This window comes from Theobroma cacao, chromosome 5, assembly GCF_053813885.1.
Source record: "Theobroma cacao isolate CCN51 chromosome 5, ASM5381388v1, whole genome shotgun sequence".
NCBI classification, from domain to species: Eukaryota; Viridiplantae; Streptophyta; class Magnoliopsida; order Malvales; family Malvaceae; genus Theobroma; species Theobroma cacao.
The window spans coordinates 42099007-42239477 of NC_142643.1; the positions used below are offsets into that span (position 1 = coordinate 42099007).

Consider the following 140471-nt stretch of genomic DNA (forward strand, 5'->3'; position numbering starts at 1 on the left):
CTAAAAATCAATCTCGCAATGCCTAAAATCAGTCTCGCAATGCTTAAAAACCAATAACGCAATGTTTAATAATTAATTAATTTGTCTGCTCGCAGCCAAGTTTAAATTAACAAAGCCATACAGTGTTTTAATTTACAGATATGTCTAATCAATTTCAACCCCTCAACTTTAAGGTTCTATGAATATAAATCAATAAATCCAAGAACCCAAAACGCATACCTAGATGTCATCTCTACTCTTTAGGATGGTGAGATAGATAGTATTTGGTAAGAGAGAGAAATCAGAATTTAATTTTAAGATTTTTGTCTTGATAGCAGGATAGAGAAAATCGAAGTCATTTAATTTGTCTAAAATTGTTTAAAGGGTATTGTTGTCAAGTCATGTCAAAAATTTGGTAAAAACAGTTAAAATTATAATGAGGAGTATTTTTGAATTAGGCTTATAAGGAGGATTGTTTCCCATAATTTTCTCTTTAACTAGTGTATATTTATCCTCTATTTCAACATGGTTATTTCAAAAGACAATTTTATGTAAAAAAGTTAATTTTAAAAACTATAAACAATTATGTTTGTATATATCATAATCTATTTTGATTCATATTTTATTTTCATTTAAATTCTACCCAACATCAATACTGCTTTTCTGTTCTATACAAAAGCCTTGATTTTGAATGTTTCATCATTGAAATTATATGGGAATTGCTTTACCACATATAGGCAATGAATTGTAATAAAGAAAACCCCAACTAGACCACAAAGGAATAATAAAGTGTGTGCAAGAGTAACAAGGCTAAGAGTTTAAGTGATAACGAAATTAAGCATTTATGGATATAACTTTTTATTTAATGCTTTAAAATACCCATTAAAAATTTTCAATTTATTGAGTTCAACTTTTTTTAGTTGTTATTTTATTTACACATCAAGTAAGGGTCTCTAATGAATATGTGTCAATATAAAAGCTTTAAGAATATCAAAAGTTAGATGGGTTATCTGGCCTGTATGGATTAATTAGTTGCTTTTAACAAATTGAAATGATATTGTAATGTGATGATTTAAGAGGAATAGATTCAAAAGAAGGTCCGTAGCAACATGCTTATAACCCTTAACGTGAAGGTGCTACGAAAGGATCATGACCGAGACTGACACCAAAATGCCAACAATCTTTTGGAGAAGAGAGCATCTTGAACTTCTTTGTAATAGAGTTACCATATTTAGAAATGCAAATAAGTAAGCAAAAGCAAGATTGTATTATTTTGAAGAGAAAGACATCGAGAAAATATATAGTATAGACGTCGACACACAGGGGAAGACATGAATTCTCTATCGGTGTTGGGCCATAGGGAAATGCTTTTACCAATTGATGAGTTAGTTAGCTTTATTCTAACCAACAATTTTTGCTTTTGACGTCAATTATTAAAATTCCAAAATCTTGATCACAATTTGAGCCCAATGTTAAGATATTGGACCTGAAGAACACATCCATGTAAGTAAAAATTTTAGAGATCATCCAGTCAAATAGTATGAATTGAGTTTTAGGTTGACTTAAAGTTTAAAAATCTTATTTGACTCAGATTCTTATATATGTACAACATCAAGTAGTTATATAGTTTTAAATTTTTTATTTTAGAGAGATAATACTTTCTAACTTTATCTTTAATTCTAAATGAAATTAGAATGGTGTAAGCAAATGTTTTTGAGAGGTTATTTGAAGATGATATATAAAAGATCTTAAATTGGTTTGAGAAATCATATAAGTCAATTTATTGATCTTGGATTTCTCAACAATAGTAGAATCATTTTCACTCTGTGGATATAAACAAGAGATCGAATAACGTAAATTTTTATGTTTTTTTGTTTACTTAATCTCTTTATATTTTATATTTATTTTTTCTTTAACAATTTTCATAGCATCAAGCATAATAAGAATAGTTTTGGCATATACTTTTGCCGGTAATACAAGTTCATTCACAAAAACACCGGTCAAAGGAGTTGGGCGACACTGTTATTTTCACACGCAATTTTTCTTCTTTCACATAAAATCTACCATAGTTGAGAATGAGTTATGCTTCCACCAATCTACACCAGTACAATAATTTTATTCATGTAAAAAAAAAAAGTTAAAATATACACAGAAACGGACACACTTAGAAAGTAAATCAAATTATTCGTGTGGTTGCTCACATGCCCATGAACGTAAGTCATACGACATGAATTTTTTGAGTATATAACCAAAGAATTCTTAAGCACATGTGATGTCCAAGAATTATTTGTTATCCATACTTTATATATATTTGAGTCAAGTACTCATCATTAAAGTCAAAATAAGTGCTCCCAAAAAGTCAACAGTGGGCCAGTGGAGCCTAAATTAGTGTCTGACTCAAAACCCATTTTTTATTCCTATTTTGCCTGTTTTTGGTCAATCGAATGGCATGTAAGTCATCCAGCTGGCCCACGGCCATGTTTTAACCTTGCTCTGAAATTTAAAGCTTTTAAAAAAAATTATTAACTTTTTTTTTAAATTAGAAAAAGGATCATTAAGTTTACTATAAAAGACCATTCTTTTTGGTTTTGTCTCACATTTCCCTCTGTACATGTCAGTCTCACTCTCACTGAATCCCTTTCAGGTTCTGTCTCAAAGATCACAACTTTCCCGGAAACTCTTCAACGTCTCACTCTCACTGAATCTATTTCATTTTCTCTCTGCACGCATGTCCTGTCCCCAAGCAATCTTCCTTTGACACTCTCACTTTGTCACTCTCTCTTTACTCTAACACTCCTTTAAGTCTCGTGTATATAAACTTTCAAACACTTGACCAAACAAAATCTTCTGCAACACTCAAAACCCAAGTGCTTAATTTGTTCAGTAAAAGCTCCAAAAAGAATGAAACTTTTTGCTTCAGAATCGTCTTTACTAATGAGTTCAGCTACTAGTTTTGATTTTTTCCTAAAACCTATTTTTCTTCATGGGCTTTATGCTTCGTTACACCTAGTTTTATTGCTTTCCTTGTTAGTCTTATGGGTCGTGAACAGAGTTAATGAAGCTGGTGGGGAAGGATCAAAGGAGAGGTTAAGGCAAAGGAAGGTTTTCTGGTATAAGCAAACTTTAGCTTGTTGTTTTATTGTTTTAGCTTTCAATATTGTCTTGTGTTTCTTAAGTTATTTTTATTGGTATAGAAATGGTTGGTCTGAGGATAAGTTAGTGACTCTTTCTGATTATGTGGTAAAAACACTTGCTTGGGGTGCAACGTGTATTTATTTGCAATGTCAATTCTCCAAATCTGGTGAACAAAAGAAGTTCCCATTTTTGTTGAGAATTTGGTGGGTTTTTTATTTCTCAATTTCTTGTTATTGTCTTGTTATAGACGTTGTTCTTGACAAAAAACATGTTTCTTTCCCAAGTCTGTACTTAGTATCCGATGTTTTTTCTGTTGTTACTGGTTTGTTCCTATGTGTTGTGGGGCTTTTTGGAAGAAATGAGGGGGAAGATACCCTCCTTGAGGAGCCCCTTTTGAATGGAGGTTCTAGCGTTGGTAAGGGTGTAGAGTTGAGTAAGAAAAAAGGGGGTGATGCTGTAACCCCATATTCAAATGCTGGTATATTCAGCATTCTTACATTTTCTTGGATGGGGCCTCTTATTGCAGCTGGCAATGAGAAAACTTTAGACCTGGAGGATGTTCCTCAGCTAGATAGCAGTGATAGTGTTGTTGGGGCTCTTCCAAATTTTAGAAACAGGCTTGAGTCAGCTGACAGTGAGGGGAGTGGAGTTACCACGCTTAAGCTGGTGAAAGCACTGTTCTTCTCAGCTTGGAAAGATATTTTTTGGACAGCTTTGTTGGCGTTTATGTACACTGTGGCTTCATATGTTGGCCCATATATCATTGGCACTTTTGTTCAGTACCTGAGTGGGCGGCGGGAGTTTAAAAATGAGGGGTATCTTCTGGTTACAGCTTTCTTTATTGCCAAGCTAGTAGAGTGCATATCTCAGAGGCGCTGGTTTTTTAAGTTACAGCAAGTTGGACTTAGGCTGAGAGCAGTACTGGTAGCAATGATTTATAATAAAGGTTTAACCCTTTCATGCCAGTCAAAGCAGAGCCACACCAGCGGGGAGATCGTCAATTTCATGACTGTTGATGCAGAGAGGGTGGGTGACTTTAGTTGGTACATGCATGAACTATGGCTAATAGCTTTGCAAGTTGCTTTGGCCTTGTTGATCTTGTATAAAAATCTTGGGCTAGCATGCATTGCTACTCTTGTCGCAACCGTACTTTCTATGTTGGCAAATATTCCTCTGGGGAAAATGCTAGAGAAGTTTCAGGACAAGTTGATGGAATCAAAAGATAAAAGAATGAAGGCAACGTCTGAAATTTTGAGGAACATGAGAATTCTCAAACTTCAGGGGTGGGAAATGAAGTTTCTATCAAAGATTATTGGGCTTAGGAATGTTGAGGAAGGATGGTTAAAAAGATTCATTTATACAAATGTCATGAGTAGTTTTGTTTTCTGGGTTGCACCCTCGTTTGTGTCTGTAGCCACTTTTAGTGCTTGTATGTTTTTAAGAGTCCCACTTGATTCGGGAAAGGTCCTATCTGCACTTGCAACATTCAAGATTCTTCAAGGGACAATCGACAGTCTTCCTGATACAGTTTCAATGATAGCTCAGACAAAGGTCTCTCTTGATAGGATTGCTTCCTTCCTTCGGCTTGATGACTTGCAGCCTGATGTTATAGAGAAGCTTCCGAGAGGTTCTTCTGATACTGCAATTGAGATTGTTGATGGGAATTTCTCTTGGGATTTGTCTTCTTCCTCTGCAACGCTAAAAGATATAAATTTGAAAGTTTGCCATGGCATGAGGGTTGTTGTTTGTGGTACAGTTGGCTCTGGCAAGTCAAGTTTGCTTTCCTGTATTCTGGGGGAATTACCCAAGATATCTGGAACTCTTAAGTTGTGTGGTACGAAGGCCTATGTTGCTCAGTCACCTTGGATACAAAGTGGCAAGATTGAGGAGAACATATTGTTTGGTAAAGAGATGGACAGGGAGAGGTATGACAGAGTGCTTGAAGCTTGTACCCTCAAGAAGGATCTTGAAATCCTCTCATTTGGTGATCAGACTATTATAGGTGAGAGGGGAATCAATTTGAGTGGTGGACAGAAACAAAGAATACAGATTGCACGTGCTTTATACCAAGATGCTGATATCTATCTGTTTGATGATCCATTCAGTGCTGTGGACGCTCACACAGGATCTCATTTATTTAAGGTAACATCTTTTCTTCCTCTGATACTATGACATGTATTTTAAAAGTTTCTTTATTTGCAGTCTATGCAGAAAGCTATACTGCTCTGTGTGAGTTAATTAATTGAAATACTTATATTTTCATTTTTGTCAGCTTGTTATTTGTTCCATGTCCTTTTATTTTTGAGCTTCTTCTTCACTTGGTCTTTTGCCTGACCATCTTTGTTTTATCTTTGAATGACAGGAAGTTTTACTAGGCATTTTGAGTTCAAAAACAGTGATTTATGTCACTCATCAAGTTGAGTTTTTACCAGCTGCTGATCTAATCTTGGTAAGCTAACATTTTTAGTGATTTTCATCCTATGCCTTGGAGGGTAGGCAATAATATAATTGCTGGATTCAATTTGTACATTTTTGTTAGGTCATGAAAGATGGCAGGATTACACAAGCGGGAAAGTATAACGACATTCTCAATTCAGGGACTGACCTTATGGAACTTGTGGGTGCACATAAGAAAGCTTTGTCGGCCCTTGATATTGTTGATGCGGGGTCTGTTTCTGAAAAAATTATCAGTGAAGGAGATGGTGCTACAAAATGTGCTAATGGGAAAATGGAGAAAGAAGAAAACCAAGGTAATGAGAGTGGTAAAGTAGATGATGTCGGACCAAAAGGACAGCTTGTTCAAGAAGAAGAGCGAGAAAAAGGAAAAGTTGGGTTTTCAGTCTACTGGAAGTATATCACAACAGCCTATGGAGGAGCTCTTGTGCCTTTAATATTGCTGGTGCAGATTCTCTTTCAGATTTTTCAAATTGGTAGCAATTATTGGATGGCTTGGGCATCTCCTGTGTCTTCAGATGTCAAACCTCCAGTTGGGAGCTTTACACTAATAATTGTCTATTTAGCTTTAGCCATTGGCAGTGCCATTTCTGTCCTTGCCAGAGCCACACTTCTTAATATAGCTGGATATAAAACAGCCACTCTTCTCTTTGAAAAGATGCATTTATGCATTTTCCGTGCCCCTATGTCTTTCTTTGATTCCACACCAAGTGGAAGAATCCTAAACAGAGTTAGTATCTGATGTTTTCCTCTATGGATTTTAAACATTCCATTTATCTTATTTTTGGGACATTTCCCTTCATTTATGAGGATTCTAAGATTTTCTTTTCCTGCCTCTTATAGGCTTCCACAGATCAAAGTGCAGTGGATTTGAACATTCCATATCAAGTCGGGTCATTCGCCTTTTCAGTTATCCATCTCCTTGGAATCATTGTAGTCATGTCTCAGGTTGCTTGGCAGACCTTTATCATTTCTATCCCCGTCATTGCTACCTGCATTTGGTACCAGGTAACTCTTGTCACCTCATCTATTATGCTGTCTGCCAAAATTATGGCTATAGAATGCATGACCTAATAAACTTGCAACCATGCAGCAATAATTGTAAATCTCTATAAGTTTCTGGGTTTTAAAAAACATTCAACGGTGCATAATACTTGGACACAGGAGTTCTCTTAAACTTGTAATCTTGCAGCAATGTTACATATCTTCTGCACGAGAACTTTCACGGTTGGTTGGAGTATGCAAAGCTCCGGTGATACAGCATTTTGCTGAAACAATTTCAGGAGCAACAACTATCAGGAGCTTTGATCAAGAATCAAGATTCCAAGAGACAAACATGATACTGACTGATGCATATTCTCGTCCAAAATTTCATATTGCCGGTGCAATGGAATGGCTGTGCTTCCGCCTGGACATGTTGACTTCTATTACTTTTGCCTTCTCTTTGTTCTTTTTGATCTCTATTCCAGAGGGAGTTATTGATCCAGGTAAGTGATTGCAGATTGGCAACTTTATTGACTAGTATGTCATTTTAGATAACGGATGTTAAAGGAGAATTACTGAATGTATTTTCTTTTGTTTAGCCATTGCGGGTTTAGCTGTGATGTATGGACTCAATCTAAATATATTGCAAACTTGGGTAGTATGGACTATTTGCAATATGGAGAATAAAATTATATCTGTTGAGAGAATGCTTCAATACAGCAATATTCCTAGCGAGCCTGCCCTTGTGATAGAAAGTAATCGCCCAGACCGTTCTTGGCCATATCATGGAGAAGTTCGTATTCTTGATCTGCAGGTAATGCAGTTATGCGGTTTTAATGACTCTAAATTCTCATGTGTTGTTTGAAATAAATAATGATGGTCGATGTAGGTACGGTATGCCCCACACATGCCACTCGTCTTGCGAGGTCTGACATGCACCTTTCTAGGGGGGTTGAAAACTGGCATTGTAGGGAGAACAGGCAGCGGTAAATCAACACTCATGCAAACACTTTTCCGCATAGTTGAACCTGCAGCAGGCCAGATTATAATTGATGGTGTCAACATATCATCAATTGGGCTGCATGATTTGCGGTCAAGACTCAGCATCATTCCTCAGGATCCTACCATGTTTGAAGGGACTATACGGAGCAATTTGGATCCTCTTGAAGAGAACACAGACGAACAGATTTGGGAGGTGGGTTCTTTTCATTTTGATTAGGAAAGAAAATAATTTCTAGTCTGTACCATTTCTTTTCTAATAAAATGCAGTCTTTTATGATTGGTATTTGAAGTCTGACTTGTATTGATGTGTGTTTTAATTATTTATTTTTTAAGGCGTTGGATAAGTGCCAACTAGGGGATGGAGTTAGAAAGAAGGAAGGCAGGCTAGATTCTTCAGGTCCGATATTCTATCGTATAACATACACGTTGGTTGTTTTGTGCTTTTCAGTGTCATACAAGTCGTTTAAAATCTACTAATAAATTCAATTATTGAAAGAAATTTTCGTAGTATTATAACACTGCTTCTGCAGTTAATGAGAATGGAGAGAATTGGAGCATGGGTCAGAGGCAGCTGGTCTGTCTTGCGCGTGTGCTGCTTAAGAAAAGTAAGATCTTAGTGCTTGATGAAGCTACGGCATCCGTTGATACAGCTACCGATAATCTGATTCAGACAACCTTGAGGGAGCACTTTTTTGATTGTACGGTCATAACAATCGCCCATCGGATCACTTCTGTTCTTGATAGTGATATGGTTCTGCTTCTAAGTCATGGTTAGTACGGTTGAGTAATTTATAGTTTGCTTATAGGATTTTTCAACTTCATTTCATTTAAAACTTTTTAACTGTTGCAGGACTTGTTGAAGAATATGATTTTCCCGCTAGATTGCTAGAAAACAAGTCTTCATCTTTTGCACAGCTTGTAGCAGAGTACACTGTGAGATCAAAATCGAGTCTGGCTACCGAATAAGATGATGATGAAAACTATGTGTTACAATTTTTTGTTACATTTTTTTGTCAAAATATATACATGTGTGTTGACTTATGGGGATGTTTTGTACAAGACAAGCCTAGTTGTTTTTTGGCTTCAATAAACAGTAGTAATATGTTTTCTTTTTGTCTTCTTTCAGTGGTGAATTCTATTCTATGAGAATGTTAGCTTTAAGATTAGTGATTCAATTAGCAATTTTGCATCCTAGAAATCTTTGTTGGTGGACGCCAGCGTGCCAGGTGACCTCTAAAGCCAAAAAAGCTGAAAAACATTCACTTCAGAAGCATTTGTGAATAAATATAAATGAAATCATTAATTTTCTTTTTCAGAAACACTTCTGAAAGGAAAATCATTGAAAGCAAACTTATTTGTAGTTTGGATGTGCAGCTAGTTAAACTCCAAGTCCAGATCCAGGTTCAAAGCCTGGCATTCCTTCATCTTTCAGTCTATTGTTAAGTTAATCAGTCTGTCATCAAATATATCAGACCTTTAGATTAATTTTCAATATTTCAGTCTGTTATCAACTAATAGCAACTTGTAAGAATCAAAGAGTTTTTTCAATTAGTTTAGAATAACCTGATAGGGATGTTGGTAGCTTTCAATAGTCAAAATCTTGGAGCAAAAGTTTCCTTCCTAGATATGAATAAACAAAAACAATAATGAGTAACCTGCAGTCTTATAGCATCAGGTGCTATGCTTATATGTCATCAAATTTGTCCTTAGATTAAGTGATGCAGACATTGCACTACTGGTAATGGAGTTCAACTGGAAAAATGTATAAAAGCCAGGACAACCTGAATCGCCCGCCACTTACTGGCAGATCAATTGATATTCTGCATCGATTGATATCTCCACACATCTTCGCAATCACATTTTGTCTAGCGATTCATAATGAAACATGGGCTGGTTATCATGGCTCCATGGAGTCATCTGCCTCCAGCTATTGCTGCTGCTGTCTCAACTCATCTGTTCATTGTGCTTTGTATTCTGTACAGAGTCCAAATTTTGAATGTATATTTATTATCTTTGAGATGCTAATAATGAAGGATATAACTTTTAGAAAAATAATATTAAGAAATACACTTGTAAGAGTATTCTCACACTTAAATATATAGTTATTAATAAATAGTAGTTGTATATAAGAAAAAGAGAATAAGTAATTAAATAAATAAAAAAACCAGATACAAAAGCTATCAATTTATTTTAAACATGAAAGAATTTATATAAAAAATTAAATATATGAATATATTTTCTTACATGCATTAAGCTTAGGAAATTAACATCTCTTCAACCAAATAAACTTAGAAAATCAGTACTGTTTAACGGTCAAGACTATCAAACTTTGTTACCATGCTACTTCAGGGATTCCAGTTAGAATTAGGAATCAAATCCTATTAATATTAACAGGCGGTCTTAGATAAATTATTCCCAGACTTTGACTTTCATTGTTTTTTCTCAACAAATCTCCCATTCTTGGGTTCTAGAAGAGGTGTAGAAAATCAATGTTATTAACGTTAAAAGATTTAAACAATGTTGATGATTGTGGTTCATGGCAGAAACTGAAGAAGGAGATTGAAGCAGTGACTGATAGTGAACGCTAGCAACTAAGCAAACTAACTGAGATGGTCTTGGAAGGGTATATAAATCTCTTAGCCAAGGAATCTGTAGGGATGAAGACGATGATCATTGAGAAAAAAAGGTATCAAACGTTGCTTTGGAACTGGAACAGGATGCCAAAGTTCTTCTGTTGAAGAAGAAGAAGAAAAGCACTTGATTAGGAAGCAAAAGCAGCAGAAGATAGGCAATGGCAAGAAGCAGAAGACGAGCATTGAAAAGAAGCAAAAGCAGAAGACAGGCATTGAGAAGAAGCAAAAGCAAAAGACAAGGAAGAAGAAAACGCAAAAGACAGGAAGTGAGAAGAAGCAGAACCAGTGAAAGAGTTTGGATCCACATGTAGAGCTTACTACATTAGGTTTAGAATCACCTCTCTATATGCCAGAAGTGTTCAAGAATGGCATTGAAAACTTGGGTGGGACTGACATAAAACTGGTCATGTAGAAGTCTATAAAGCCTACTGATTTGAATCTCAGGCACAATCGATTGTCAATAACATTGAAACAAGCTAGGAGTAAGTTTCTGAGTGAAGCTAAAGTGCATTTGATCGAGTGGCTCATCAAAGGGAGCTTTGCATATGGCTCATCGAAGAGTGCATTTGGTGGAATCAGGCAGTCAAGAACACTGCTGATACTCTGAAACCAGAGGCGGTTGTACAAATTTGGTGTTTCGTGTCAAATTTGAATCACAATTTGATTTTGCCATGACCAAAGTTAAAGATGGGAAGATGGTCATTGAAATCAATTAGACAATGAGTTTAAGGTTACATCAAATACAAGATTCTAACAATCAGAGAACAAACAAAGGCCTTTTTCTCATTTCCTTTAAACTTAATTTTTCAAATTTCAACAATCACGAAGTAGCTTTAGATTATTTTGTGTTTGTTATTCTTTTTTCTAATGGATTCTGCTTTCTGCAAACAATTTATTTTATCTATGATTTTTTACTTTAAATTGTTTAATTTTTTTTTCTCAATCAATAGTGCTATTTCATTAGTGAAAAAAAGCATTACATGCTTCTCATCTCATTTTTAGAGATGGATGGTCAACCTAATTAAAGTTCATATCAAGACATGAACGCCATTACAAAATATAAGTAACAACCATCACAATAGTCAACACAATGCCCTGGAAACATACCAATAATCACATCAACAAAGTTCAACCACCAAACTTTTTTTGTGTTGTGGAATGTTTTGGTGGAATCTTTTAGGTGGAATTTTTTGTGTTGGGAGCTCCTTTATAAATTTTTCATAGAATAACATCATTTATTTTGATAGATAATATAAAAGTTTTATTAAGTGAAGAAAGATACAAAAGCAGAGTTCCAGAAAAGCAAAAAGAAACAAGAAAACTAGGAATTAAGAAAGCTAACACAACATGATAATATAGCATCTGAACAACAATTGTTTATTTTGACACAAATTAAATCTAACTCATTCTAATGCTTCCTCGAACACCAAAAGAAGGCATATCCAGCAGCATGTGTGTCTTCAATTTAATACCTGTTATAGTCATTTAAAATAAAAAACAAAATGTATGATATATCTAAAAACAATAGAATATACTTTCAACAATTTAGGATATTGAGGTTTTCTAATTTTAAACAATATAAACTAATATATTCACACACATTTACACATGACCCAAAAGACACCTGCATATTGGCTTAAACAGAATCCATTTAGTAAATGAGAATTTTTGCCTGAACCCTTCACCCAATAAAAATAAAATAATTAATCTAATAGTATGTATAAGGTTATAAATTCTTAGTTTAAATCTTTTTGCTGCAAGTACTTTGGAATAGGAATCATTACCTGAACAAATTAAAGCAGTAGTTTATAGCGATATCAATTAACTAAGACTTTAATTTTATTTTGTAGAAAGAGTATGGATAACTTAATTATCAAGATAAGACTCGAGGAGAAGCAACACTCTCAAGTACTCTCAGATGAAAGAGAGGGTCTCAAAGCATTGGAAGGCATGAAACCTGGCACCATCGTATCGGTATTTGTCTATGTTTGAACACAGCGGCCTCTTCACTGTCCCACGCTGCAAATAATAGGAAATTGCTTTACCACCTGGAAGTACTACTACAATTGAATCCCCTTTTTCCTCGTCAGATTCAACTGCGCAAGACAGAAGATAAGTACGAAAGCTATTTCGTTGGAACCTGGGGACGACAGCATACCTTTCAGCATCAAGATTTACGTTGTACTTCAAGGACCAATTTGAATAATCAGCCTCCATCACGAAAATACTAGGTCTTAATTTAGATATCCCAGTTGCAACTACAAGGTGTAAATGTCCTCCAAATTCTCCGGAATTTAACTGGTTCATTATAATAAACATTTTTTAAGGATATGCTCATCAACTTATTGGAATTTAAAAATTTGTTGTTGCTACACCGAGAGTAAGGGTATTTAATCTTATTCTTCTCCATAAATGTAGAATTAAAAAATACAAAATTAGTTAATTCTTTAACTCCACTTATAAATTTACCTCTAATAAATCCATTAAAAGTTAGTTGACAGTACATCCAAGATCAATCTCCTGCCATTTTGTAATCCTAAGTTTGATAGAAATAATAAGTAAATTATAATGTATATGGTTAATAATATGTATGAATGATATATTAATATATATATATGTTCAAATTAATTATATATATAATAGCATATTATTCTTTTATATATATGAATATATTATTATTATTATTATTAGTATTATTATTACTATTATATGTATACATCAAAATCATCAAAATATAACAATCGAGAGTAATTCTCATTCATGTTCACAATAAAAAAGTTAAAAAAAATATGTCATTATGAAATATATTTAAATATTTTAAAATATAAATTAAAATAATATAATAACATATCAAAATAGTAAAAATGATTTCATATAATTACCTAGTGTTAAGTATTATTCCAATTCAATAACATATTAATAACTACAGGATGCATTCATTTCTTAGTGAAACAATTTATATATGTATATATTATATTATATTATATTGATTTTGAATGTTTCACCATTGAAATTATAAGAAATTACTTTACCACGTAAAGCCAATAATTTGGCTTAACCCAATTAGACCATAAAAGAATGATAAAGTATGACTAAGAGTTTAGTGATAACGAAATTATAAATATTTGCGTGCATAACTTTTTAGCCAATGCTTTAATTATATATATATATATATATATATGAATTTTAGTTTTATTATACATTTAATTAATAGATATTTATCTTCTTTTTCAACATGATAATATTGAAAGACAAATTTATGCAAAAAATTAACGCATGATTAAAAAAATTATAAACAATTTACGTTTGTATATATCATAAATTATTTTGATCCAAATAATATTTCAATTTAAATTCTAGCTAGCTATCTGTGCTTTGTATCTTGTATAGAGCCCTAATTTTGAATGTTTCATCATTGAATATTATAAGAAATTGGTTTATCATATATAGACAATAATTTGGCATAAATAGAACTGCAATTAGACCAGAAGAAAATAATAAGGCGTACGGGATTAAGAATTTCCATCCTAACGAAATAAAATATTTGTATGCAAAATTTTTTAATGAATTCTTTAATTAATATTATCAATATACTCATTGAATTCTATCAATTTATTGATGTTATCTTTTTTAAATTTTTATTTGATATTCCTTATTTTCAACGTGTGTTAGTTTGTAGTAGAGCTGTTCACAAGCCAGGCTACTCGGCTCGGTCCGCAGGCTCAGGCCCAATTTCAACCCAACCCAGAAATGTTATATTAATAAATATAATATTTCTATTTAATTTTAATATAAAATATAATTTAAATTGACGAATTTGGATTTTCGAGATGTCAACCAGAACTGACCTGGTTGATAAAATCTCCAGATCGTATCAAACATGAAATGAAACACTTTTATAACTTAATTAATTATCGTAAATTTAATAATTACCTTTTCGTATCAATGTGAGAAAGAACACTTTTGTAACTTAATTATCATAAATCTCATAACAATGAAAAATACCAATACTTTAATTAGCTGCAGAAAAATATTAGAAGAATGAATAAATAGAAATCAAACTGTAGAAAATCCTCTGATTTATGCTTCTAAAATGACACCAACATTCAATGTTTGCAGTATCGAGAGAGGCTAATTTCTTAGGACTTATCCAATTTTGCATGCAAATAGACCAACTGGAGAGGGCTTCGGATCTTTTGCAAGCAAAAAGAGATTGTATCCTTCTTCTTGCTGAAAGGGTATGACATTGAGAATTTGAATTTGCAGGAGATTCTTTTCATGGAAAAACATGAATATATGTGGAAATATAAGTAGCAGGACTTTGTTCAAGACTTGTCCAAATGCAAGCTTTGAACAACAATAGATGACATGGAGATGTGAACTGGGTAGAGCTCTTCTTGTGCTAAAAACTTGACTTCCTTCATAGGACTTTATCGTCCATAATGGCACATCAGTCACATAAAAGTCTAAAAATGAATATTATACATTTAATCAAATTATCCAAATATTAATTTAATAAAGGTCAATTAAAGTAAGCCATTGGAATTCTAATTAATATATTATTTATTTTTATTTTTTGTTTCTATGTACGTTTACGTTGCCCCATCTATTATATGCCACTTGTTCTTAATTCAAACAGTTTTGACAAATTTATTATAGTCGAATCTTAACACTCTCACCTGAATTAAAATAAAATAAAATAAAAACAGACTATTGATTTGGTAAAATTTTTCAATAAGAACTGTAGTTATATATGTGGTAGGCTAAAAGAAGGTAGGTAAATATATAATTAATAGTATAATAAAAATCTTAACGTACTAAATATATGTTCTGATGACAACATATATTCATATATATAATTAATATTAAAAATTTCGTGTCGTAGACGATATAAACACATTTGTTTACAGCAAAAAGAACAGTTTTCTAACAATCTTTTTTATTAATGAGTGATCATTCTTCTTTCTTTCTTTTTTTTAAATTTAAAAGTCTTAAATTTTTCTAAGGCCTCAAATTCAAAGAATTTGATTCAAGGAAGACTTTGCAATGCACGTTTTCCTCCGACCATTTTCACTTTACCTTAAATAAGGTGAAGCATTCATTAATTAGTGTTGCTAAATGGGACCTCTATTCAATGCTATGGAAAATTTTGGGTTTAGCCTTTTTTTTCAGCTCGAGAACAAACCAAACTTCTTTTAAGGGACCAGCAAATTAAAATCACTATTCAATGAAAATAACATTTCTATCATTCGGTCAGGTTTTGATTAGGGATGAAATTTTAAGCGGATTAAGACAAAAACAATGATATTATATATTTTAATTGAACATTCCGAATTTATATTTTTTTTAGACTTTTTAATGTAATAATCTTTTTGTCAAAATATGAAGTAGTAAGAATATAAGTGTCATGGTTCAAAAAATAACTATTCTATAAAGGTGTTCCCCAAGTTTGGTACACAAATTCAACCCTACATGTACTTTCTATGTCTCATCCCTCTAAAGAACACTCAAAGAAACCCAAAATATGTCATTTCATGCAAATCAGAGTAATATGTTAAACATTTGGTCGCCTTCGTCTCAGTCTAAGGCTAAAATCCTTTTAGGATTAACTGATCATCAAGCTATAAAAGACCTTTCGATACAAACATATAGTTAAATTTTTTGCATATGTGAATAAAAATGATGGGTGCTTTGATCAGGTAATGAAAGGGAAACAAACCCGAATAAGAAGATACTTGTTCTTGCTTCTCAATTACTAATTACACATTTTGTGGTTTCTAGATGCAGAGGGCGAATTTTATCATATTTTTTAAGCTTTTGGAATATTAAATCCAATCAATTATTGATGCTAACATCATAGATTAGATAATAATTAATTAAGATGGACTGAGATAAGCAAATTCACAGATGGAGAGTGAAGCTTTTTCCCCATGAGGTGGATGGTTTTCCCTATCTATATTTTCACCTAGCTTAAGCCACCTAACCCCTCGTCACTCTTGAACTCCAAATTGCATCTAGAAGATGTCTTAATAATTGCACAAGACTCTAATACGTTTATTATTACACATCAATGATTTTGACAAGTCAACATTTTATCCAACACCAGCCACCAAGTTTCCCTCCACTAAGAAACAATATCTTAAAACTTATTAGCCCTTTAAAATTACTGAAGATATGGCACATTTTTTCTTCACATTCATGGTATAGAAAAATAAAATCAATGTGGCACTGTTCCCTCTCCCCTTAGAAGTCAAGCAACACGTAAAAATCAAGTGGAAGCTTCTATTATAGTGATTTTTGTGTGTTTTTTTCCAACCACTAACTTGACTAAGTTGGTTGGATTTGGTCTTGTCAGCAGACTCCTTTAAAAGTCCTAAAGTTTTGCCTCTGTTCTGTTTCCATCAAACTCAAAGCCCTGAAACTCTCAAAAACCAAGTTTTTAAGATGTTTTACCCATATTTCTGTGGAGCTTTCCACCACCAAAAAGAAGATGATGATGAATTGTGGAGCACCCCTGCTTCCACACCAAAAAAGTCGAGAAGAAAAAAGGATAGCAAGAACCCGTATTCGACGCGTGGACTTGACCAGTTTTCTGCTCTTTTAGCTGAACTCGAAGAGAAGAGGCAGCAGATTTACTCACAGATGGGATCAGAAGGTATAGTTCGTTTTGTTTACAAGAACTCAAATGATTGTGTCCCGGTTGTGGTAAAGCTGAAGGACAAGAAAGAAGAGAAAAACAAGACAGAAGATACCAGAGATCATCACCCTGAAAGCTGTGTTTCTGAAGTTGTGGAGAAGCTGCCAACCCCATCAGAATCAGATGAGAAGATTGAGCAAAAGAAGAGCTTTTCATGGAATATTGTTAAGTCACAGGATTGGAGAAGGCCTTCTTATTACATCCCAGCAGTTATAATCTCGATTCTGTTGTTCCTAGTAGTTTTCGGAAGGTCAGTTGCAATATTATGCACTTGTATTGGCTGGTACGTAGTTCCTACAATAAGTGGGGAAGGTTCAAATTTGAGAAAATCAATGAAGAAGAAAGATTATGTGAGAAAGTTGAGTGGAAACAAAATGGTAAGTGGGAAATTATCTTCTCCCAAGAATAATAAATTTGGAGCTATCAGAGACAAGTCCCCACGGTAGTAGGATAACAGGAAAAACTGAAGTAACATCATCTGATCTTTTTTGTTTTGATTTAAGTCTGTCTTTCACTTTATTTTTTTCTTCTCTTGTTGATGTAAATAACAGTCTGTATTATATGACTTGAGTTAATGTTGAGAACAATGTGATTTAAGTTGCTTTGTAATTACTTTTCAAAAAATAAAAAGTTGCTTTGTAATTGTACAGAGTGTGGCATTTTCTGATGAAATTTGAATGGGATTAATCCAAGTTTTGGTTTTAAGTAGCATTGAAGAACATGTTATGCTAAAGGATGCACTGCATCTAGCTAATCACTAGAGATTTTGGAGAACTGGTAGAGAAGTTTCAGAATTGAAAAGTTTGCTAGGCCAACTTGGGATACCATAGTTAGGCAACTAATCAGCACATAGTAATATCCCTTGTTCCTTTACCATATGACCAAGATCTTATTATCAAGTATAGTTGTTTCAACATTTTGGTATTAAGTAGGAGTCAGCATGGTTCGGTTTGGTCGGTTTTTGATTCCGTTTTAATAAAAATCAATTAAAAAAATTGTCTATAAATCGATCGAATTGAGCCGTGCAAGAAGTCGGTTTCGGTTGATTAAAACCGACTACGGTTCCGTCGGTTTTGAAGATAATTGCGATTTGGGTTTTCGAAAAACACCTTAAGAGTAAAAAAACTCAACTTTGGACAACAGGATTGTCTCAACATCATATAAAAGCAACACTGGTTGCCTCTTGGAGATGGTTGCGATTTGGGTTTTTGAGAAACCATGGTTCTTGAAGAAGGCAAGGACAGAGTTGGGCTTATATGGGGCTTCGAAGTTGACAAATTTATAGGCATGCAAAAGCAAATTTCGAAGACAACCCACAAGTGTTAATGAGGTCAGAAACTATAAAAGATTGCTGCTGATTTGAAATGGTGGAGAACAATCTGAGAGAAAATCGATGGGTTCTTTCGAAGAATGCAAAAAGTTTCATAATTTGAAGGGCTGTGATCTTGTCTCTCCCATGGAGAAGAGTTTCATAGCAATGCTGACTTTCTTTAAACCCCAAAATAATTAAAAAAAAAAAAAAGACAGTCAGTTGTTTGGTCGGTTTCGGGGGGAGGGAGTCCCCCCCGACAACCGAACCGATCGGCCAATGAGACCGATCTTGCAGCCGATGGTTGTTATCGCAGCAGTTGATCCGAACTATCGGTTGCAACAACCAACAGTTGCGGTCGGTTGCTCCGTTGCAACCGACCTCTACTCACTGCTATTATTAAGGACCCCTAATTTGAGTTAAAGCCATGAGAAGGAAAATGCCATTCGTACACAAGGATGATAATAATTACCTAACAAATGAGTATCCAATATTATCCGACTCAATTAATTAAGATTAAATTACCATACACCATTCAAAAAATTTTAATTATAATATTGATTTAAGTTTGGAAGCTGTTTATAATTCATAGACTAATTACCTTTAATTGATTGATTTAATTTTGATTAAAAGATTATGCAAATTTCATTTTAGATGATGTTTTATTTCTATATACGAATTGAATTGAGTGTTTAAAGTCAATACTTATATCATTTCTAATTAAAATTTAACAGGTTCAATTTTAATCTAAATAAGATTTAGGTAACTTGATTTGTTCTGGTTTGGGTACTTCAAAATTTGGAATACCCTACCCATTGTCCCTGTTTGCACAATAAATAAAACGCGTCCATTGTACTGACCCATACCAAATTGAGTTAGATTCATATACTTACATAAACCGAACGGAACTGAACCCAATTAAAACCCACCAACTTGTTAAAGCCTTGGTTTTGGGGTTTAAGTCATGGGTTGAAACCTTCACAACAAATTGCACATGTTAACTTCTACTAAAACAGAGAGAGAAAAAGAAAATAGGTTATCTACCTATGACCCTGGTGGTGACTGACTGGTGATGGGTGACTTCACTTGATCCTGCCGCCAGGAAACTATATAAACAAGCAAGTTAAGCAGCAACACTGGTCATAGGGTGCCTGATTTTTTTTATTCTTTATGCTTTAATCTTAGTTTGAAGCTAATAAACAAAGAATTTTTTTTTAAATGGACTCCATGTATAAGGTGTTTTTGACAATAAATTTTTTTATAATTTTAACTATTTTTAGTCAAGAGAATTAAAATTTGGATAAAATTACTTTTAATGAAATCGATCCATTTATTTAACTTCGCGTCTCAACTCGAAACCTATTAACGAGTCAAGTACGTTTAGATCTGCGCCTCAAGACTACTCATATTCTTTGTGCTTTCCTTACCAGACTGTTCATCTCTGGAGTATTCCTTACCAGAAAGAAAAACATTTAAGCATTTTGAGCATTTTAGTGTAGTTTTTTATATACGAAGAAAACCTGTAAAATTTTTTAGCATTTTTAAACATCTTGGAATGATTTTTTTATATATGAAGAAAAACTTTTGAATATTTTGAGCATTCTTTATCAAGTAGACATATTTGTTAATTATGTTATTAAATGAAATATGGTGTATCGTTTGAAGTTGTTGATCTTGTTAAATGGAATACAGTAGTTTTAGTGATTTTTGAAAATTACGTAATTAGTTTTTAGGTATTACGTGACTGACTTTGGATATTACGTGACTAGTTTTTAATAAGATATTACGTGACTAGTTTTTGATAAAGTATTACGTAACTAGTTGATAGGCATTGCGTGACTTGTTAGTAAGACATTGCGTGACTAGTTAGTAAGGCATTGTGTGACTTAGGCATTACTTAAAAATCAATCATTCAATTCCTAAAAATCAGTCACGTAATGCCTAAACCCAATCACGTAATACCTAAAAACCAATAACGCAGTGATTAAGTCACGTAATACTTAAAAATTAGTCTCGTAATACTTAAAAACTAGTATAATCAATTTCAACTCCTTAAATTTGAGGTTCTATGAATAAACCAATAAACTCAAGAACCTAAAACGTATTTTTTTTTTTTTTTTGCTAAGCCATGAAATTATGCATTTCATAAAAGATAGATTACAAAACTTCATACCCGTCCAAAGCAAGACAAAATAAATCCCTATCGCCTTGCTCACTCCCTTTATGCAAAAACAAAATATACTCTCTTTACAAAATATTTCTTAAATAATTTTAATTCAAAATCTCATAAAAAAATAAAAATCCCCAACAAACATGCTTAAGAATCATCTCAATCTTAAACACAATAAAACCATAAACCACCATAAAACCCATCAAACATACTTTAGTTATTTCTTCTTCCTGAACCTATCATCTTAACTAATTTAATCCAACTCATCAACACAGACATCTCTATTGCAGCACATGTTTCGAAGCAAGTCATCACCAACAAACATCCAATTACCAAATTCATCATGCTGCCTACAATCACCATAGAAGAGCAAAATCAATGTTCATCATCATTGAAAACCCCAAGATCCATCATCTAAAAAAATATAATAAAATAAGAAAAAACTTTATCATTTTTGGATGGCGAGATAGACAATATTTGATCAGAGAGAGAAATCGAGATTTAATTTTAAAATTTTTGTTTGGATGACGGGATAGAGAAAACTGAAATCATTTTAACTTGTTTGAAATTGTTTAAAGGGTATTATTATCAACTCATGTCAAAAATTAATTAAAAATAATTAAAATTATAAAAAAATAATATTTTTGAAATGAACTTATAAAGAAGATTATTTCTCACGATTCCTTGATAAACAAAGGTCTTGCATCTTGGAAGTGTTATCATCCATTCTAACATAAGGTCTTCCAGATTTAGATAGATTGCCTCCCCTGCTGGCTGAGCTCCCAGCATGTTAGAGTCCCTTGGACGGGACGTAAGAGTCAGGAAATTTATACTGTATCTTGTTAGTCATTTCTAAAGTGTGTTCAAATGGTAATGATTCACACGAAACTTCAGCAAAGAAATAAATGGATCAAATAATGGGAGAATGTCTGAATTGGAATGACAGTACTTAATATCTTCAATTTGAGGTATCACATAGACGAGTACTATGGATTGAGTCATCATGTGACATACTTGAGTATGAAAGCTAATACATTTAAATAATATATAGATAAAGCATAAAGGCACTAAAGATATTACCAATACATTTAGCAGATGATTGATGAATTCAAGTTCCCTGCTCTGGAGATTTCCACTACAAAGATTGTAAACCCCACTCAAACGGGAGGGAAAACCTTGGGATTCTACCATAACTTTGGATAGTGCAAAAGGATGGCTTCACAGATATTCAACGACCCAACACATAATAAGAAGTCTGGACCAGCTACAAAAGTCTTCAGATGGTTGACAGGAACAACCATTCTCGTTAGCCAAAGAAAGGTCATGCACTACTTCAACTATGATGCTTATTTTTGTTCCTTTATTGGGCTATTTCCATTAACTCTACTAACATTAAATAGAGTTCACTAGCTCAGAAAACACCAAAAGTGAGTAGCTGGTGCCACTCAAGCCTTATCCAAACCACAGGTGAGTTCTGCAGTTAATCCTTTGTGAAACAGGGTTCAGTTAATTTCTGAGACAGACATGGCCAAAAGATTCGAGCAATTATCTGTTTGTACAATAGTCATATGGTTTAGGTTTGAGATACATAACCCAAAGCTTAACGTATTAACTTCTTCACAAACTCAGATGCGGTCATAACTACATTTTAAAGCCAAGGAACATGTACCTTTAGACCTGAGCTCTTTGTGTGAATGAAGTTCTTAGAATGAGGTTCTCTTTGTACTTGAATCTGAGGTAGCAACATTATTAAGTTTCAGATTCTTGCTTGGACGACCATTCCTGAGCAATCTGAAGCACAGTTTTCAATCTAAGAAGTGCTGAATTTCAGTTGCTTGCTTGGACCATTCCTCAGCAATCTGAAGCACAGTTTTGAATATAAGAAGTTCTGAAGTTTCAATTGCTTGCTTGGACCATTCCTGAGCAATCTGAAGCATAGTTTCCAATCGAAGAAGTACTTCACTGAACCAACCTCCCATCTTCATCCAAAGCAAACTCAACAATGGTTTCAGCATCTCTGAACCGCTGCTCTACAGTTACCTCTTCTTGTACAGTTGCCAACCTCTGGGGATTCAATTCCCATGGCTTACCTGGAGCCTGTGAATTTGCAGTTACAGCTTCATCAAGGAAGCCTGCCTTTGTTCATGAATTAGGCAGATAATGCATTGTGAAAAATCTCCTGCAACTTGCAATCTTCAGCAACACACTGAGGCATACCATTGGGTGGTGCTGCATCAACCATACTAAAAATCTTCTGACACTTTTCTGGACACTCATGAATATTAAAGGATTCGAACTTTGAATTAGTGATATCAGAGCCATCTATTCTATGACAAAACTGAGAAATTTGAACCATCCAAGACTTGAAATTTCATTGACACCCAGCCATCATAGTCAAACAAGTTAAACAATATACTTGAAAGCCCACTCATCTCAGTCTACCAATATACTTAAGGACATAGTAACAGAATTGAGATATCTAAAGAAGACTAGCTAAACTTGAAGCTGAAAAGATTTCTTGTCCATTATTGTGTGAAGACATTATGGAAATGCCTCCAAAATGCCTGACTCCAATGATTTTGCTTTCAAAAAGAACGCATCATAATCACTTTCTTTTTTTTATTATCACTACAAATAAAAGGGCAGAGAGCCAGAGTCATGTCACACAGGGAGGAAAGATATCACATTTAGATTGTGGTTTCCTTCGCTTGGCTCTCTTGACAATAGTCTTGGTCATTTCCGGTGTCAAGCCTAGAGTGTTCCATGACTGGTTATATAGGCAGCCATGTATAACAACTATCAAACTCTATCTTCAGTCCAAAGATGTAATTTTCTTTCAAATGGTTCAATTGAGACCAGTATAAAACCTTGATCAATGGATCACATGCATTGAAAAATAATAGAATGGACAAACATGAAGAGAATGATTGGATTACAGAAATTAAAAGTGCTAAAAGGTAGAAACAGGAAAAATGCTACCTGCAAAAAAACTCACATCATTACAAACAACTAAACATCAACAGCTGCAGCGATGGAATCTCATCAGATTATTTGTAGGAAGCCATTTTAACCCAAGAACCATGGATATAAGAAATAAACATCAAAACAAAACTGCAGCAACTGAAGCATAACCAAGTTTGGCCGATAAAAATGATGAATAAACAGATGGTGAATCTACTCTAAATCAAAGTGAAGTCGAAATTACATAAAATAAAAATTTAATCCTGTTGATTTCTACATGGCCTAATGTTGTTTTATCCTCCTCCCTCTATCCCCTTTGTGACTCTTCCTTTCTACTACAAAACTTCATCTAGTTATGTACAACCCTTTGATATGTCTTAGAATAACCCCTGGATGATTCTCAATCATAGAAGTGTATATTTTGGGAAAAAAATATAAAAGAAATTTTCTGCCACATATACACAATATTATTGCAAATAATTCATTAATTACTCTTCTAGATATTGAGCTTTTGATTTTATTATTTTTAAAAAAAGTATCAATCACACCAAAAGCATAAAAGATAAGAGCCAAGCAGCAAGGTTAGATATTCTGTCAAAAAGGCATATATTCTATGCGAATGCGTGGGTTTATGTCTTCAGCACTCACACAAACATCTAACCATAAGTTTTATTATTTTATTTATCCCCATCAAAAGAATCACTATATGAATGAAACAAGATTAGCTCTAAATTTTATAGAAGTAAGACCCCAAAGGGCAGTAAGATTACATTTTAATGAATTACCCGATTGTCTTGAAGTTGATGCACTATTGAATTCGGACTAGAATCAGGCGAATTTATATGAGAAGAAAGGAAAGAAAGTGCATGCACAACTAATTTCCGAAGGGTATACAAAAATCTCGCCTAGAAATCATCAAAATTTTTCTAAGCACCTCCTTTTTCTTCTTCCCCTTGTCATATAACAGAATCAGATTGTTAAAACATCATTAAATTTGTTGCCGTTCCAACAACAAAAGGTTCCATTAACAATCGAGTCAAGAAGTAAAAAATGACACCCAATGTAATGGATATTGGGAGGGCAGGCAGTGCTCGGCGGCACACAGATAACAAAATAAGAGTGCACCCAAGTCCTGAGATGATGGCAAGATAACATGCATATACAGTCATTAGATCATACATGGCAGCCCTGCCTACCAGAACACTATAAAACACAAAGTCTCCAAGACCAAGCTTGATACCTCTACTTGCTATCACTGAATCCCCCGTACCATCCCTCCTTGGCTGCTCTCTCTCATCGTCCATCCCCAACAAGTCAACAAGAGGAGACATTTCCTCATCCACAACAATCTCAGATTCTCTATTGCAAACCACAGTAGAATACTCTGATGAGTTACTATCTGATGAATACCTTTCTCTCAAATGACCAACCAATGGGGACCTTTCGCCTTCAACATTTTCTGAACTTCTAACCTGGATAGCAGCATACTCAGAACTGCTACCATTTTCACTTCCATCTCTACGGGCATTACCATTCGACACCGCCTGCAACTCAACTGACCCAGAATCTGAAACTCCACCAACAAGAAGCCCCAAACTTGACCGCTGATTTCCCTCATTGCGTGAAACTGTTGGCCGAGCTTCATATACCAAAGCTGGCAACTCCTCATCTCGGCTTGAGGCCAACTCCACCAACAACTTAAGGGGGCCACCAGGAGCCAAAACTGCCACCAAATCATACAAAGCCAATGCAACAAGCAAAGCCCATGTAGTCCATTCTGGCAATTTGGTAAACCATGTTGCCACAATTATCCCCAGCAATACCATATACCCTTGCCTCAAAACAATCGGCATCCCACCAGAAAACACGGATAACACCCCCACAATGGTAAAATTGAAAAGCAGCAGAAAGCATGTGACTGAGTCAATTGGTATTGAGAAATGCTGGATTATCGACAAAAAGATTGAACCACCCATTGTACCTGACACCAAGAAGAATAATTCGACCTATGAAAAATCAAAATGCATAAACAAAACATGTGACAAAGAGAACAGCACCGAAAAGAAAAACAGGAATACACCCTTGCCAATGAAATCAACAGGCAGCTAAACCAAATAACCAAATCAACCAGCATTGATATATACTGGACTATCCCCCAAAAAAAATTATGAATTGCTACCACATGTAACATAATAAGAGAGGCATCAAGAAGGAGAGAAAAGCCCTAAGATCATAAGTAAAACCGTTTTGTTAACAATTGTCCCTAAGTTGCAGAAACAAGTTGAGATTAAATGCCTCGATTGACAATTGATGTGACAATTCCAAATTTCTAGGATGAAGATATTGTTTAAAATAGAAACCAAGTACCAGTAGGGCATTGTTTGCAAAATCCTAACTGAAAAAAGATAGGGGAAAACAAAATCAAATCAGATTGAACCAATGGGATTCAATTATGTACATATACTCATAAAAAAACCAAAACCCAGATAACAAAATCACTTAATTGATTAACGAAACAGCTTTCAACACCAAATAATCAAAAGCAAACCAAACCCAAATGACTAAAACACATAATTAAGCAATAAAAAAACAGCTTTTAACGCCAAAATAATAATAAATAACTCAAGACCTACATTTCTAAACACATAATTAAGTCAAAGAAACAGCTTTCAACACCAAATATTCACAAATAAAACCAAAACCCATTTTATCAAGTGAGAAAACTAAGCCAAAAATTACCATCTTACCGAGTACAAAAAAAGCCGAGAATCGCATGTAATTCTTCAAAAAATTGGTGAAGTTATAGTAATAAAGCAGCACCAGAACAAACGTAACTATAGCGATGAGGATAACGAAGACCAAGGCATTGAGCAAGGCTCCCTCGAGCTTCTGAGCAGCGGTATCAGATGGGTTTTCGAGGTAAACGAGATTTGCAGCTGTACGGATGGGAGCGGGAGAGGAAGAGGAAAAGGGGTTGGAAGGTGAGAGGGAGTACACGAGAAGGACTACTAAGAGCATGCAAAGAGAGACTGGGGACATCACGCCGATGATTTCTTGGCCGATTGATTCTAAGATGCTCGACTCCATTGCTGATCTTTGACTGGGGAGTTTCGTCGAGCAGGTAGTGGGATTCGTTCCTTTTGCTTTTAGAGGTGTTACGGCATTTTGATGCGGGGGTTCGGTTCAATTACCGAACGAGGTGTGAAAGTTGGTTTTTGCCTTCCCACTTTGGTTTGGGGCCTTTGGGTTTGTTTTGGTGGTAAGACTCAAAGAGGACGGAAAGAATATTAGGAAATGAATTTTTATTTAACACATTTAATGAAATATATGCTTCTTTCATCTTTTTTTTTTTTATAAATTTTCGGTAAAAAATAAAATTTATATTTTATGAAGTTATATTATAGAAAACGTTTTATCATTTATTCAAAGGTTAAGTACACTATCTAAATTAATTAATTAATTAATTAATTAATTTCTCCTTTACATATTACGCAACCAATCAATCACACATACATGTGTGTAAGTGTAATTGTGTATATATGTACAATCACCTATAAAATTTTCTCTCCTTTTGCCCATTTCTATCAAGTTCTTTCTTTTTGTTGATTATCGTTATTTTTCTTGAAAAGTTCTTGCAAAGTTTAACTTAAAGAAAAAGAAAAAGTGAGCTACCAATAAAGGAATTTGCCATTTTTATTCTGTTTCCTTCTGTATGTTGGTCTTGTCTTGTTCACCCAACTATGCATTAGGCAATTTCTAATCTAATAATGTTATATGACATAATTATTAAAAAGAATAACGCAAAACAATATTTTGTTATGATAACATTAGTATTTGTTTTTTCGTGCAAAGGAGCTATACTATATTATGAAATTGTAATATTTAATTAATTGATATAATATTTTAAAAAATCTCTAAATTATTTTAAAAAATTTAAATAAGTCATTTTTTTATTTTTTTAAAAATAAAATTAAGAGTTTTTATACTCTAGCATTAAAATAGTTGGAGGAAGATGGGCAGAGGATTCACTTAGTTGTTCTTTGTTTATTTTTGCTTTTACTTGAATTATTTTGGTGGAGAACATTTAAGATTTTCTCCCAAACCAAACAAAGAGAATCATGTTTAGTCTCACGTTTTTTTATATTCATGATGTGTTTGGTGTGAAGATGCGCAAAGGAACTTATTAGATTTTTCATTTAAGAAATTATACTAGAATGCATATATTTAGAAGAACAATGAATTAATACTATGTTTTGAAGTTCATCATTTGGATTCCAATATTTAAAAAAAAAAAAGAAAGCATGTGGGGGCTTCATTAATAATTTGATTTACAAAATTATTCAAAAAAAAATGATAGTATATATAATGTTAAAATGTTAAAACTATTCCAATTGTAAAGAAATCAAACAATATTCAACAACATTTTATAATATTTTTTAACAAAAAAAATTCAAAGATCACATCAGATCATCTCATCGTAATCGAAGTAAACGAAAATTTAATTCCAAATCAATTTTCTCTTATATTCTTTCCCTCGATCATGGTCATGGAAACATATATTTAACTTTTTCAAGTGTCAACAAAGCATGCTCCTAGTGGAATTTTGATGAGAATACTGTTTTAGCCATTTTCACATTATTGGCTTGCTAATAATAAAATTTCAAGTGTAGAAACAAAATAGTAATTAAAGAAGAAAAGAGAAAGTCCCAAATGAATCCAACAAAGAATGTGAATATGATTCCAATGACTTTTAAAACATATGTTCGAAGAATTATTATATAGTATAAAAGAAATTATGCATTATAATTTATTCAATAAAAAAAACAAAGAACACAATCGGGGTATGGATATTCAGACCGGATCCGACCGGCCCATGATCTTCTGCAACCGACCCTAACCACCATTTATTAGATCTGGATCTTTACCGTTTAAAAATCAATCGCAAATTAAAAAAGAAAAAAAAGAAGAAAAATGAGTTCGAAGAACGAACTGCCAGACGAGCTATGGAGAAAAATACTAGAAATTGGAATCAAATCCTCAAATTTCATATTCAAAGATCTTTGTAGTATTTCAATCAGCTGCAGGCGTCTCCACCGTTTATCCAATGAGGACTCACTCTGGTCCCACTTACTCTCCGTTGATTTCCCCAATCAAATCTCATCACCTCCATCATCCTCCTCCCCGAAATCTCTTTACAAAATAAGGTAAAGCCAAAGAAAATTATAATTTCTCAACTTTTATTTTGAAATTTATTTTTGTTTTTTGGTTTGTGTAGGTTTGAGAGAGAAAGAGAGAGGAAGTTATTGGTTTATAAAAGGGCGGTGTTGAGGAAAGAGAGTCAAGTTTCGGAGCATTTAAGGAAGCTTCGAGAAATTGAGGTTCGGTTAAGTGAGGAAAGAGAGAAATTGAAGTCTGCCGTTTCGGAATTGTCTAATTTACATAAGGTCAGGTAATAATTTCATGTTTAAATTTTGTTTTTCGGAATTGAGGTTGGTTGTTCAGAAGAAAAGATTAAAGTAGAAATATTTAGATGAATACATCTGAGATATATATATATAATTTTAAAGGTTTGTTTTTCAATTTTTCAGTTTAAAACCGAACCAATTTAAACTGAATATACCCTTGTTATTGGCATTAGTGATAACAGAAATTGAGGTAAGAATGTTAGAAACTAATATGTTATATTTCCAACAGAGTAATTTTGGGTTGTAATATGAATTAGTCTAATTTTGGGTTTAACGCTCAGAGAGACTATGGCACCTTTTTTATATATATAACAAATAGAAGATAGATTTTGTACTTGTGAGTGCTCATGGATGGAATCCTTGGGGTGTTGGGTGTTTCAGTCAAGCATCGGTGGCTTTGAATGTGTGGCAGCCTGAGGTTGTGCGTGGTAGGCAAAAACAAACGGTCGAGCAATGTGTTGTTCCAGTTGAATCTAGAATCCATGCTCTCGAGATGGAAGTTAAGCTTTGCAACCAACAGCTACAAGTGTTTGATAAGGCTTACGTAAGTACTGATTTCTCACTGTGTCCTAACATGTCTAATAATAACCCTGGTGGAGAATTGTGGATGATATTTGTTATGTTTCTGGTGTTTTAATGGTAGAGAGATGAGAACCGAAGGCTTGATGTAGCTAAGGAAGAGTTGCAATCCATGAAATATCACCCTTTACGAGATTATAAGCTGACGAGTAATGAAAGCCATGAAAATAAGATGAAGAGGAAGAAGTTGAAAACATGCATCAACTGTAAGATTCTAGCTTATTCCTACATTTAGTAACACATCCAACATATATCTGGGGAAACAAATTTGTGCCTGTGATAGGGTTGTAACCTTTGCCCTATTTTCTCTGCTTCATTATTTTGCTATCTTCTAATCTTTTAGAACTACTTATTTCATTGCCTTCCTATGGAAATTTGTGATTCAAATTTTGTATTTCTTATTTTCTTGTTGCCTTTTGTTCTAATATTGTTAGCAATCTTCAGTATTATTTTTTCCTTTATAAGGTTTATATCTTATTTTGCTGTAATATTGTTCGATTTAGATTCAGGGGGGCAAAGCCTTTCAAATGAAGCGTGATTTGTTATCTTATAAAGCATGTCATGTTGGTAATAGTTTAATTGGACTACAACCATGTTAAGTCCTTCTAACAGAGTAGCCCGAAATGGGATGGTAAACACCAGTTCTGCATTCCCCTTCTTGCCCTATGATATCATTCTAGCATAATCTATATGGCAGGCTCAACATTTCATCAGCTTAAAATGATAAGTATCATCCATTTGAGCTGAGAAGCCATAAGACTTCCTTTAGAAAGGAATTTAGGTTGTGAAGATGCTTGGTTATGATACAATACTCACTTTCCTCCCAGAAAGAAATGAAACAGAGAAAAAGAGGTGAGGGATGGGTCGATACATGGTAGTTGCTAGTTTCCTTGTGGTATTCGGAAATTTGTTTGGAGGATTTTTCTGTAGATATGAAATAAAACCTCCATCACCAGTTCCGATAATTATAACTAGGTTCAAAAGAAGAACGGCTATATGATGTTGTTCAGAAGTATGAACATTTGTTTCAAGGATTTTTCTGTCCCTTGAGACAAAGTGTATGTCAACTGTATGTGATAAGAGTTAGCTGCTATGAAAAATAAAGTGGCCAGGGAGCTAGTGGCTTCCTAAGAGTGCATCTGATGGCATGGTAGGAAAAATCGAGTCCTCTTCATGAATCAAGAAGCTATTTTAGGGAATCTCCTAGGGATCTTCCTCCTATACTTGACAATTTTTTGGAGTATGCTTGTTTGTGTCATGATTCTTTTGAAACATGCTGAAGCATAGTATTATTCTCCTTTCTTATGCTTCAAACACTACACATGAACAGTGGTAATTTGTAAACCACTGTTAGTACGAAAGTGATTGTGTTACCTAACTGAAAGCTAAATGAACATAATAAAACAAGTTTAGGACTTGGGAAGAATATTTTCCACATGTAGCCCAAGTTGGAATGCTCCTATAATTTAAAAATTCTTGGAGTATGCTTTTGCTGAAGCATAGTATTATTCTCCTTTGTTATGCTTCAAACACTATACATGAATGGTGGTAAACCACTGTTAGTATGAAAGTGATTGTGTTACCTAACTGAAAACTTAATGAACACGATAAAACAAGCTTAGGACTTGGGAAGAATACTTTCCACATGTAGCCCAAGTTGAAAATGCTCTTCTGAAATGTTTTGAATCTATGTTTGCTAATTATTTTGTTCATTAAATTTATTTTTTTTCTATTATTATTGTTACGGTTTCATGTAAAAGGCGGAAGTTTGCTTTGTGCTCACTGCTTGGCTGTTTTTCTGCTAGTAGTACGTTCTTGATGGTTTATTCCAATCCCTGTTTATTTCTATTATTAGTTTTCTGTCATTCATACCAGTCTGGGAACTGCAATTATTTATGATTTCACCTACACGGTCTGCATTTCTTGCTATAGATCCAGTTGTACATTAATAACTAAGATGTCCAGTTAATGTTCTTACAGCTCCTGATAAACAAGGTAAAACAACATAGATGAGCATGCTTGCTGAATCGACTTGCTGCCCGTACCATCTTCTGTATGGTTCTGGCCTTTTGGCATTATCCATTGTGCCTTTTTTTGTACGTGGGGTGCTGAGAATGTGCAGAAATGTGGCATATCCAGGCTTTCCAAAGCTGAATGTTCATTAATTCCGCTGTAATGCCCTTGTACCAACCCTCGTTGTATTTATTTGACTTGTAATGAGAAATATTACACACCGAGATCTTTGTAATATCTTTGTTCTTTATATTTTCCTTTGGTGGACAAAGACTTTATAACTGCAGAACATGAATCTCCCAGAAATAACCATGAGCCTTCAGGTCTGTTGTGCATCGGCTCAGAAGTTGCAGGCAAGGGCTCCAACAACCGGTCTGCCGTCTAATTTCCCAGGGCCTTTGGTTCCAGACAACGACAACCAGGCAAACAAAGGGGAAGGAAAATGTGAAAAGGAAGAAGGAAGTCTGGGGCTTTCAAGCCATAAGTCTTTAATTACCGTAGCCAATTCCTCAGTTTATTGCAACCCTTCCTGGCAAATCAATCTACCTCTGCTTATAACAACAAAGAAAGCTGAAAAAAAATAACCAATTAACAGAGACATTGACCCAAAAAGACATCGTTGTGGATAAAATGGATTGATTCTGATTGTTCTAAGTCTCTTTTGTTTCGGCCTGGTGAGTGAGTTTCAGCTCAAATCTGTACTTTATAGTAAAAAAATTACTTTCATCAAGGGTATGGAATTTTTTGCCAACTCTTGTATTTTCATTATATTAAAAATATCCAACTAATACTTCTTTATTATTTTCAAAAAAATTTTAACCTTCTTAATTAATAAAATAGTTTATTATTATTATTTTTTTAATAAAAAAATATTTTTATTTCCAAACATTTTCTTTTCATAATTCAAACTAAAGTTTTTGGTAAAAAAATAATTTGTGCAACCAATTAATTAAGAAAAAAAGCACTGTTTTGCATTTATTATTATTTACGTACGATGCATGTGATGCAAAAATTGTATAATGTAGGGAGTGGGTTTAGGTATTTTGCATTGTTTCATTTTTTAGAATAAGGTACAAATGGTAGGAAATGATACTTTATCTTGAATTCAATCCGTTTGTTGGGCAGAATAATTCAGGACTTTACTTGTGTTCAAGGATTAAGCCACCTAACATGTTGCATGCTCTGCTCTTTGTCAGAACTATTCCAAACCTTGGGTCTCTTCATTCAATTGTTACTTAGTCAGAAAGTAAGCAGAGCATGGCAGTTTTCTTTTTTATTACTTTCTTTTGCAATTACTTCGGATTCCTCAAACCTATTTAGACAGTAAAAGTATTTAAGAAGAGATTTGCATGATAAAAACGTGCTCGTCACACGTTTTTAACATGATTTTTTTATTTCTCAATTGCATTAACCTTTTTCATTTTATGTTCTTAAATTTCCAACCCCTAATCCTTTTGGAATAAGTTTTTTAAGTTTTACCTGCTTAAAAAAAAAAATTGAGAGTGTCCCTTAAAAGACAGTTAAATTTATTTTTATTAAACATCATCATTATTGCAAAAAAAATTTTAAGACATTTTGGTTCCTATGGTTAGTAAGTTATCGATGCTAAAAAGTTTAACTGCCGCGTCACACAATGCTATCACTATTCCTTGCACATGTAGCAGCTGGCCCTGCTGGCTATAAAAGAGAAGTGCTAGTAGGATGGCAGAATCCACCGCAGGGTTGGGTAGAAGTAAACTCAGATGGGGCATTACGTCGTGGTACTAATTTGGCTGCGGCAGGTGGTGCTTTACACGGCTATAAAGGATATTGGTTAAGTGGCTTTGCTGCAAAGTTGGGGAGGTGTTGATCCTACAGGGCCAAATTATGGGGAGTCTTATACAGTCTTTACATAGCAAGGGATAAAGGAATTCGTAGGATATGGCTGCAGGTGGACAACAAAATTGTGGTTAAGGCAATTACAGCTAATACATCGTATTCATGTGCAAATTTTGATTTATTGGATACTATTCGTAGTTTGTTGTAATTCGATTGAGAGGTAAAGATTTTTCATATCTATCAAAAATAGAATATGTTAACGGGTGACATGACCAATATAGGCTTTAATCTAGATAGTAGCTTTCATTTTTATAATGTATTACCTTTGAAAATCAGTTTTATCTTATTCAATAACTTGTCAGGAGTATGTTGTCCATGAAAGATTAGAAATTAATAAATTTTTTTTTAAAAAAAGAAGTAATTGTTCAATAATAACAGTAATAACGAAATGAAACGAAACTTTATTTAGAATTTAAGATTTCATCTTAAAATCACATATATTTTAGCCTTAATGGATTGCTTGCCCCTTGAATTCTCTACGTCTAATGCACAATATTTGGTTGAATGCAGCCTTGTTTGTCTCACTGTACGGAATCAAAAGCCTTTCTACTTACGATCCGTCATGTTAAAGAATGGAGGGATGAAGAAGCTGAACAAATTAATTAGTGTTATTTTTTACTCTCTTAGTATATATAGAAAGGTTCTTTTGGCTGAACAAAAGAAATATTTTTTTATTGCTAAATAATTTAATTTATTGAAGAATTAAAATACTGATGGGTCAACCAATAAATGTTATAGGTTACTGGTTTGTACATATATGTGATCTATCCAAAATTAACTACTCGGATCAAAATTCCTAATAAACTCTGCATAATTAATTATTTGATACCATTGCAAAAACTCTTTACATCATGGTTTCCCTGATTATATATAGCTAAGATCAAATTTACCACAAAAAAAAAATTAGCCTAGAAATTTATTTATGTTATGAAAAAAGAAAATAGTTGTATGAATAAATCATTCTTGTGCTTTAGTATTTGGTCTATTGATTGGTGTATGTTCCCCTACTTGAAGAATAGAGTTCGAATCTCTTTTCTCCTCAAATTAGAAAAAAATACATGAAACTTGTAATATCTTTATCTTCCTTCCCTAGTATCATATGGTTTCTGATGGTTTTAGAGCTTTTGGACATTTGGCTAGTAGTATACACAGAGGACATAAAATTTCTGATCATGCTCGAGCTCTCCTTCATCAACTTTCACGTACCTAAATCTGACAATTCATGTTTTCGTATTTTAAATGTGTCAGATACGATTAGATACAAAATGCGTTAAGGTTAAACATTAACATAATACGAATACTATTTGTGTCTTAAATCTGAAAAACATATACGTATACGTTTAATAACAGTATAACACGATACAACACAATTAATACGTTTGTTAAATGTGTCAATATATGACACGATACAATTAATAACACGATTAAATAAAAAATTTTACAATTAAATATAATTTTATTATTTAAATTTAAAATCCATAATTATAAAAACAATTATAATTAACAAAAAATAAACAATAACATCAAATATAACAAAACAAAATTTAAAATTAGGGTTTGAGCATGGCATAATTACATTATTATCTTTATAAAATTTAAAAATTTTATTAAATTAATTGTTTAAAATTATTTAAATAAGGCTAAAATAGTCTTTGATTATAAATTTTTAATAAGTTGATAAACGTGTTATGTTTACATGTTTAAACACGATAACACGACTAACACGATTAATTAAATGTGTTTTAAACATGTTACTCGTGTCTGACACATTAAGACACGAAAACTTTTGTGTCTTAAACATGTCAAACACAATTAGATATGATACACGTTAAAGTTAAATCCAAACTTGTTTAACCTCGTGTCTTCTCGTGTCGTGTTAATGTGTCATGTCTAAAATTGTCTAGTCTACTGCTACCTGTGCAATGCGTTTGGGATGGTAAAATTTTTTTTTTTTTCCAATTGAGTTGAGAATACTTTGTGAAATAGATAAGTAATAATAATTATATTATCATATCTAATTGTTGGTGTACATTGATATTTATAAAATATTCTTTTACAAATATATAACTAATGTTATTGTAGTCATTGTTGAGGTATTTGTGGTGGTATTTCCATACAAACACACCTATTAACAGCTTCACTACAAAATAAAACTTTAAATAAAATCTTCAAATTTACGATAAAATATATAATAACTCAATCTCCTTTAAAATTCTATCTTTAGTTAGTTGATTTACATCATTTTTCATTAATTACATTTAATACTAAAAAATAAAATATATAGTAACTCAATCTCTGAAAACCATTATTTTTTTATAAATACTCACATATAAAAAGTCAAACAAAAATCTAAAAGTTCGATCGTGAGAAGCAAAAAATCTAATCCAAACCCACCCCAAACCTCAAACTCATGCCCAAAAACCCAACTATAAACCAATCCCATTAAACCTCAATCCCACGCCTCAACAACCACGTGTCAAACCAAGAACCTTGTTTTTTTTATTCTTAATTTTCAATGCCCAATCTACAGTAAAAAGCTTACATGAGATTATTTATTAGCTTAAATAAGGTGCCCATATGCATATAAGTGTTTTTTTTTTTTTTATATAGTCAAGTTGATTTAGTGATCTAAATTACAAGTAAGTGTTTTTTTTTTCATAGTCAAGTTGATTTAGTGATTTGACGTTGTATAATCAGTTATGTTCTTGTTTGCTGATGATAAAGTAAAAAGAGTGTAACTATACAAATTATAATACTTATTTTTCTCAACTTTTTTCTTTTGTTCATGTCCATAAATTTTAGATGATAAGATAGACTTAAAATAGGATATTTCAGTAATATTAAATTTTATGTGTGTTTAAGAAGAAACATATTTTTTAGCTGTTGAATGAAGTAAAAAACTTAAAAACTTTGAAAATACTTACTTTGAAAATTTTATGAGATTCGTGTACCTTTATATGGCTATCATAAAAAAAATATTAAAATGTAAGTAAGCAAGCACATATTTGAGATTTAGTTGATTTTCATTTATTTGGTTGTCAGAAATTTTCTTTTTATATTATTAATAAATTTATGAAATAAGATTGACAGAGCAATTGATCTTGTCAAATAATTAAATCAGTATAAATGTTATTACACTTTGAAGTGAACCAAGCAACTGACTCTTGAATTCGGGGTTTATAATGATTTTCTCCTTCAGGTAATATCATTGTCAACTGTCAAGCAAGGAAACCCCAAAGGGCTTCCTTTAAATATAGTTATAGATAGATATATAGCAGTATTGTTGATTATCATGCTAAATCATATATATTCATATGCAAACAAGTATAATATATAGAAAATTAATCATATATATATAAACACTAATTAAGATAATGACTTTACTTTTGTCTACTGACAGACAAATAAATAAAGGAAGTTAGTCACGTGTAGAATAATAAATTTAGTACCAAAATATGTTACAAATGATAGATAAGTTAATAATTATATTTTAAAAGGGGTGAATTAATATGAGGGTAGTTGTTGTAGTAATTCCATGTAAATTCTCACTAAATTCCGCGTTGCTATTACTGCAAAAGCCTCCCTCAAAAACCCAATTGATTTCCCATAAATATGTGCAGAGAAGTCTGGTGAAAACTAACCACTTTGCTCTTTTCTGCTCATAAACCAATATTTATGTTGGACTTGGACCATTTGCTGCCTAAAACAACATATCAGAAAAATAAGAAACCCTCACTCAAGAAATATACAAAGGCCGCACAAGTTGTTGGGTTGGTGCCCTCAAAATTTACTGAGCTCACCTTATAAGGTCGAGATGTTTTCAATGCAAATTATACATCCAGTTTCCTTAGGCAATACCCTCTCTGCAAAATTAATTACTTAACCCTTTTCGTATACTCTACAGTACTTTTCCGTTTACATGGCTAGTTTTGCTTTCTACTCATCCTTGAATTCCCACATATCTTTAAAATAGAATAAATTAATTTTTTGTTCATCCATATTTAATGGTTTTTAATAATATATCATTTTCAATTCAAGTCCCTGCCAACATCATTTTCTTTTCTCGAGGCAAGATTAATGAAATGAAAAAGGAAAAACTACACATGCGAAATTGTCTGGTCATGTTTCACGTCGTCGACAAGCGATTATTAAGATAATTTGCATAATTATTTTAACAGAGATTAAAAAGAAATTACAACTTAAGTAATAATAACATTTTTTTAAAAATATTAATTTTGCATTTGGAAAAGATGGGGCAAAGAAAATGTGCTATTACCCTGAATGAACATGATGTAACCTGTTGTATAGATGAAGGATGTGAAAAGAATTATTGGATCTTTCTGATTGGTAAAAACTATAAATGCCACCCTTTAGTTTAGAACGTTTATATACTCCTACATTTTACCAATTCTATATGGGATAATAAACCAATAAATATTGATTAAATAATGGTTTAAAGACTATAAAATTGACTCTTTCTTCTTATTTTAAAAATATTTTCTACATAGAAGTTATTTTAATTTATTTTTATACACGAATTAAAGAACAACCGAAGAAAAAATTATACAACATATGTGTTCATTTTCCCATTAGAACTTAAAAAAATTATGTTCAATTTAAAGACGAGCGGAGTCATTGGAAAATACATATATATATATATATATATATATATATATATATATATATATATATATATATATAACTCAAAATCATAAATTAAAATGAGGTACGTACCAACAAAAAAATTAAAGTAGTGTAGAGTACTTGTCGATGGCGCAAGGATCCTATGGTGCCAAGATATCCTTTCATGATGTTGCAACACATCGTCACATGAAAACCGCAGCTTCAAAACTTTAACAACATTAAAATATAATTATCAGTAAACCAATAATAATTGATTAAATACTGGCAGGTCAAGAGTTTAATACCTTCTTCTTCTTCTATCTAACTAAATTTTGAGTTCTAAGTTGTTCATCACAGATCCTCTCCCCCAACTCATTTCTGTCAGTATAATCAAAATGCAGGCAACGTTATTCTTCAATGTCGGATTAAAGAATTGAAGAAGATCAAACAAGATTTTTTTTTCCATCATATGCAGCGTTAATAAAGGAAGTTATATTTACAAGAGCACATCTGTAATGCAAGGCTGTAATTTGATGAAGATGACTTAATATTGATTTCTTGTATTCATATATGATTCTCTTGTTGAAGCTGATGAGATCGTATTTCAATGGTAAAGAGAAAGTTTAAAATTAGATTCAGGTTTCATTGCGTCTGAAGTTGGGGTTTTTTTTTTTTTTTTTTCTGTTTGAAATAATAATCTTGTCATTTATATTAAGAATTATTTCGATAATTAGGGCTCAATTTCTTTTTTTGACATGTTTATATAAAGAAGAATTGTTGACATTTTTGCCTAGATGAATGATCAAAGTTTCATAAAAGATCCCAAATTGATTAAAATGTAGGTTAAATTAAATCCTATCCATTAAACCAAGTTCAATTAGCATGTTAGTGTAGCTAGGTTTAACTAGACGTATAGTATGATTAATTAAAATGTAGGTTAGTTTTATATATATATATATATATATATATATATATATATGTATATGTATATATATGCAAGATCATATCATCAGTGCTTGAGTTAAATGAACAACCTTAGCATACATACATATATTCCCAATGCTATTTCTCTCTAATAATTCATAATTATGTATGTTAATTTGAAAACCGGATATTAATTGTAATATCCCTTAATTAATGGTAGAATGTCTAACATTTTATTCCACTTTTCCTGTTCCTCCATTGTCTATTTCTTCTTAGGCATGCATACAGCACTCTCCTCCCATAAAGAATAGATCGTGATTTATATATTTATTATTTAACCATAAATTAGGAAAACATCAAAAAAAAAATATTACACCAATTATATTATGTACCATTAATTAGATATAAAGAGATGAAGAAAGAAGCACATGCGGAATTATGCATTAGGAAAAAAATAAAAAACATAAGGTTTTCATTTATTTTTCCTTTTTCGAATGAGAACAAAAAAAATCCTGATTTATAAATTAATTGTTATAAATCAAAATATCACTTATCATTTTATATTATGTGATGTTGACATGACATATTGATATATCATATTAAATGATGACGTGACATATTGATGTGATATTTTTTACCCTTTATATCAATATCACGTTAATATCATTATATCAATATCGTATGGGTATAAAATGATAAATGATATTTTAACTAATAATAATTAATCAATTATTAATCATAAAGACCTAATTGATTTAAAATAAAAATACAAAAATTTGATTGAATCAATGACTTATTTGAATTTTTTAAAGAATTCATGAACTTTTTCAAACATCATGTCTAAATTTTATATATGATTTATAAATTAACCAAAAGGCAACGATAGAATCAAAATAACTCAATTTCAACCAAAATAAATTAATCAAATTGGCCCATGTAGGAGGAGCAGCAATTAGAAATGGGCGACTAAATAGAATTTAATCCCCTGCCTGAATCTCTAGTCTAATCACTAATTACTCAGTAGGCTGAAAACGTAGGGCTTCACAGGTTGGGTTTGGGCCAGCCCAGTTGACGAGCAACTAGAATTCAATTGGAAGACCAAAAATATTTGTTATGAAAATTCATTTATAAAGGTGTCCTTTTGATGTAATTATTAGTTTTGAGAAACTGTCTGCTATCAAAAAGGAAAAAGAATACAAGAAAAATGTCGATGTCTTAATTATTATCAATAATCGAGGAACTATTCTTTATGCATGGAAAAATATCTCAAATTGCAATGATAAAATAAACAAATAAAAAAGAACTTTTTGCAAATGGTTTTCTTTTTATTAAAAGATTACTGCAATCAAGAGAAAACAAAAAGAAAGGGAAAAAGGACAAATGAGGAAATGGCATAGACAAAAAATCCATACACATACTATAGAGGAAGAAAATGATTGATTGATGAGTAGAAGTGTGTTTCATAGAACATGTCATTAGTGAAAAAAAAAAACAAATCTTTGACACAATAATCTAAATGTTGACCTTTTTCACTCTAATTTTTTTATTAATTAAAAAATAATCACAAAGAATTAAATCAATATTAGAATTTTGTATGCGTTAATTATTTAGAAAAACATTTTAGATTTTTTTGAATATAAGATATATGCATTCACCATTAAATTGAAATATGAGACACATGCATTTACCATTAATATAAAGCTAAATACTATTATAATATACCATGAGACCAAAAGATTACCATTTTATATGTACATAAAAATTTTCTCAATTTGTTTTAATTAATAGTTCAATGCTTTCAAATCTAGGATGAGCCACACAACAATTGAGAGGTTCAAAAGAAATGGAGATGATATAAATTAAAACCCAATAGTGTGAAGGTTATTGCCTTTACCTTTGATGGTGAGCTGCTGCGACATGTGAGCCAGAAAGGAAAGGCCAGTGGGAGAGAGAGAAGTTGTATATTCAGCTTCCCCTTCTGACTTTAGTTTTCTTGGATTGACTATATTTAAGGCGAAGTTAATAAAAGGGGCTAGTGACTCAGCAAGGTAGATCAAAATGGTGTAAAAAAAGTTGCTTCCCTCCTCTAACCTTGTATATATACACTCACATGGTTATGGCACCATTTGAAAGCTCCTTTTATAGCCGAAAGCCAAGAAAGAAGAGAGAAGAAAGAAAGAGAAAAGAAGCAAAGGAGGTGGAACTTGAAAGCAAGGCCATGGGAAGACCTCCTTGCTGTGATAAAGTTGGTATCAAGAAAGGCCCATGGACTCCTGAGGAAGACATCATTCTAGTCTCTTACATCCAAGAACATGGTCCAGGAAATTGGAGATCAGTTCCCACAAATACTGGTATTACAGCAACAAACAGATCCAACTTTTTTCCTTGTTTTTTTCTTTTTCCTTTGTTTCTTCATGTTTTTACTAGCTTATATGGATATTTATCAGTTCAATGAAAAATGGGAATTTCGTAGTTTTCTTTGGTCTTGTTATAGTTTTGTCTGATTCAGAGTATACAAATGATTCAAATCTCTCTCTCTCTTTTTTTTTTGGGTTGTATAAAAGGATTGCTGAGATGCAGCAAAAGTTGCAGGCTCAGATGGACTAATTACCTTAGACCAGGAATCAAGCGAGGGAACTTCACTCCTCATGAAGAAGGGATGATAATTCATTTGCAAGCATTACTGGGTAACAAGTAATCCTCAATTATCATTCTTTTCCTATTCAACAGATCAAAAGAAAAGATTCAATACTTTGTCTCTTTTATAGTTTTTAGTGGACCATGTTTTAAGTGTACAAATTTTTTACTTTGTTTAAAGATGGGCAGCCATAGCTTCATACCTACCACAACGAACAGATAATGATATAAAGAATTACTGGAACACCCACTTGAAGAAGAAGTTAAAGAAGTTTCAGTCAGCGTTGGAACCCAACATGGCACAGGACTCAACTGCAACAAGTCATCAGTTTGTTTCAAAAAGCCTCAATGAGAGAAGGAGCTTAGATTTTGGTACCCCGGCAGCTTCAACTACTCTTAGGCTAAACCAAACCAGCTCCTCCTCATCTACATATGCTTCAAGCACTGAGAATATTTCGCGTCTGCTTGAAGGTTGGATGAGATCATCACCAAAGACTAACAGTAGTAACAGTACTACTCTTCTAAAAGAAAAATGGTCTTATCATCAAAATAATAACAGCTTTGACAACAATGATAGTATCGGTAGTACTTCAGCTGCAGCTCCAACTTCTCTTCAAGGGGGATATAGACGGAAACCTGAACAAGAAGGCGGTGAGTTGATCTCTCATGAAGAGTTTGAGTCGATTTTATCGTTTGAGAACATGAACAATGTTGCATGGGACAAGTCTACATGTGATTCTACTTCAAAGGGTACTTGTCAAGATTCTGGAAATGATGATGACAAGGTCAATAATGTTACAATGACGCCGGAGACCAGGAAGCAAAAAGCTGATCAGAGCAATAACAATAATCCTCCATTGTCTTTTCTCGAGAAGTGGCTCTTGGATGAGAGTTCTGGTCAAGTAGAAGAGATGAATCAGATGATGGAACTTTCTTCAATTTTTTAAGATTTTCATTTTCATTGTCTCTCTTTGGTTTTTCTTCTTTGCTCCTTCTCCCTACCTTCATTTCATTTTAAGCTTTATTGAAAAAAAAAAGTTTGAGTTTCTCTAGGGTTAAATCTTTCATTTGGGATTCTTAAAAAAGTTGGGATCTCTCAGTTTTAACAAAATGTAATTTCCCTTGGTGTTTCTGTTTGAACACTGAAGGTAGCCTTTCTCTTTGTTTCTTAATGAACTTTTTAGTTTGAGTACAATTAATTAGTCAGCACAGGTTGATCATTCTAAGCAATCCAATGACCCCCATTTCTACAAGAATCAATATTTTAAACAGATCAAAACCTACAAACTGGGTTCCAAATACATCTAGAACATTTCAATGGAAAGTAATATCCCAAAACGATCAATCTTATCTTCCTATCTTTGGTTTATTGGAGGATGCATATAGAACAAGGAATATATATAGGCTTAGATGGGTATCTAAATCTATAGGACACTTTGAACACAGTTCTTCTGTCCTTTGATATTAACACCATAAAACTCTTAGGCCGAGCATAACTTTGCAGTAAATAAATGGCATAGTCTCTATAATTGAAAGTAAAACAATGGAAGCCTAGAAAAGCGACTATAGGCTTAATTACATGCCAGCTTTTATAGCAACATATATATATATATATATATATATATATATATATATATATATACACGTCTATCTAAAATTAATTTGACTAAATTTTTAATTATCATAAGCACGAAATCTGCAAAAATGTATATGGTAATTAAATTCTTGAAGCCAGAATGTGACTTATGCAAAAGAAAATAGAAAAGAATAAATGAATAGTAACCATATACAAGGCAAATGGGATTGGTGTCACGAAAGTCTTGCATCCGAAGAAGGAAAAATGGTTTTCTTTTTGGGAAATCATGAGAAGGAAACATGTGATATTATTGACCTTTTCGGTGTGAGAAGCTGAGATATTGCCAATATATATCTTGTTCTACCATGCAAAGAAAAGCTTTCATAGTAAGTGTGGGAGGAAAAAGGGCTTGCCTTCCCCCTGTTGCGTCCGGCCGGAGAGGGCGTTCACAGATTCCTCACCACCTCTCCAAACTAGCCACATTTCGTGCGGTCCCCTCTTAACTTAAAATATTTATTCTTTTGAGTTTCAAGAGATTTTAAGGAAAGAAGAAGAAATAATAAAACAAATGAAATAATTTTAAGGGGTTAAAAGATAAAAGGGTCTTTCATTTTCAGAAAAATGAATGCAACAGTAGCAGTATATATATATAGCAGCAGCCTCTTTTCACCCTGGTTTCTCTTTGATTAGCAGCAGACAACTAAATATGAGCTGCAAAATCTATGGAAATCTTGTCAAAGATAATAATATTAATTAATGTTCTTTTTGAATGGCCAAAAAAAAAAAAACAGCTAAAAGCTAATCCACTTTACAAGATTTTACTTTTTTATCTTTGTAAGTTAAAATTATTATAGGACCACTCCAAAAAAAAATATCATAGGACCCAAAAGAGCTTTCCATAAACATCATTTATAACTATTAGTAGTTAGACAAGACTGCAAAAATTAGTGCATTTAATTCTAGTTGTAAATATTACATATGATATAATTGAAGTACTAATCTAATAACAATTTGTACTAAAAAGCTATTTAATTTGTGTGCTTGGCTACAGAAACTAGCTGGACATATTTTTCTTTTTCTTTTTTTTTCCCAAAATTTCCCAATAATTAATTTCCTTTTGTTTTTAAATAAATATTAATTTCACCAAAGGGCATGTGAAAGGTACTCACAAGTGTAAAAGTTGGTACCTTTTCTTTGCCGGACATTGAATGAGATATAAGCCTGTGATAATGAGGTAAAGCAACTGCCTCTCAAATTACTTTGCTTCACTGACAGGCAAATATGTTTCTCCTTCATATAGGAAGCCTGAAAATCGTTTTGAAAGCTTTATCTTCTGAAATTCATAAGTATATGCTTATACAAGCATACTTGCAATGAACCGATCACCACGGTAAAAAAAAAAAAAAAGAGAATTAAATAAAAAAATTTTGTCCTTATAAATTCATGCTGCATTCATGCAGGGCTGAGGTTTTGGTTTTTCAGGTTACAATATTCACTATCAAAATAAGTATGTCAGTACGAGTTTTCAGTACCCTTTACTGTTTGACAGGTTTATCTTTGTACGGAATTCAAAATTGGAAAAAAATGCATTTGTTACTTGGTAAATTAGCTGATGGAATTAATTTCCTTTTTAACTTTTTTCCCATGCAAATTCATTTTTACTTTGCATTTACCTCTGCTGTATGGAGTTTACGGCTTCAGTCCATGCTATTTATATTGCTCCGTGTATTTGGGATTCGATTGATTGTTGATAATGAATTCATAAATATCGATTTGATTCCGCTGTCATTAACCATAAGTTGCAAACTCGTAGAAACTTCGAAATAATTAATTTACCATCAAGTTAAACTGAAAAAAAAATATGGATAAGTAGATAAATCATTAGGTAAGCGAGATTAACAAAAATTATTCACCAAGAAAGTAATGATATGAAATTAAGACCAGGGACCAACCATCTGATTTTTTGAAGAGTTAATTGATGATATATTTTAAAAAAGACAAGGGGAAAAAATGGGAAAAGTAGTGACCAGTCATTTTAGAAGTACGTCAATTCTGTGCTCCTAATTCTGCAAAGTGCATTCGCATGGCAGGACAAGACAACTTGTAAGTGATTTTCATGCCCATGTTAAACTGACAGTACCAAGTCTGCCAACACTCCAATGTGAGACATGGGACTCCTATATTTTCTATTGAAGGTTCCCAAGGATTTATCTGATAGGTTTTTAATGAACATTAATTTGTTAGGTTTAGTTCCATCTCTTATATATTTTTGCTTTCATGACCTTTTAACTTGTTAGGTTTACACTCTTTCTGCATGCAACCCTCGGTATATATAAACATTTTTTTTAATAATGTCTTTCAAATTAAAACCCTAAGAAAGGAGCACTGCCAGTTATAAGAAAGCTTTCAAGTGTAGCCATAGTTGAGTAATTTACACCATCAGTCCCTGACATTTCACAATATTTCGTCTCATCGGAAATTAAAAATATTTTAATTTTTTTTTACATTCACGACCTTTTGAATTTGTTCTAAATAATTCATTTATCCGTTAACAAGATGTTAAAATATATATATGAACTAGCCTTTTCACAATTATTTCATTTTCATCTTTAACTTTAAATTTCACTTTTTTTTATCTATGACATTTTGAGTTTGTTCCACATCTATGCGTTCATTAACACACTATATGAGAATATGAATAGAATTTGTTACATATATGTCCATCTAAAGATCGCGTAACGAATTACATCCATATTTTGTTTATTATTTTTTAATAATTAATAGTTGAACAGATCAATTTAGAATAAATTTAAAAATTACAGATAAAAAATTAAAATTTTAAGTTATGTGTGAGTACTATGCACAATGTTTATTTTCTTTTTTTACAAAAAAAATTAATCAGAGGCCAAAGGTTTAATTTAATGAAAACCCTACACATCACTTTCTAGCATTACTATCATCTCTACCTAACCTTGAAAGGTTGGCATGTGAGATGAGAGCCACCTCCAATGGTTATGATCCTCATGAATAGTAGCCCCCTTCTCCATTGCACAACATATATATATATATAATATATATATATATATATATATATTTATTTGTATATTTATATGCACTGCTGCCCCCATTTGGGACCACCATTTTAAAAAAAAAAAAAAAAAGGGGAAGGAGAATACCCTACAAGTTTTAATTATAGACAGCCAGCACACTTATTCATCTTAGTGACAAGAAAAAAAAACTTGGCATTTCACCATAGAACTGAAAATGTGGGGCCAATTTAACCCTAATTTATGATTGGCTATCAATGAAATAAAAAATAAAATATATAAGAGTTACGCTACTGACTCAGTCATTGTTATCTTAAATATTTGTATTCTTTGACACATGATGTATAGTTATTGGATAAATTCAAAGTTGAATCTATCAGTTCATGAGTGAGTTAACTAATTTATAAATGGGATATTAAAATTAAATTAATAATGAATCCTATTTTTCAATATCTAATAATTTTTTTTTTTAGATTTAGGAGAAGGGGATTCAAATCTTATGCTTTAAACAAGGATATTATGCACCAATCAATGAACTAAATGCTCAGATGCTATTTTTTAATATATAGTATTAGTAATAGTAGCAAGAGGATATATATGCTAGATAAAAAAATTAATTAGATATTAAGAAAGTAGATTATTCTACGATAATCCTAGTTGTTGCCTCCCAAATTACCTTATGATCCCACTACTTTAAATGCAAATATAAATTTCTGTCCAATCCTCAAAACATGTTTAATGTTCTCTCTCTTTCTCTTGGCCAAAATCAACATCTAAGCTATAAATGGTGGGAAAATGAAATTTTATCTTTCAAGTTACAAGCAAGTCCAACTGCATTAAGTGAGATTGCTTTATGGCCTTTAAATTAGGCTAAGTATATGGTCCACAGAAGTGAGTGAAAGCAAAGGCAAATATTTCTCATAGGGCAGTGCAGGGCAGCAAAAATTAACTCTTACAAAAAATCTCTATAATTTTGATAAGCAAATTAATATCAGTTTCAATTCTGGTTAAAATTCTTTGTTTTCCCCCCCTCAAATTGCATGGCTAGAATTATTCAATTTGAGAAACAGAAAGGAATTGGGAGGGGGAGGGGGAGGGGGTTCTTCAATGGAATTTAATTCATAAAAGGAAAAATAATTGCTATAATTAATGAGTTAATTTAAAATTTTTAAGACTAAGAAAGGGGTAGCATGTGCTAGGAGTAGAGGCAAAGTTGCTTTTTTGCGGTCTCCTTGAATGATTACTTGATTGGAATAAATCTTCCATGGTCCATCCACATGCATGCCCTAAATAATAGGATTAAATATATTTTAATTAGATTTTTTTTCAAGAGAAAATTAAAATTGGAATGAATAAATTATCTTCATCTAACTAATCAAAGTCAAATTCTTCTTAGTATGGGGAGAGGCGCAAAATTTTGTATTTCATAATTTATAATGTTATTGTGGTTTTGGGTTCTTCCATGTGATTAATATAAATGAGAATTTTTGTTTGATGTATATTCTGATAGAGACTAATGGTCCAAATAAATGGCATCAAAATCTTTTTCGATTTATAAATTAAAAACAAAGACCAATTCAACCCAAAACAAAGCAATTAAATTAAATAGGATTTATATTAAGTTTAATTAATGTATTTTCCGGGTATATGCAAGCTATAGAGACACTGCATCAAATTACAGCTTGCTATTCTTCATGAATTTGTAATTTATACAAGATGGTGCATTATAAATTTTTACTCTAAATACGGTTTAAAATGGCGAAAATAAAAATCAGAAACTGATTTTTGTGAGCTTTCTTCAAGCAGTAGGTTTTGAGGCTGAGAATCACCTTAAGTTCAGACATGAGATATTTTGAGTCAGGGTTTTGGTCCTGTGAACTTAACCACAAGACATTAAAAGCAGAGAGTTGTGCTGTATCCTTGAAGAAGCGAACCAGACTAGCATAATTTGTTTGATTGATTGATTGCTCATTTAGATGTTATTTATGATTTTTATTCTTTTTTTTTTAGCACATTCGGTAATTTTTAGAAAATGGTCGGTTTTAAATTATAATTTGAAAATTTTAAATAACATTTATGTTATAAAAAGATAACCACGTATTCAAATAATTCTTAAAAGAGTATAAATGTTAAGAGATTAATAATTAATTATAGTACAAGTTTGAATAATTGAATGTATTGACATTGTTTGTACTATAATTTGTGTATATTCAAACTAAACTACAGAGTAATTCATGATGATAGATGCCAATATTCCAAGAGTGTGATAGATCAACTCAAAAAATGAAATAAGAAGTTTTTGCAAGATTTCCATAACTAGTTAAGTTGATGATCTCTTGCACTCCATGTCTAATCTAAACCCTTTTTAAGGCAAATTAGCAAATCTTGCAGTAATTGCTGAAGCATCAATCAAATAAAATTGAATGAGCATCCAAATCTTTATCTTGAAAACTCTTAGAAATTGCCTTCTTTCATCAATGAAGATTGTGTGTTCATCTAAATCTTTTCCATTGATATGTGCATTAAACTCAAGGAGGATTGTGTGTCTACAAGAACAGCAATTCTATCCTGCATGATTAAAATTGTAAAAGGGTACAGCAAGGCCCATTCCTCTAAAAATGCATTGGCCAGCAAAGAATTCCCAATAATAGAATTTTTTGATATCATGCTCATACATTCTCTGTATTCTGGGATTATTATCCAAGTAGCTGGCACAAAATCCAATAGCAAATTTGTATAAAACGCAATTTCAGTGGACATCTAACTTTATGCATAAAGTTGTTTCATGTCATAAATCCTTGATCAGCATTACCTAGCCTAGTATCCAACACATCACTTCAGGCAGTGGATATTCTACAAAATATAGCATTTCAAACTAGGATGACTCCTCCTGGTTTACATTCAAACAAATGCTGGACATTAATTCTTTTGTCAAAAACTGGATTTCCAGCCATCTATTGCGACTTAACTGAATAACTTCTGCCAGTTGGGTTGACAATGATAACCTGGCAGAATGAAATATGAAATAATTACTTAAAGCAGCAATAACTTGAGAGACAGGGGAGCTTCACCAAACTGGAATTTGTTTGACATAAAATATAAGAAAACTTTCAGCCAAGAATAGAAATGTAACAAGATACAATAGGAAGAAGCATTTAATAATGCCAGTTTTAACTGTGCATTAAGTAAGCTATTAGCCTGTCTGGAAGACTTGATACTGCCAATGAAAGCAGCCAAGTGAAATGCTTACAAGTAAATTCTGGTTTAGACTTGCACAAATGATAAGTTGGTTACGAATATCAAGCATCTATATTAGTGTCACATGATTTTAGAAGTACTAACTCCAGCAACTTGAGAATGGTTGTAATCACATCTTCACAATTTGCACATCTTCAAATTGACTCATTAGCCCTGAGATCATCCTACAATGCTACAATCAGAACGTAGCAACATGATATGCACTGAATATGCCAAAGCATTTGATTAACAGTTGAAAACATGAGCAAAGAATGACTGGAAAGTTAGTTGTTAAGAGAAATCTTGTATGGACTCCTGACGCCTCTATGAAAGTTGCACCTGGAAAACAATAGATAAAAGATAAAGCAAGGGTAATTGCTCTTGTAGTGCAGACGGAAAAGTTTAGAAAGAAAGGATATTTACCTGTCAAATAGTATAGTGCCCAGTTTTCATTTGAAAGAATGAGAATTGAATTCCATGGTAGACTGAATCTTGCAGAACAAATCTACTATCTTGCTTGCATTTGTTGAACCTCTTCATGTATAGAACGAAAAAGAACAGTTGAAATATACCTCTCACCAAAGCTTGGAAATATAACCTATATCATTAAGAACCAGTGGAAGACATATTAGAGAGCAGTGCTGAATGGATTGTAGCTATCTGATAAAATAGTGATAATGCTGGCAAATTGTACAGAAAAACACACACACAACACACATATGATTTGTTAGTTTGAGGTTTGTGCATGTAAATATGCATGCTGTCTATCTGTTTCGATGCTAGTGTACACTGGAAAAAAGAGCTTAATTTGGAAGTGCATGTTGATCTCTGACTGAAATTGAAAATGGTTCTGAAGTATATTTTTCCTGCTTTCCTTATAAGGAGCTTTAGCATAATTGCATGCTTACCTTCAGTTTTGATTAACTAGAGCACTGAAGGAGCATGAAGCTCATAGCTAACCTATTACATTAGTTGAAACTGATACAGTAGGATATGATGGACTGCTTTGATTGTGGGGAGCAGATAGTAAACAAATGAATGTGAAATTTAACGTTTTGTCAGCATTCCTATCGACAAAAAGAGTCAGAGATTATTAGACCAACTTTTAATCATCAGTTGAACTTAGTCTCATAAATTTCATTGATCTACCTGCATACGGAATTGAATAGGCTGCCTCAGTGGATCTGATGAGAAAATTATCACTTTTCCCAATCTCTCCATTTCTTGGCCCTTAACCAACTGCATATGAGGTATCAAGTATGCACCAAAAAATTTTTTATTTCTGAAATACTCACTTGATCGAAAGTATGATGCCTTCAAAGTGTTATGTGAGTGTCTTGAATCTCATACTGGTTGAGATTCCCTCCAATACTTTTTGGACCAATAATAACCAAAACACTTATTATCACCGTCCATACTACAGAACCCACATAGGAAAATGCTGATAATGGGATACAGATTAGTATTGGTCCAAAAAGTAATGAAGGAAAGCCAAGTCCAGCCTGGTGCATAGCATTGGATTTCTTTAAACTATGCAATGCTAGATTAATGCAGTGCTCTGAATGAGGTTAATTCTGAACAACATAGCCCTCAAAGAAAAGTTTCTTATAGAATGTCAATCAATGTATATTATTCTTACTGTTTCAAATTCGCAGCCAGATATATACATCAAGAATAAAAACACGCAGGAAGTTTTATTTTTTTCATGGAAAGACAATTAAAACCACACAGGCTTAAGTTGTTAAGTAATAATATTTTCAATGGCTATCAGGATCACAGAGAAAATGGAAAAAAAAAAATTCTCACCACAATAAGTTTTCCAGCATTCTCAGGCCTTTTTGCTAAGCTAATTGCAGCAGCTGCAGCAGCTCCCGACGAAATCCCAACCTATAGACAAAGTATCCCAGTTAGTAGAACTGGCTCAGCTTGAAACACTGCATTAATGTAAATTATAAGATCAAACTGGACTTTCTCTTTTGTCATAACTAACACATAGGTAAAGAAACTTCCACGACCTCTTAAAATCCCTCAGCCCCACACCACTCCTCCCCCCCCCCTCCAAAAAAAAAACACCTAGTAGCAATCTTACTATGCTGCCTACTGATAGCAAAAGCTTTTGTGTGGAAACTTATGAAGAATATCTCTATTTTGCTAGTGAAAATTTTCAGCTGAATCATATGTAGACCTCTCCCAAATAAAAGAGAAAACACTATTAAAAGGATCTACACTAAAATATATTTGCATATTACCAGTAGACCTTCCTCCAGTGCTAATCTCCTTGCCATATCAACAGCTTCATCATTGGTGACCTACATTTTTCACCAAAATCAAAATCAGAAAGTTCATGAAACTAAATCACATGGTAAAACCACGTGCTAAGAAACCAATAAGAAGCAACTCAACAGATCAAGTTGTGAGTGGAACGCTAGGACTCAAATGCAATATTTTTCTACAAGATCATATGGAATGCAAATCCAAACACCTGAATACAACAGAGAGACTTTAGAAATGATGTTGAGTGGAATCTTGATGGATCAATACATACAGAATCATCTCAAACGACAGGGTGGATTGAGGGTTGGGGGGAACCTTCATTTTGTTAGATATCCCAAGAGAAAAACAAGATTATAACTATGCCAGAAACACAAAATTGTCTTACACAGAGACAGGAAAAATGCAAGCATATTCGACTTATATCATTTGATATGATTGGGAGACAGGGACCCACCCCTGCCTTCCAACTGGTAAACTTCTGAAAAGTTATCTGTGACAATTCATCTTAAAATGTCAAGATGCCTAGAATACACAAAACTTTCACAAGCCAAAACTATTAATTATTGGTAAAGAGCCTAGCATTTTGTTACAAGTTGATGTGCTGATATGCTCTAGCTCTGATTGGTTGCTCTTTCACTCGAAGAAGCTTCCTATTCAATGGACTTACACACTTTATGTCCTCTAACGACTCAGTTATATAGGCCACTCAAACGAGAACATGTCTGAGTTATAGGACAACACAATCATTGACATATCTTGTTTGGAGGTCAGTCAGACTAGTCATTGCAAGAATGAATAAGAAAACTTTGCAGTGAACTGATAAGCATCCAATACACTGGGAGAGGAAATAAATCTGACATAACCACAGTAATGCTAGCCATAAAACCTGTTTTGCACAAACAAGAATGTTGAACCGCAATAAACCTAACAAATCCAAGTGATATTGCTCTACATCCTGAAAAGAAAAAGAAGGGGAGAAATAGAGGGAAAGACAATCTCACCTTGATAACTTCATCAAGCAATTTAACATCCAAGATGCTTGGCAAATAACCTGCACCAAATTTTTTTTTACTATTAGTGGCAAAGCCAAACAAATCCATTGAGGTAGAAACAGCCAAGAAAAATTATGTTGTTAAAATACAAAGATTTTGACCTGGGTTTTCTCCAGAGATTATACTCCTCTCAGCAGGTTCCACACCAACTACCTGAGTAAACAATAATATCACAGGGGAAAAAATTACACATGCAGTCAATTAGAAGATGAAAAAGATTAAAATGGATGGAGCAAAATACACATGAAACTGCCAATCAGCAGGTTCATAAAATAACTATAAATCAATGTATGCTGCTGAACCAACCTTTCCCAAATGTGTACTATTGCCATTATTAAAAGGAAAAGAAAAAAAAATCCAATAAGGTTAGGTTACCAAAATTTCACCCCTATAAAATCAAAAACATCTCTGACAACTAACAGTTACAAGCTTAAGAATTCCATTGAGCACTAAAGCTGTCAATTTAAAAGGAACTTCATAACAAGCTTAAATAGCAAAGAAACCTTAATTTCTTTGTTCATCATTTTCAAGTAACGTCCTGTGCCTGTAATGGTACCACCAGTTCCAATTCCAGCAACAAATATGTCAACATTACCCAAAGTATCCTCCCATATTTCTGGTCCTGTAGTTTCAAAGTGAACCTGCAGTTCATGCAAAAATATCTTAACCTAACTCTGTCTGAATATAGTATCTGTGAATTTCACATTTAGTCATTTAGGTAAACCAACACCATTTTAGGGGTCTACTATGAGAAAAAACATCAATTACCTTTGTATTAGCCATATTATCAAACTGTTGAAACATGAAAGCATTTGGAGTGTTAAGCACAATTTCTGCAGCTTTATCAACAGCTCCTTTTAAGCTCTTTTCTGGGTCTGTCAGAACGATCTCTGCTCCAAATGCACGTAAAAGGATTCTCCTTTCAAGGTTTATAGAAGCAGGCATAGTTACTATAAGCTTGTATCCCTTAGTTGCTGCAACAAAGGCAATTCCAAGTCCTGTATTTCCACTTGTTGGTTCCACTAATATGGTCTGCATATGACATAACCCACAAAAATTACTACTATACATAATCATGCTAAAAGAACAGGTAGTTTCCACCGTGCAAGTGTGTCTACGACTCTGAGACCAGAATTTTTAAAAATCAATCACATATTTGCAGAGGACTTCATGAGCACTAGCCATAAAGAGAACAATGCTAACCTTCCCAGGAGAAATTGCTCCACTATCTTCAGCCTCAGATACCATACTAAGACCAATCCTAAAATGTCAACCATTGAAAAACAGATAACATCATTCATTTTTGACATATTTTCAACAGGCATACATGAAAACCAGCTAAGAACTTGCAGATAATAGTACATTATGAGGTCATCCATAACTTTTATAAGCCTCCAGTTCCATTGATAACTTGAAGCACAACCAAGCAGATGATTCATGCCCCAAACTTGCATAAAAAGATGACCCAGTGCACAAGGGGAATCATTCACTAACAGAAATTGCTCTTCACCTACCATAAAAGGCTAAACAACATGATTGTACACTTCCATCATGGGCAGAATATTTACCTGTCTTTGACACTCCGACAAGGTTCCATGGATTCAAGTTTTGCAGCAATGTTTGCCACACATCCTTCTGTTACTTTGTTAAGATATATCATTGGAGTATTCCCGATCAACTATATCAATTTTGTCACAACTGCTCAAAATCAGTAAAGGTTTTGAAACATAAGCACTACTATCAAAGAAAAAGAAGACTTGAAGGCACAAGAATTAGTGACAACATGGAAACAAATTATTTTCCTAGAAAATTAAGAACGGTGGTTTAAACTTTAAAGGGCAATGGCATAAAATTGACAACAGCATGGTCAAGTGATAGGTAGTAAGCCATAACCTTGACATGCCTAAATTTATTGAATAATTTTTAATTCTTAACTTCAGAATGTAATAACCTCCAACTGAAGAAGGTTATAGAAACAAGAAATAAGTAAAAAACCTTTTGCATCAAATCCTTAGCAAATCACAAAGCATAATTCACAATCCCTTTTTTTATTATTACAAAAAAAGAATAAACAATTCTCCTGGTATGCATAACTCTTTCTTCATAACCAATAAATGACTAAATACACATAACAGGTCTATCCTAATGTAACCAATCACTAATTAAGTTATCTAGAAGATATTAAAGCAACAATAAAAAAATCAACATTCTAGGAGTATACCTATTGCACAGTTTTCCCCCACATTTTCTCAACAGCCAAAAAAAAACACCATTAAATGCCCTCTTAAACCACACCAATCACTTTTTCCCCCCATTAAAAGCAAAATTCCCCACTTCCATTTGAAACCGTATCCTTAAAAACAGTAAAAGCAGAGAAATTTAAACATCAAATACAACAAAAATACTCTTAAACCACATTAACCACTTCCTTTTTTTATCCCATATTAAGGAAATTACTAAAAAACTCATTATTAAATCTTAGCCTTAAGAAAAAAAAAAAGACGAGAACTTTAAACAAAAGAAATACTACAATGTAATTTTCTTTGAATTAAAGGGGAAAATGGGTAAAAACAGAACCTGGGTTACATCCTCAGCAATGTTAACAGCTTCAAATTCCTCTTCTTGTTCTTGTTCTTCTTGTTCTTCTTCAGCTACTAAAGAAGAAGCTCTTCTTGTTGCAGCAAAGGTGCGATTTTGTATATTGAATTTAGTTTTATTAGAAAATGAAAAGTTAAATGAAGCTCTGAAGGGTGGAAAACGGTGCCGTTGAGCTGGGAAAACAAAGGGTTTTGAAGGAGGAAGATGAAGCAAAGACGATGACAGTGCCATTTTTTTTTGTCTCCCTTTGAGGTTTTTCAGAGGTTTTAGATTGGGTTTTTTGTTTTTATTTACACCCTTTTCGTTTTTGGGTAATAGACCCCTTATCTTTGCTTTATTCCATATTCAATCTAACAAAAATTGCACTGATGCCCCCATTCTTTTTCTTTATTAATTTTTTTTCATTTTTCCTTGCAATTGTGAAACTTTATGGGCGCAAAGTCTCTTCTCCCTATTTAGGCCTTAGCCCATAACTTCCTCTTTATGCCACAATGTACTAGCAACATCTGTAGAAAAAAAATAACTATTATTATTAAAATAGGAAACACTTTTTTATCTGAATATTTAAGTTCCATTAGATACATTACATAATTGTTTTTGAAGTTTGATCTATATACAGTTTCCTACTTAGAAATCTTGGACAGTCCAATTTTACTTAGACACAGAGTTAGACCAGCAGACATCATCATCCAGGCACTGCACACTTCCAATCATTGAGCAAGAATTTTGTGAAGAACAAACTAATATGTATTCTCTTTCTGGACAAGTAAGTTGTGTAAATATATGTACATAAGTACAAAGATTTTTAACCAAATTTTTAACAGCCGAAAAGCTTCAGTTCCCTGGAAGTCATATATTCCTTCTGAAATGAAGAGAAAAGTTCCTTAGAAGGAATTTAAGACATTCTCTAGCCAGAAATGGAAGGTGAGTGTCTAGACCTATGGTTTCTTTTTCCTTTTTTGTCTGTTAAATTTCTTCTTTACAAAAAATAATACAGTTTTAGTCTCAAAATCCTAATGCGTTCGGATCTCTAAATGCTTCACAAGGCCATGAAAGAATGTGAAGTTTTTTCCCTTTTCTCACCAGAAGTTACTTGGTGATGGTATAGTTCTTAGCCCTCTCTCTTTGCGGGGAACAGAACGAGAGAATCTCCTAGACTTGTTTATCTTCATCTTAACAGCAGGAGCCTTGCGTGCCACGGCCTGCCATATCATTTGAACAGCATCACCTTCCTTCGAGGGATACTGAAACTCGAATGAAGACTCAACTTCTTTCAACTTCTCCCACATTCGAGTCCATTCTTCCTTCTTGATGCTCCTGACGAGGTTTACAAGGAATCTTTCTTTGAGGGCATCTGATGTGCGAACGAATATGCAGAACTGAGAGTAGTCGAGAACATCTTCGTAGGGAAGCTCAATCTCATCACTGATGATCACAGGAACGCAATGGCTGGCAATGGCATCAAAAAGGCGGTTCGATGATGGAGTGTCACCTGCTATGTTTAGGCAAAATTTGGATGAGTGCATTCCTTGGCTAGCTTTGTTGACTCCATCCTTTTGGACACTTCCAAATGAGAAATGTACATCTTTTTCACCTCTTAGAAGATAATATAACTCTTGTCGAGCATATCCACCCTGTAAGCAGGAAAGACAAGAACAAAAACAATCAAGCAGGGGAACAGTAAATAAACTCAGTATGACAAAGTGCAGAAGCAAAACATCAGTTACTTAATTGGATGGCCTCCAAAATCCAGGTGCTGACATTGAATTGTTACTTTTTTTTTCTTTGTAAATCCATAATTGTATTGCAGGAAATGGTCAAAATAAATGCTGCTGTTATTTCATTATGACTATTAAAAGTAAGCCATAAGGACAGCTGGAAAACCAAGGTTTATTTGCAGATATCTTGGTAAAACCTCATTGATAGGAATAACCGAAGTATGATCATTCATCTGAACAGAGGATTGAAGAAAAAAGAAAAGGACTCACAGATCATCGTGATGACCAAATTGCTTTGCACACATAAAGTGCTTCCAGTGAGTCAATGTAATCAATAATTTCTCTACTTATCAAAACATTCACTTTCATAACAGGAAAACAAGTGAAGATTACAAAAATAGAAAAAATATACCAAGCAAAACTAGTCTTATAAAAGATTAGACTAACAAAAGCTCTAAGCATACATGAAACAGAATTCTTGGTATGACCAACAGAAGTATATCAAAGAAGATGGGCACCTACATCTTTCCTGTATATGGCTCCTTGGAAGAATAGCAAAGTTTTCCGGCTATCAAAATCAGATGTATCATTGACATAGCTTTTGATTACATGTTTGTAAGGCGCAATCACATCTTTGTCAACATTTGCTATATTTATTGGATACCTACCAAAATCAGAAAGTATGAACATTGCAGGCCACAGTTGCATCCTAGCATCTAGCATACTGTTTGGATGGTGAGCCATAACAATATGGTCTCGCCCCCCTGACCTCTTCCATTCCTTTTGAGCTGTTAAAAACCTTACCAATTTGGCTTGCAAAACTTTGTTCCTGTTCTTCTTCTGATGAGGGTTCACCTTGGAAAATCGATTATAGCTCAAGGAAGAAAAGAAAGGTACAAATATGAGATCAGCTTCACTAGAATTTTGCACTCTGATAGCAGCACGGTTGTTTGGATTGTCAGAAAATTCTGAAGCTAGGAGGTCCAATGTAAGCCAATATTCTATACTATGTTGCAAATTCAATCCACCAGGATATGAGGGTATTCTAGTTCTAATGTCAGGCCAGACACTACTACCTCCTTCAGGCTTCCAACCCAAGAGCCCAAAATGAAACTCAGGGTCTAAATCATACATGAAAACCTTAAGTGGTTCTTTAACATTCCCATTACAGTTCGCGGCACCATCCTTATCTTGAAATCCTACTTCTCTCTTTGGAGGTTCTTCTCCTTCTCCTTCTTCATGGTCTTTTTCATTATTTGCAAGAATTGCTCGACTTGATCCATTCGAAGATTCAACATTACTTTGACTAGAAGATTCAGAATGGCCATTGTTAAAAATAGTCAGAAGCTTTTCATTTGGAAACAATGTACGATCAAAGAAGTTAGGACGGCTTGTTGACCGTAACACAAACAACCAGGATGATACAAACAACATTGTAGTTGCCATAAACAAGCAAAAGAAAGATTTCCTAGTGATAGAAGAGCCATGCTTCTCAGCCATGGTAATGTACGTACCAATCCAAGCAAATCCACTATAACCAAAAAAAAAAGTATCCAATTCCCAAGAATCTATATCACCTCTCCATTGAATTCCCATGTAGAAAAAAGATTCAAATCACTTACACTAGCCATGAATCCACAACCAAAATATCTATACTTTCAGTCAATAGCAAGAAACCAGCTGGTAAAGGAGAAAACCAATGTAGAAAACAAAGCAACCCCAGATGAAAAGAAAAGAAAACAATATCCAAACTCTCAGCAATGAAGCAAAGAAAACCAAGAAAAAAGAATCCAAAAAGATTGGAAGGGAAATTAACTGCCAGTTGTGAACTGTTGGGGTTGAAAATGATCACCAAGAAGAGAAGGGAGAGATCAAACTGTGGTAATTGGTGATGTTGTGGGAGAGTAGAGAGGAAAAGAAGAAGCAACCAAACCAAAACAATGGAAGTAGTTGTTGTAAGTTGTAACGCTCTTTCCTTCCTTTTCTGTTTCAGTTCTCTCTCATTATTTTTCTCTCTCCTTCTCTTGTAAGCAAATAAAAGAGTTAAGAAAACGAAGCGTGGGAATAGGGTCTTTCTGAAGAAGCGGGCTTTAGTTTTCTTTACACTAGACTTCTTCTCGTGGTGTGCCTTCCTCTGCATTTTCCATTTTTTTTCTTTCCTAAATATATTTTCTCTTTTAGTCTAATTTAAGTAAACCAAGATTATGCCAAATAGGAGATTATTTAGGGAAATATAGATAGAGATTATTATTAACATTTCGAGACATACAAAACATATAAGTAATTTAAGTTTAAGATAATATTGACATGAATTATTAAAACGTTCAAATTTTTAAAATAATTTAATTTTATCAATCGAATCAACCTGTCATTAATAAAATAAAATATTTTAAAAATTATCATCTAAATGTCATGATAATTCATCATGTTCCAAATATGCACATATACTTTTCTTTAGCAAGAAATGCATATATTCTTTTCTTTCTTCTCAAATATTTGGCTATGGCTATGACAAATCCAAACCAATTACCAGCTTCGAGCTGTCAAATTGAGGGCAAAGGAAATTAGGTCAACTCATTAATGGTTTGGACTAAATTTTGCAGCTCACTTTATCTGAAACATGCAGGGTAGGTACTCTAGCAATATTAAAATCTTCTGAAATTTTCTAATACTGACAAAATGTACTAATTTTTTAATACAAATCGAATTTACAATTGACCCTAAGCTAAGGTTAAATTTTCACCATCACATATAAAACATGAACTTGCAAATTTTGATGAGTATAAGAGTTGGTTGGAAACACAATCTGGCTGTTTAAATAAATGGAGGTGAAATTTTCATGGTAAGAAGCGTTGGGTATTAACAAAAAAAAAAAACCCTTAGCGTAATTTAATTAGTTAAATTAATACATGTGTATTAAGTTTCCCTTCATGAATTTAACACTTCCTTAACATTTAATCCAAATTAATTATTTGTTATCTGTACGGTGGGGGGTTAGAATAGCTTATTCAAATCCAATTTTTTAATAAAAAAGATGAGGTTATAAGAAAAGAGTTGATAACTAGGGCAGGTGAAACTTGAGCTAGAAAACTCAACTAGTCAATTTCTTTGAATTTACCTTCCCCGAGTCCATGTTTCTTTTCTATATTTAAGCAAATAGCAGATCCAACTGCACCATTTAAATATTCTTAGTAGTCTGTGCAAAAGTGGGAGAGCATCAAGTGTTTGGAAACTAGAGGTAGATGTGGGTTCAACTTTTTAATGAGTGGTCACAAATCTAAGATAGATTTGTTATTATAAACATAGAGATCATAGCTTTCAAGTGGAAATACAAGAAGTAGATGGATGATGATACCTAACAAGCATTGTTAAGGTAACAAAACTCATAGTCTTAATATCTTGGGTATGGAATAAGAGGACAGACTTTGTGGCCAGATTGCTTGTACCTTGGAAATAGTTTCTATGGGATCTGGATCCATCCAATGAATTCTATCAAGGCATTTATGTCTAACCAGCTGATCCATGACAAGCGTTTATTAATATAAACCGGTTGGAGAAAGTTGCTAGATGGCTAGTTGAAGGATCTCTACGAAACAGTCCGGGATTTGATCCATGTATCTAGTTAAGGCCATCAGGTTAGCTAGCTGGTCCATGAACAATCTTGCAAACATTGCACAATGAATGCAGACCAATTGGACAACTAACCTTGGCACAGCCACGAAGCAGACCCCTTTGACTTTTCAACTATCAGCACTCAAAAGACAAAAAAAAAAAAAAATCACAAACTCATAAAGCAGCTGTGCTACTTAGCTACATTGTCATCTGCTTGCTTTTACTCATCTTTTTCTCCCTAGTAACATTATACTGGGGAACAATAAGTTCTATAAAAGTTGCAAAATCACGATTACTAAGTTCACTAGCTTCACTTGCATTATTCCAGTACATGGTCATGGAAAACCCTCATAAAAGTTCAAAGCATCCGAATTAAAGGCCATTGGCTCCAATGGTTAAAATTTCCAATTACAACAGCAGAAGAGTACAGAACAAATGGCTTTGGTCGAACCAATGCAGAAGATAAATAACAAGCTGGGTGGAGCTTCACCTTGACTAGGGATCAGAACTGGAACTGCATCTCAGGTGAATATCCAAGGGCGTCAAGGTGTCCAGCCATGGCCTTGTTCATGGGTGGTGGGCCACACCTTAGAATCTATAGATCCCAATATCAAATTAGAGTTTCTTCTCAGTACTTTTTATTTAAAACATTTTTTCAAGATATAAGTTGAAAGATACCTAAAGCACATAGGCATATCAGACAAAGAAATAGGTAATATACCTGGATATCAGGTGCCGGTGCAGGGCAGTGAATTTGAATAATTTCCTTTGACACATAGCCGACACCACCATCCCACACTTCAGGAGGCTGAGGAAATAACACAATACATAATGTAGTTTGTCAATAAAATGGCTATAAGCAAGGTCATGCAGTTTTGTAGAAAGAAGCCAACTGCAGCCTTCAAGCACAAGACTACATACACATGAAAAGAGATGCAGCAATAGAAACTTTCATCTATCAAAAATGCTGTACATAAGCCACTCTAATGCACATGCGGTTATCCCACACAACAGGACATTTCAGTAAATCATGTAAGAACACCATTAATTAGTCCGAAAGTCATGATTTTCAAATAAAGTAACACTTATCAGACATTGTTCAAGCAGTTCAAACCACACACCAAGTGCATTACAGATCAGAGGAAATTGTATCTGTCCAGCTAAATGACGTGACAAACAAGGAATATCATGGATATAAATTCCAAAACCCATTTGCTTCTCAAATAATTTCTCTAACAGGCACCGCTATGTTTGTCCTTTCTACATTTGAAAAGTATTTAAAATTCATATATTGTTGTCCATGTTCTAGTCAAAGCAGAAAATTTTCTGGCATTACTTTTCTTTATTTTGATAATGCTTAACAGCATTACCCATCATATTTGTATTTGCATTGCTGCTATGCATGAAGAAGAGAGAGGGGAAGAATATAATGGTACTTCAGATTCTGATAAAGCCATTCTGCTCCTAGGCCTTTGACAAGATTTACAGAAAAATGAACAGATGAAATGAAAAAACATGTTAGGAGTTTGCCATGGAATAAGAAAGGCAACTTACCTGGTTCAAAACATAGTAGACTTTGAAGCGACCAGGGTACCTGGCAACAAGGCTATCCAATTCTTCCTGCAAATAAATAAATTCTCACATTTGATCAGTCTAAACCTTAAAGTATTGCATTTCTTAATTCCTATGAACTAGTCACTAACCAACCATGCTTGTATTTCATCCTGTACAAGTAAATCCATAGTAGCCATAATAATCATTGCACATTAAATGTACAACATTCAATAATAATAACAGTTATTTGAAGAAACTCATAATGTCACTAATGTGATCTCTTATAATGATGATATGGAAATGAAATCCACCACGACGTTTATTATTTGAAAACAAAATAAATTTTCAGTAAGCAAGGGTTTTGGCCAATCTTATGTTTGGATCTTGCTGCACCAGAAAAACAGGTCTTGACTAGTATACAATTGCATTGAGGGCCTCATATAGCTCAGCATTGCCCACACAGGCAGGCTAGTATTCTTTTCTCCATATGGAAAGACAGAGGAAGCTTGTCTTACGTTCGTTATTTTGGACTAGTCAATAAAGTAAGTAGTAGAAAGATTAACAACAAAGAAGTACGAAATCAAAGTACCTTTAAAAGAATGTCCTCATATGTGACATTTGCATAAATAAGGTGTACATTAGTTGTGTCTTTCGGGTTCTCCAATATGGCTCTGGCTACCTAACCGAAACAGAAACCGAGGAAAAAAAAAGAGGTTGACATATTATATAAACACTTAAACCTTGCAAAAGACTATACTCAAAACATATAGCAAGTCAACATCTCTCAAATATGAACAAATATATTGACAGAATCATTTTTTGATAAATGGTAGCATACTTGGAACATTGGAGTAATGCCAGAGCCTCCAGCAATCATCCCAAATGCCCTAACTTGACCAGGTTGATACCTGAACCGCCCCTGGAAGAAACAATTTGCAGTACAACAACATAAAGAAATGAGAGCCAAATGTGAATCATAACGTCAAACATAATTCAGAAGAGGCAAGAAAGCCAGCTAGGCAGCAAGCCTTCAAATAATGAAGAGCAGCACATGTAAAACAAAAGTGATGTTCCTCTTCTACAGGAAATAACTTGTATGTTTGGTAAGAATGCATCATGCTCAACAGTAATGAAAGTAACAAATAATTTTTATTGAGATTTTCCAATAATTCTGGTTGCAACATGGGCAAAATGGCTACTTGCAGAAAAAAAAATCATTGTTGCTAAAACCAATAGGAATATTATCCAGCATACTTTTCTATTGACACAACTCCGTGAAACACGACACAATAGGAACTAAGAACCCTACAGCCAAGAGCACTTTATGCATTTAAAAGAAACCATATACCTTGGGTCCTTTCACAGAAAGGTAATCACCAACACGCATCTCTCTGAAATGGTGTGACATCCTCCCTTGAGGATACATCTATTTACAAGAAATATTCCATCATAAAGTTAGTAGATTTTAACACCCAGATACATAAATATCACACTTAAGTCAACACCAACGGCAAGAATTTTCAGGCAAGTACCTTAATAACTAATTCAAAAGAACCAACATCTGAATCCAATGTTGTAGGTGTATATGGTTTAATAACTTCGTCACCTTGGCTATCCTTGCCCCTGATAATGTGAAAAACATCTAATTTATATATTAGTCCAGTACACAAGCATTTGGAAAGTATTGACAACTATTAGATTAGGAAGAAATACAAAAAGGATGGATTCAATCAACTGAACCTGCAACTTATATGCTGTCCAATGGGAAGACCCAAAACCGAAGTAGGAGTAGGAAGTGCAAATGTGAACTTTGCCACATTATGGCTCAGCTGCTGTCGTTTGACAAGTTTAAACTCTTTGTAATTCTCAGGATCTAGACAGCCTAGAGGCACAAATGATGATGTGAGCAACTTCATAAGCAAACAACACAATAACAAAACTCAGAGAAAGGAAAAAGTTACTCAAAAGCAGATGCATCTCAATAAGTTAACTTTTGCAGGTATTAAAAAAAGGGCGATTGCCCTTCTAATGTTTGCATTAGCATGGAAAAATCCATTTGGAAAAGAGAACAAATATTTCCAAAATCTCAAATACAATTTTTTAAAAAAGGATAGAAACATAAACATTGTACAGCTCTTGCAAAATGAATAATCATGTATTCAAATAAAAAAACTAGAAATCATAAAATAGTTTGAGCTCAACATGATGAAAGAAGAATGAAGCAGGAAAAGTAGGAGGGGGGAATTATGGTACCAAATTCAAGTAGATTCTATAGCCTAGACTGCTAGAACCTGAAAATTTGCCTAACTCAGAAGATATATGTTTAAACCAACATAGTAGATCGGTCTCTTGTCATATATGACAATGCAACTTCTCAATCATCATGCGGAACAGTACTCTTCAAAATCTTGCCATAGATAGACTCCAGTTGCTTTTAACCTTTTCCAAGTGTTTCCAGCTTACCTTGTTCTTTATAAGAGCCACATAATAACAACCTCAACCGGTCATAAAGCTAATCTATCAAAGTTATAATTGCTCAACACCCTGAGCTTCGCAATTAAGCATGAAATGTCATTCAGTACTTATGAATGGAATTGCTCACAAGGAACCAACTTGATTAGTAATAACTTGCTTCTGACAGCAGGACACAGAACTTCAGCTGTTTTTACATTATTTTCTTAATAAGTTCTCTTTATTTGGAGAAGAAAAAAAGAATACTTCCATAAACAGCTATATTAATACAGATATTCCATCCCAGATATCAAGCTGTAAATGTTTTACATGACAGCCATTCACTCCCACACATTTTATTTCAAACTTTACTCAAGAAACAGAACTCTATACGTATACCATTCTTTAAATGAGTATGGCAAAACATGCAGAAATTTGAATAAACGATGACCAACAGAGAACAATCCTAACAATGACTCAAACAATATAAAGACTTTACCAGCCCTGTTTCATCTTCTACTAATTACATTGTACCAACAAACAAGCTAATATCTGTGTCAATAACAAACATGCCCAAAAAAAAAAATCATTATCCAACAGCCACAAACACACCTTAACATACAAAGAAATCCAGGATTTGATACACCCATTACTTAAAATTCAAAGAACAATCAATCAAAAGAAGAAAGAATTAATCTTCGAATAAAAGAGCTGAACTCTAACTGCTAAAAAAAATGCATAATCCCAAATGATGAAAAGTCAAAACCTTTGGATTTCCTAGAGGAAAACAGATAAGCAGCACCAACGCCAATGGCTAAAACCGCTACAGCTACACCAACAAGAATCTGAACATCCACAGATTGCAAGAATTCCAAATCCATGATCTTAAAACCAGCCACCCAAAATCTAACTCTACTGATAAAAAGACCCCAGATTTATAATTAAAAAAAAGTGGGTGTTATTTATTCCTTGTTTCAACTTTTGCGGTTTGGTTTGGTATCGTTCTTGGCAGAGAAGAGAAAATGGTGAAATGGAAAATGTTAGGTGTAGACACACTTCACTAGCCTTTCCAATGGAACCAAAGTAAAGGATCTGTTGCACCTACCCCTGCTTCAGACTTGATACTTCCATAGAAGATGATGTGGGACCTAACTATCTTATCTTTTATACAATTATTTCAGCAAAAAAAAAAAATCTTATCTCATATTTTATTTTATTTCTAATAATACTCTCATATTGTTTACAAATAAATAAATATGTATATATAGATCTTATTTTTATATTTTTTTTGTTTATCAATTTTAGAAATAATTAAATAATTAAACGGCAGCATGAAACTTGTGAGACAGTTGTTAAGTGAAGTTAAAAATTTAATAGATCTTTTTAAATTGTATTTTATTTGCTTGATGCTTTGCATCATTTAATTTTTGTGTGATAATGCTTAAAGGTATCTTCTAATTTTATTCTTATGCGTCTAATTTTCTTCTTATGTGATTTTATTCCCATGTGTTCCATGTAAAGATTGAACCCAAAAATTATCAATTTATTAGATTTGTTTTATTAATAAAAAATTAAGGAGCAATGTGTTTATATCTTATATTTGAATATGTCTAATAACTTTTTTTTTATTTCATTTTATACTCATTCAATCGAATTCAAGATTTTGTATTTTAAATGAATTTTTTGGGGGGTATAAATCAAAACAAATCTCCATAAAGAAGCATGCTTCATGTGTTAAATAGGGTAAAGGCGCTGTACGTGTCTGGTTTTGGAAAAATATCAACGCCGTTTACTTGTTTTTTTTTTAAGTTATAAATCTCAAGCTTGTAATAAATAATAAATATCCAAAGATTGAATTATTGAATGGTTGAGGAGATTCTGCCGTTTGATGGTTTACTGGAAAAGATTTATCAGAAGGAAGAAACCAAAAAGTCTTCAGCAAGAGATCTAAATGTCACACACTCTGTATTATTGTTCCTTTCTTTCAATAATTTTTTTAACTAATTAAAAAAGAAAATCCCTTAAACCTTGAAACCCAACAACCAAAAAGCCAACGGTTTTGTCCGAACGTGGTTTCAGAAAAACAAGATCATCGAAAATGACGAAATTTGGATGGATTTATGACAAGACCCTTGGACTTTGTCTGGTAATGAATGTCAGCAATTAAACAAATTATTCCCCATTTTCATTGCTTACATCTTGAACCAATTAGAAACTTGTTGCTTCAGGACTTATGCAAACAATGCTCCAAGATGAAATCATAATCTGATGCCTGTCCAGAATCTGGCTTTATTGAATTCTTGTTGTAAAAAGCATCCCTCAGTTTCAAATCATAATGCTATGAAGAATGGCTGAACTAAGAACAATAAGATTAGAGAGCTATAGGGGAAATGCCACGAAACTACTTGGAGATGAATTTGGATTTCCTTTGTGGTTTTTTTCATTTCAAAATCTCTCAAAGAATACCATCAATCAGCTTGCATGATGTTAATTATGATTATAAACAAGGTTAAGACCTCTTAATCTAATTCTCCTTTAACCTTAAGGAAATGGGAAAACATCAGGAATTCATCAGGAATGACACATGAAATTCCAGCAAGAACAATTTGGCTCTATAAAAAATGTTCCCAGCAAATTTTTGTTTTTTTGAATAGCAGTTTTATTGATAAGAATAGGAGTGAGGTTCCAACAAAATAATGGAACTCCCAACATCAGAAACAAAGATCCAAGAACAGGAAACAGAGCAACAGAGGCAAAGCAGCGAAAAGAACTGGAAAATGTTCTGAACATAATTGGTGCTCGGATCGAATGCAGCTCCGTGTTTTCATATAAGTAGACAGCTTAAATGGGATTGGTGTGAGGGCCTTTCTTAATTCTCCTTTGTTCTTCATTCAACCTGATTTATTGGATATGAGCTTCTAAATGATACAATTCTATCCTAGTCACATCTGGGATGATGCCCATATACGTTCTAAATTCTCAGTAAAATCTTTCTTTCTGCCAAGGATTACGGTACCATGATCAGCGTTCTGAATAATGTTAAGTTCTACGTATGGGAACTTCATCTTGATGTTGACGCTGCAGTCCAATGGGACAATCGGGTCCTGATCACCATGGATGATACAAACCTTTACTGTTGATCTATTCAAGATTTCCAGATAGTCATCCATAAACTTTACTCCTCCACATATGACATTATGCATGCTATGCCAAGCAGAATGATGGGTATGCCTTGTCAAGTCTACTGTCATGAAATCGAGTTCTCTGGAAAGGTAAAATTAATGAGACAGAAGCTTGTCATTGATGCCCCAACAGTAAAAAAACATGCAGTTATCATAATTGTTGTGCTGAATGTACATATCCATATATGTGTATGTCTGCCTACATTTCTATATAATTGTGTGTGTGTTGATCAATAAAGAGTGATTCATTTGTTACCTTCTTTGAGTCAATAGCTTCAGAAGCCTCTCCCACATCCTATGGTTCCGGCAACAGAGGAAACAGAAAAATCTGCCCACATGCTCATACCATGACATAACCGATTGACCAAATGCTAATGGTGGCCAGAGTCTTTTCCCAGCAAGTGTTTCAAGCGCCATTAAAGTACTTCCATCTTTTGCAGAGGGGAAGTAAACCTAAATGTAGAATGCACACAACATGTTCAATGTGAGATAAATGGAAACAGATGAAACAGAGGGAATTAAGAAAACGGAGGTTCAAGTGACATCAATTGAATCCAAACATAGTGAACAAAAACACACTGGTTGATTGAATAATCAATGGAAGTCATATTAGTCGAATACTCAACACCACTTGGCTATTGTCTTAGTTCTGCTATAGGCAATTAACATGTTTCAGAAACATTTTTTGACATGGGTTTTGGGTGTTGTAGAAAATTTTGCATTGGAAAAGGGTGATTATTAACTTCTACTGAATAATTAAATACTAATGTGTATCCACTCACAGGTGCAACAAGAGTGACTGACTTGACAAACTTTGAGTACTTTGCAGCTAAGGCCACAGCAACTATGCAACCCATGGAATGTGCTACCAAACGGAAAGAATTCAACCGATATGGAGAGATTACAGATTTCTCTATCATTTCCACATGATCATTCAAAGTATACATGCTGTCACTTGGCTTTGGACTTCTTCCAAATCCCAAAAGGTCAACAGCAAAAAGTCTGTATTGACCCTTTACCGGTTCAAATAGATTCTTAAAAACTGTAGCTGTCCATAACGAGGAAGAAGAAAGGAATCCATGTAAAAAAATCACATTTTCAGCTGACTCTCCTCTTGAATCATCACTTTCTACTGTCAAACAAAAAGACTGGCATCAAAATCAACAACCATTTAACACTACATTAACTGCTACACCCTAGTTATAAAGTAATTGATAAATGTAATTAAAAGAGTAATTGACAGATGTAATTAAAAGAATAATTGACAGGTGTTAAATTTTAAATCTCTGTTAGTACTCATTCCAATTAATTCTCTATATATTGTGGCTAAGGCTAAGTTGGGCAGTACTTCGATAATAACTACCATCAATTACCAAAGTGAAAAGGTGAATGCTCAATGAAGTTAAGAGAAATAACACAGGAAGTCAGCTTTTCAGCTTCTTGATTGTTTAAGGCCTGAATGTAAATCGTACATAATTCGTTTTCATTTGTTAATGCTTCATTGCAGTTCAAAATTAATGATTAAAAAAAAACCAAATACATGGCCTAAAAATTACCTTGTGGCAGCTCTTTCACAACAACATGAAGCTTCTGACAACCATTCTTCATCCAAGAGACACAAGACTCGCATCCACAATCAGACCACCTATTCACCAACCTTCCTCCACCACCAAAACCATCTCTTTTCTTTCTATATTCCCGTTTTCTTGCAAAACCAAGAAACCCCATTTCCCTGAATACATTTTTCCTTCCATACAAAGTCTCTGACAAATCCCTCTCTCCATCACCACAATCTGCACTTTGCTCTCCCTTTTTTACACAATAACATGGAGAGGCTTTACCTTCAAAGAACTCATCAAGAAACTTGTATACCACACAAAGAATAGCATCAAGAAGGTCGAGGAAAAGAAAGACAAAAAAAGTGATGGCATCAAGGAGGATTGTGCCACATTTCCTTGTCCCTTTTCCGACTGAATTTGCAATCGACATGGATGGAAAAAAGAACTTAAATGAACGAGAGTGGTAAGACAAGTGGACAACTGAAAAAACTTTGTGGAGTTCGAGGATTGGACAGGAAGAACGTACATAAAAGTTGAAAGACAAGAACTACGAATGGTTTCGGACAACGCGAAGATAAGAGATGAATGTTGAAGCCACGTCCTAGCTATGGAGAATATGGAGTCGAAAGAGTTTCCAGAAGCTTGGAAGAGTTTGTCGTTTTATATTGTTTGAAGTGGAAATGTATTTGCAACATTCCAAATCAAGGGTTGATTAAAAAATACAAAAGGATTAGTTGTGGAAATTAGAAATTTGCTCGTGAGAAATATTAAATAGAACAATGACACGTCAAATTTATAATTTATTTTTGAACTGATGTAATTTATCATTTATATATTTTTAATGCGATTTTCAAAAATTAAAAATTAAAACATTTTGTAGAATATTTTTTATTTTCTTAACAAAATATTTTTTTATTATTAATTTTTTATCATTTTTAAATCAAATTATATATTATTAATAGAATTATATTAAAATTATGATTGAAAAAAAAATACTGTAATTTTCTTTTGGTTAAAAAATTTAATTTTATAACTATTTTTATAAGTAAAACGGTTTGGGACAGCGTGAAGATAAGTGATGCAAGTTGAGCCACGTCGTAGCTAGGGAGAATATGGAGTCAAAAGAGTTTCTAGAGTCTTGGGAAAATTCGTCGTTTTATATTGTTGAAGGTTCTGTCCAGAATTATATATTGGTGAGAAAGGTCATTTTAAGCATAACTTGCTGTAGATACAAGCACATTGCATAGAACCGGGTTCATGGAAGGGTCAGCGGTGGTTTGAATGATATATTAAAAATAATAATAATATAAGATAATTAATAATTTTATAATAATAATATAATTAATTATATTAAAAATATATAAAAATTAAGATAATTAATAAAATATCAATTTTCTCTCACTTTCATATTCTTATTAATTCATAATTATTTATCTCATTTTTTATTAATTTTTTTTTAAAAATTAAAAATAATTAATAAAATAATAGATTCTCTCACTTCTTTAATCATATACTTAATAAATCTTAATTTTTTATTACTTTTTAATTCCTACAATGTTATTAATTTTTAATTATTTCTTCCATTTACAATCAACTAATGATAATATATATTTAATGATCTCTTATAGTTATTTTTTTCTAACTTATTGCTTTTATTTCCAATTAACTAACGATAATATGTATTTGACAATTTCTAACTGCTATTTTTTTCCTACATATAAAACTAATTATTTTCTTTTTCAATTTATAGTATCAACTTTTGAATTTTCTTTCCTTATTTGCTTTTTAATTATTTAACTTCAATTCTCTTCTAAAAAAATGCAAGAAATCTGTTATACTATTATTTTTATAAAATCGTGAACCTTGATTAAAATTGATTACTTCTTATATATATATTAGATCAAGCAATTTTTTCGTTCCAAAGTACATTTGAACAATTTAAAATATATGAAAGTGTTCTTAATTTTTTTTTATGGTAAAAAGTTGAAGTTATTAGACGATAATAGTTTAAAAGAATATTATCTCAATCTTGAATATTCCTTGAAATATAATAATTATTATGATATTTATGGTTTATATTTATTTTCAGAGCTAAAAATTTTAAAAAAAATTATACAAATAGAAGATAACAGTCTAATAGATATATTTAATCATATAAGAGATTCGATTTTTTTTCAAATGCATATATTGTTTTTAAAATAATGTTAACAGTTCCAGCAAAAGTTACTTCAAGAAAAAAAATTTCAAAATTAAAATTAATAAAATTTTATTTAAGATTAACGATGTCTCAAGAAAGATTAAATAGATTGACTATATTATTAATTGCAAAAGAAATATTAAAACAATTGAATTATAAGAATTTAATTAAAAATTTTATATCTCAAAACGTTAAAAAAAAATTAATAAAAACCTTTTTTAATTTTAATAAAAAAAATTCATTTGAATATTTCCTTTTAGGTGTTTGAGATGGTTGAGCCGTCCAAGGTGTTATTAAACACCAGCAAAGATCTGGTTTCGAACGTGTTCTGCAATTGTGGAGCTCATGCTGGCGAGCAGGGCTGATCGAAATGACGAAAATTTGAACCCTGGTTCATGAATTGCCGATGAATTTTATGGTGGTGTCAGAGGGATAGAGTCTTCATCATATGATGGTTTAAGTGTGGCAGCAAATGGCACCTTGAGGACATGGGAGACACTTAGATCTGGCGTTCAGAAGCTGCTATTGGGTATCCAGCAAAGGTTTGTAAATATTGTTCTGTCCAAAGCTCTTGTAGACCATAAGTTGGCAAGATTCTCATCTCGCATGGTTACAGGTTTTCATGTAAATCTTCATTTGCTTCTTTATTATTATTATTTGCATTAACAAATTTTGTGAAATTATCACTATGAGTCGGACATAAATACATTAATATCAACATGAAATCAATTGTATGTGTATCTGTTCGTTTTGATTATTGATATTTCATTTCCGGGTTCCTTTGCCCTTTTTTCAGCCACCATACATCAATGCAATGCATGTCCACTTGCATGTAAATATTGAGAATACTAGGGTGCCTGATCCCCTTATAAAGCTTCGAATTTCAGCAGTTTTGGGCACTTGCAGTCGCTCTTTCATTGTTTTTATAGCTTAAATGACTCTTATCTTTCGTTCTTTTGTTCTTATTTCATAGCAACATGGATTCAGGTCAGTTGATGGATGGGTTGGGTAGGCGGGGTGGGGTTTGCGAGCTCCGCGTACATGTTGATAATAGCCTCGACGTGGAGCATTGAAGTAATGTGCAATTTCTGAGCTATTTCTTTCTGTCTTTTACGAGCAACAGATCAAATTCTTCTTTCATCCACTGAACACATTAATTATTATGTTTCACATATATATGGTTTTTTGGAACTTACATGAACTATATTCCCATCAAATTCATTGTACAACCATTGAAAACTACTTAGGCTTGAGGCTTGAGTATACATTCATGCTTCTGGGTAATTCTAGTTGTTTCCTTAAATTCATTGTACAACCATTGATTAGGAACGAGGTGGAAATCACAAGTGGGCTTCACGTATGAGGGAGAGGAGAACGAGTTGTTGACAGATATTACTATGGGTATCTTAAAGGAAAAGAAGAAAAAAAAAGTACCATACTGATGTAAGAAAAAGATTTCGAGTACTATTTTTTGAACTGCTATTTTTATGAAGTCGAAGTTTTAAGTTAGGAGTCGTAAAGATATCTTTCTTTAACGTTGACAGGTTTAGGGTAGGATAAGGGGGTAAGTCGTCTCTTTATTTGTGACGGGTTTTTTGAATTGGTTTTAAAATTTTGGGTGTTTGATGCCATGAATACAATGATTCAAGGATTGAAATTTTTATGGGTAACCTTTTGGGGTTGATAGGTAAAAGGTGCTAGCTAATGCTATGTCTAGGTTTTGAGAAATTGGTTATGATGCCAATATGTTATCATGCAGTGCTAAGCTCGGTCATTTTACCCAAGTCAGATTTCTTATTTCAATAAAAGTCTTTTGCTGGACAGGTTGAAAACTTGGCATGACATTTTGACATCGAAAGAATAAAAACATGCTTTTCAAAAAAACAAAGAGAAAGTTTATAGTGATTGGAGGATTGGGATATATTCTTTAGAGAATTTCAAACTAAGAAAAACTTATGATTAATTATTGTTTACTGGTTTGGAATCACTTATGACATTAGTTTTTTAATTAATAGATTAAAATATCTATTAATCACATTTTAAAGAGAGTAACCTTCACTATATTATTTTCTAAAATAAGAAAGAGAAAGTGATAACTATAGGGATAGAGATAGGAAAAATGAAAATGTGAAGCGGGACCTCATTGTTGTGTTAAGATGGGAAGGTAAGGGCCACCTATAAGCTGTTCTCTTTCCTTATTCTATTATAGACATAAAGGGAAGACCATATTGCTTGGTGCAGAGAGCCATAGTGCTTAGATGACAAAATGTCCATTCGTGCCTTGGAATGGAGTCCTCTTTTTGTGGCACAGTCATGGGAAATATTGCCAACAAATCGCTTTCGAGTAGCCAACAATTGGAACAATTTGTAGTCCAATTTATTTACGTTATTAAAATCAAGTTCCGTTTTTAGGTGCTTCAGCCACTTGCTGATTCATACCGTAGCATACATAGATCCATTTGTATGACAAATAAAAAACTATATTTTTTTGATTTATTTAATCTTTAATTTTATTTTCATATTTTAAATTTTTATTTAATTTAGTCCCTATATCATATATTTTTCTTTAATTTAATTTTTTTGACATGATATTGTCACATTAGTATGTCAAAATCATATTAATGATTTTTTTCATACATGAAATAAGTTAATGATTGATTTCAAATAAAAGGAAGAAAAAAAAAAGAGTAGGTTAATGGAAGCCTGGAAGTGGATACTAGATTGTGGAGAGTCCATAATTAACAAAATAATCGGGACTAATTGATTGATTGCTTAGTTACGTTCTTTCGTAGTCTAATTATGAAGTAGTATTAAACCTATCATTTGGAATTCAGCTGTCATAAAGCCACAAAGTAGAATACAACAATTATTACTGCTTGCCAAATTTATTAATACTTTTCTAGCCCTGCCCACTCCTTTTGGAGGAAAATCAGCTTTTTCTTGTACAAAACGATATATATGTTATATATATATATTAATAAATATAGTTTGTAAATAAATGTCTTTACTATATAGAATATACTCTATTGAGAAAAACTTTTTGGGAAACCAAGACCTCATATCTTTTTTGGCCTTTCCCTTTATAACGATAGAATAGATACAAGCAACATCAAAAAGACATGGAGATGGAAGTCGCTTAGACGCAGAACGAAGCGAAATGAGTAAAATACCAAAAAGGCCCAAACCGCAATGCAAAAGGATAAAACGACGTCGAAAAGAAAAAACCCAAAGAAAAGAAATGGCGGCACGATTCAAAACTCAAAAAATATTTCAGAAGAATAACTGATTTCTGGTATATGTGGGAGAAATAAAGTTAGGGTAACAGCTGGTATTGGAATGCCCTCAGCCATAAGCACAGACGGTCATAAAAAAAAAACATGACAACCGTGTGAGGATAGAATATCCCATCTGAATTGCAAAATAAAATTACCAATTTACCCGTGACGGAAGCAGTAGGCATATAAATCAAGTTGCCAAACAGAATTAAAACAAGTAGAAAACAAAAACAGAGAAATCTAAAAACGGAGATTGAGGAAGATGGACAGGACACGGAGAAAGAGGAAAATAAAGCAAATTGAAAGGGAAATAAAGCAAATGGAAAAGAAACATGCTAAAGATATTCTGGAAATGGAGCTGGAAGGTGTTGAAGATGAACTGGAGGAGAACGAGGAAGTTCTACATTCGCCTGCAAGATTGGGATGGAGAAGTTCCAGCTCTGATGATAATGACTTCAAAGGTTTAATAAAAAACCATTTTATCTCTCTGTTGCAAATGTGATTATTATAATGATAAATTACTATACAAAATTCACTTATTTTTTAGATTTTCTTTGTATTTTTTTCTTTATATTTTCTTTGTATCTTGATTATCTTGAAATTAGCAATTAAATTGTATGTAATTTTATGATTTTGGCTTACGACAATCTTTGTCACATCTTGGCCACCCGAAAGATTTATTGAGAAGAGTAGAATAGGGCAAAGGAATATGAGGTTATTGTTAGTGGAAATTAAGCTTGTAAGTCCATGAAGCATGAACTTTAAGGATGGTTGAATGATTTCATCAGAGTGTCCTGGGTGAAGATCATATATACTGATTATTGGGATGATGGGATCGCAAGAGTAATCAACTACCTAGTAAATTGCTACCGGATTATATCACCGTCCACCCGCCCAAGGGAAGAAGATTACCCCAACTGACATGTATAGGGGTTTGAAGCGAAATAAGTCGTAGGTTTTTCTTAGGTTTCATCTTCTAGCGAGGACAAAAGAAACATAGATGCAGGATGGTGATAGTTTTCTCTAGAATCCGGAATTGGAGTTTTTCGTCCCAATTCCTTATGTGTTGAGGCTGGCCCCTCAAATCAAGTGGCATTGCTCGATGAAGAGATGTAAAGAGTATACTTTTTAGGTCTCTAACTGTTTGCCTTTTGTTCACCAATTTACTTGAAGAATTTGTTTTTCTAAAAAAAAAAAAAAATTATTAGATCAGAATACTGTTTCTGTGACTTTGAAATGTGACTTTATTTTTAACACTAGGTTTGGATTTTTTTTTATAAAAATATTATTAGATATTGATTAACAATTAATTATGCAAATTTTTTGTATTTTTTCCCTTTATTTTAGCTTCATTTTGTAATGCCTTTTGTTACTAAATGAGATTAATTCTGATTTAAGTAGCAATTAAGTACACATTACTTACACTGATTTTGATAGTTTGCTTATTTATGAGAATTACTTTTGTCCTCCCTTTTTGTCAACTATTAGGACTTTTATCAATCATCCAGACTGAAGATGTGGAGCAAAGGAAACAAGGATTCGGAAAGCTGATTCAGAAGTTCAGTGACATGGTTGAAATTTCTAGAATCGACTTCGATGACGTTCTCAAATCATTGATGATATCATTAGACAGCGAAGGTTTGATGGTCCTTCAAAGAATTCTAATGTTGGCCTCTCAACCTCAACTTACAGAGGCACAAGTAAGTCAATTAATGCCTAAATTAGACCTTATCTTGATGGAGGGAAAGATAAATGAAACAGATCAAATGCTTGACTGTTTGAGCATTATCGTACATTCTAATTTCAATTTACTTGGCCATTATAAACTGCTTGTGCCAAAATCCGTGGCATATTGCTGGAGAGAAATGCAACTATATGATGACATGGTTGAATGGCTGGAGAAAATCATTAAAAAAGATCATTGTGATGCTGACGATAAGAGAACTGTGTCAGTTCTTAAACATCAGAGCAGTTTGCTTTTCCATCTGGTCATTTTGGGGATTTTTGAGAATTGTTCAGCCATGGATCAGGTGATTTTGGACGAACTGAAAAACTTAAATAGAGAAGAATTTGCAAAAGAATGGCAAAAGTTGGAGGTTGCTGGCTATAAAGCCTTGAAATATTCTCGAGTACAAACAAAGCACCAGTGATTTTCACCGTGTTGAGTCCACGTAACATACGATTCAATTCAACTGCTAAATCCTGCCAAACGCCAGTTGGAGCTGTTAGACAAGCAATTTCTGAGATTTTTCCCACTTCCTTGGTGAAATTGGCAAAAGGAGAGGCTGGCTATTAGTGTATACGTGACAACATGTTGCATGGCACTATAGCGGCTATAGTGCCATGCAACATGTTGTCACGTATACACTAATAGCCAGCCTCTCCTTTTGCCAATTTCACCAAGGAAGTGGGAAAAATCTCAGAAATTGCTTGTCTAACAGCTCCAACTGGCGTTTGGCAGGATTTAGCAGTTGAATTGAATCGTATGTTACGTGGACTCAACACGGTGAAAATCACTGGTGCTTTGTTTGTACTCGAGAATATTTCAAGGCTTTGCCTTACTGAACGATCACTGGTACTCAGAAGGGAGATTGAGAAGTTTTTGTGTTGGTCCTTTATTGGGTTGGAAAGAATACTGCAGCTGGGGGAACTATTGAAAGGATGATACAATGCAGGCCGGATTACGTTCGAAGCAGGAATACAAGGGCCATAACACTATGAAAACTTGAAGAAAATAGAAGCTACCCAAAGATTTCAGAAAGCATTGATTGGTTAAATAAAGAGTACAAGATGAATGTCAACCCCAATTCTCCTTTTCCCGTTCCAAAGTCTGGTCCTGGACAGCCACATTGATATGGTAAGATCTAGTTTGTGATATAAGCAGCAATTATTTTCTTTTCTAGCTAGGAGATTTTCTTGTCTTCCCTCTGATTGAATGCAATTGTGCTCTGCAAAGTATGCCTTAGCTACTGTAACTTTCACATGTAGCTACTGTAAGATTTGTTCTTTATGCATGTAAATATTTGTGGATGTGGCTGAAGCATTACTCTTCTTCAGCTAAGGACATACTCCCGTCTTCAGTATTGTAATCTGAACTTCAATAAAGAACACTGGTTGAGTCCTTAATACTTACTTTTGTTGTAACTTTGTAAGTTTTTTTTTTCCCTGCACTCACTCTGGCAATTTTGATGTTTCTTTTACTCGGATGATCTGGTTTGCACTCAAAGTAGGTAGCTAGCTAATTGTGTTCTATTGCTTGCTAGTAGATTTTCCTGCTTTCCCCTTGGTTGTATGAATTATTTAGTCCCAAAACAATTTATTATGCCTTTGTTAATGCATTTTTAATCCTAATCCCGTTTTTGTTAGCATGACGCTTATATCTGTAAAACCTGGCTTCACATTCATTCATGCATATGACTGAAGCATTTACAGCATTGCTCTGCCTGTACAAAGACACATCTAAAAGACAGAGTTGTAGTACATATTTAGTCCATTCTCAGAATGGTAACCTCATCTTGGTGCATAAAATACTTTGATGAAATTTTATGACTGTTATTTTTGATACCGTAACTGGGAGAGTCCAAATCCGTATTATTTTATTTGGTTTTTTTTTTTAATCTTCAAGTCTTAGGATTAGTTGATGCCCAATGTATGTTTTTGACTGACTTAGTTTTCTTACTGATCAAAATTAGGCTAAAGATGGGGTATCAAGAGAGAGTGACATGCTGATGGTAGTTGATCAAAACAGCAGCAGCAGCAAAGAGGTGATGGATTTTGATTTGGTATAATGTTGTTTACAGGTTCAGTTCTTTTTGTAATATTGTGTAAGAGCAGCAGTGTCAGCAAGCATTTGGGGGCTGTTAGGTATTTTTTTGTTGTTCACCAGCATATACGTTCTGGGTTGTTATACTGATATGGGTTTTTAGCAATACTCCCTTATGTCTAAAATGTTTTACTGATAGCAAAGGAAAGTTTATATGCTTTACTGATTGCAACTTGTAATATGTGTAGAGTAGTTAAGGTTGTGATGGAATGTTACAGAGATATCTGTTGCAATAGCAAAGTTTCATCCCAGGTGCAACCTGGTAAATGTAGCATTCTGTCTTGCTCCTACAAAAAATAATTTGACTCTGTTGATGAAATTTAAAAAATTCATTCTTTGAAATTGGAGATGTCCAGCTTTCTAACTCATATATATTGCTTTTAGTTAGTGCATGCATAATTTGTCACAAAGTGTTAACTAGAAGCAAGCTATTACTCCAATATTTCAAATGGGATACAAACATTAAAGTAGGAAAGGAAAGGTGTGGCTCACAGAATTGCTGGTTTGACACTTTGTATGTCAGCCAATCACTGGGTGCTTTCCCTTAATTTGTTTCAGAGCAATCAAGTCCAAGTCAAGTTAGGAGAGGGTTCAACCCAAACAGGCTCAAACCACATCAAAAATGTGGAGCACTTATTTCTTACATGACAGCTTATTTCCCTCAAATCATAATGCGGTATGCGATTGCTTATAAATTGATGCCACCTACACTCAAAAGTGTCAGCAGAAGGATAAACTAGACACCATGCATCCGGATTAAAAGAATCAACACATATCACTTCTCTTTCACGTTCAATAGCCTTCTCAGCATCTGTGAGGAACAAATATTCTGGATCATCGGGGCCACGATTTATTGTTGTCGCCACCAATAAATGAGGAGAAGATAATGCAATTTCGTAACACCCACAACAAGCATGAATGCGAAGAAGAACTTGTTCTCCACGCTTGACAGCATACGAAACCAGTCTAGAGAAAGTGTAAAAGCTAAAATCAAGGCCTTCTATAAGAGGAACAAAGATGCAGTTGTGATGAACATCGAATGTGCCAAGTCGTCCATCGGAATGCAAGTAATACCATATTCCCTTAGCAAAGACTGCATTAATAATCGGCCCCCCAGGCCCACCTCCATAACTAGTCCAATTAGATTCTCCTTTTCTGCACAGATCAATCATAACACGTTTCCATTGGACCCAATATGCGATGAAAACCATGCAATCTGGGGATGTAGGTGGAGCAGATATGTCAAATAGAGGGCTACATAATTTGGTTACGTCCCTCGAGGGAAGCACAATTTTGGCCTTGGAGAATGGGTTGAAGAAATAAAGTGACGAGGAGGAGCAAGAATTATCATTGCCTTTAAAAAGAAGCAGCCACCCGTACTTGGACAACAGGATTCGTGTTCCGCATAGTTCTGGCATGTCCGTGTTGTATGCAACCCCAGAACACAGGTTCCCCAGCAAGCCCGCTGTGTGCAACACCGGGCAGCCCCTATGTTTCCTCCCTACTGGCTTTGTCTTCAAGACCACAAACCATGGAAGCTCTCTTTCTGGACGTTGTTGTAACATAATAGAAGAAGAAGAAGCACAAGTGGAGAAGGCCAGCCGCCAACACTTGGAAACAGCACGGAATTTTATGTAATCAAGGACTGATAAATACCTCAATATAATTTCCAGAACATCCACGGGGAGACGACAAAGACAGTAGGTTTTCTTCTCTTCGGTTTTATTTATTTCCTCACCCTCCATCGTTGGGTGACTTACTGAGCAGAAACCACTACGCCGACGCCCTCCTCTGTTGACTGCAAATGCCTTTTGTTATGAGGGTTTAAAGGGCGCATTCGTTACAAATTTATATATCACCATGAAGCCCCAATTACACCCTAATTCTAAATGTATTAGGAAAGGATGGATTTTAGGAAAATAATAAATATGAATCCTTAATGACTCGCAATCCCAATCATCCGAAAATATGATATGACTTTTTCCTTTTTTTGATTCACTTTTATAATATGCATCATAATATTAGGTATTAACCAGCTAATAATTACTCTTTTTTTGGTCTGTAATTAATTAAATATTTGCCACATAAATTAGGTTATCCATGACAGTAGTAGCAATTTATAACGTCAAGTCTGAGGTGTAGCATGGGTTTGACCAACCACGTTCTGATTCATTGATTTCCAAACTTGATAAATTAATAGACGAATGAGTCCACCAAAGGCTAAAGGGTGATTGTGAAGCGGAAGCTTACAAATCGATGGCGTGTAAAACGATATGAAGGCGTGAGTAAAAATTAAGAAAAACAAAAAAGAAAAGAAGAAGTATTTATTGGGTTAAATTCTTTGTCCTTTGAACGCATTGATGGATTCCATAGCTCGAAGTGGGTCAAACTGTGTCAATCCAGCCCCACTTAATTGCAGGTTTCTGGTCTCATTTGAACACCCCTTTCCAACTAGGACAAGTACTTTTTTTAGTTTTATTATGATGACCACTCGCTTTAAGCTCTTAAGCCCCAGACCTTGTTCTTTGGTTACCTTTTCAAGTGTTGGTCGAGGATGCCCAAGCTATATAAGCATGTTGGGGACGAAAAGCAAGCATTGAGAGAGAGAGAGAGAGACAGAGAGAAGGAAGGGAAACATATAGGTTTAAAAAAAAAATTAACACTTGTTATTTACTAATTAAATTGCAATGAGTATAAATATCATATGACTTACTTGCAATTGAAATTGCCCAGTACTCCATCATTTCACCGTTGATAACAACCTACAAAAACTAAAATTTATGATATAATAATAACATATTAAGATTTCGATAAAATAATACAACAATCATAAAACAATTGTACCATTACAATAAAATATACCTCAAAGTACCATTCCTCCTAAACTATGAACAACACAAACTCTTCATATAAATATATCATTTTTCTCTAATGACTTTTTTCCACCAATTATTTAAAAGCTACTTTCTAGTTACAGTTAAGATAAATGTCCAAATAGTTGAATGGTTAAGGAAATTCTACCTTTTGATGGCTACTGGAAAAGATTTATCAAAAGGGCAGAAACCAAAAACTTTTCAGCAAGTGACCAAAATGTCACACTCTGCATTAATTTTTCTTTAAATAAGTTTTTTTAATTATTAATTAAAGAGGAAAATCCCTTTAAAGTTGAAACCCAACAACCAAAAAGCCAACGATTTTGTCCGCAGGTGGTTTCAGAAAAAGAGGATCATTGAAATGACGAAATTTGGATGGATTTATAACAAGACCCTTTGGACTGTGACAAATTGTTTGTCCGATAATGAATGTCAGCAATTTAACAGTTTATTCCCCATTTTCATTGCTTACTTCTTGAACCAATTAGAAACTTGTAGCTTCAGGACGTATGCAAACAATGCTCCAAGATGAAATCATAATCTGATGCGTGTCCAGAATCTGGCTTCATTGAATTCTTGTTATAAAAAGCACCCCTCAGTTTCCAATTATAATGCTATGAAGAATGGCTGAACTAAGACCAATTAAGATTAGAGAGCTATACGGGAAATGCCACGAAACTACATGGAGATAAATTTGGATTTCCTTTGTGGTTTTTTTCATGTCAAAATCTCTCAAAGAATACCATCAATCAGCTTGCATGATGTTAATTATGATTATAAACAAGGTTAAGACCTCTTAATCTAATTCTCTTTTAACCTTAAGGAAATGGGAAAACATCATGAATTCATCAGGAATGGCGCATGAAATTCTAGCAAGAACAATTTGGCTCCATAAAAAATGTTCTCAACATAATTTTTTATTTGAATTGCAGTTTTATTGATAAGAATAGGAGGGAGGTTCCAACAAACCAATGGAACTCCCAACAATCAAAAACAAAGATCCAAGAACAGGAAACAAAGCAACAGAGGCAAAGCAGCGAGAAGAACTGGAAAATGTTCTGAACATAATTGGTGCTCCGATAGAATGCAGCTCTGTGTTTTCATATAACTAGACAGCTTAAATGGGATTGGTGTGAAGGCCTTTCTTAGTTCTCCTTTGCTCTTCATTCAACCTGATTTATTGGTATATATCACCTCCTAAATGATACAATTCTATCATAGTCACATCTGGGATGATGCCCATATACGTTCTAAATTCTCAGTAAAATCTTTCTTTCTGCCGAGGATTATGGTGGCATGATCAGCATTCTGAATAATGTTAAGTTCTACAGCTGGGAAGTTCATCTTGATGTTGACGCTGCAGTCCAATGGGACAACCGGGTCCTGATCACCATGGATGATACGAACCTTGGCTCTTGATCTATTCAAGATTTCCAGATAGTCATGCAGATACTTTGCTCCTCCACATATGACATTATGCATGCTATGCCAAGCAGAATGATGGGTATGCCTAGTGAAGTCTACTGCCATGAAGTCGAGTTCTCTGGAAAGGTAAAATTAATGAGGCAGAAGCTTGTCATTGATGCCCCCAACAGTGCAAAAACATGCAGTTATCATAATTGTTGTGCTGAATGTACATATCCATATACGTGTGTGCCTGCGTACATTTCTATATAATTGTGAGTGTATTGATCAACAAAGAGTGATTCATTTGTTACCTTCTTTGAGTCAATAGCTTCAGAATCCTCTCCCACATCCTATGGTTCCGGCAACAGAGCAAGCAAAAACATCTGCCCACATGCTCATACCATGACATAACCGATTGAACAAATGCTAATGGTGGCCACAGTCTTTTCCCAGCAAGTGTTTCAAGCACCATTAAAGTACTTGTTCCATCTTTTGCAGAGGGGAAGTAGGGCTAGATTTAGAATGCACAGAACATGTTCAATGTGAGATAAATGGAAACAGATGAAACAGAGAGAATTAAGAAAAGGGAGGTTCAAGTGACTTCAATTAAATCCAAACATAGTGAACAAAAACACACTGGTTGATTGAATAATCAATGGAAGTCATATTAGTCGAATACTCAATACCACTTGGCTATTGTCTTAGTTCTGCTATTGGCAATTAACATGTTTCAGAAACATTTTTTGACATTGACTTGGGTGTTGTAGAAAATTTTGTACGGGAAAAGGCTGATTATTAACTTCTACTGAATAATTAAATGCTAATGTCATCTACTCACAGGTGCAACAAGAGTGACTGATTTGACAAACTTTGAGTACTTTGCAGCTAGGGCCACAGCAACTATGCAACCCATGGAATGTGCTACCAAATGGAAAGAATTCAACTGAAATGGAGAGATTAAAGATTTCTCTATCATTTCTACATGGTCATTCAAAGTATACATACTGTCACTTGGCTTTGGACTTCTTCCAAATCCCAAAAGGTCAACAGCAAAAAGTCTGTAGTGACCCTTTACCGGTCCAGATAGATTCTTAAAAACTGTATCTGTCCATAACGAGGAAGAAGAAAGGTACCCATGTAAAAATATCACATTTTCAGCTGACTCTCCTCTTGAATCATCACTTTCCACTGTCAAACCAAAAGACTGGCATCAAAATTAATGATTTAAAAAAAAAAAACCGAATGCATTGCCTAAAATTTACCTTGTGGTGGCTCTTTCACAACAACATGAAGCTTCTGACAACCATTCTTCATCCAAGAAACGCAAGACTCACATCCACAATCAGACCACCTATTCACCAACCTTCCTCCACCAACAAAACCATCTCTTTTCTTTCTATGTTCCCATTTTCTTGCAAAACCAAGAAACCCCATTTCCCTGAATACATTTTTCCTCCCATACAAAGTCTCTGACAAATCCCTCTCTCCATCACCACAATCTCCACTTTGCTCTCCCTTGTTTACACAGTAACATGGTGAGGCTTTACCTTCAAACAACTCATCAAGAAACTTGTATACCACACAAAGAATAGCATCAAGAAGGTCGAGGAAAAGAAAGACAAAAAAAGTAACGGCATCAAGGAGGACTGTGCCACATTTCCTTGTCCCTTTTCCGACTGAATTTGCAATCGACATGGATGGAAAAAAGATCTTAAATGAAGGAAAGTGGTAAGACAAGTGGACAACTGAAAAAACTTTGCGGAGTTTGAGGATTGGACAGGAAGAACATATATAAAAGTCGAAAGACAAGAAGTAAAAATGGTTTCGGACAACCCGAAGATAAGTGATGAATGTTGAAGCCACGTCCTAGCTATGGAGAATATGGAGTCGAAAGAGTTTCCAGAATCTTGGGAAAATTCATCCTTTTATACTATTGGAAATGGAAGTCGTATAAATATATATATATATATATATATATATATATATATATATATATATATATTTTATATTTATTTCCAATAATACTCCATATTGTTTATAAATATATATAGATTTATTTGTTATATATTTTTTGTCTATCGATTTTAGAAATAATTAAATCATTAAACGGCAGCATGAAACTTGTGGGACAGTTGTTAAGTGAAGCTAACAATTTAATAGATCTTGTTGGCTTAATGAATTGATTTATATATATATATATAGATATATATAACATTTACATAATTTTAACTAGTTTGAATATTTTATTTTATCTTAAAACAATTATGTTTTAAATTTTTATATTGTATTTTATTTGCTCCATGCTTTACATCTAGATTTATTTATGATAATAATTAAAAATATTTCGAATTTTGTTTGGATCTAATTTTCTTCTTATGCAATTTTAAAAATATTCTCTTTTCCATTGGTTTAATATATTCAAGATTTTATTCCCGAGTGTTTCATATAAAGATTGAACATAAGAATTATCAATTTATTGGATTTGATTTTTTTAATAAAAAATTAATAAGTAATGTGTGTATATATTATATTTGAATATGCCTAATCAATTCAATTCAATTCAAAATTTTGTATTTTAAATAAATTAAATAAAATCTCCATAAAGATCCATGCTTCATGTGTTGGCATTTGAAAATAGGGTAAAGGGCTGTATTTGTCCGGTTTTGGGAAATTATCTAAGTCATTTACTTTTTTTTTAAGTTATAAATCTGAAGCTTTTAATAAATAATAAATGTCCAAATAGTTAAATGTCTAAATTTTAATGTGGGACGTATTTAGAAACACAAATTGAAATGCAGCCCTGACTCCACTATGGACCTCGTAAAATGCCACAACCATTTTAAGGAACAATACTGTGAAGACAGCAGAATCTGACTCATTTAACTGCCCCTAATGTTAGGCTTTCCTGTGTTGCTTGCTCGGTATGTAACTATGTATATTATGTCCAAATGCTTGCAGGAAAGTATTTTATACAAATATGTAGAGTAGTTTTGTTTAATGTACCAAAGCAACCCTCACCACAATAATTGCCCTAGAATCTGGGCTGGATGCAAATTTCAGTTGTAAGTCCCAGGATAAAAGATTTGTTTATTTTAGTCAGTGAATCTATTATAGAGACAAGTTTAGCGTTCATTTATGTAACCTTGAGAAATGGTTTCACAGGGATATTGGGATAGCTGACTCCTTGTGAATTTTGTTGGACCTGTAACATGCATGAGTATGAATTAAACTGTTGAAAGATGATGGAGTTCCATTGATTTCTATAGTATTCTGTTCATAGTATAGATGTATAGATGTAGGATTTGTAACAAATGGACAACTATGATGCTACTGTCATGTGTTGTCGCTTGTTGATCAATAGATTCATTTGCACAATGCTACCACTCGCATTTTAAGAAAAATAGAACATGGATTTAGAGCCAAAACACATCGCAACTTTAGTGCAGTCAACAAGTCAAATACTTCTGTCTCTCTCACTTGGATTGAAATTTCAGATGAATATATAGTTATGTTTGAATTGGGTACAAGTCTACAACTTTTTATAATAGATGAGAATAGGGAGGAAACCTTTATTTCCATAAAGAAAATTTCCTTAAAATTTTCAAAGCAAAAATAGCTATGGAACCTTGTCGAAAGTGTTGGGGTAATCTAAAAAATTATTTTTTACTAGCAGGTTTATTTCTAATTCTTAAAACATAAATGATATAATAATTAAAATATTTTCAAAATTAGAAATCATAACATGATATTATTGTGCTTGCATCATAGGCATTTAATTTGAGTTTAAAAATATATATATATGAAAATCCTCCAATGATATGGAATTTCAAAAAAGTTATGAGTGATAATTTTTTTGAAAATTTTTAAGTGAAGAAATTTTCTAAAACTCTGTCAAAAGTATGGGAGAATTTAGAAAGATTTTCAATATAAAGGGTTTGCGTTAAAAAATAAAAAACAAAATAAGAAATAAAAATTAAGAGAAACAAAATTAAATATTAAATTAAGACTTTTTAATTAATATTAAAAATAACATAGCACATTATTATTTGGTATTATTTTTGGAATAGGCATCGTAGGTGCTAATATTTTCCCCGCATGTAACCTAAATTTGTTTCATAGACAAAAATCTATACTTTTTAATAAACCTAATTCCAGCATATGATCTTGTTAGGAAAAATACATTCAATGAGGCGATCAATCACATCTAAACAGAAAAGATTGATAATGATTCCTCTTTTGTTTAGAACGATTAAGTTTTCAGACTCACTTTATGACAGATGTTAAAGCCTCCTTAAATCTACTTTGTTCTTCATTCAACCTGATTTATTGGTCTCATTTTTTCTTTTATAGAAGTTACTAGGTTGGTTTTCTGTTATGTTTGAATTTGGTAGAAGTCTACAACTTTTTATGATAGATGAGAACAGAGAGGAAAACTTGGTTTCCATAAAGAAAATTTCCTTAATTTTACTGCATTACTCCAGCTTTATTCAGCAAAAAAATTTTCAAAAAACCAAGTTGCAATTTGATTCATACAAGCCTTTGCAGGTTCTGTCCAGAAGTATATATTGGTGAGAAAGTTCATTAAAGCATAACTTGCTGTGGATACAAGCACATTGCATAGAACCGGGATCATGAAAGGGTGAGCGGTAGTTTCAATGATATACTTGTCCCCTTAAAAGCATTTCATCTGCACAACATGTTCCAAGGTGCTAACAAACACCAGCAAAGATCTGATTTCGAATGTGTTCCTGCAATTGTGGAGCTTATGCTGGCGAGCAGGGCTGATCGAAATGACGAAAATTTGAACCCTGGTTCATTAATTGCGGATAAATTTTATGGTGGTGTCTGAGGGATTGAGTCGTCATCACATGATGGTTTAAGTGTGATAGTAAATGGCACCTTGAGGACATGGGAGACACTTAGATCTGGCATTCAGAAGCTGCTATTGGGTATCCAGCTAAGGTTTGTAAATATTGTTCTGTGTCGACCATAAGTGGGCAAGATTCTCACCTCGCATGGTTACAGGTTTTCATGTAAATCTTCATTTGCTTCTTTATTATTATTATTTGCATTAACAAATTTTGTCAAATTATCACTACGAATCGGACATAAATACATTAATATCAACATGAAATCAACTGTATGTGTACCTGTTCGTTTTGATTATTGATATTTCATTTCCGGGTTCATTTGCCTTTTTTTCAGCCACCATACATCAATGCAATGCATGCCCACTTGCATGTAAATATTGATAATACTAGGGTGCCTGTTCGCCTTATATAAAGCTTCGATTTTCAGCAGTTTTTAGGCACTTGCGATCGCTCTTTCATTGTTTTTATAGCTTAAATGACTCTATCTTTCGTTCTTTTGTTCTTATTTCATAGCAACTTGGATTCAGGTCAGTTGATGGATGGGTTACGTAGGCAGGGTGGGGTTTGCAAGCTCCACGTACATGTTGATAATAGCCTCGACGTGGAGCATAGAAGTAATGTGCAATTTCTGAGCTATTTCTTTCCGTCTTTTACAAGCAACAGATCAAATTCTTCTTTGATCCATTGAACACATTACTTATTATGTTTCACATATATATGGTTTTTTGGAACTTACATGAACTCTATTCCCATCAAATTCATTGTACAACCATTTAAAACTACTTAGGCTTGAGGCTTGAGTGTACATTCATGCTTCTGGGAAATTCTAGGTTTTTCCTTTTTCCCCTGAATTTCAAACTTGATAATTATGTTGATCAGATGCAGCATTTTCCCAAATCCGCACCAAATTCTGAGAAAAATCTTTCTCTCTTGTGAAGATGACAGAGCGGTGGCCAGCATTTGCAATGTTGTTAACCTCCACATCAGGGAATTTCTTCTTAATGTTGTTGCCACACTCCGGTGGAACAGATTTGTCCCTGTTCCCAAGAATTACATGGACTTTTGTTCTTGATTGCATCACGGTTTCCAGGTTTTTGTCCATGAGTTTTACTCCCCTAAACAGCACATTGTGCATGGTATGCCAGCCTGAATGATGGGTGTGCTTTGTCAAGTCTAAAAGCATGAAATCCAGATTCCTGAAAGGCAATAAAGAGAAAATACCAGACTTAGAGCATCTGATTAATGGGTCAAAACTCATCATGACCAACCTATACATTAATAACTAACTTCTGAGTTATTACCTTAATCCAGTGAGTCCATTAATAAGTCTCTCCCAGGTCCTATGGTTTCGGCACATTAATAAACAGACACATCGACCCAAGTGTTCATACCAAGCCATGATGGATGACAGAAACGCTTGTGGCGGCCACAGGCTTTTGGGTGTAACGCAATTCATCACTGTGAATTCCACTCCATCCTTTGAAGGAAAGTAAGGCTGAAACAGAACCCAAATTACAACCAAAATATATATATTCGTTATAGATTAATTTGCTATAATTATTCTTATATATATATATATATATCATTTGTGTACTCACAGGGGCTACAAGGGAAATGGATTTGACAGATTTGGAGTGCTTTGCAGCCAAGGCTAATGCAATTATACAGCCCATAGAGTGAGCAACCAAGTGGAAAGAATCGAATTGAAATGGAGAGATTATAGATTTCTCAATCCATTCCACATGGTCTTTCAGGGTGTATAGACAGTCCCTTGGCTTTGGACTTTGCCCAAATCCCAGAAGATCAACCGCAAACAAGCTGTACTTGCTGTTCGTTGATTCAGATAGCGTTGGGAAAACCGTTTTTGTCCAAAACGAGGAAGAACTGAGAATGCCATGTATGAATATCACCTTCTCCGATGGGTTTCCCTCGGAATCCTTTCGAACGCCTGTTAAAACAAAAGGATTTATGTCAAAATTAATAATTACTATTTATAAACATTTATTTTTGTAAATAATCTGACGGTTGGAATAATTTATTTTTCCAAATAATCATCGCATTTAGATATATATTTCGAAAATTAGTCTTTCAAAACAAAAAATAGTTCGAGAAAATAAAAATGAAAAGTCAGAAGCCGATGTAAAACTTTAATACATTAATAAAATATACAATTTAGGTTATTAAACAAGAAATTTTTTAAAAAGAAAAAAAAGAAGAAGAAAAATTGAGTTAATCCAACAACCACCCGTTTGGTTGAATTAGAGTATATATTATTGTGTTTTAAAATATATTTTGGTCGGTAAGATAGATACTTAATTAATTAATAGTTATGATGAAAGTTCATGTTGCTCAAGCAATATTTGACGTTTACTAATAAAAACAAAATACAGCATAACAGTTCAAATTATCATATGCTTAATTAAAAAATAAAGAATAATTTAAATATTAATTACAATAAATTGATACAAATCAATTGCAAGATTATTGGTTTTAATTTGGTAGCATCGTATTTGTTACAAGGAAAATTCTTATATAATATAAAACTGTATAACTTAAAAATCTAAATTATGTATTGACAAATCTTAATTATGTATATTCATTAATTCTAATCTTATTCATAGTTTAACTCTAATTAACTAACAGTATTACAGTATAACCCTTAATTAGATAATGTAGTCTAAGCAAATAATAATATTGTATAATAACTTTAACAAAATAAGTTATATATCTATTTTAATAATATTAAAGAATATATATATTCCAAAACAAATAAGGAAAAATTCTCAATCCAATCATGTGACAATGGTAATACATATAAGCTAATTTAAATGAAAAAAAACATGATCCTCAACCTGAAGCGTGCAATTACCTTGTGAAGAAGTCTCCTCCACCACAACATAAAGCTTGTGATCATCGGTTTTCATCCAGGAGATGCAAGAATCACATCCACAATCAGACCACCTATGTCCCAAACTATGGACAGCAGCCTTCTTTTGGTTCCTGAAACTATACCCAGATTCAACACCTTTCTGTTGTTTCAACAATTTTTCCACAAATTGAAGCAAAGAAATTAATTCCTTCAATTTCTTTTTCCTCCCATGCAAAGTCTCTGACATCCCAATTTCCTCATTATAAGCACTACCTTTCCCATTGCTCCCATTGATCTCACTCTTGGTTATGCAGTAACATGGCGTGGCCTTCCCTTCAAAGAACTCATCAAGATATTTGTATATGACACAGAAAACTGAGTCAAGAAAGTCGAGATATGAAAACACAACAAAATTTGGGGCAGAGAGGAGGTTTTTGGTGCACTTTCTTGTCCAATTTCTTAGGAAAGTTGAAGTAGACATGGAAAGGAAGCGGGGAGTATGTGAAAACTCAAGGTTGACAAGCCAATGAACATTAAGTCTTTAGCTGGAGATGAAGGACAATTATAAGTGTAAATATAAGTGATAATTAAAAAGGCAAGATGGAAGAGAATGTGAATAAACAATTTAGGTGTATATTTAAAAGAAAAAAAAATTAATAACATTAATAATGATTTGCAATTTGGAATTAATTAAAAAATAAATTAATTAAGACTTTATACATACATGTATTTTCTTATTTAAATATTTAGATTCAAATTTTTTTCTCAATAAAAAAAATTCAGATATGACTCATACATGATTTGTAAAGATCCCTTAATTCCTCAGTCAATCCAATATACAAATTTTGGGCTTGGATATTCTTCTATAATATTGCACGTTGAAGGCGAGCACAACCGATGCAACTGCAAGAGAAACAAACATTTGATGTGACAATAGCTAGGGAGAAAAACAACGAATTAAGTAAATGCATGTATATACATGTAGCTAAGGTAATGGGCATAATTCACATTTTCAATTCAAAAGATATGTTTAAATATTTATATACTTAAGACTCATCATATTTTTTTCTACATTCTATCACATTCAATTGTACAACGTCCTCGTTGCATTGGCTCTTTATTCATAGAAGAGAGACTCTTATATTAGTTTAGATCTATCTCGACCCTTCTATCTCTCATAAGGATCCTATATCAGTGAAGATCTGGATTTACTCTAATACCACTTGTCACAGACTCACATTTTCAATTCAAAAATTATGTCTGATAGGTAGTAGAAGGCTTATGTTTATATGCCCAAAACTATTTTTATCTCTTACTGATGTGAGATCCGTGATATCTACTTTTATGAGTACTGTGTTAAGCGAATTTGGTTACAATAATTGTATTTTGTGTTTTTAATCATGTTTTAATCTATTTAAGACATGTTTAGTTAATTATTTTATTATGTATTTATATAACACATGATCCGTTTATAATCCATTTTATTAGTTGTGTAAACATACCTACTTGGTGACACATTTATGCCCTGATTATGACTTGTTTAAAGCCATATATATATATATATATATATATATATATATATGTAATTTCTTTTTATATGGTTGATAATGACAATGGACTTTATTGTATTTCACGGATATTTTTCTTTGGTTATAATTATTCTTAAGATTATTAATTTTAAATTTGAATAATGAAATCATTTTTTAATTATATGTATTTTATTTAATTGTATTAATCATTTAAATATAAATCGTGTTATATTGTATAAAAAATTTAACCTATTTGTTTAATAAACATGCTAAATGTGTTATGTTGAATTACATATTAATAAGCGTATTTGTATTCGTATTGAGATCATGACATATTTAATTAATCATGTCATATTCGTATTTATCTATATAATTACTAATACTTTATGCTTACACAATACACGATTAAAATACAAGAAATGAATCGACGAATCTAGCTTTAAAATTAAAATGTGAGACCCTCTGCTTATTACAAAAATAAATAACTAATTAAATGCGTGGATTTGAGTTATCTAAGTTTATGTTTTAATCGTTTAAATTATCTCCTTTCCTACTGAATAAAAATAAATGGGATCACCTTTCTTGACATCATTCCATTAACAATTACGCTGTTTAGTCCAAAAGTCCGAAATATTCTAACACTCATAGTGCTAAAAAAAATTGGAATGATTAGATTTTGATGATATTTTTCTATTTGTCTCTATTTTGATCACTTTAAAAAAATGTACCAAATGATTAGATGATAGTGATAACGGGATGATATTAGTTTTCAAAACGTCAATAATACAAGTACTCCAAAGAAAATAAAAAATACTAAGATAACCCTCTTGACATTGATATTTTAACAAAATTATTCTTCAAATTTTCTGTTTTGAAAAAAAAAATGTAAATCATGCCTCTAGTGCAAGCCAACGTTAAGTAGCCAACAAAATTTTTATTTTTTATTATTTTTTTATTATAATATGTTAATATATCATATTAACGTCACGTGATATAAAGTGAAAAGTGATATTTTTACTAATAATAATTTGTCAGTTATTAATTATAAAAATTAATTTGATTTAAAATAAAAATATAAAGACTTGATTGAATATAATAAAAAATAATAATTCAAGAATTTTTTCTTGCAAGGAATAATGGAAATCCATTAATAATATGTGGAGATCTTTTGAAATTCTAAATAATAGACAGATATAACTATTTTTAAAAATAATAAAAGGTATAGAAAAGAAAAACTATTTTAGTAGAAAAATTGAGACCCTCCCAAAAAAAATTCCAATTTGATTATTTTTATTATATGACTAGTGTGATATTTTTTTAAAAAAAAATAATAAAAAAATATTAAATAGTCCAATAAAATAGCAGTTTAAATAATCCGAATAAAACACATTCAACCTTTACATATGAAGCTTGTTTTATTTATATATTATCATTATTTTTATCTCTTTGCTTTTAAATTGGAATTATTTAAAACTTCCTAAAACAATGGGCTAAACATTTTGCTGGTGAAATGCTAGAAAGAAACGTCCTAACTTGTATCTCATAGAAAATAGTATGGCATCTTTCAATTTCCATGCACACAAAAAGATGAATGGTACACCAAATTGGTGAAGGTTTCTTTTTCCTTCTCTAGTAATGAAGTGAAACAAATTAGCCAACAAACAAACATCATGATTGGGTGTTCCAAAAAGAAATTATCATAATATTACCAAAATTGGTTTTCTTTCTTCAGCTTCCATCACTTTCCTTTTTCCCCGGATCTGAGTTCACAGTTGGAAGATTTCTCTGATACTGTTGGGATGTCAACCTCCTCTCCAGTGGTGTTTTCCGCTTGCTAACGACAAACCTATTCACCCCTTTCCTCATAGGCATTATCGACGGGAAATCTTCATCAGGGATCTGGCTAAGCTCTGAAATGTCCTTTATCTGGGCAACACGGCGAAACCACCTCTCTGCTTTGGCCTCCTCCGACATGTCCAATGGATCTGGTTCCTTCACCGCTGAACCTTCCAAACTCTTTCCACTCCAGGTGCTCCTAACATTCTGATCCCCAGATGGTTGAGGTGAACTTCCTGTCAAATTTGTCGTCCTTTTCCTGCTGTCATTAGTTGGGTTTCCACTACTCAAATTATCATTGTTACTCGTTTGGGGATTGATAGAATTCTGGTTTGAATATCCACTGGTCTGTGCCTTAGTTGCTGCATCTCTCCTTCTCTCATTTAAGTTCTCTCCAGAAAGTTTTGAGCTCCAGCTTTGAGTCTCTTGATTTACCTCTGCAACAGACACCTCAGATAACTTCTCAGAATGCTTCTCTGGTGTCACAGAGGTTGAAGTTTCACCAGTTACTTTTGCACTAGAATCTGTTCCCTCAGGCTGCTGCTTATCCTTGTTAGCAAAGTAGCCAGGTGGGAAGGGGACAAAGGGAACATAATTGGTATTGCCAGCTTGCTCCGTTGCTGCTCGCCTCTTGTAAGTAGGAGAAGCCAAAGAACGGTCCTTCTTTCTGCTGACTACAAATCGATTCTCACCTTTGCGCATTGGCATGATATCAGGAAAGTCCTCATCAGGAATTGCATTGGCAAGATCCGTAACATTATGGAGCTCGGCAACCTTCTTAAACCATCTCTGAGATTTTTCAGCTTGTTCTAGCTCTTTATCGCTGCTCTCCTTCTCATTCATTATATTCTCAGAGAGTTGCTGACTTTCTAGAGACTTGCTCAACTCCTCACTCCTAGAAACAGCATCTGTTTGTCCAACTGTATTTGAAACACCAGACTGTTGGTCATTTGATACAGCCTTCTGACTCTCCTGTATCTTTGAAGATTCAGGTTTCTTAGCAAACATATCTGCTGGTAATGGCACATATGGAACATAATTAGAATTGGTTCCTCTAGGATTCCCATCCTGCATAGCAGTAGAAGTAGAAGTAGACACAGGATTTTCTGCTCCACCATTGATACTATCATCATTAGAACCCGAAGTGGTAGATGAACGACCAAGAATCTCATCTAAACTCCGGTTAACTTTTGCATCCAGTGTCTTATTTTCTCCCCCAGTTTGAAAATTGTTATGCTCTGGAATGCCATCATTATCCATGTTTCTTCGGTACTGAGCACTGGCCAACCTCCTCTCCAAAGGTGTTTTCCTTGTACTTACAACAAATCTATTAACACCTTTTCTCAAAGGCATGATTTCAGGAAAATCTTCATCGGCTATGGCACTGCTCATATCAGAAGTACTGTCAAGCTGAGAAACCTTACTAAACCATCGTTGTGCCTTCTCTTCATTGGCAGCTAATCTCCTATCGAGATCAGCCTTATTTGAGGAGTTCCCATTGTTGTATATCATACCCAGCCTGGAGTAGGTATTATCAAGAGAGATTTCTCCAGGACGCTTGCAATCACATCTTAAGCATACTTTATTCCTCCCATAATTAAAAAAATCACATCTGGTATAAAAGGAGTGAATAATTAAAATTCATTGTTTTAATAAGAGAGAGAGAGAACAGAAACAGAGTAAGAAAAGCAATGCTCACTGGGGGCACTCCCACTCTCCACCGGTCAATTGCCTCTTGGGCCGTGCTTCCTCACACTCAAGGCATTTCACATTTCTAGCAAAGTTCATGAAATTACACCTGTGCAAAGCAGGTAAGAATAAAATGCTATTAATCAGAGATAATGACACAAGTTCACAATGATTAAATGGAATGAAATTTCAATGTATGCCACAATTCAAGTATACCACACGGAAAATATGATGAACTGAGCACAGAAAAAGGGGAAAAAACTATAGACTACTTATTAAGATGATAGAAAATGGACGATTCTACCTTGGACAAACCCAGTCACCTCTTTTCATTTCAACATTCTGCCCAAAAGACCTCGGCATTTGTCCATTTCTATCTGGGAGTTGAGTATGTTCATATCCAGGATAGTTTGACACCGCAGAACTGTCACTCAATTTGGCCAACTCACCCAACAAATGTCGGACAGATGATTCAACAAGCTCTCTGTTATAGAGATTGCTTCTCTCTAGGGATGCAGTAACATTGCTTGCATAACTCAATAAATACCTCATCAAATCAACCATGTTTGCTTTATCAACATCCCTGACCTAAAAACTGAATAACACTTAGAAACAAAGAACATTAACTTGAACAATATATACTAGTTTTAAAACTGACCTGAACAGCATCAAAGAAGTAAAGATCTCTAAGTTCACTTTTATTTAATCTCAAAATGAATTTATTCAAAGAGTACATTTCCGGGAGGTCCTAAGATGCAGAAGTCAGCCCTTAGGAACTCTTTCACGTACACTAAACCCTTTATTTCTAGTTGAAAATTTTCTATTCCTCAACAGGTTTTTCCATCCCAAAAATAAAACATGTGCTCTAGCTTCCTGGTTATCAGCTTCTGGCTATAGTTACCGAATCTAGAGAGGATGTTAAAGTTTACAATATGCAGAGAGTTTAACACCAAATTACGCAACCTTACACAGCAATTAACAGCTAAAGTTTTAAACAAATGAAACAGCAAATACCACTTACATTGCTTTCGCCACTCGCAAGAAACAGAGTCAACCTCCTCACGGACTCCTCTCCGTCCTTGAACAAAAACGGGGTCCCATTTTGCACCACCACCTCAATTTCTTTCCTCGAAAGCAATCTGACCATAGAAAGAAATACAGAAAACTCTAAACAACGAGGAAAATCACATTAATTTAAACAAAATGATAATTTTGAAGTTTATTGTTTACCTTAAAATGTCTGTTCTATCATGTGCGAAACCCAAGCACGCATTGAGCACGCCTAGAAACTCCTGCGGGAACTCGGGAGCAGCCGACGCAAACTCGTTGTAAGTATGGGGGGAATTGAAGTAGCCGGCGGTTGAGAGGTTATCGAGGAGAGCGGAGAATTCGGGCCACGGATGGTGGGGTGGAGCCCGTAGGGAGGAGTTAGCTAAATTTGCGGGGGTGGATTGGGTGAGAAAATGGCGGGGGGAATGTTTGAGAAGGAGAAAAGATGAGTTTTTTCTGTTTTTAGTAGTGGGGGCCAAAGGGCAAGATGGAGAAAAGTAGTTGCGTTGGAAGGAGAGGAGGATGCGGTGGCGGGAGAGGCGGAGGAGAGAGGAAGGGGGGCGGTGGTGATGGAGGAAAGGGGAGGAGGGGGAAAGGAGCATTAGGAACCTGCTGCTGCTGCCCATTTTTTTATATTTTATTATTCACTAGTTTTCATTAGGGATGGTGGTGGTGGTGGTGGCACAGAACCGAAAACGGTGGCGGTGATCGGCCTAAAACCCTAGAGAGATATATGGGATTTTACAGTGGTAGAGGGCGAGGGTACTATCTTCTGGCTTCTCTGGCTCTGAAGCCAACACTATTAAGATTTTTTCTTATGTTTGGAAATTAATTTTTTCTTTTTCTCTTTTTTTTGTGTCAGAAGAAAATCTCAGAAACCTTTTTTGAATATTAAAAAATGTATATCATAATTTAATCAATTAATTAGCATTATCATCTCCTATCCTTTTTCTCTTTTAAGACTTTTGTCCTCTTATTTAGTTGTTATTTTTATTTGACTTTCATGAATATAAAAAAAAATTGATTTTAATGAATTTTATATTATTTTTTTAATTTCTTTTATAAATTGCTGATCCATTACTTTTAATAAAAAAAGTAAAAAAGCATAAAAAAAGTAATATCATAATATAAAAGAAAAAGAAATTTGGACATAAAAGAAAAGGAACAAATAAAATGTTATCAAGTGATATGAGCTTTAGATATTCTAAACTCAAATCATCACAACAGATATACATACTAAAAATTCCTTTATTTTGACATCATAAAACTATCAATTCTAATGTGATAAATCAATTAGATTGGATGTTTGGGCCAAATGAACAAGATCCATTACATTTACAGTACCAACCTAATTGAATTTTTACGGCCCAATAAAAAGATGGCATTAATGCCCAACAGGCCAAGTCTTACCAAATGGGCTTCTTACTTAAGTTGTGCTCAACAGCACTACTTGGGCCGATCCTGGATCCAAAATAACAAAAGCCCAATTCTTGCATTTTGCTCTTTACATGAATTTGTCTCATAAAAAGTTTTGGTACATTTGAGGCCAAGCATTTTTATCTTGCTGGAGGAGACGTAAATGATAAGCCGGCTCAAATACAAACTCTCTTCCATCCCTTTCCTCACAATGTTGCCATGTTAGTCCAATAAAATTACCTTCAAATATCTCAAATTAGCATATATGATTATTATAGTAATGTTGATAAAGTGTAAATTTCACCAACATCACTTATGGTTTCTACCTTTTTCACATAACATTCTATGATTTTTTTTTTCTCAATTAGCTTCCTATGAATATGTTTTTTTTTTTTGTTCTCAATTAGCACCTTGTCTATAATTTTTTGTTTCCACAAGTTACCTAATAACATGATCAAGATACACTAAATTCAAACTTGGCCTATTTATTCACACTTAAAGATATTTTTGTATTTTTATTAGATAAAATTAACAACTTAACCTCTTGAAATTATCCACATGGTATTAATCCAAAAAAAAAAAAGAAGATATTCACGTGGTCCACATGGTATTAATTGAAAAAAAAAAAACATAAACAGTGTAAGTACAGTTTTCTCAAAAATTAATCAATTGGTATCAAAGACATTTGAAAGTTTCGTTCCAAGCTGACAATTCTTAATTAGAGATTGTAAATTCAGATAGTTGTTTCACATATTTTGATGGTGAAAAATGTGTCTACTTGCAATAGCCAAAGGCATCAAAATATTCTTATTTACATTTGGAAAAGAAGCCAAACGCCTGACATTCTTTTTTATTCTTTAAAAAGTAAATAATAAAAGTAAAGCATGCGTCAAAGCTACTGTTAAGTTATTGTTTAATGTTTATGGCAATAATTTGATGTTGCTTGCAGAAAAAGTACCAATCAGACCCATAAATTCTTTGCTCTAGCCCATCTTAATGAATTAGGAAATTGACCTCTTTTCTCTTTTGTTGGTAAAAGTCCAATTGTGATTGAAGAAATTTAGGACTAAATGTCTTGTGGCCTGCGTCTAAATTTGTTTGCTTTTGGTGGGTTTTAGTCATTTAAAAGGAACTGTAAAAGTAATCATCATTTACTGGTGTAACAATGGTCTGTTAAAAAGGGTTTAGGAGTCAATGATGACTGCTTGGTTAATTAATTTACTATGAAAGACATAAGTTAGATTAATTGAACCTATACTTATAGCTTCATTTTTAAACTACCGTTGGTATCACATAAACTAACTCCAAGTTGCATTGCCCTTCAAAATTTGTCAAGATCCATTCCCCTTAGTTACAAAAGACAATTAGAATGTGAACTTTGTGTGACTTTTTTTTTTAAATCACAGCAAGGAAAATGAGGAGATATTTACATTCTCTATTGAATGGGCAATCAATTGATGTGATTGTCTCAAGCCTTGACCATAAAAGCTTTTAAAATGTTAGAAATTCAATGATAAGAGCTTAAAGAAACAAGTTGTGTATTATTCTTCTACTTTATTGAACCTAAATATTTGATTCAATATACACGTTAGAAAATCGATGTAAAAAGGGATTTAGAGGACGAATTTGTCAATAAAAATGAGAGAGTAAATACCAAAACTAGGCCTGGTTACAATTCCTGCACCAGAAAAACCTTGTCTGGGAAAATTGAAGCATAATGACTTTGGAGAATTTGTAATTTGAATTGCTAGACTTTTTGGACAAAGTCCAGATGTGGTACATTATTTGTCAAGATCCATTCCCTTACCTGCAAAGACAAAGACCTCAAGAGAGTGATATATACAGAAAGAAGATGAATCCAATTATAGCAATTTAACTGCTCCTGGAAAAAAAAAATTCTTTTGATTTGATAAACCCATTCATTATCAGAATGTTTTACACCATTTTGTCAAGATCCATTCCCCCGAATGCTAACAGACAACAAAATTAAGTATGTACTTTTATGACCTGTTGTAGTCATGGAGGAAAAATTGAAGAGATCAGAGGGTACAAAATCTGAACCAAGTTATCAATGTGTTCATTTAACTGCTCTGGGGAAGAAATTCTTTTTTTCTTTTTTTTTTCCTGTGGCAAAGGGTTGTTTTCTGAGGTTGATGTTTCTCTAACTGTGTACTACATTTGCTGGACATTTTTCCATCATCTTCAATTATTGCCTTGCCCTTTTTCAAGATCCATTCCCTTGGTTGCTAACTGACAAACTCATTGAGGATTTTGAAACCTGGTTATAATCACACTCGGAAGAAAAAAAAGAGAGGTTAACAAGATTTACATCATGTTATATTATGAATTTATTAGGTTAAAAAAAAATAGTTCAAAGCATGCAAGAAAGTCAATGATCTTGATAGTGAAAGTTTCCAACTGTCTAAAACAAGTTCATTATAATCTTAATATTTAAAATTTTGCCTCCTTTTATTGTTCCTTTTAAGATATTGGCATCTGATTATGAGTTAGGTCATCGAAGTCATTAAAATATATACTTATCGCGATAATAAAATAAAAAAAATCAATACTTTTTTGAATGATATAAAGTCACTTTGATGTAATTTTTTTAATATAAAAATGAGAATTCAAATATGATATTTTAAAAAAAAGACAAGTCGTACACTTTTGATCTAATTAAGTGTTTAATCGCACATTAACGTTAATCATTCTTAAAACTCAAAAATCATGCCTTGTTATGTAATTATCTGTTCTTACTTGATCATCATCAAATTTTCCTTCATACTCATACACCACCTTCCACTTAGAAATCCATTTAAAGGAAGGGAAAGGAGGAGGATATCTTTGTTCAAAATAGTGTCTCTTCAACAGAAGAAAATGTGTTAATTATGGAAGACGAGAGTTCTAGTTGTTTTGGGAAACTTGTCATTGGGTTTTGCTTCCCTTAAATTAAAAAGGTACGTATATAAAGCTTCTTATCACTAAAGAACCTAACATAGTCAAATAAAGAAGCAAAAACAGTGATATCCCCCTCAAAGCAATTCCTTTAATTGTCAACAAAGGCTGCGGTTTCATCTTCTCTTTTGGCTACAACAGGGGACAACTCCAACTAATCTTCAGAAAGTGTCACAAACACTTAAGAAAAAAAAATGGCCGCCCCCTCACATCACTTTTTTTTATGGTAGTCCTAATTTGTTTGAGTGAAGTTGGGTTAGTTAAAATTTTTGGACCTATTAAATTTTTTTTGTCTTTTGAGTTAGGCCAAGGTTGCATTCAAGATCACAAAGAACAAGAAAGATTTCAGAAATCCTTGGTGAGTTGGGCGACATTCGCCCTTTTCTTTTATTTCATTTTGCATGCTAAAATGATTTTTGCCCCTAGACTATATGTTTCACATTTAATTCGATTGGAACTTGAAAACATATAACATTTCATAAAGATAAGTCGCGGGTGTCCTTAACCAATATAAATTTTGAAAATGACTTTAACAGACAAATGCTCATAGTTGGCTTAATAATGATTTTCGCAATCAAAGCTTAAGATTTAGGAACTGAATTCCTTTCCTCCTCTTTCTGCCTTATCCATATATTAGATATGGAAATACCTTAGAGTTGCATATGGTGGTTATTAAGAGCTTTTATGCAATTAATTAATATGGTTTATGGGCCTAAAATAAGTCCATGGCTAGCCTTGGTTTATATTAAGCTTTTGGGTCCTGTGAAGATTTTTATATTTATGAGTTTAGATTGTAATACCACCAAAGCACCGATTTTTTATTTGAAACATCTACATTCTGATCCCATTTTTCTCCATTATTTTGTACTTTTATTTGTATGTAAGAATATGTATCTATCCAATACGAATTAATCTTCTCATTTATTATTAATCTCATTTCCTTCCTATTTGTCTTAAAATTTAAATATATAATTTTCAAGATAAAATTTCTAATTCCAACTGATTAAATTATTATTTTAATTACACTTAAATATTTAACTCATTAATTAATATTTAATTTAGACTTCAATATTGATCATAACAACTCCAACGCGACGTTTGTTACTCTTTTTAAAAAAATATATAAAAGGTTTGAGTTTTTACTCTTGATTGTAAGTGTCCATGGGGAAGGTTGAGTTGGATTAATTCCGATTGAGATCTTGATAACGTAAATTGAGATTTGAGTTCAACTCAACTCGATCCGTCTATTAAAGTGAAATTTATTATTAAAATATTTTAAAATTAAACATTTTTCTATTAACATAATAATGTTATTGAATCAGGTTCAAGATTAAAAATATCATGTCCAACACCACGCCCCAGTCAAACTTGATAGGCAACCTGACGCAAATCAGACCTGAAAAGCAATTCGGTCCGTGGACACCTCTAACCTTGATCCTCTCTGTATCCTTTAAAAGAACTTCAGAATTGATGAATGAATTATGCGACTTTAGATCTGATATCTAGAGAGGCTAATAATTAACATCTTGAATAGAAAAAAAAAAACATGCGTAAATTAACCTACAGTCGGAAACTGTGGAAGTGCAAATCATCCCCACCCACATAGTGACATGAAGAAAAAGATACATGAACGAGGCAAAATAACGAATCGAGTCAACATGAAAAAAGAGAAAAAAGGGTTTAAATGTTGACTAATTGTACATTAACACATATTATTCCAACCCCACAAATTAACAAGATCAAATTGAGGTCTTGTATCACGTATATAGACAAATGCTATAAAAGGGGACCACTTAATTATCAATTGACGCATGTTAAATTTTCCAAAGTTTCCATGATAAGATGAAAAGTCGATCCATGTTGATTGATACATTCTTCCCAATGGGGACATGGAAAATGCGATTTATGATACCGATTAACAAGTAACTACCATGATAGTGACTGCTCTTGTTGGTGTAATCTCCTTTGTTACTGCCATCCAAATATATAATTTATTAATGGAATAATCAGCCGACAAATTAATTTCAAGGGTTTAAACTAGAGAGGGAGAGTATTAATTAATTTCATAGGCATATATAGAATGATGCTTAGTTAGGTCATATATATGGGTAACTCCGCCAACACATGGTGCTAAGAGTTCCATCATTTGGCTTCATGGGAAAATGCACATTATCTTATCAACATCTCCGACCTAAATTTGAATGATTGTCTATTAGCTAAGCTGATTCTTTTGTTTCTTTTAATTAAGGTAGTCTTGGAAATGCAGCAATTTTAATCAGAGGTTTGGGATGGAAAACAAAACAAAAGAGTTAAAAAACCAATATCTTGGTTGTTATCTTTAGGCCTAATTAACAACTATGAATACTGCAAATATGCATTGAAGTCAGCATCTGAATCTATCCATATGTAATTTGATTCTCTTTGCTTCTTATAGGAAAATTTGTTGTTTTTCTATAGGTTTATTAATTTATTAGGTGATTTTTTTTTTTTTGTTTTGATCGGATTTGGCTCGAAATTTGGATCCATGTGATTTGTTTTTACCTAAGAATTAACTTTAACTATTATTTGATTAGGAAAGATATTCATGTTATCGAGATCGATTACTCCTATAATTTCTTTCTTAATTTTGATTGTTCGTCGCTCTTGCTTCCAAAGGATAACAGTCTGGTTATCCTCAGTTACCGGAGTACTTACTAAGCTTAGATTGTTCAACTCTGATTTATCTACCACCAAAGTGACACTTACAAAGCAATTGTCCCTCCAGATGTTTGAGATGACCAAAGGATTTAGATTTTTCTTTTTCTTGTTTAATTTTACCATTTACTAACTAATAATTCTATGAGCTCGAATATATTACCATTTAAATAATTACGAAATCTTGATATAATAATAACATTAATTTCAATTACATATAATAATACTAAAACATTTTTATGTTAGATTGATGATTATTATTTTTTGGTAAAAATTTATTAATTATAATTAAACTTGTACATAGTTATAACAATATCATGTCAAAGTTTAAAGTTATTAGGACGAAACAAACAACAAAAGGAAACTAAACTATTTAAGGTTCATAGCACATAGTCTATTTATTTCCAACTTTTCTTTCAATTGTCACACTAAAATGTACAAGAAAGAATATATATGTATAGGAAAATCACAGTATATATCCAATTAATAATTTGTCACCATATATATTTGTCCATATTATATATAATATATATAAACACTTAACTTACGATCAAAATCCTAATTATTAATTAGCTACATTGACTATATATAATTTTTTTTTATTTTTATTCATATAATATAAAAACGACATATTACATCTCAAATAAATTTTCTGTCTGTGCACGCATGTTTGCAAATATACGACGACGGAGGAAATAACAACCCACCTTCACGATGGAGACGACCTTGGATATGCCACATGAGATTTGTCTCATCAATGAGTGAACCAACGATGTCAAAACATATAACACATAATTAAAATATCGACTCTCTTTCACTATAGGTGTGGGTTTGGTTAACCCTACCGATTCCACCCAAAAAATTTTCCTAATGATTCAATACACTTTTTGGCTTCTGGTCTCTTTAGGGTCAAAAACGTTATTGTCCAATGCATGCAACAAAACAAGGGTCAGCAATCAACCATGGAGAGAAAATTCTTTTGAAAAATAAAGGAAAAAAAGAGGGAAAAGCAAGACAAAAGAATATATGGTGGGACACAAAATTAAGATTGTGACTCACAAAAAACTTTGCTAACGGCATAAGAGTATTAAATTATGGTTGAAGTCATTTTCCTTTCTCGTTAATTTGTTCTTTTTCCATTTTGTTTTATCATAACCTTGTATTATAAGTTCTTAGAACAAAGTTAATTATTAGGTTTAGTCAAATTATCATTTAGGATTCGAGACATCGAGTGGTCATCGTGTTTAGCTTTGTTAACTAAGATAATGTTTGTTAGTTATATGTTATATAAGTTAATGACAATATCAATGAAATTAATTTGTATACGAGGATTATTTTTTTTTTGTCGATATTCGTATGGTTAAGAAAAAGTAATAATATTAAGGTAAAACCAAGACCAAGTAACATTGTTGCACATCTATGGAGGCTTTTAACATTGCTTGTTTAATCATATACATAACTTTTAACCGTACAATCTCTTCCTCTTCCTCAGTGGACGAGAGATTGCTCGCTGGAACAACAGTCACTTCGGAGACAAACCCAAAGCCCTCCCACCTTCAATGATGCACATACTAAAATGATTTTTTTTCCCCTTGTTTGATTGAAAAGTTTGTTGTTATAGGCAAGTCTTACCACCCAATATTCCTTTTAGAAAAGGGTCAATCAAATAAAGTTGTAAAACTACAGGCGATGCTTTTCTCAGCTCCTCTTTCAACAAAGGCTGCATTTTATGTCCTGTTGTGCTTCAAAAAAGAAGCAAGACCTAACTAAAAATACCAAGTGTCATCTCATCATAAAATTTTCCTTGGATTGTTACACCCAAAAAACCCACGTTTTTTGTTCTGATTATTAATGGTGATGTTCACTATATTGTTTTCTTGTTTATTTGATGTATCAATGTTCTAACACAATCTCCAATCCATCGGCTACTGTCTCCATTGATGTTTCTCCTTTGTTTTAGTTTGAGTTTTTTTATTAGATTGCCAATCTTAGGTGATTTTCTTGCCGACAGTTTGAGAGTTTCAATTAAACCCACTTGAATCATACCACTTAGGCTTAGTTGGTGCTAATTAAAAATGGAGCCAAATTGATCTCCTCTTGAAGCTGGTAGAATCAATGAATTTGATACAAATACTTGCACTTGGAAATACGTTTCACATCAAAAAAATATTAAGATTCATCTTTTTTTGAAATATATAAATTCAAACCTTAAGCCTTGATTCTCTTAAAATATAAATTAAAATTGATAAATTATTTTTGTATTATTATAATTCACATCCGTCGTCACTCTCGATAATTAATTACTCTAAAATTAAAATTTAAACCTAATATTTTAAAAAAACTTTTGATTTATTAAAAAATTTAATTAATTTTTTTATTCTTACATTGAATCAAATTATTATTATATTTTTATTTCGAATCAAATAAATTTTCATGATTAATCATTGATTAATTATTATTAATTAAAATATTATTTATTGTTATATACTTATATAATATTGACATGATATTGATATAAAAAATAAAAAATTTTTATATAACTATGTCTTTATATCACATCAATATATCATGTCACATTCAATGTGATATATCAACGTGTCATATAAGCAGTATGTGACATAAAATAATAAATAATATTTTGATTAATAATAAATAATTAATAATTAATTATAAAAATTTATTTAATTAAAAATAAAAATATAAAAAATTGATTGAACATAATAAAAAAATAACTTCTTGAAATTACTTATGGGTAAAAATCAATTGTTTGTATTTAAAAAAAAAAAAAAGCAATTGCTGTACTTTTTACTCTTTTCAACATAAGGGTAATTCAGTCTTTTTAATGAAGCACCAGGAGAGATGGGCCCAGCGAGTCCAAATCCTAGTTAAGGTCTCTCCCAGCTTTTGCTCACCTAAAAATCGTTACTACGGGTTTCTCTCTTCCCTTTGCAACAACAACCTGCACATCGACCGTACACGTGTTCGACGAAGATGGAGCCGCACGTGTAACAGACTTTGGAATCGTTTCGTCATCGAAGCCCCTCGTAAAACTCCAAAATTTCAAAACGGTTTCCACAAAGGGACAAAATCCATGCACGAGCCCAAGCCACTCACGCCAACAACACACAAAGTAACTCAAAGCAACTTTGAGCATAATGACAAAACATTTTGACAAAAGCAACTCTCTTTTTACGTTACAAATAAATAAATACAATACACCATTAATTATTTTATTTAGTTTTATTTTTTAAAATGATATATATATATATAGTATATAAATGAAAATAATATTGGTTGACAAGAGTTAAACGTGTGTATTGTAACTGTTCAATCCACTGCTTTTTCGTCTAACACATTAATGTGCACGAGAGTAACGTACGTGTGTTTATGTTCAGGTTTTCAATTACATAATCATAATTCTATGATTGCTTCTTTTTTTTTTTTTTTATACCATGAAACTAATAGATTTTAATTGGATAAAATTGAAGATTGAGTTAGGTAATTTTATTAAATCATTAAAGACTATTCCACATTCTACAAAATGATTATTCTGTAAATCAAATAAAATATAAGATGGTAATAAAAAATTTCATTTTTTTCAAACAAACATGACATGCAGAGATAAAAAATAAATAAATAAATGAGAATAGTTATTGAGTATGGTCGTTGACTAACTGCTCAGTTTAAATGGTTACATCATAAAGTCGATAATTATATAATAATATTTTTTTTATAAAAATATTTTAATTTTAGAGGTTGTGATATATTCCTTGAAATAATAGAGTAAGTTGTTGAAACAGAAACAGAGTTTGCTCTTCTACTCACGCGTGTGCACATTGCGATACATGTAACGTACAGTAACGTACCCAGGAGGCCCTATTATTTTATGAGTGGTTGCTTTTTTTGAGCATTGGGGCTTGGTTTTATGTGGGATAGGGGGGGTTGGTTCCTTTCCCTGCCTTCTGTTACTGAGATTCGGGGCAATGAAAACGAGATCTTTCTTTCACTCACTTTATCTTTTCTGATTTGAACTTTTCTTTGTATCAGACCCCTGCTTTCCCTTTGTTTTTTTTTTTTTTTTTTGGTTTTCTTATATATTTTCTTCTTTCACTTAAAAAATGAAAAAATAAATAAATAAAAGGAGCTGTGGGTGCGGGTGTATATATAGTTCATCTCCATGTTCCCTGAGATTGTAATCATGAGTTGTGGGCCGTCCATTGTACAGAAGTCATTATATAAGTTAGCAAGTTATTAGTATTTTGCTTTATATATATATAAAGAATTTTTATTATAAATAACAAAAAAAATATGGAGTAGTTAAGTGCTGTAATAAATATATAATCATTTATGTCACTTGGACTAAAGTACATAAGAAAAAAGAGCAGCAGGGTTTAGTTCCCTAATTCCCCTTCCACTCCAGAAAGCAAAACTTAACGTGAGCAATTGGTATAATGGCCTCACATATGATATATTGTACTTGCAAGTTTGGGTTATCTTTCCCTTTCCTTCTCTTTGGCCTCACAGCATAGCATGAAGAATTTTGCTAAATAAGGAAAAAGATGAGATTTGCGTGTGATCGAGAGTGATGATGATGATGATAAAAAAAAAAAAAAAAAAAAAGAGAGGAAAATTTATATTTGTTGGCAGGGAATAATGTTATTAGTATTAGTAGCTCCTAGTATTTATTTGGTTTTGCTGTCTCCCCTAAGACCCCGCAATGATCTCTTCCACAGTCAAACAAGCAAAAAAAACCCATCATTACTTTTGAACAACAGAACAAAGTCTCTCTAATACGTTACAACCTAATTGGCACAGGCATTTTTCTTGTGACAGAGGTTCCTCATGCATGCATGATAAGTGTGATAGCTTTCTCCATTTAGAACAAAGATTATTAACTCCACTACTTTACTAGCTACTTGTTTTAGTTAGTCTTGGTTTTTCAACTTTTGCTTTCTGGATACTAATTAGGGTCATTGCAATTTAGGTTTCATACAATTATTATACTCATTTAATAAATTAAAATAGGGGGGCGTAACTTGTTTTAGGTACTTTAATTTCTATTATTTTGATTTAAATCATAGGGACTTTAATTATATTCTTGTAAAGGAAGGCAATGTGTATTAATTAACTCAATTTACATATCCTCCTAGATCATTAATTTTGCCTCCTAATTCATGTTAGTTTCCCACCACACCCTTTGCCCTGATTCCCCACTTTGTATTTAGTCCCAACTTTGATAGTGGAAACTTATTCATTATTAATTTTTCTAATTAATAAATCATATCACATAATTATATATGTTCCTTTCTTGACCTATATATATGAATCATGAATGCAACTATCCATGTTACAAATAGTAAATCCACTAAGAATTTTCTCCAAAGAAGAAAATGGTTTTTAGGTCTAGATGCATTTCAATTGGCATGCGTACTATAACTTGATCTCATGACCGATAGTCACCATCCTCTTTAATTTGCTCTCCTCATCCTTTTCCCTTTGCCACCCAACTTTTCTACCTCATGCTAACCATTCACACCAGACACATTGCAAGTTGAATTTGAATCTCCTCTGCAAATTTAATGGGTTACACTTTATCCATTAATGGAAATAAAAAAGAGGGAGAAGGAAATTGCATAGTTTAAGAAAAGAATAATAACATTGTTCAAACCATCTTAGGTAGTCAGTCATAGTACATGTGTCATGCATGTATATGCATGATTTCAATGTTTGTTTATTAATCAGATCAAAGCCAATATATGGGCAAAATAATCATTCAGTAAATATAAACTACTCAACTTTTTAATGGAAAATATATAATATTTATGAAAGCATAAAAGTGGGACAATGATTTCAATAGTCAAAAAGATTCAAAAGATAAAAGAATATAATAACTGTTAATCTTTTATAGGTTAGCTAACGGAACATTGCCTGAGAAAAAGTATACAAATTATAATTAAAGTCACCTAAAAATCAATCAAAAAGCCAAAAAAAGAAAAGGGGAAGTTGAATGACTCACCCCACCTAAAAAGAAAGTAACAAGTTTTTATATGTTTATTTTTCAATAAAATGATAAAAGAAAAAAAAAGAGCTACATTAATTAATCTATTTGATTCCCCCTAAAGAATACGATTTGATTGTGGAACACCAGTCAAGCACTTGGTTTTATTATTAACAATCATATTATCTTCATGTTTATTTGAGTAATAAGTTTTGTAATATATATATATATATATATTTTCAAGTTTGGTGGTGGGTCTAAGTGGTGGGAATCATTAAAAATTTTTCTGAATGTTGTAGGGTTTTGCACCAATCTGTGACATGTATTGCCACTTGGTTTTGTTGCTAACGAGTTTCATTGCCTTTTCATGTGCATGCAAAGCTTCCATCTCGTAAATGAGGAACAAAGGAAACAAGTGTTTTTGTGTATGGCTTTTGTTTTGCCCCATTAAGATTTATCATACTTTACAAAGGCAAATAAGAAAATCCAAGTATATATATATCAACTAAAAAGCATGGCTGTCAATCTACTCAAGTACATCATTTTAGAAAGAAGAGAAAATCTAAAGTTGTGACTTTAAATGAACTCAAAATTGGCTTTTGAGTGGGTAAGAGGCTTTTACATGTATAATTGTACTCTAACTAATAGAAACCATAATATACAAATTTTTAGGAATCAAACCCTAATTTTACATCTAAATTATCTTATGAAAGGTACATCTTTATTTTTTTTCTTTTTAGTATATTTAAGAAATTAATGCACATATTCGTATAGTATTCGATTAATGTTAATTTTTTACTTGTGTTGACTCAAAACGAAATACAATATTAAAATTGAACCAATTGAAGATGAGTTGCAAACATTGACCTTCGATTAGTAATTAGTATAAATTTAGTAAGGGTGGCTAATTGTTGCCTACAAAAACATCATTTTCCATTTGATGTCATTGTCCATTTCCTAATCATGCCATGAATGCTTAACCATTAATTAGTTTTTTTTAGTTGAACAAAAGAAAAATGTGTGTGTGGGTGAACACATTTATGGAAAAACATAACACAAAACAAGGGAAATTAAAGATTAATCCACTCTTAATTAAGTTTTCCAAAGAGGCACTTGGATCCAGGATAGTACCTTGTTGGAGTGGACAAAACTATGTCTGTGTTGGGAAGCTCATCCCCACCACCCCTATAGGCCATATCGTCATTATTTTAAGGGAATAACATGCTCCAAATTGATGAAGGAATAATGTTAGCAAAAAGAGACACAAGTTGATATTAAAATTTATAATTTGATATTCAATTTTAAATTCAGATTATTAAAAAACAAAATAATTAAATTTATTAGACAGAAAAGATTACAGTTGTTTCCCTACATGAACAATTATAAGCAAACCTTATGGTCATCAATTGGTTACAACTTTATTTATTGAACTATCAATACAATACATAATTGAAGATAGGGGATGGTAAGAGGAAAAGAAGTAAATAAGATAGGGGAAATATAGGACAGGTGGTGGGGATGAATGATGGTAAGGACTCTGTAAACCTTTCGTCTTTCCATATTTATGTTTGTTTTTTAATTTTTTTTTCCTTGGAGAAAAGCAAAAGGGTTTGAGAAAGAGACAAGCAGATTCTGGTTTTGGTCCAAAGCCCGATGAGAAAGCGAAAGTGAGGCACAGCCAACATCAATACCAACACCCCCACCCCAACGAACACATCCAAAAACCAAAAAAGCATATGTTTTTGAAGAGAGACACACTCACCCACAACCCACACGAGCGGTTCTCGAGTTGCATGCAAAGCCACAGACTGTTTTTTTTTTTTTTCTTTTAATTTTATTTTTTAAGTCTATTTTTTCATTTCTTTAAATCAGTCTCCTCTCCCCTTCTGACCTGACCCTGAGGCCCTGCCCCTGACCTCATTTTGCTGTGCTTTTTTCTTTAATACTAAGAAGAGAGCAAGGAAGAGAAAAGAAAAGTGCAAGAATCGTGTGGGTTCTGCTCTTCTTTTTGTTTTGTTTTTGCTATGCAAAGTTGCTTACTTTGCTTCTCTCTTTCTCTCAAGCAGTGAAAAAAACTAAAAGGCCACCCCTTTTAAACCTTCTTGTTTCCTTTGATTCTTCTCTACCCCACACATTTGCTTAACAAGAGACCAACTCCTCTCAACTCTCCCTCCCATTTTTTTTTCTCTTTTCTTTCCTCTCCTTTCCTTCTTCCCAAACATTCCCTTCAAATGGTTGAGATAGATAGCTAGCTAGCTTCTTTCTTCTTTGATCATCAGTTTCCTTCTTTTCTTGGCCATCTAACAGATTTTTTTGTTCCTTTAAGTTTTCTTGGTTTTCTTTTCTGGTTTACCCTTTTTTTTTTTTTTAAAACAATGAGTCTACAAAATCTGAATAATGATTTTAACTGCTATACTGGGGTGGTACAAGAGATGAACTTTTTAACTCCTGCTCCTGCTACTTTTTCTCACCCTATGGAGAGTGATACAAGAAACTCTGAAATGGGGTTTCAGATTTCAAGCTGTTTGATGGAACAAAGCAATAAATGTTTGAGCTTTGAGCCATTAGAAAGCAGGGGAACAAAGAGAGCTGCTGCTTGTGATGGAAACGATGGGTTTTTGGGTGTTGCAAGAAAGGGACTTTCTTTGATTTTAGGTGGTGACGATGAAAGTAATAAGAGCTCTCGTGGTGCTGGAGGTAGCAAAAATGGACACACTAAGGTTTGTGCTAGAGGTCATTGGAGACCAGCTGAAGATGCTAAGCTGAAGGAACTTGTAGCTCAATATGGACCTCAAAATTGGAACTTGATAGCTGAACATCTTGAAGGAAGATCAGGTAACAACTCAAGAATTATCAACATTTTATGAAGCCTTTTTGTTTTTTTGTTTTTTTTGGATTGATCTTCACTAGAAAAAGAGAAAGTTTTATATTTTTTCTTATAACATTTTTAAGGGAAGATCTTAACAATGCTTTAAATCTGATAGGTTAAATCAAATATAGGTTAAATCAAATAATGTTCCATTTTTTCCATCCTTAGTTTTGTAAAGGGTTTATCTTTTTGCTAATTGGGCGCTTTTTTTTTTTTTTTTTTGGTATGATTGGCAGGGAAGAGTTGTAGATTAAGATGGTTTAACCAGCTAGATCCAAGGATTAACAGGAGAGCTTTTAGCGAGGAAGAAGAGACTAGGCTTTTAGCTGCACATAGCCTGTATGGAAACAAATGGGCAATGATTGCTAGACTGTTTCCTGGCAGGACTGATAATGCAGTGAAGAACCATTGGCATGTGATCATGGCTAGGAAACATAGAGAGCAGTCAAGCATTTACAGAAGGAGAAAGCCTTCTTCTGCCTCCCAGGCCCTCCCTAAAGGATTGGATGTGACTGTTCAAAACAATGCTTGCAGTGATCAATCAACCATTTCCAGCAACATAGATGAATCTGCCTCTACTTGCACTGATCTATCCCTCACTCCCTCGTCAACTAAAGTAGCCCCAGGATTTTTCAGCAGTTTTAGTCCACTTCACCAAATGGGTATGTTTATTTTTCCTATTTTTTACCTACAGTTGTAATGATCATTGGCTTTTTAATTGTACAGTGCTTATATATATTTTTCATGGTGGGTTGATTGTATTTTATCTTACCTTACAACAATATATTAAATGTTTGTGTAATTTTGTGTTTTGCAGGTTCATCAGTGGAAAAAGTTGTGACCAGGGGAAATGGGGATTTTGACAAGTTTTATGGCACTAGCAATGTATTTTACCAACAAGGACCAATGGGAGTGGTTATGGGTGTGGACCAGCCTGGTCACTCATCAGATACAAATTCAGAAGTTTCAGCAGCTGAGTCAGTGGGCACAAATAGGACCAACCACTCCATTTCTGGGGAAAGTGAAAATGGAAATGAGAAGATCAACATGCCCTTCATTGATTTCCTCGGAGTAGGAGCTTCTTAAAGACTATGGGGGTTTTTTGTTTTTGGTAAAACTGAAGAGATCCAGCTGGAAACAGAGGAAAAAAAGAGCAAAATTAGCCAGTTGAAAGCTCCACCCAATGGGCAAAAATGTGAGCTTCTGCAGTAGGTCTCATCACCTCTATAGTCTTGTATGTACAGTTTAGTTCCATAAATGGTAAAAGAAAGAGAAAACTATAGCTAAGAAAAAGTAAAAAAAAAAAAAAATGGAGGAGAGAAAGAGAGAGTTCTAAGCAGTAATGAGTTTAACAATATAATAAAGAAATCTTAACTTTTAGTTTTGGACTTATGCAAGTCAGCAGCAGCTAGCGGGCCTTTGTTATTCTCTCTTGTGATGTTAGGGCATTTTGTTTCTTTCTGAACAATGAAGCAAAAGCCAAAGTTTCCTCTTCACCTCATGCGTATATAACTCCCTAACTCAATTGAATGAATCTGCCCATCTTTCATGACTTTTCATAACTGTTGTTGTCTATAATTTGATTTGTCGATGACGATTACCATGTTTCACACGCTCCCAGCAAGTGCCATGAATTTTCTTTCCTTTTCCTTCCTCTTCCCTTTGGCCAATCGATTTCCTGTTTGAGATGTGTTTAATCCAGGACCACTACTGATGAAATATCAGCAAACTTTCATGGCTGCCAAAAAGGCCTACCTCAAGTGGGGTCTACAAATCTTTCATGAGTCTCCAATGTTTCCATGATTTAATCTTTGATGGTTGTTATATTGTCAATATTAAGAATGTTTATGTAACAATTTTATAAAGTTTGAATACCGTAATCGTATCTATAATTAATTTGAAATACGTGGTTAGGGAATACCAAATGTTTTTCATGGTTTGTTAGACTCAGCTTTTTTTTTTTTTTTTATTTGTGGCTCCAAACATGGCCGTTATGTAGTCAATTATAAGATTGTTACATAATCTTTTAAAGATTGAATACATTAATGCATTGATTCTAGACAAGATACTTGGCCGACGCAATAAGCTTAATTTATAGTTCTTTATGGTTTCTATCTAATCCATTATGAAAAACATTATCACATCAATAGTAAGTAGAGACAATTTGAAGGAGATAATAACTTACTTGGCTCACATGATAAATTATATTTCTAAAACGAAAAAAAAAAAAGTGGTTTAAGGAGAGATAAATTCATAATATCATTGATGTTCATTTTTTATGTACATTCATTAAGGAGTCGAATCACTTTATTTTCAGATTAAATAGTATAACTTAATTATGAAGAAAAAAAATAGGATTAACTGAATTCTACCTCTTGTTTATGCAAAGCAAAATTCAGCATATGGAGTAGCATATTTTGGGAGACGTTTATAATATAAAAAAGACAGAAAAACAGAGCCATATTTTAGCATTGAGCAAAACTTAAACCCTTTTTACTAGTGATTTGATGTGAAGTAGAGAATTGGATGACAGTCTGGACCTTGGGCTTAGGACCTTTTGGGTCTGGATATGCACATTTTTATAATGGGTTGATTTTTGAGGCAAAAGTGAAGAACTAATGAGAAAATACTTGAAAATAGGCCCCAATTAATAAAAAAATAGAACTAATAGACCATGGGCCTTACCCGAGTGGGCTCTCGCTTAGCAAGGGCCTGCCACAGGTGAGGCTGAAACAAGTCACATGACATCTATGAATGCTTTTTAGTTGTATACATGATTATTCAAATAAGTCCATCACCTATTATGACATTCAACCAATCTCTTAAAACTTTTATTTTCATTTAAATAAGTTCTTAAGACTAATGAAAATATAGTAATTGTTAGTACCAATACCAATTATCATTTTTTGCTTATGTGGTATATGATATGATATGTTGACATGATTAGGTGGTAGTCAGGTGATTAATGACATAGCATAGATGTCAATTATATGTAGCCACAACATATGCCATGTAGACAAAAAAGGACAACTAGCGTTGAAACTTATATCAATTACCTTTCCATTAGTTCTAAAGGTTTATTTGATAGATTTTAAGAATTTGTTAGAATGCAATAAAAAATTAGGTGCTTATTTGAATAATTGTGTATGGTATAGTGGCCTTTGCAGAGTTTATGCCATTTTTTTAGCATTATGATTTAGTTAAAATTATTTTCGACAAGAGAAAAAAGAAAGTAAAATAAGAATAATAATAATGTTTGTGTTATCATAATAGTTTTATTGGCCTAACTTCCTTATAATTCATTGGTAAAAAAAAAATTCCTTATACTTTTCTTTCCAAGCATACCATGAAAGAGATAAGCAAAATATAGTATACAGTAGAAGGGTCGTCAATGCTCAATCCTTGAAAAAGAAAAAGAAAATACTTCCACTAATTGTTTAAAAAAAAGATGACAAAGATTCATAGCATTTAACAAATATTAGTCCACAAATTAAGACGTGAAAAAATTCACAAGATCAAGAAAAAAAATTCACTAAAATTTTGCTGCAAAAAATGAATCCTAATCTTGGTAAGTATTTTGACAATGTGAATTGTCATACTGGAAATGTGTATGCTGTTGATGATAGTATAACTATTGATGATATTATAGACATAAATGCTAATGTAAATGTCGCTGTTAAAGTAAATGTGAATGCTGATGTAAATATTGTCGGTAGAATGGTAGGTTCTGGTTTAGGGACAAACAGAGGTAGAGTTGGGGAAAAAAGTTCTAGTGGTATGTTGATATTGGTAGTGGCAAAGGTGATGGTAGAGTTGGAGAAGGAAATTCAGTTGCTGTTTATGTTAGTAGTTATTCAGTAATGATTCGAGGGATACAAATGTGGCAAAAGGAATGGATGTGTCCAGTGAGGATATAAATTGGATGCTTGAGATTAAGAGGAAGAAAATATAAGTCTGTCTCAAGGCAATTCTCTTTTGAGGAAGATAGTGATGTTGACGGGTTATCTCTAATATTGGTAGTGATGTAAAGGAGGGAAATCAAGTAAGCTCTAACTTTGATAGGGAAGATAGAGCTATTAATAGGTCAATGAGAGGCATCCTTTACGCACCTGACGAGTGTTAGAAGGTGAGGCTTGCTGAAAACATGTTATTTAATAGTGCTCAGCACTTTATGGAGGTGATGATAGATTACATAATATAAGAAATGATTGAGTTATATAGGGCTAAGAATGAAAAGACAAGGCATAAGGCATATCGTAAAGGGAATGGGTGTGAATGGATGGTTCATGCATCCTTTCGTTTGGATATAAAGACTTTTAAGTCTCAAGGTAATTCTCTCTTGAGGAAGATAGTGATATTGATGGGCTATCTAATATTGGTAGTGACATGGAGGAGAGAAATCAAGCAAGCTCTGACTTTGATAAGGAAGGTAGAGCTATTAATAGGTCAATGAGAGGCATCCTTTACACACTTGATGAGTGTGGGAAGGTGAGGCTTGTTGAAATTATGTTATTTAACAATGCTTAGCACTTTAGGAAAGTGATGGCAAATTATATAATTCAAAAAAAGATTGAGTTATATAGGGCTAAGAATGAAAAGATAGTAGAAAGGGCATACTGTAAGGGGAATGAATGTGAATGGATGGTTCATGTATCCCTTTGTTTGGATATGAAGACTTTTAAGATTAAAAAGCTTATCGATGAACATAGTTGCATTAGAATAAGTAACAACCATTTTACTACAACTATTGTTTGGATAACTAAGAAGCTAGCTCTTTAGTTGCATTTTAAGCTCAATATGTCATATAATTTGATGTAGCATGAATTGACTCAAAATTATAGTGTGACTGTGAACCTTAAGTAGCTTTATGGTGCTAAAAAAAGACCCAAAAAAGAATCTGAAGGGACACATGGTAGGTCATACTCATACTTGCATTTGTATGCTTAAATGGTGAGGAATACAAATTTTGGTAGTATTGCCATCATGCAGTTAGAGAGGCTTGAAATTAGTATGCACCTTACCTTTAAAAAGTTTTTTCTATCCTTTGATGCTATGAAGAAAGGGTTCACTAATGCATGTAGGCTTTTCATTAGCGTTGATGGCTGCCACCTTAAAGGGCTTTATGGAGGAGCAATGTTATTTGCTATAGCTATTAATGGTAATTATAAACTTTTTCCTATTAATATTGTTGTTGTGGAGTCAAAAAATGGTGATGTGATGGTCATGGTTTTTGCATTTGTTGAATACTATCAATGATGACTTCAACAGACCATTGGTAACGATGAGTGGTGGCCAAAAGATCAACTGATCCATTTTTTGTTTTCCATTAATTATTTCATTTCATTGACTTATTATCTACCTAATTAATTGTTTCAAATTTCTTATATGGAGAAGGCTAGATGGCATTATCACATAAATCATGTCCAATGCAAGTTAAAGAAGATGTGCTATGTACTGAAATAGTAATTTCAAATAGAAGTTTATGGGATTGGATTTGAAGGTTGAAGGTTGTTAAAGATTACAATTAGTGGGACTAGAATAAGACAATAGTGAAGATAAAAGGTGAAAATGGTGATGCTTACAACTAGTGGATGGAAAATTCACTCACATTGTGGGTAAGATACACATAAAAGTGATCATGTCACCAACAACATGGTTGAGAGCTTCAATCTGCTTGGAAGACCCAAGAATAATAAAAGAAAGGAACCTAGGGAATCACCAGTTGGGGACTAGAATGTTAGAAAAAGGAGCACCATTATATGCACTTTTTTCTTTAGGCTTGGTTATAACAGAAGAACCTATCTTAGAGTTTTTATGAGACATAATAAATCTCTACACCCACTTGTTACATTAAATATGCAATTTACCAAAGGTAATGCATTTTTTTATATTTTAAATTGAAGAAAAATGCATTGTCTGGTTCGATTGTTCGTGGATTTGCATCAAGAGTGTGAAAATCATGGAAGCTACAAGAAGAAGTTTTATGGAAAGAAGAAATTTTCTCTTATTCCTTAAAAATAAATTATTTATTGAGTGTGATATTTGTACAAAAAAATAAGCTTTGAAAAATTAGTTACAAAAGGAGGGAAAATATCTAACTAACAACCTAAGACAATAGTTAAGGTAAATATGATGTGTTTTACAATCTTAAATAAAAACATTCTTCCTTCAAGTAATATGTAATCTCCACATGATGTCCTATAGTCCTGATTTCTTTATTCTTCACTAATACAACAACCAAAGGCTTATGATTTCAGACTCATCTTCAATACTCCCCCTCAAGATGGATATTCATGATGGTGCATGCATATCATGGATATTCATCTTGCTTAATAATTTGTAATATTGCGTTGGTTGCAGTCCTTTGTAAGTATGTCTGCAATCTACCTATCTGTTGGAATATAAACTAGATTGATTACTCCCACAAGCACTTTCTCTTTATTAAATTGCAGTTCATCTTTATGTTTTTATGCGTTCATGAAAAGTTGGATTACGACAAATATAAATGGCAAATTGATTTTCATAATGTAGATTGATTGGTGATCTTTGTTGAATGCCAAAATCAGTCAACAAATGCTTTAACCAAATGACCTCACAATAAGTAGAAGCCATTAAATGATATTCAGCTTCGTTGAACTTCGAGCAGCAACCATTTGCTTATTTCCAATTAACGAATGATTCCCTTAGGAATATGCAATAACTAGTAACTGACTTGCGTGTGCCTAGGCATCTATCCCAGTCACTATCTGAATAAGCAGATAACGTTAAATTAGAATATGATTTCAATAATATACCTTGCCTTGGTGCAAACTTAAGGCATTTTAACACTTGATAGGCTGCTGTCAAAATCTCTTGTTTTGGCTTTTCCATGAATTGTGATAATACCTAAACAATATATGAAATATTTGGTCTGGTAAATGTTAGGTACAAGAGTTTGCCTACCAGTTGCCTATATCTAGTCGAATCTGCAACCTTATCACTATCAGTAACTTTACATAACTTGTGATTGTAATCTATAAATGTAGTGACTGGTTTAGCCCAAAGCAAACCAAATTCTTTTAAAAGATCCAATGTAATTCCTTTTGACAGATTGAAATACTTTTTTGGCTTCTTGCAACCTCAAGACCTGAAAAGTACTTCAATGTACCTAGATCCTTTAGCTTGAATTAAGAGGTCAAATACTATTAAACATGATCTGCAGCTTGTAGTATGGTACTTGTAATGACAATATCATCAAGATAAAGTAATAAGGCAATGAACTCACCACTAACAGTTGTCATTGTAATTAAAGAATATTCTGCCAAAGATTGAGTGAAGCCATACTTTAGCAGAGAAGTAGTAAACTTAGAATTTCACTGTCTTGAAGTCTACTTAATACCATATATTGACTTATGAAACTTACAAACTAACTTAGAACTAGACGGATGCTCCCCCTCAATAGAATAACTTTGGAGAAGATCCATATAAACTATTTCTTCCAAATCTCTATTCAAGAAACATTATTAATATCCAATTATGATAGAAACCTGCCTTTGGCAGCTACAAAAGCTAATAAAACTCTCATAGTAGTTTGTTTTGCAACAATGCTAAATGTTTTTTGATAATCAAAGCCTTTATTTTGACTAGTACCTTTTAGTACTAACCGTGCTTTATACCTTTCTACAGTACCATCTACATTCATTTTCCCCTTAAACACCCACTTACAACCTATGGCAAAGGAATCAGTAGGAAGAGGTATAACACTCCATGTTCCATTATCTTTTAATGCTTTCAATTCACATTTCATAGCATCCTGCCAATGAGAATGTTTAATAGCTTGAACATATGTAATAGTTTCATATGTTTGAGATCATGTAGTAGTAAATGTCTTATGAGTAAAAGATAACTGATTACAAGAAAGAAATTTATTTATAGGATGTGATGCTACTGAATGAGAAGAAAAAGGAAGTTCTATTCGATAGTTATCAAGGAATTTAGGCACATGCCTAGTTTTATTGCTTTTTCTAGGCAACGAAGTAGTATTAGTAGCATGATCAGCTGGTGCAATAACTGACTCTGTATTGTTATGTGCAATGACAAGTTTAGAAGAATGAGGTTAATCATGAATAAATTCTGATTGAGAAGAAGTGTCAAAAGATATAATAGGTGTAAATAAAGATGACTCACTATGGAATGGAAATTTAGTGGAAAATCAACAATATCAAGAGCTAAAATGTCAAAATTAAAGTCATGTAGATTAGGTATTTGTGAAAATGTAAATTGATGTGAGCTATTCTGTAATGACTGAAAAAGGAAAATATTCTCATGAAAAACTATATTCCTGGATATAAGTAACATGTTTGCATCAATCTCATAAACTTTATACCCTTTGATTCCATTTGGATAATCAACAAATACAAATTTGACTACTTTTTTGTCCATTTTCTTTTGTTTTGTGTCAATGTAAACATTAAACATAAGTTGCCAAACACCTTAAAATGTTCATAAGAAAGAGGTTTAAAGTAAAACATTTCATAAGGTGATTTATCATGCAAAACCTTTGTTGGTATCCTGTCAACTATATGAGTAACTGCAAGAACAGTTTCTCCCCAAAAAGGAACAAGCAGACAAGACTGATGCATCAATGTTTTAGCTACTATAAGAACATGTTGATGTTTTCTCTTAACAACCTCGTTTTGTTGAAAGGCTTCCACACAAAACATTTGGTGCATTATGCCATGTTTTTCATAAAAATCAGGAAGATTAAACTCCCTTCCATGATCAGTTCTAAAGGATTTAATAGTGGTTGAAATTTGATTCTAAAAATATTTGTGAAAAGTTAATAAAATAGTTGACACATTTGACTTGTTTCTCATTCAGAAGATTCAGTTAAATGTTGTATAATCATCCACCAAAGTAAAGAAATAATGTTGACCTTTTATAGTTGGGATTGCATAAGGTCCCCAAAAATATGCATGCGGAATTTCAAAAGTAGAAGTTGTATTTTTTGTATAAACAGGGAATGGTAATCTTTTCATTTTAGCTAGGACAAATGTCACATATTAAGCTCTTTAAACAATTAATTTCAAGACACTGTTTGTGAATGAGACTTATTCTATCTAAATGTATGTTGCCATAAATCAAACTGCTTAGGAACTATTTTACAAGAATTGATAGAATGTTTAAAAGAAAAATGTATAAAATTATCAAGACTAAATTTTGTAAGATAATCTTCATCTTGATAATCTTGTAAGAAGTACAGTCCTGAGATTACTCTAGCAATCCCAGTCACCTTCCATGAGAAGAGATCTTGAATAACACACATTTTATAATAAAAAGCACACAAGTTTTTTAATAAGATGTCAACTTTGTTACTGATATGAGGTTGAAATTGAACGAAGGAACACACATGACATTATGCAAAGTCAACAATGATGTTGATTTGACTATTCTTATATGAGTTACAAGAGCCTTAGCATTGTTTCACAACTAGACATAGTAATCTTTCGCTAGCTTAGTAAAACTAATATTATCCAAAAAACAAGATATATGATCACTAGCTCCATTATCTACAACCCAAGAACTATGCTTAAACATGGCATCATTAACACTTTTATACCTAGGTGGGAGATTATTTGTGGTATTGAAACAAGAAAAACTAGATATAATACTTGCAAAGGCAGAGTTGACTGAGAAAGGTTTTGTTTGTTGCTTATTTGGTGAACTGTCACAAAGCTCATGACTGTTTATGCCACTTTCACTGATAAGTGTCATTGATTTCTGAATTGGATGCTTGATGAGTGATATTTAAGACATTGAGTTTATGCCAACAACCTTTTCATCTTGCTCAGATTATATTGAAGTCCATGTAAAAGTATTGTTTCCAAGAGAAAAATTGTTAACTGTTGATTTCACTTTCTTGTAATTACCTTTTCCCTTGGTAAATTTGAAATCTTTTGGATTTGATTATATCAAGAGACTCTTTTAAGATTCTTCCCTTAGAACCATGTTATATGCCTTATCCAACTGTGGCAAAGATTCTATGGATATTATCTGTGACCTTAATGCTGAAAACGACTTATTGAGTCCATTTAGGAACTTGAAAACCATATCTTTCTAATATTAGTTCGAGTATTTATTAAAGTAGATTGGATTACACTTACCACACTCACAATGTGATAAAGGCTTAAAATTCCTTAACTCCTCCTATATGCCTTTTAGTTCAATAAAGTATGAATCTACACTTCTAATACCCTGATTCACATTGCCTAAAGTGTATTATAAGTTGCAAACACGTGTGTCATCAAGTTGTGCAAAATTCTGTTTCAAAGTATTCCAAATGTCTGTTGCATTGTCCATGTAGAAAACTGTAGATGCAATTGGTGGTGATAGTGAATCTAATAGCCATGCCATTATGAGATTATTGCATATATTCCATAAATTATATAGAGGAACGGTTATGTTTGGTTTAACAATTGTCCTATCAATAAAACCAATCTTATTCTTTATAAACAAAGCCAACAAAAAGAATCTACTACAAGCTATATAGTTCCTAGATGTAAGTTTAGGATTCACCACAACAGATCCACGATTATCACTATGATGCACATAATAAGGTGATTGTGGATCTTCTAAATGTGAATTCCTAGATCTAGGGTTTCAAGTTACATTCTCTATGTTTTATGAGTTTTCAGCCATGAATATCAAATTCCACATAGATTCAAAAGCAAACTACAATCAAGTACTAACAGATTAAGATTCAAACACAATTGAGAAAATTTTAGAGAAAATCTTCTCACAAAGAAAACCAGAAATAAAGAGTCAAGAACATGATATATTGATAAGTGAAAGAAAGAAAAATATGAAACTATGCAATAGATTGAATGAGATAAATCAAATACAAAACTTCAACTTATCTGAAGAAGAATTGTATTGTGAAATCCGTATCTCATATCAATACTCTGATACCATGTGAGAATCACGGAAGCTATAAGAAGAAGTTTTGTGGAAAGAAGAAATTTTCTTTCATTCCTCAAAAAAAAAATATTTACAGAGTGTGGTATTTATACAAGAAAAATAAGCCTTAAAAAGTTAGTTACAAAAAAAAGAGAAAATATCTAACTAACAGCCTAAGAAAACAATAAAGGTAAATACCATGCATTTTACACTCTTAAATAAAAGCATTCCTCCTTCAAGCAACACTTGATCTCCACATGTTATCTCGTTGTCCTACTGTCTTCATTTTTTACTGATACAGCAACCAGAGACTTCTAATTTCAAGCTGGTCTTCAATAAAAAGTTAGTGGATCTGCTGGTAGAACTTCAAGAGGACATGCTTTAACTTCAAGGGGAACTACTGCTTTGGGGTACTAGGAGGACCTATTGCTGCTTCTGGTGGATCAAAAGGACCTACTGCTACTACTACTAAATCTAGGAGAGGAGCGGCAATTGTTGTTAGATCTATTACTAGGACAAAAAGGGTTTCATTTGCTAGTATTGCTCCTACTGCATCTGTGATAAATTTTGATTCTACTCCTTTTGATTATGGTGTTGATGGTGATTTAGGGACACAAGCGTCCCATGACTGAAGCATTCACAATACCTTTAGGATCCACAATATATGTAAGAGATTGAAAGCAATCGTCTGTATTTATGGTTTCAAAGTAAAAGATAAAAGATATTATAAGTTGGAAACACCATGACTGAAGAATGAATTTGTTGAGCTGTGGATGATAAAATGATCAATCTCTAGATAGGGGAATTGACATTTGAGGGAAGTGAGATTGTATCCAAAGAGAGATAAGTAACATGCGTATGAGCGGTTGCCTAAAAATGTAAACAATTGAGGTTTCATATGTTTTTGAGAAAAAGAGTTTATGATTATGATAGCCCACAAAAGCTCTTTTAAATGGAGAAATTTAATTCCTAGGAAGTTGCATCAATGTTTAGAGAGTGCAAGAGCAATACATCATGGAGGAGATTGTTAAGGTTATTGTGTCATATGTAGCTTTTCATCGATGTTGTCATTAGCAACTTAACTTAGGTCTTGGTTAACTAAAGTTTATGATAACTTTTCAATACTTATTTAGATTTTAGTGCACGCTAAGAGATCTATCTAGCTACCATGTGCAAGACTTAATTATTCATATACTATGGGGGAATAAAAGGATGTAGCCTTTGTTACAACCAATGAATGACAAAGTCAGACCACATAACCCTTTTTTCTTATTTTTCTTCTTTGATCGTCGAGAAACGAAACACTATTTTTCCCTTTTTTTCTGAGTAATTTGATTTATCTTGTTTTTTGTGTGTGCATGTATAAACTTAAAAACCAACCAAAATAAGAAATTAAAAAAGATTTGAAATGGGTTTTAAGTGTTCCACATTGAGAGAATGTTGAGTGAAACAAGGTTAAAAGCAAGACTAATCATAAAACAAAGTGGAGTCCAAGCAATGTTCACAAAAACCTAGAAAAACTCGAGTAAAAGGAAGAACCCGTTTGTCTCCCCTTTCAAATCATGAGCATGATTATAAATTTACGAACTCCATTGGATTACCCCAATCAAGTTGACTAATTGTTTCCTGGTCAGCAAAAAAAAACTATATGTTATATAGAATCTAAACAACAAATGCAAAAATTTCATTAATCACATGGCAGCCAATAAAAATGTTTAACTCGGAATTTTCACATGGGCATTTCTCAGTAAATGTGCCCTATGTTTCTGAGAATAAAATAAAAAAAGAAAAATAGCATAACAAACATCCGTCTGCATCAGATTGGTTATATTGGTCGGTGTTGAAGGCCAAGTTGCTTTGCATTAATCATTTCTTTTTTGGGTTTTTCGAGACTTCCATTCAATGGGGAATCCACGTACCGCCCATGCAATTTTTTTTTTTTTTTACCTACTTATAAGATTGGGAAAAAGAAAACAAATTAAAGCTGATTTCTAGGTAAAGGGTACTTTCATGGAAAATCTTAGGAAACAACTGTCTTTTGGTTCTTTCCTGGAATGTAGCAGCTGGCTTTTATTGTTATTATTATTAGCAAGCAGCCACTTAGTTATAATAGTAATTTTTTTACAGTTTAAAATACAATATTTCTGTATTTTGGAACATTGGTTCAAAATTCCAAGAGAAGAGATAGAAATAACGGTAACTAGTATATGTAGATACTGTAAATTGTATATATATATATATATATATATATATACATACAGTTGTAATATTCAAAGAAAGTAGAATTTTTTTGTTTTAATGGATCAAATAGAATTATTTTATTATCAGCATCCCAACAAAGGACTGTTTGAACACCTTACAAACAAAATAGAGTAAAGGAAAATCATAATCAAACTTAAGCCACACCCAAAACATAGAACTAGTAACACCAAAGTCAAATTAAAATCATATCCAAAACATGGCATTAAAAGTCATCAACATCAACCACCACCCCAAATAAATACCAGCAGCAAATGCAGGAAATCCAAGATCATAGAGTCCTAAAATCATCTTTAAGGAAGAAAGAATGTGGTTACCACTGTTTAATCTTCTGAGCAACCTCTCTCTCTCTCTCTCTCTCTCTCTCTCTCTCTATATATATATATATATATATGTTTGCTGTTTAACATGTTGCTTGTTTGGTCTAACTTTTAAGGCAGTTTCTTTATTTTAGAAAGCTAAAGCTAAGCCGAATAAGTTTTGAAAAATAGCTTTTAGCTTTGTAAAAACTAAAAACAAAAATCTTTTATAAAGTTAAAGCTAAAACTTCAAATTGAAGCTTCAGAAAATAGATGCAATAAGCAATTGAAATTCTTCAGGCTTGAGAAGTTTGACACTACTTGACATATATAGGCTTGAGAACATATTCTTTGGAGAATTTTTTAGGTGTGTAAGGCAAAAGGAAATCCATGCATACAAATTTTACTTTTAAAATTGAAGTTGTGATTCCCAATTGTTAATTAAATTCATTTGTTTCAGCAGAATTTTGAAAATCTGGGGATTGAAATCCATGACTTTGTAAGGTTAATTAGAATTATGAGTTTTTAAATTCAGCATTATTTCCATTATATAACATTATATTATACACATCACCATTTTTTTTTGAAAATTATTATTCACATCACCATTAACACCCATGCATGCCTGCTCCACCATTTCTACCATCATCATCATCATGGTAAAATTAAAGGTCATTCCATTTCCATGGAATATTACACAAAGTAATTTACAAATTTGGGGGAAAAAGTTGACAAGGATGTATACAAATTTAAAAACCTATATATCTCACCCTTCTTGCAATATTGGCATAAAATTTTCTTTTATACTCAATTTTTCGGAAAAGAGATGAAGAAATGACTTCCTTAAAAAGAAAGAAAGATATATGGTTAATACGTATGAATCACATAGCATATGTGTGCACATATATATAAGATGGAATTAATATGTGCTGTATATATATAAACTATCCATGTCAATGGTAAATGATAGTACATTTTGAAGGGGAGAAAGAGATCTGAACCTTGAACCTTATCCCTCCTAAGGAAGTGTTAACAACTATTAGGCTAACCCTTGATTGTTAGATTTTATTGTGATAAGGATCAAATTTACCACCTTGTTTAAAGAGAATAGATCAAATTACCATTCATTTTCTAACATGTACAATTTTACAAGTGACTTTATTAACTTGATTAAAAAATAATTAAAAGTTAATTTTTTGCTATTTTTGAACTTAATTAGAAAGTACAATGATAAAATTGTACTTGTTCAAAGATGAGTAGTAAATACAATCCATCACCTTCAGTAGAGTGATTAATTTAAACCTTCTCTCAATTTTATTTAATTCTTTGAACTTTTGAATTGGGGGAAAAATCAATTCTTCTTTAATTATTTGATAAGTTTCAATCTCATTTGTTTTCGCAAAATGTATTCAATCGATTAAATATATAAATTACAAGTTAATTAGATGGAAATTTTGACTAAATGCAGGATAGAAGGACAATTCAATCTGTCATTTCCATTTAAATCAAATGAAAGAATCTTTCAGGTAGGAACCATGCATTACCTTTTTTACCAGTAGTATTCAACATTTATCAATTATAATTACTGTTTATAACAATATATATATATATATTTGTGAGTGGTAGATCGTGCATATGTGAATCATAAGAACATGTAGAGTAGTGAGTTTTAATCTTTAATAACCCTTTAAGGTTGCCATTGCCAGTTGGTATTAAAGCAATTGTAATAAGAAAATATTGAAGTTCCAAATTGGTTGCCTTGAATGCCCTATAAACCAGCACGCTTCTATTTATTTGAAACATGGAAACATCCAATATGCAAACATGGTAAAACGGAAAGGAGTACTGAACCGAATGTGATACGATCTTGGTACAGTATGTAATATAAGCAGCATTATCAGGAGGATTTGGCAGCAAAATAATAAGTTTAATTATGACTTTATATATTATTAATATTGTTAATTAGCTTATAGATATATAAATATCCCACACTCTAACCAATCTCTTGGGTTGTAGAAAAGGTTTCTGTAGATTTATGTAATATTCAGGTTGACTAAGTTCATCCTATAAAACAAGAGAAACAAAGATAAAAGGAAAGAAACTAAGGAGAGATATAAATTAAAGCAAATAGCTAAGGGAAACTTGGGTCTTGTCGCATAGTTGCATATTATCACAAAATACTGGCCGCTCCACTAGATTGCAGCTCTTTAAGTTGGTCTTGAAACCTGTAATCAAAAATTTTTTTTTTTTATCTCAATGAGAAATTGTATACCCTTAGGGTCAGAGAAAATTGTGATGATATTTTCTAAAAGCATAAGTAATGAATTTAAAATTAAGTTTAATTAAGAACCCTAATTACAACCTGAAAACAATTAAGGGTACGGTCTATGATCTCAGCATATCTTTGAATTGTATAAGCATAAAGATTGTGTGCGCGTGTGAGAATTTTCGAGGAATTCCGAAAAATTCCCCTCACCAAGAAAATTTGTGTGCCTTGTCCTTGAACTCGAGAAAGGAAATATTGTGATTTATACTATATGGAACCAAAATCTACACTTTCCAAAGCAAACTCCAAGCAATTAAAATAGACAGAGAGACAACTGTCTACTGGGGCGAAGAAGGAGATAGAAGAAGAGATGTGACTGCGGATTCCTTGGAAATTAAAACATAGAATTTTAGAGCCAGACTGTTGCTCTAAAAGTCTAGGTGGGCTGAGCTAGCCATAATTAATCATCTTCCAAATGAACTCACCAGGAAATAGCTTTCGCCGGGCTGCAAGCTCTGAAGTAAAAAGCCAAACTCATTCATGGGGACAGGGACACCCGAAGAGTGGACCAGCACTACATCTTGACCAAACATGGCTTTCATGTCAAGTGGCCCCCTTGGAACTTCTGTTGGTACTCCATTGATAAAGACTGTGATGAATCCTGAAAAAGAAGCTAAATGAATGCTAGTTACAAGGGAATTCAAGGCACAGATTAATTAACTTTATTTCCTAGCTACTATTAGAATATATAACATTTTGCCATTACTGCTGCAGATTTCCAGCCTTCTTAAGTCAGTCGCAAAAAATTCAGCACTTAATAGCTGCCAGATTCCATGCTGAAATTCTGCTGCAGAACAGCTGGTGTAATGGCAGTCAATATGTTCTTCAAATAAAGCTAGCTTTTAGGTCTGAAGACTCTGTAAAGAAATTAAGGAACCGATATTAAGGTTTTCCTTTTCTATTGTTCCCTTAAATATTGGAAGAAAGCTTCAGATCTTAAAACAAGAGAAAGTAGAGAATCTTTAAGAAAACCTGAGAAAAGTTAAGTGTTTGGCTTAGGTTCTTTCAATCATTAGTTCCTCCTGTATAAAATTAATTTCTTTTGCAACTCATAAAATTTTCTTTAAATAGCCAAGAGAAAGATTAAAAATGGAAAAAAATGTAGTATATTTATGGGGTATAGTGCAACTCTCTTTTCAAACACAAAATACATTGTTACATCACAAGAAAGTTACTGTTATAGATACTTTATTCTCTGTCGTTTTCAATCTAAAGAAAAACCTTACCTGACTTTTGAAATTCATGAATTTTAAAACATAAACTTGGGGGAATTAAGAAAGTATAATTTTTAAGTGGTTGACAAGAATCAACAGTACTCCATGTCATCTCCATAAACCAATCATGAAATAAAAATTATGTTTTGATGGAATGAAAGGAAAAATTAAGAGGCAAAACAAAATGTTACCAACAGAAGGAATTAACTATCGGCCATGCATTTACCAGATTGGTAGTGCAAATTGGAAGTTTCTGATGGGCACAAAACTGATGTTACACTCGAGCTCTGCCCAATTTCTTGAAATCCCATTTGACCAGACATTGAGAGTAGATTTTCAAACCCATCATCACCCATGACACCGCAAGAAGAAGAGGAGCCAACGAGGAAAGAAGATGGAGAAGAATTAGCAAAAGAAGGACAATTTGCAAACCCCATAGCAGCAGTACTATTTTCATACTGAATTGCACCACCAGGTACTTGTGCTTGGTTTCTTTGTTGATGATCTCCTGCAAGGCTAGCTTGCAGCTGTCGTTGTCGGCGGCGAGACCTTGAACGTCTGTTTTGGAACCAGTAGAAGACATTCGCATCGCCAACAGAACCAAATTTCTCAAGCAGCTTTCTTATTCTCACAGTTTCATCTTTTGGAGGGTTTACCATGCCACTGTTAAAGATGGACTCAAGTATGAGGATTTGTTCTGGCTTTGGAGTCCACCTTGACCTGACTGGTTCACTTCTCTCTGAACCATGGCTCGGACTATTAGGGTCTGAAGCTTGATCTTCCATTACTGTGATGAAGAACAACAACAACAAAAAAATGGTTTTGAAGCTGAAACCTAGGTTTAAAATATAGGAGAAAAAAACAAAGCACATGAATACACAGTACAGAATTCTTTAGAGAGGGTGAATTTATATAAAGAACCTGATGGAATTTCTAAAGTTACCAAATCACCCTTACGTTGCTTGCACCTCCTAGAGTTGAAATTACTTGATTGCCTCTCAAAGCTTTATCAAAGTGTTCCATCATATCTTTTTTCTTTTTTTTTCCTCAATCAAGTGGAATTCCATCATATCTTGCTCTTAATAGTCATCAACCGACTCAATTAATTCTATTTAGTTTCCTTGGTTTAGGGATTTTGTATCCCTATTATTCAAACATTTTCATCAACTTTTCCTACTTAACAAAAGGTGAAAAAAAGCATACTTTCTGGTGGGTTTAGTCTGTCAATATTATTTTAGATCAGCATTGAAACATAATTAGCTAGCAGTCAAAAGATTGCCAATGTTACACATTTTCCCCCTCTTGAATAGTAGTAATGCCACCCTTTAGATTCCAATAATTATAATAATAGAAAAGCTAAACATAGTAGTATTATATTACTCATAAGCTATTATTGTTCCTAGCTTCTTACCTTTCAAAACAGTTTCAATTTCAAGTTGAGTTTGGCATTGTGATTGAGTTAATTGCAAAGTTGTGGTTTGAAAAATCTCTATTTGAGCTATAAATTTAAATTCATTATTTGGCATTGTAGTTGTTACACAAAACACAATTTTGATTACAACCCACTCGTACCATACTTAGGCTTAATTACATCACATTTAATTAAATAATTCTGATATCAACTTCTATGGTTATTAGATATCATATTAACTCTAATAACACATTATCTTTGAAAAGAATGGTCAAAATGGTAAAAGAGACAAGAAAGAAAAGAGGATGTGAAAGGGGTGGAGAAGGAAAACTAGGGTTTCGGCTATATGGCAAGTGCATGTGAAGGAATGCATGGAAAGCTGGGTCGCTGTAAAGGGAAGAGACAACTTCTTATTTTTCATAATAATAAAATGTAAAAGAGATGGGAAAAAAAATAAAGAGAAACAATCCAAGTGATGGTCAAAAATGGTGAAATAATAATTTATTATAAGGGGCCGTGACGTTAAGCAAACATGGCTTACAGTGGCACTGCCATCTTCTCTGTAAAACTTTTTATATTAAACGAGAGGAGGAAAATAGGTCTTAAAGGTTGGCTTAAACTTCGAACACTTTGTCTCCTCTCCCACCCCATTTCTTTCTCTCTCCCTAAGCATAAAACAGGAACCGACTCTGGGTTTTTTCAGACGCGGTTTTGGGTCTCTGTTTTTAAGGGTCTTGTATTGTGTGGATTGAGTCCTGGTTTAGTTTTTATTTGACAAGGGTGACAGAACGGCGCCTTGTTATTCTTTCTTATATTTATTCCAAAACTCAAAGCCATAAATATTTTGTATCATATTTAATAATGATGAACGTATTTGAAATTTATCTATTAGTGTAAAAAGGATTGTATAGTAATTTGTTATGGCATACAAATTAAAAGATATCATATGTTCTTGTTATTTTGAAAGTGATATGGCAAATGTTAGTGGTCCAACGGTGACATATCAATGATGATAATGATCATTACTAGCCAAATTAATTCATATATCTCCTTAGAGACTACAATGGTCAGATTCAGATTTCCAAGAGATATGTTGAAGTTTATAGAATAAGAGAAGGAAATCTCACAAATTCAATGAGTTTTCATGTATTATTAATATAAATATATAAGATAGTTACTAGATTGTTGATTTGATTTTTTTTTTTTTGGGAATGACAAACGAATTTCATTGATGGATAAATATTAGTACATAAGACATGGGATGAATATTGCCCCAACACCGTCTTAAATGATCAAACAAGACCTGAAAATTAAAGAAAATTTTGGTTGATTTATTTTTTTTAAGATAAAGCATTTGTTTGAATTTATTGATAATTAGGCTTTACAGCAATATTGGTCAAATTTGTAGTCTTTTGATTATAGATGGAAGACTGGATGTAGCATAGCTGATCATGTAACAGTGTATCACTTCCAAAATCTTCCCTATCAACATCAATTTGCACTTTCTCTCCTTTTGTTTTCCCAGGATCGCCTCAGGTTCCCTAAATTTCAAAGGTTCATTTATACTAAGTAGATGATTCGAGAGAAGTAAAACTTTATATATATATATATATATGAAAAGTAGCAATACGGATTTCATTACCTCATTATAAAGATAAAAAAACTACCGTTATAAGATAGTGATGTAGCACAACACATGCATGATATAAAAACCTTTTTTTATATTAATTATCATGGATATATATGTGTAAAAAAAAGGGGGGGAAGGAAATGCTGTTGGTCTTTCTTTTTGTGTGATGAATAAAAATGGCCCAAAATTCACAAGAAAGGAAATTTTTTCCTTTTTGTAATTTAATTCATGGGATCCTTCACTGCTGCTCTATTAACCCGCAATCCCCGCTATAAATAGTTAGGAATTTCACATCAATGTGAAGATTAGCTATTTTACAAAGTAAATAATGATGAGATGGCACCTCAATATATAGTCCCAAGGCAGGCATTCACTCAATATTATAATACTAATATCAGTTTCAATTCTAATCCAATGTAACATGCTTTTACATTATTAACATTTGGAAATATATATATATATATTTGTTAATAATATTTAATAAATATTATTGTTGAGTGGCTCACATAGTATACATATGAATCTTCGTTAAGGGAACTAAAAAAGGAAAAGGAAACAAAATGTAGATAGTTTGGTGAAACGCACACACTGGGGGCTAAAGTAGTTCGAGCAAATCAAAGAGAAAATGCTCAATACATGTGCCCCAAAAGCAGAACCAGATGTTGGTCGGTGTCCCCAAAAAATTATCTCCAAAATTCTCTAAAAAAAAGGAAAGGAAGTGAGAACAACAAGAGTAATAAATAAATAATATAGTTGCATGGGACTGATGGCATGGGTGTTTGGTAGGTTGCCACTTCTGTCACCTTTACAAGGTTTTCTAGGCTTTTGGACTTTATCTACAAATGGAAAACTGCCTACTAATTTAACAGTGAAAGGAATCTTCACTGTGGTGACAGCCTTTTTATGTTTTTCGCTGTGCTTACTGTTCTCTTTCGTAGCACTGCAACAATTACTTCAGTTTCTCCGCTGCTGCTGAGCGTGACTCATTTCATCCAGCTGTTTACATCAATATTTTTCTTTTAGCTCTTTGTCTACCTTTATAATATTACTTTATTCTCAACACCAAAAATAAGATTAAAAATATTAATTTACATAGCTCATGTTCCCCCCAATAAAAGGAATTAACATCCTTCATAATTAATTAAGAATTAAGTGAAATGTAGGAGTGAATAGTCATAACAAATCTTACATTTACATCCTTATGTAATTAACTAGCAAAAAGAATAGTGTATGATTTGTTTAGGGGAATTTTGATTTACTTATTTAGTTGTTCAATTAAGCAGAGAAAATGTGATGCTTGATCCCTTGATTCAGCAAGTAGATTTTATGTTGAAAATATTAATAAAATTTTTTTATTTTTCCAGTATCTTCTAAATTTCAAGATCGTATCCCTTTACATATGCTGTGAGAGGCTAGAAGAAGACGCATGCGATTATGGAAATTAAATATTTAAAAATTACACTCTTAAAAGTGATTTTGTTTTAGTATCTATAATTTACATTTTTTTTTCAATGCAAATAGCAATCATTATGGTAATAAATAATTTACTTACTTTGAAGAAGTAAAAGTGTACATAGGAATAAGATGGATCACCCTTCCAATCTTAATCGAAACGGTCAATCGTCTTTATACAAAAGCAAAGCAACTTAAAAATCTAAGTATCTTTATATATCCAAACTCCAACCATCATATCAATATCACCTGAGGAATATTAGGAGGAATAGGACCACTAAATTCAACTATTTTGTCTCTCCGAGCTTATTGTTTTGCTTTTCTTTGTCAAACATTAATTGGACCACGAACTCAATTAACAAGTCAATAAATTCTAGACTACTATCTAAACTTTGCTTCTTGACCAGCATTACAAACAGACCAAACTTGTTACTTCTGACACATTGCGTGCTTTGTCTAAATCATCAAAACCGATTTTGACCAGCAAAAAGGAAGACAAAAGGATAACAGCTTTGCTTGCCCTTAAATTGAATATTGCTACTTGTTATACTTATATTAGTCAATCTTTCCTGTAACTGTATGTTGACAATGTGAGGATGAAGAAGAGAATTTCCCAAGGAAAGGTCGCATTCAGCTTCTTCTACCTCGCTTTTAGAACAAATGCTTTAATCTTCATGTGCTTCAATCCTCATGGAAATATTATTCTTCTAACCCCCATAGATAGATACACCAAGATGTTCACATGATTACTATTCCATCGAATTAATTACTTTATGTTAACAAATTAACAGTTCATTGGTAACAATTATTGAAGCATTTTTTTTTTCCTTTCTCTTGCTGTGTCTTTTACAGTCCGGTGGGGTAAAGGCATCTTCAAGATACATGAATTTGAGGAAGCTATAAGATGTCAGACCAATTATTACTGTCTGTCTAGATTAAAATAGCGTCAATTAACAAAGTCATGGAGGTGATAAGGATACTCACTTTGATTTTTTTTTTTTTTTGTGTTTCTTTTTAATTCTAGACCTAGCTCTTGGTCTACAAATTCAACCTAAGACTTCTCTTTTTACAGGGAGAGATGTTCCATTCAACTTAAACAGTTGCAAAAAAGCATTGATGGCTGTCAAAAAAAGTGTACAAACAACATGGGTTGGGGCTTTTTTTGTCCCTCCAAGCTGTACTGTTTGGTATAAATTTTTGTACTGATAAAGTGGTCAGCGATAGGTTCCACAACAAATCCCTCACCCTAGGCATAGGGTGTTTGTTCTTTCTTTTTTTTTTTATCATAATGTTTTCTTCAGAAAAAGAAAAGAATATAAGAAACAATTATGTTAGAGCCTATTTATGTATCTGGACCCTTTTTTCCTAAGATCTAGCATATGTATAAGTACCATATAGCAATAATTTTCCAAGAGTTTGATGTGCATTGTCTAAACATGATTGCAATATTGTTAATTGGTTCCATATTTGTTTAATAAAATCATGACTCTGATAGCTTAGATAAATGAATCCGTGAATGTTTCTTAGGGGCCAATTGATCTAGCTACGATTTGCAATAAAATTAACATGTGGGATTCTTCATAAATCTACACTTTTTTTTCATTTGATTAAGCATAGAAAACACACACACATTTATATAGTTTATATGTATGAAAAATTTAAAAATAGATCATTTTACCATGTCCTTTGCGACAATGATCAATTTAAAGCATAGTTAAATAAACAAATTTTCACACCAATCTATCTGTAGATAAAAAATTGGGAAAGAAGAAAGAAAGGAATTTTCAAATAGAATTTGTCTGCATATCAAGATTTACACAAAAATAATCGCACGTAGTAAATAATTTTAACGTGGTTTGACTTCCCTTGTCCACCTACATTCATGAAAGAGAGAAAAAAAATCTATTATAAACCGAACAATTACAAAGAATATAGAATATTTAAAAACAAACACTAAACTTGAGCTCCAAAACAAAATAAATTTTTATACTCCAACGTTTAAACCCATGAAATACCTTCTATTTCTTGTAACCCAATGTTTAACATCTCTACAGTTTTATAAAATCCTCACAGAAAATCCATCTCTCACATAAAGATTACATTTCTCTCATAATTTTAAAGACTAAAACCTACTCCATATTGGTCATTAATAATCCCTACCCATATCAAAATTATTACATTTAAAACTTGAATCAGATATATATCTAGCATTTACAATGCAATCTCTGCAGTCTGATTTCAGCTTTGCTATTGGAGGACTTCAAAGGTTGCTTTCTTCAATCAAAGCTTGATGCTATTGTTAAGATCTTCTAAAGTTGTAGAACTCAGAGCCAATTGATTTTGTTACTTTGTTTATATATATATATATATATATATAAGCCAATCATTTTATTAATAAGGCAAAGCGTTAGACTAACGGAGTTCATGTTTCTCCAAGTTTATTTAATCCTCCAAGCTGTAAATTAATGGGTGATATTGGAAAAGAATAATAATTAGGTACAGCACATGGTTTTGGTATTTGAACAGTTCCATGACCCAATAAATTCTTTGGGCCAATTCGGACCTTTAGAATCGAGTACTGAGGAATGTTTTAGGCTGGAGGGACTGTGGGTCCTACCCAAGTTGATCTTAGTTTGCTGCCCATGAGTTTATAAATTATGAATGTATATATATGTACCTAAACTTGGATTGTTGGCAAATAGAGAGTGAATAAAACTTTATATTCCTTCTATTTTAGAGATTTAAACATTATGGGAAAGACAATTTTCTGCTTGGTTTAATTGTCAGATTTAAATATTTAATTTAATTAACAAGCACACATATTTTATGCTCAAGTAAGCTTTGAAATTTCTTCTATTTTCCTTGAATCTTTGTTAATTCTCATGCTTGCATGAAAGATTCTTATTCCCACAAAATAATTATTGTCCAGTTGAGAAGCATGGGTGGCGCAATAAATTGCGGAAATGGGTCATCTCATTGCAGTACTTTTTTGCCTTTTATCCACAAATATCGCTTGAAAAGATATCATAAGTGTTTCAGTAATTTTCAAAAGATCATTTACCAGACAAAGGAATCCATAGCTACTTCATGAGTTCTTTTTATTTTTACTATTAATGTTATTATCATCATTGCTTTATCTTTACAAGGGAGTTACCGATGTGATTATCAGACAGTCTTCACTTTTATGAACACTGAAAAGAAAGAGAAAAGGAGAGGCTTTCTATTCTATTTGATCATGACATGTATGATCCCTAATTGCTTTATGAATTCATCTCATGACAATTAATGCCTTTGAAAATTTTATGTCACTCGAACAATCAAATTAATTCAAAGTGTCGCAATTCTGTCCCCAAAAAGGGACAAGAATGAAAGGTGATACAGTATTTGATCATATATTTTCGTTTTTTGAAAGGCTGGTAATTGTATTAAGCATCAAGTTCAACAGGGGAAGGTCCCTATACAATCGAACAAAAGCGGCAATAAAACAAAAATGGTCCAGCGAAGAACCCACCACATGACAGAAGCAGAAAAGGAAAAATTACAGAACCCTTTAAGAGGCCAAAGGATTTCAAACAAATTCTTTACGAGTTCAGTTACTCTTATGTTCGAGCTTGGCTGATTGACTAAAATTTTTCGAAGAAATCAAGTTTGAACTCGTTTATTTGGTTTAATGTATATGGAAAAGAAATGTGACGTCAAATAGAGCTGAGTTTCAAGCGTAACTTGCAGCCAAATCCTTCTTTCCTTCGCAACTCAATTTAGAAGGCTCTCCGACGGGGATTAAAAACTCTGCAATTTCTCCTAATTTCTCCAGCTTTTCCAACAAGAACTTGGATTCTTCCCATCTTCACCATAGCCTGGGCAAACCTGGTTCTAAATAGAGTTGCATTTGATGCAAAGCCTGAAACAATACGTCTGGATAATCCATCATTAGCTAATTCTTGATCAATCTGCATTACCCCTCTCCTCAAACGAATCTGCTTGAAGTATTGATTATCGACAGTGAAAGATGTGCCTTGGTCTAGAAATGCTGTAGGGTCAGGGTTTGAGGCACTGGCTACACCACAAACATTCCTTAGCTTGGCAACCAAAGCACGATCCATTGTAGGATCAGGGCGCCCAGTGCCCTGGAAACTTGTAATCCTGTCTAAAAAGAAACTACAATGAGCAACACCAACTGTATGTGCACCCAAAAGGGTAACCATATCATTCAAGGTCATATTTTTAGCCCTGAAAGTTTGGAATGCCTGTGAGACAGACAATGTTGGCCCTGGCAAGTTTACTACGTCAGGATCTGAGACTAGACCGTCTCGCCTTCCTGTAGGAACTGCATAGAAGGGTCCTCCTGCTAGAAACACAGCATCTCGGGTTGCTAGTGTTATGATATCTGCACAAGAAACTGTTGAACGGCATGCTGCTTCTACGTCTTTCTTTGCTTCATCAATGAGCTCGAATCCACGTACCGTCAAGTTAGGCCCTGCATCTTTCTCTGATGGCGTTCTGCTGGTTGAGTCTATGAGAATTGATGCATCACAACCCTAAATAAACTAGAATGTAAGAAGCATGTGTCACCAAAATTCGCATCATTTCCTCTCTCTCTCTCTCTCTCAATTTTATAAAATTCAACTATTTTTATTTTTATCAAGTTACAAGTACAGTAGAAGTTACAATCACAAACAATATTACGTTTCACATAAGAAATCAATAAAATAAACAAAATAGATAAACCCAACCAACAAATCAGTATACATTTAAATAAATTTAACATTAAGTTAGACTAAATTCATGTATGGTGAGACTTGAACCTATTTAAACTAGGGATGTCAACGGGTCGATTACCCTATAATTTCGAGGTACCCGAAACTTAACCCTATTAAAAACTAATTACCCTAACCCTATTAACTACCCGAATAATTTAAAAATTACTACTCTAACCCTAACCCTAATGCATACCTACTACCCTATAATTACCCTAACTTGTTTAAATACCCGATTAAATAAAAAAATTATTAAAATCTTCTTCATGGATACCCAATTATCCAATTAATTTTTCTAATCTCATAACTTCTCTTTAGATTTATATGTTATAAGTTTATATAAACAAAGGTATATATACTATAATTAATAATTTTATGAGTTATAATTTTTGTAATGTTAATACAAAATAAAAAATAAATATATTTATATTTAAAGGACATATATATATACACACACCCATATATAAAAAATATTTTAATATATAAAATAGTAATTATATTTCTTATAAATTAACAAAATATATAAACTATATATATTAAAAGATATTACAAGTTAATTCATAATAATAGTTTCATGAATTAATTTAATTAATTATAAGGATTTGTTCTTAATTTCATGAAATTAAAAAAAAATATTTAGGTTCCAAAACTATTCTAATCTCAAAAGCTTTCTTTAAGTATATATATTATAAGATTATATAAATAATGGTATATATATTATAATTAATAATTTTATAAGTCATAATTTTTGTAATGTTAACACAAAATAGAAAGTAAATATTGTATATTAAAAGTATATATATAATAGTAATTATATTCCTTTATAATATGATATAATATTCAAATTATTTAAACATAATTAACAATATAATTTTTTAATTTAAATATATTAATGTCATCATTTTAATAATTAGAGCAACAATACTTTTCATATATTTATTAGTTTTTAACAAAAAAAATTACTTGTAAAGTTGATAGAAATTGTAAATTTTTAATTTAATTATTAAAATAATAATAAAATATTTATAAGTAGTAATCAAGTTCAGGTAACAAGTACCCAAGAGGTGGTACCCGAACCCTACCCGAATCTGATTCGGGTAGTAAAATCCTTACCCGAACTCTTTTATGGAGTACCCTAAACTAGTGTAACTAGGAAGGGTATCCGCGGGTATCCTATAATAAGGTACCCGTTGACATCCTTAATTTAAACTTTCATTAATTTTTATTGACTATATTTGTCTTTTTCAAATTATAGAAAGGCTAAAAACAAAATTTCAATTATAACCAACTCAAATTAAAAAAAAAATGTGGATAATATGCTTGTCATATAATTCTTTTGATAAAGTGGAAAGAGAAAACATATATAAAAAAATGTATTTAATTAAAATCCAAAAATACATAAATATATTTAATCATATTTATGAAGTGCAATGTTTATTAGGACGTACTCTTATCCTCTCCATATATCGATATATATATATATTGAATTAAAAGAGATAGAATAGAGTTAAAGCCAAAAGCGCTGATCAATGGT

The 140471-nt window shown here is 32.9% G+C and overlaps 17 protein-coding genes and 1 long non-coding RNA gene across 25 annotated transcripts in view; 7 read left to right on the forward strand and 11 right to left on the reverse strand.

The window, feature by feature from the left end:
* The first annotated feature begins 2581 nt into the window (after positions 1–2581).
* On the forward strand, positions 2582–8667 carry LOC18599762 (ABC transporter C family member 3-like). 2 transcript variants are annotated; one of them, XM_007029858.3, is made up of 10 exons: positions 2583–5256; positions 5477–5563; positions 5654–6298; positions 6412–6576; positions 6761–7055; positions 7152–7366; positions 7442–7747; positions 7888–7951; positions 8085–8324; positions 8405–8667. In XM_007029858.3, the coding sequence occupies exons 1-10, from the start codon at positions 2881–2883 to the stop codon at positions 8518–8520; spliced, it is 4509 nt and encodes a 1502-aa protein (XP_007029920.3). In that variant the 5' UTR covers positions 2583–2880; the 3' UTR covers positions 8521–8667. The 2 variants fall into 2 exon arrangements, with proteins under 2 accessions (XP_088662855.1, XP_007029920.3); XM_088806729.1 differs by lacking the exons at positions 7152–7366; positions 7442–7747; positions 7888–7951; positions 8085–8324; positions 8405–8667 and having other exon boundaries at positions 2582–5256; positions 6761–7063.
* A 7895-nt stretch (positions 8668–16562) lies between these two features.
* Positions 16563–17556, forward strand: LOC18599763 (uncharacterized). Its single transcript, XM_007029860.3, has one exon. The coding sequence runs from the start codon at positions 16632–16634 to the stop codon at positions 17328–17330; it is 699 nt and encodes a 232-aa protein (XP_007029922.3). The 5' UTR covers positions 16563–16631; the 3' UTR covers positions 17331–17556.
* A 6742-nt stretch (positions 17557–24298) lies between these two features.
* Positions 24299–26605, reverse strand: LOC18599765 (Presenilin-1). The gene is made up of 2 exons (XM_007029862.3): positions 26072–26605; positions 24299–25305 (listed from the first exon to the last, which is right to left on the reverse strand). The coding sequence occupies exons 1-2, from the start codon at positions 26409–26411 to the stop codon at positions 24302–24304; spliced, it is 1344 nt and encodes a 447-aa protein (XP_007029924.3). The 5' UTR covers positions 26412–26605; the 3' UTR covers positions 24299–24301.
* Positions 26606–28168: 1563 nt separating this feature from the next.
* Positions 28169–31616, forward strand: LOC18599766 (F-box family protein). The gene is made up of 5 exons (XM_007029863.3): positions 28169–28528; positions 28600–28773; positions 29171–29333; positions 29433–29574; positions 31349–31616. The coding sequence occupies exons 1-5, from the start codon at positions 28296–28298 to the stop codon at positions 31375–31377; spliced, it is 741 nt and encodes a 246-aa protein (XP_007029925.1). The 5' UTR covers positions 28169–28295; the 3' UTR covers positions 31378–31616.
* A 9219-nt stretch (positions 31617–40835) lies between these two features.
* Positions 40836–42638, forward strand: MYB60 (myb domain protein 60). The gene is made up of 3 exons (XM_018120578.2): positions 40836–41157; positions 41371–41500; positions 41625–42638. Exons 1-3 carry the CDS (start codon positions 40917–40919, stop codon positions 42388–42390), a joined length of 1137 nt encoding a protein of 378 aa, XP_017976067.2. The 5' UTR covers positions 40836–40916; the 3' UTR covers positions 42391–42638.
* A 6066-nt stretch (positions 42639–48704) lies between these two features.
* LOC18599769 (S-sulfo-L-cysteine synthase (O-acetyl-L-serine-dependent), chloroplastic-like) lies at positions 48705–55511 on the reverse strand. 4 transcript variants are annotated; one of them, XM_007029867.3, is made up of 11 exons: positions 55207–55511; positions 54198–54307; positions 53833–53890; positions 53398–53661; positions 53133–53270; positions 52731–52782; positions 52579–52628; positions 51553–51612; positions 51110–51190; positions 49727–49901; positions 49221–49642 (listed from the first exon to the last, which is right to left on the reverse strand). In XM_007029867.3, exons 1-10 carry the CDS (start codon positions 55456–55458, stop codon positions 49812–49814), a joined length of 1155 nt encoding a protein of 384 aa, XP_007029929.2. In that variant the 5' UTR covers positions 55459–55511; the 3' UTR covers positions 49221–49642; positions 49727–49811. The 4 variants fall into 4 exon arrangements, with proteins under 4 accessions (XP_007029931.2, XP_007029929.2, XP_088663043.1 ...); XM_007029869.3 differs by lacking the exons at positions 49221–49642; positions 52731–52782; positions 53133–53270; ... (2 more) ...; positions 54198–54307; positions 55207–55511 and adding an exon at positions 48705–49071 and having other exon boundaries at positions 52579–52645; XM_088806917.1 differs by lacking the exons at positions 52731–52782; positions 53133–53270; positions 53398–53661; ... (1 more) ...; positions 54198–54307; positions 55207–55511 and having other exon boundaries at positions 49221–49477; positions 52579–52645.
* A 362-nt stretch (positions 55512–55873) lies between these two features.
* Positions 55874–58894, reverse strand: LOC18599770 (putative arabinosyltransferase ARAD1). Its single transcript, XM_018120846.2, has 2 exons — positions 57468–58894; positions 55874–56861 (listed from the first exon to the last, which is right to left on the reverse strand). The coding sequence occupies exons 1-2, from the start codon at positions 58539–58541 to the stop codon at positions 56307–56309; spliced, it is 1629 nt and encodes a 542-aa protein (XP_017976335.2). The 5' UTR covers positions 58542–58894; the 3' UTR covers positions 55874–56306.
* Positions 58895–60849: 1955 nt separating this feature from the next.
* Positions 60850–65696, reverse strand: CBR (NADH:cytochrome B5 reductase 1). The gene is made up of 9 exons (XM_018122034.2): positions 65329–65696; positions 63852–63993; positions 63644–63734; positions 63460–63537; positions 62950–63030; positions 62701–62790; positions 62112–62177; positions 61279–61365; positions 60850–61152 (listed from the first exon to the last, which is right to left on the reverse strand). The coding sequence occupies exons 1-9, from the start codon at positions 65441–65443 to the stop codon at positions 61060–61062; spliced, it is 843 nt and encodes a 280-aa protein (XP_017977523.2). The 5' UTR covers positions 65444–65696; the 3' UTR covers positions 60850–61059.
* Positions 65697–67184: 1488 nt separating this feature from the next.
* Positions 67185–69938, reverse strand: LOC18599772 (putative lysophospholipase BODYGUARD 4). 2 transcript variants are annotated; one of them, XM_007029875.3, is made up of 4 exons: positions 69301–69938; positions 68527–68873; positions 68001–68197; positions 67185–67826 (listed from the first exon to the last, which is right to left on the reverse strand). In XM_007029875.3, exons 1-4 carry the CDS (start codon positions 69731–69733, stop codon positions 67505–67507), a joined length of 1299 nt encoding a protein of 432 aa, XP_007029937.3. In that variant the 5' UTR covers positions 69734–69938; the 3' UTR covers positions 67185–67504. The 2 variants fall into 2 exon arrangements, with proteins under 2 accessions (XP_007029937.3, XP_007029936.3); XM_007029874.3 differs by having other exon boundaries at positions 68527–68876; positions 69301–69936.
* A 4919-nt stretch (positions 69939–74857) lies between these two features.
* LOC108661862 (uncharacterized) lies at positions 74858–76989 on the forward strand. The gene is made up of 2 exons (XM_018120652.2): positions 74858–75236; positions 76264–76989. Exons 1-2 carry the CDS (start codon positions 75038–75040, stop codon positions 76923–76925), a joined length of 861 nt encoding a protein of 286 aa, XP_017976141.2. The 5' UTR covers positions 74858–75037; the 3' UTR covers positions 76926–76989.
* Positions 76990–77160: 171 nt separating this feature from the next.
* LOC108661861 (uncharacterized) lies at positions 77161–78947 on the forward strand. Its single transcript, XR_001927751.2, has 2 exons — positions 77161–77632; positions 78468–78947. It is a non-coding gene; the product is annotated as an uncharacterized LOC108661861 (long non-coding RNA).
* A 50-nt stretch (positions 78948–78997) lies between these two features.
* On the reverse strand, positions 78998–80469 carry LOC148762930 (F-box protein At3g56470-like). The gene has a single exon (XM_088806179.1). The coding sequence runs from the start codon at positions 80341–80343 to the stop codon at positions 79162–79164; it is 1182 nt and encodes a 393-aa protein (XP_088662305.1). The 5' UTR covers positions 80344–80469; the 3' UTR covers positions 78998–79161.
* Positions 80470–82413: 1944 nt separating this feature from the next.
* LOC108662016 (putative lysophospholipase BODYGUARD 4) lies at positions 82414–84750 on the reverse strand. The gene is made up of 4 exons (XM_018121037.2): positions 84141–84750; positions 83717–84066; positions 83190–83389; positions 82414–83014 (listed from the first exon to the last, which is right to left on the reverse strand). Exons 1-4 carry the CDS (start codon positions 84571–84573, stop codon positions 82693–82695), a joined length of 1305 nt encoding a protein of 434 aa, XP_017976526.2. The 5' UTR covers positions 84574–84750; the 3' UTR covers positions 82414–82692.
* A 3771-nt stretch (positions 84751–88521) lies between these two features.
* On the reverse strand, positions 88522–91099 carry LOC108662015 (putative lysophospholipase BODYGUARD 4). The gene is made up of 4 exons (XM_018121036.2): positions 90619–91099; positions 89348–89697; positions 89051–89244; positions 88522–88945 (listed from the first exon to the last, which is right to left on the reverse strand). Exons 1-4 carry the CDS (start codon positions 91097–91099, stop codon positions 88603–88605), a joined length of 1368 nt encoding a protein of 455 aa, XP_017976525.2. The 3' UTR covers positions 88522–88602.
* Positions 91100–93669: 2570 nt separating this feature from the next.
* Positions 93670–97531, reverse strand: VAR3 (zinc finger (Ran-binding) family protein). The gene is made up of 5 exons (XM_018121953.2): positions 96903–97531; positions 96694–96811; positions 95977–96260; positions 95683–95781; positions 93670–95595 (listed from the first exon to the last, which is right to left on the reverse strand). Exons 1-5 carry the CDS (start codon positions 97346–97348, stop codon positions 93876–93878), a joined length of 2667 nt encoding a protein of 888 aa, XP_017977442.2. The 5' UTR covers positions 97349–97531; the 3' UTR covers positions 93670–93875.
* A 14136-nt stretch (positions 97532–111667) lies between these two features.
* Positions 111668–114150, forward strand: MYB56 (myb domain protein 56). The gene is made up of 3 exons (XM_018120543.2): positions 111668–112620; positions 112891–113316; positions 113472–114150. Exons 1-3 carry the CDS (start codon positions 112161–112163, stop codon positions 113738–113740), a joined length of 1155 nt encoding a protein of 384 aa, XP_017976032.2. The 5' UTR covers positions 111668–112160; the 3' UTR covers positions 113741–114150.
* Positions 114151–127947: 13797 nt separating this feature from the next.
* LOC18599775 (WUSCHEL-related homeobox 11-like) lies at positions 127948–130553 on the reverse strand. Of its 3 annotated transcripts, XM_018121237.2 has the most exons (3): positions 129914–130553; positions 128899–129086; positions 127948–128372 (listed from the first exon to the last, which is right to left on the reverse strand). In XM_018121237.2, exons 1-3 carry the CDS (start codon positions 130470–130472, stop codon positions 128355–128357), a joined length of 765 nt encoding a protein of 254 aa, XP_017976726.2. In that variant the 5' UTR covers positions 130473–130553; the 3' UTR covers positions 127948–128354. The 3 variants fall into 3 exon arrangements, with proteins under 3 accessions (XP_017976726.2, XP_017976727.2, XP_017976725.2); XM_018121238.2 differs by lacking the exon at positions 127948–128372 and having other exon boundaries at positions 128573–129074; XM_018121236.2 differs by lacking the exon at positions 127948–128372 and having other exon boundaries at positions 128573–129086.
* A 7022-nt stretch (positions 130554–137575) lies between these two features.
* Positions 137576–140471, reverse strand: part of LOC18599776 (peroxidase 44-like) — a 3181-nt gene continuing 285 nt past the window's right edge. Inside the window, exon 2 of the mRNA XM_007029879.3 lies at positions 137576–138718. Within this exon, the coding sequence (XP_007029941.3) occupies positions 137939–138718 (780 nt within the window). The 3' untranslated portion in view covers positions 137576–137938. The remainder of the gene's footprint in view (positions 138719–140471) is intronic.

What these genes read in the sequence shown, in the direction of transcription:
- LOC18599772 (XM_007029874.3), bottom strand. Translation starts at nt 69,733, where the DNA reads ATGTCGATTGCAAATTCAGTCGGAAAAGGGACAAGGAAATGTGGCACA. An exon ending in CAGTCACTCTTGTTGCACCT is followed by an intron (nt 68,198 to 68,526) that starts GTGAGTGGATAC and finishes TTCTACATTTAG; the next exon opens with GTTTACTTCCCCTCTGCAAA. An exon ending in AAGCTATTGACTCAAAGAAG is followed by an intron (nt 67,827 to 68,000) that starts GTAACAAATGAA and finishes TTACCTTTCCAG; the next exon opens with AGAACTCGATTTCATGACAG.
- MYB60 (XM_018120578.2), top strand. Translation starts at nt 40,917, where the DNA reads ATGGTTATGGCACCATTTGAAAGCTCCTTTTATAGCCGAAAGCCAAGA. An exon ending in ATCAGTTCCCACAAATACTG is followed by an intron (nt 41,158 to 41,370) that starts GTATTACAGCAA and finishes GTTGTATAAAAG; the next exon opens with GATTGCTGAGATGCAGCAAA. An exon ending in CAAGCATTACTGGGTAACAA is followed by an intron (nt 41,501 to 41,624) that starts GTAATCCTCAAT and finishes CTTTGTTTAAAG; the next exon opens with ATGGGCAGCCATAGCTTCAT.
- LOC148762930 (XM_088806179.1), bottom strand. Translation starts at nt 80,343, where the DNA reads ATGGAGGGTGAGGAAATAAATAAAACCGAAGAGAAGAAAACCTACTGT.
- LOC18599770 (XM_018120846.2), bottom strand. Translation starts at nt 58,541, where the DNA reads ATGGGAATTCAATGGAGAGGTGATATAGATTCTTGGGAATTGGATACT. An exon ending in GAGCCATATACAGGAAAGAT is followed by an intron (nt 56,862 to 57,467) that starts GTAGGTGCCCAT and finishes TCCTGCTTACAG; the next exon opens with GGTGGATATGCTCGACAAGA.
- LOC18599765 (XM_007029862.3), bottom strand. Translation starts at nt 26,411, where the DNA reads ATGGAGTCGAGCATCTTAGAATCAATCGGCCAAGAAATCATCGGCGTG. An exon ending in CTCGGCTTTTTTTGTACTCG is followed by an intron (nt 25,306 to 26,071) that starts GTAAGATGGTAA and finishes TCTTGGTGTCAG; the next exon opens with GTACAATGGGTGGTTCAATC.
- VAR3 (XM_018121953.2), bottom strand. Translation starts at nt 97,348, where the DNA reads ATGGGCAGCAGCAGCAGGTTCCTAATGCTCCTTTCCCCCTCCTCCCCT. An exon ending in GATAGAACAGACATTTTAAG is followed by an intron (nt 96,812 to 96,902) that starts GTAAACAATAAA and finishes TTCTATGGTCAG; the next exon opens with ATTGCTTTCGAGGAAAGAAA. An exon ending in GGTGACTGGGTTTGTCCAAG is followed by an intron (nt 95,782 to 95,976) that starts GTAGAATCGTCC and finishes TGCTTTGCACAG; the next exon opens with GTGTAATTTCATGAACTTTG.
- CBR (XM_018122034.2), bottom strand. Translation starts at nt 65,443, where the DNA reads ATGGATTTGGAATTCTTGCAATCTGTGGATGTTCAGATTCTTGTTGGT. An exon ending in CTTTTGAATTAGTTATTAAG is followed by an intron (nt 63,538 to 63,643) that starts GTACTTGCCTGA and finishes TCTTGTAAATAG; the next exon opens with ATGTATCCTCAAGGGAGGAT. An exon ending in GCATTACTCCAATGTTCCAA is followed by an intron (nt 62,791 to 62,949) that starts GTATGCTACCAT and finishes TGTTTCGGTTAG; the next exon opens with GTAGCCAGAGCCATATTGGA.
- LOC18599766 (XM_007029863.3), top strand. Translation starts at nt 28,296, where the DNA reads ATGAGTTCGAAGAACGAACTGCCAGACGAGCTATGGAGAAAAATACTA. An exon ending in AAATCTCTTTACAAAATAAG is followed by an intron (nt 28,529 to 28,599) that starts GTAAAGCCAAAG and finishes TGGTTTGTGTAG; the next exon opens with GTTTGAGAGAGAAAGAGAGA. An exon ending in GTTGAAAACATGCATCAACT is followed by an intron (nt 29,575 to 31,348) that starts GTAAGATTCTAG and finishes ATGTTCTTACAG; the next exon opens with CTCCTGATAAACAAGGTAAA.
- LOC18599762 (XM_007029858.3), top strand. Translation starts at nt 2,881, where the DNA reads ATGAAACTTTTTGCTTCAGAATCGTCTTTACTAATGAGTTCAGCTACT. An exon ending in CAGGATCTCATTTATTTAAG is followed by an intron (nt 5,257 to 5,476) that starts GTAACATCTTTT and finishes TTTGAATGACAG; the next exon opens with GAAGTTTTACTAGGCATTTT. An exon ending in CTACCTGCATTTGGTACCAG is followed by an intron (nt 6,577 to 6,760) that starts GTAACTCTTGTC and finishes GTAATCTTGCAG; the next exon opens with CAATGTTACATATCTTCTGC.
- LOC108661862 (XM_018120652.2), top strand. Translation starts at nt 75,038, where the DNA reads ATGGACAGGACACGGAGAAAGAGGAAAATAAAGCAAATTGAAAGGGAA. An exon ending in TGATGATAATGACTTCAAAG is followed by an intron (nt 75,237 to 76,263) that starts GTTTAATAAAAA and finishes GTCAACTATTAG; the next exon opens with GACTTTTATCAATCATCCAG.
- LOC108662016 (XM_018121037.2), bottom strand. Translation starts at nt 84,573, where the DNA reads ATGTCGATTGCAAATTCAGTCGGAAAAGGGACAAGGAAATGTGGCACA. An exon ending in TGTGAAAGAGCCACCACAAG is followed by an intron (nt 84,067 to 84,140) that starts GTAAATTTTAGG and finishes TTGGTTTGACAG; the next exon opens with TGGAAAGTGATGATTCAAGA. An exon ending in AAGCTATTGACTCAAAGAAG is followed by an intron (nt 83,015 to 83,189) that starts GTAACAAATGAA and finishes TTACCTTTCCAG; the next exon opens with AGAACTCGACTTCATGGCAG.
- MYB56 (XM_018120543.2), top strand. Translation starts at nt 112,161, where the DNA reads ATGAGTCTACAAAATCTGAATAATGATTTTAACTGCTATACTGGGGTG. An exon ending in ACATCTTGAAGGAAGATCAG is followed by an intron (nt 112,621 to 112,890) that starts GTAACAACTCAA and finishes TATGATTGGCAG; the next exon opens with GGAAGAGTTGTAGATTAAGA. An exon ending in TAGTCCACTTCACCAAATGG is followed by an intron (nt 113,317 to 113,471) that starts GTATGTTTATTT and finishes TGTGTTTTGCAG; the next exon opens with GTTCATCAGTGGAAAAAGTT.
- LOC108662015 (XM_018121036.2), bottom strand. Translation starts at nt 91,099, where the DNA reads ATGTCTACTTCAACTTTCCTAAGAAATTGGACAAGAAAGTGCACCAAA. An exon ending in GGAGGAGACTTCTTCACAAG is followed by an intron (nt 89,698 to 90,618) that starts GTAATTGCACGC and finishes TTGTTTTAACAG; the next exon opens with GCGTTCGAAAGGATTCCGAG. An exon ending in CCATTTCCCTTGTAGCCCCT is followed by an intron (nt 89,245 to 89,347) that starts GTGAGTACACAA and finishes GTTCTGTTTCAG; the next exon opens with CCTTACTTTCCTTCAAAGGA.
- LOC18599763 (XM_007029860.3), top strand. Translation starts at nt 16,632, where the DNA reads ATGTTTTACCCATATTTCTGTGGAGCTTTCCACCACCAAAAAGAAGAT.
- LOC18599769 (XM_007029867.3), bottom strand. Translation starts at nt 55,458, where the DNA reads ATGGCACTGTCATCGTCTTTGCTTCATCTTCCTCCTTCAAAACCCTTT. An exon ending in TTGCTGAGGATGTAACCCAG is followed by an intron (nt 54,308 to 55,206) that starts GTTCTGTTTTTA and finishes AAATTGATATAG; the next exon opens with TTGATCGGGAATACTCCAAT. An exon ending in ATGCTGGAAAACTTATTGTG is followed by an intron (nt 49,902 to 51,109) that starts GTGAGAATTTTT and finishes TTAATGATATAG; the next exon opens with GTTATATTTCCAAGCTTTGG.
- LOC18599775 (XM_018121236.2), bottom strand. Translation starts at nt 130,472, where the DNA reads ATGGAAGATCAAGCTTCAGACCCTAATAGTCCGAGCCATGGTTCAGAG. An exon ending in CAATTTGCACTACCAATCTG is followed by an intron (nt 129,087 to 129,913) that starts GTAAATGCATGG and finishes GCATTCATTTAG; the next exon opens with CTTCTTTTTCAGGATTCATC.